At 38.4% G+C, this 108,260-nt stretch overlaps 6 protein-coding genes across 20 annotated transcripts; 2 read left to right on the plus strand and 4 right to left on the minus strand.

Moving 5' to 3' along the window:
- Positions 1-724: 724 nt before the first annotated feature.
- Positions 725-10,739, minus strand: arsh (arylsulfatase H). 2 transcript variants are annotated; one of them, XM_067516938.1, is made up of 11 exons: positions 10,655-10,739; positions 9,958-10,107; positions 9,591-9,712; positions 9,318-9,440; positions 5,746-5,948; positions 4,642-4,862; positions 3,814-3,950; positions 3,321-3,458; positions 2,971-3,130; positions 2,165-2,286; positions 725-1,639 (listed from the first exon to the last, which is right to left on the minus strand). In XM_067516938.1, the coding sequence occupies exons 1-11, from the start codon at positions 10,657-10,659 to the stop codon at positions 1,200-1,202; spliced, it is 1,821 nt and encodes a 606-aa protein (XP_067373039.1). In that variant the 5' UTR covers positions 10,660-10,739; the 3' UTR covers positions 725-1,199. The 2 variants fall into 2 exon arrangements, with proteins under 2 accessions (XP_067373039.1, XP_067373038.1); XM_067516937.1 differs by lacking the exon at positions 10,655-10,739 and adding an exon at positions 10,195-10,534.
- Positions 10,740-11,930: 1,191 nt separating this feature from the next.
- si:ch211-39i22.1 (CD99 antigen-like protein 2) lies at positions 11,931-30,399 on the minus strand. Of its 2 annotated transcripts, XM_067515137.1 has the most exons (12): positions 29,996-30,397; positions 24,617-24,738; positions 23,803-24,268; positions 23,165-23,268; positions 22,923-23,046; positions 22,358-22,387; positions 19,928-19,999; positions 18,403-18,429; positions 17,872-17,892; positions 16,055-16,162; positions 14,862-14,921; positions 11,931-14,733 (listed from the first exon to the last, which is right to left on the minus strand). In XM_067515137.1, exons 1-12 carry the CDS (start codon positions 30,057-30,059, stop codon positions 14,705-14,707), a joined length of 1,227 nt encoding a protein of 408 aa, XP_067371238.1. In that variant the 5' UTR covers positions 30,060-30,397; the 3' UTR covers positions 11,931-14,704. The 2 variants fall into 2 exon arrangements, with proteins under 2 accessions (XP_067371238.1, XP_067371239.1); XM_067515138.1 differs by lacking the exon at positions 19,928-19,999 and having other exon boundaries at positions 29,996-30,399.
- Positions 30,400-31,510: 1,111 nt separating this feature from the next.
- On the minus strand, positions 31,511-38,457 carry LOC137132537 (sorting nexin-4-like). 3 transcript variants are annotated; one of them, XM_067515134.1, is made up of 14 exons: positions 38,298-38,457; positions 37,362-37,486; positions 37,011-37,152; positions 36,733-36,882; positions 36,288-36,335; positions 36,046-36,101; positions 35,898-35,970; positions 35,475-35,536; positions 35,234-35,299; positions 34,971-35,060; positions 34,057-34,156; positions 33,666-33,811; positions 33,301-33,415; positions 31,511-33,186 (listed from the first exon to the last, which is right to left on the minus strand). In XM_067515134.1, exons 1-14 carry the CDS (start codon positions 38,439-38,441, stop codon positions 33,139-33,141), a joined length of 1,365 nt encoding a protein of 454 aa, XP_067371235.1. In that variant the 5' UTR covers positions 38,442-38,457; the 3' UTR covers positions 31,511-33,138. The 3 variants fall into 3 exon arrangements, with proteins under 3 accessions (XP_067371235.1, XP_067371236.1, XP_067371237.1); XM_067515135.1 differs by having other exon boundaries at positions 38,348-38,437; XM_067515136.1 differs by lacking the exon at positions 38,298-38,457 and adding an exon at positions 37,733-37,809.
- A 19,139-nt stretch (positions 38,458-57,596) lies between these two features.
- On the plus strand, positions 57,597-65,394 carry LOC137133175 (indian hedgehog B protein-like). The gene is made up of 4 exons (XM_067516478.1): positions 57,597-58,474; positions 59,872-60,029; positions 60,353-60,456; positions 62,259-65,394. Exons 1-4 carry the CDS (start codon positions 58,169-58,171, stop codon positions 62,993-62,995), a joined length of 1,305 nt encoding a protein of 434 aa, XP_067372579.1. The 5' UTR covers positions 57,597-58,168; the 3' UTR covers positions 62,996-65,394.
- An 18-nt stretch (positions 65,395-65,412) lies between these two features.
- LOC137133174 (myc box-dependent-interacting protein 1) lies at positions 65,413-79,332 on the minus strand. Of its 10 annotated transcripts, none has more exons than XM_067516468.1 (20): positions 78,981-79,332; positions 78,107-78,187; positions 77,785-77,839; positions 77,531-77,625; positions 77,084-77,179; positions 76,762-76,872; positions 76,511-76,603; positions 76,079-76,164; positions 75,844-75,919; positions 75,340-75,395; positions 74,470-74,514; positions 73,569-73,638; positions 73,248-73,370; positions 72,972-73,055; positions 71,923-71,943; positions 69,418-69,804; positions 68,852-68,905; positions 68,449-68,532; positions 68,251-68,352; positions 65,413-68,098 (listed from the first exon to the last, which is right to left on the minus strand). In XM_067516468.1, the coding sequence occupies exons 1-20, from the start codon at positions 79,065-79,067 to the stop codon at positions 67,997-67,999; spliced, it is 1,908 nt and encodes a 635-aa protein (XP_067372569.1). In that variant the 5' UTR covers positions 79,068-79,332; the 3' UTR covers positions 65,413-67,996. The 10 variants fall into 10 exon arrangements, with proteins under 10 accessions (XP_067372569.1, XP_067372568.1, XP_067372573.1 ...); XM_067516467.1 differs by having other exon boundaries at positions 68,843-68,905; XM_067516472.1 differs by lacking the exon at positions 72,972-73,055 and having other exon boundaries at positions 68,843-68,905.
- A 1,508-nt stretch (positions 79,333-80,840) lies between these two features.
- On the plus strand, positions 80,841-107,120 carry tmem198aa (transmembrane protein 198aa). 2 transcript variants are annotated; one of them, XM_067514749.1, is made up of 8 exons: positions 80,841-81,232; positions 82,052-82,108; positions 95,825-96,064; positions 100,426-100,664; positions 100,813-101,025; positions 101,896-102,019; positions 106,149-106,453; positions 106,959-107,120. In XM_067514749.1, the coding sequence occupies exons 3-8, from the start codon at positions 95,926-95,928 to the stop codon at positions 107,109-107,111; spliced, it is 1,173 nt and encodes a 390-aa protein (XP_067370850.1). In that variant the 5' UTR covers positions 80,841-81,232; positions 82,052-82,108; positions 95,825-95,925; the 3' UTR covers positions 107,112-107,120. The 2 variants fall into 2 exon arrangements, with proteins under 2 accessions (XP_067370850.1, XP_067370849.1); XM_067514748.1 differs by lacking the exon at positions 82,052-82,108.
- The last annotated feature ends 1,140 nt before the right edge of the window (positions 107,121-108,260 follow it).

Consider the following 108,260-nt stretch of genomic DNA (forward strand, 5'->3'; position numbering starts at 1 on the left):
ATGAGAAAGAAAATTCATTTTGCAAGATCAAAAAGTGTTATCATTCATCAAAAGGACTCAGACAAAAAGGTATTTTGAGCATATTAAAACAAAAAAGCAGGCATTGAAGAGGAAAATATGACAACAATGGAGCAGGACTGATGCAGAGGAATAAGCAAAAAGAAATCAAATTTTAAAAAGATATTTACTGGGAGGTGTTTTTTTGATCACTAGTGATACAAACAAACACATATGCACTAAGAGAAGGATTCCATTTCTAACTACTGATAAACTATACTAAGTTGGGGTAACACCTAAATATTACAGTGCAGTATGTATTGTTGTTTTACATGGTGCATAGACATTTTTTAAAGTATTTTTAATTGTTATGCACTGAATGCTATTTCTGCATAATTCATAGTGAGAAAAACAGCTCTAAATAGGAGAACCCACCCTTACACCCTCCACTTCCCTCTTTCTCGCTTTCCTAAACACACAATAGTCATTTAGCTTCTCAAGCAAAGTCTGACTCTGCCCCCTAATGGCTCAGAGTCTAAATTACCTTTTTAGGGAATTTCACCTCCATTTTCATTCCCACTTCCCTGAAATGGTAGACTGAATGAGCAAATTTTAAAAAGCAGGATATAAGGTGAAAATATAGACACAGTAACGGAAATGAGAGCCACTTGCAGTGTGGGGAGAAAAATGTTGTATGCTGTGTAAATCACCAATTAGGCAGAAATGCTGACGTTGTAAATTCATTTTTATTGCATCATGTAATCCAAGCACCCATGACACATTTATGCTCCAAGTCAACAGATCCTCCATTTAATAAATGTCGCTGACAAAAACCAGATTTTTCCCTCCTCTGGTTCAACGGTGTAAAGAAACATCCCAACTGCAACTGCAAAACAACTCAACTGCACTGAAGATGTTCACTAGTAATAATGCACTGACCACAGATGTTGTGAACTGCATTATTTATCTCAACTTTCCATAGATCCGAAAGGCAACAGATTATTTTTTGAGTGACTCATGACTGAGAATGGACAGTTCTTGGAGTCATGGGACAAACCCTTTTACATCACATCTTAAACAGTGCTGAACACCTGAATATTGAAATAAAAGTAATGCACTATTCGAAGAAATGTGTGAAAGACCTGCAGGATATTTTTTGTCATTTATGGGTGAGCTGCTTCATTAAGCCCAAGCTGTTTGCTTCAAGTTTCCAAAGGGTCTGGTGGATTTTTCTCGTACACGTGTGACATGTCTTCTTTGCAGCCACAGAATGGAAAGGTACCACAGCAGGGCTGAAGCCAGGGTCTCCACAGAATCTTGTCCCAAGTCATCTGGCTTTGAACACTGTGTGCATCTGTGCTGGTTTGTGAACTGCCATTAGACGGCTGTTTGTCTTGGAGAGTACTTTGATGCTTCTCCACAGCTCTGGCAACCTGATCGAGGATTTCAGCGTAACGGGGCTCAGTATCAGGGGTCAGCGGGTGAGACTCTGAGGGGTCACGGAAAAGGTCATACAAAAGCGGCGGATTGTGGTGCGTCACATGTTCTCCGTGACACAGACAAATCTTAATGTCATAGCATCCACCAGCACCGGGGGGAGAGAAGTTTGGAGTGAAAAAGTGCACCTTAAAGATGGAGTCACCTGGACGGAAACACACACAAGTAAATATGTGAATGTGCACAATGATATAAAAAATAATCTAATCTGCTTAAAGCCTGGAAAAATCCTTTTTTAAATGTCAGCACTTTTAAAGTGAATTAGTTTGCTTTAAAATGAAAAGCCTGATTTGTGAGGAAAAAAATGATCTAAAACTGCCTACAACAGTCCTATAATACATCCTCCCCTTATGAATGTACAAATGCTTTGTTTTGATTCAGACTGCACTGCATTAGACAGAGAGGTGTTTCTGTTGTTTAGCCTTGGCTAATAAACTCCAATAAAATATGAGCTGAGTATATGTCTATGTCAAACTAAACCTGTTTAGCTCTTCGTGTCAAATAATATCTCAGAATCTAAACTCAATAAAAAGTAAATATAAACAACAACCTATGCCTTTCAAACTTTTCAGATACATTAACATTTTAGCAAGCACGTCAAAACTGTAGAAAGTATTTGTCGATTGGATGGTTCAGCACATCTCTGTGTCCACAGTACGTTTGAACTCACTGCCAGGAGGGTGCCAGCGCGCTGCATTCAGGTAAACGCCACAGTAGTGGAACATAAATTCATGTTCTGATCGCTCCACTTGTCCCTCCAACAGGGGCATGATATTATAGCCGTCCAAATGTCTAGAGGAAAAAAAGTACAATAAAGCCAGAGGACAGAGAAAGGGCAGAGGGGAACCATGAAGAATACTATATGCTGAAAGAGACTATTTTATTCAAGATTCAAAGAACTTTATTAAGATAATCCAGGAGGGAAATACTGCGTCTCACATTGTAAATACTAATCTACTATGTGACAGAGATATTTGAAAAAAAGGACATTAACTGTTCCATTTTGAGAAATTTTATAAAGATATGATATGTTGATATGAAATGTGAAACATAAGCTTGTTATGTCAAGTTATTAATGTATAATCAAAAAAGTTCAAGTAGATAATTTCATGTGTTAATGACAAAACCCAATTCAAACTATATTTTTTATTCATTATATCCCCTCTGATGTTGTTTGTGTCACCCGGGATGCTTACTAACTCAGTAAAATTAGTGTTCACACTGCAGCCATCTCAAAAACAAAGGCTTGCTTGTTTACACATAATGAGGGTCTTTAGGATCCACGCTATAATCGTCTGGATACAAAACATTTGAATTATTATGCACAGGTTTAGCCTAACTGTATGGTCTTTTCTCTCCTTCTAAACAATAGTTTGGTGTACTGTTGTATTCATCAAGAAGCTTTACACAAAAAAACTGGGGAAACAAACAAAGAATTAGTGAATGAGCACACACATAGTATCATCCAGTTTATACCTGTCTGGTTGTGTGTCCTTGGCTAAATACTTCAGGGTAGGGTAGAGGTCCATGAGACTAGTGGGTTCATTCACTTCTCTCCCAGCTGCCAATCTGCCAGGCCAGCGGAAAATTCCAGGTACCCTTATCCCTCCTTCCCAGCCCCCCATAGCCTTCCCACCTGGAGGTTTGAAATTTGAAGAAATAACACAACACAGTGCAAACTTATGAATTTATTACTGAAGAAACATACATGTAGTCAAGTCATATTTATCAATCTGTATATAGTAATAGCTAAATGATATTTCAAGAACATTTCTGTATGCAAGACTCCTTAACATATATCCATCAGTTTTTAGACATTTTCATACCTTTATACACGCTGTTCCAGCCTCCTTTCTGGCCTATCTGGGAGTCAGCATCCTCTAGGTGTCCACCATGGTCTGATGTGAAGTAAATCAGAGTATTGTTTGCTAGGCCGAGGGAATCCACAGTCTCTATCATTTTACCTAAAAAAACAAGAATAAAGTATCAGACATGGTTGGTTAGGTAATATTTTTTATGAGGCAGTTTAAACGCTGTAAACAGAGGATTTCTGTTGCTCTGGAGTTCCAATCGGTTAAAGAATAATTCAGGTATATTAGAGCTTAAGTATAGGAGGGTTTGCAGCATTCATAATGACAGACACTATGTCATCAGAGCCACAGGGGCCGCAGTGATAATGCCACATTACCACCTGAGCAGCTTCTCCGCAGCAGATTGATGTGACCGCCTTGCTATCCACCTTCAAACTACTGCTGAAGACATGCAAAATGTATAACATATTGTACATATTATATCCTTCACCTCTCAGCTGTAACATACCAATGATCCAGTCCACCTCTTCAACGTTGTCGCCGTATCGACCATGGCGACTTTTGCCGGCAAACGCAGGGTTCTTGAAAAGCGGCGTGTGGATATGGGCCAGTGAGAAGATTAGCAGGAATGGACGTTCAGCATTTCTGTAGCAGAGCAGAAGAGGACAGGATTAAGTGGTCTGAGAATCTCATCAATCATTATTGTAAGCTTTAATCGTGTACAATCCCTCATGGTAATGTAGGAAAAAGGATCACACTGTAAAAACACACACTGCAAAGTACTGCTTGTGTAGCCAACACCTGATATTACTTATTCCTGAGTATGTGCCACAGACCTCCACTGAGACCCCAAAATAAACATCAAGCCACAATATTCCTATTTAAGGTAAACATGGGCACTGCTATTTACTTGTGAAACTTAGTAAAACTCCATGAAATAATTGGCAAGTAAAAATATCACATTAACCTGCTGTTTAAGAAAAATACTTAAAATTGAAACGTTGTATTTTGGCAAGTTTTTAAAGATTTATAGTTGTTCTATCTGTTACACAGTTTCTTGCCACAGAAACATTTTAAACATTAAGATTAATCTGCTACATGCAAGTGAGAAAAAGAGTAATACATTACCAATGTGCTGTCTCTGCGGCCTGTTTAGTTTAGCCAATCAGTAATCAAACCACAGAAAGTTAACTGTTCAGACTGTTAACATAGGATGTATGGTTGTGGTAGAATTCCCCTCTTCAGAATATTTATTTATTTATTATTATTTTATATTATTATTTATTTTTAAAAATATTTTATTCATTAAAATGTTATTTTGCTCGTGCATTCGTACCTCTTAACGAAATTCTGTGCTTCTCGCAGCAGCCTCTCGGGCAGCGTCTCTGCTGTCATTGGCTGTTCAATCACCTCTTGGTTTCTCATGATGATGCAGTTCCAGGTTGGAAGGAGTTTAAAGGGTACATACCACACAGAGGCTGCTAGGATACTAACAAAGAAAAGCAGTACCAGGAGCCACAAGCTGACTTCAAAAAGGCCACACATTCGGACAAACACCTGAAATTGCACAAAATATCCACACACAAAATGAGACCACTGTCATACAACACACAACATGAAAATAAGTAAATGCCTGTGACGTCAAATCACATTAATTTCTGGTTTCTCCCAGATAGGCTTTAAATCTTCCTTCTTTTCCACGTTTTTCCTTTTTTTTTAAATTTGATTAAATTTGTTTTAATCTGTGGAGATCTCCACCTCATATATGCACACAAAAAGGGGATAAATTACACATGCCACATTATCATTGGATTTGGATTTGTAACTGTTGATCCTGCAGTTCCATAATCTTTCCACCAGGTGACATGACAAACCATTTTCAATAAGTAGTTACTTATTATCAGTGCTGTATTTAGACATGGAAATAGTTTCATAGACTTTTATTTCCCCGCAGACCCATTTGTTGTAGTTCTATATTCTGTGCCCATTTATGTCTCCCTCTTTAAAACAAACATTTGTTTCAAGCTTTCTCGCTTGCTCTACCTGTGGCACAGCTGGTTCCCATTTGTCTTCTCAGCAATGCCATGTCTTCACTAAAATGCAGTTTCAACATTACTTTGCTTTTTTCTAAAACAAGCCTGACTGTGTGCTTCACAATTGCAGCTTCTGTTCCCAATCTTTTTTCTGATCCTCTGGCTCATATCTAAGCGATTACGCATTACTTATTTTGCCTTCGGTTACAAAACACAAAAACCCATTGTTTTCCAATGTCATCGTTACTGTCTGGCAACGCAATTGTTTTGTTTGTCTTTTTATTTTGTTTTAGAGATTAGTCATCTTTCATTTGTATTATATGCATTTATTTTTTCAGATCTATCTACATGTAATTATTACTAATAGGCGGAAAATAAAAGCTCAACAAAAATAAATTCATCCTTACTAGTGTGAAAAGCCCGACTCCAACCATAATGGTTATGTTTCGGAGTGTGTGCTGGAGGTCTGTCAGAATATTACTCTTCTCTCCAGGCTCACAATCATTAAACAAGGTAAACGGCAGGCCGTAGAAGTAGCTGAAGCCATGGTGGTTTGGGTGATGACAGTGATCCCCTCTGTGCTCACAGTTCACACCCAGGTGCCACTTACCTGCAGAGACACAGAGAGACTGATTGAGCAGAAGCAAACAAGAAATCAAGGGAGAGACAGCAATGTGTACATCTCAACCTATCATTTTGCCAATTGTTTTAACTTCTTAATTTATACTTTTTTTTGTCCTTCCAGCTTATCCTGTGAGTTCAGGGTCGCCACAGCGGATCATTTTGTCTGCATCTTCATTTATACTATTATTGAAAAAAACATAATTGATGCTTCAAACCTCTAGCAATACACAAGATGTACAAACAACCAAACCCAGTCATGCCGTGGGGTTTGTGGAAGCAAGAAGAGATTTGTTTGAATCTCTTTGTCTTTGACAAGGTGCCAAAAAACAAGGAAATACAAAACAGCTACAGAGATGTTCGGATTAGAGTCCAAGTATTAGTGAGACTGCTACTGTGCTACTGAGGAGCTGTTGCTGACATCAAATTCAAATAGTCTTCAGCTATTTTGAAATCTTAATCTCCCATGAGCAAAACATGTGGGCTTTAATACAAGACATGCTACACTCTTTAACGCCTTTAACTCCATCACACTTGGTGATATTGCATTTACATTGCTGCACAAGAGACATACTGTACCACAGGGCATTTTCAAACTTATCTGTACTGTAACGTACTGCCTCAGTCTGGAATGTTGTTACTGCAGGGCAGTGTGACAGTTGATGTATGAATGTGCCTGCCTGTAATAAATCAATCATCCGAACGTAGTTTTTTTCCCCACTGGTCGGTGTTGAGATATAGTCCTAGGTCTTGACTGTTATTGTACATTTATGTAACAGTTATAAAAAGTGTATGCTAAGAGTTTGCAAAACTTAGAAACAGTTTATTTGCCTAAAACAACTATAAGCATGACCCCTTAGCAAAGTACCCATCGCCTAATGGTTGTACTGGACATCTTGTTAAGAGACGCAGGGGTACTGGAGCTGATCCCAGCAGTCATTGTGCAGGAGGTGGATTTCACCCTAGACAGGTCAGCAGCCTACTGCAGGTCTTAGCAATGTAATCTTTTAGTAAATTTAAACTCCAAATACCTAAAGGTGCTGGCATTACTTAAATACAATTTTTGATTCCTTAATTTTCACTGTATCTTCAACAGAGAGTAACTCACACATTTTAGTTATATTTATCTACTGCTGAACCCTTTTAAAACCAGTTCCCCTCCAGTTGAGGTGTGTACATTCAAATTTCAAAAGTTGGCAAGGATAAACCAGGAATACAAAGATGTCTCTATAATTTTTTTAGGCGGTTATACAACCTCAATTCCAAAGAAGTTGTGACGATGTGTAAAAGAGAAATAAAAAAAAATGCAATGATTTCCAAATCTCATCAACCCATATTTTATTTAGAATAGAACATAAACAACATATAACATAAAACAACACTGTACCATTTCATTAAAAATATTTGCTCATTTTGAACTTGATGGCAGCAACAAAAGGCTGGAAAAGCAATTGCCACAAATTAAAAACAAATGGAGAAGCATTTCACAGCTAATTAGGTTAACTGGCAACAGGTCAGTAACATGACTGGGTATAAAAGGAGCATTTCAGAGAGACAGAGCCTCTCTAATGTAAGATGGGCAAAGGTTCACCTACCTGCAACAAACTGAGTATAAAAATTGTGGAACAATTTTAGAAAATTGTTCCTCAACATAAAATTGTAAAGACTTGAAGACCCCGCCATCTACAGTATGTAATATTATCAAAAGATTCAGAGAATCAGGAGGAATCTCTGTGGGCAACAAAACAAGGCCGAAGTTCAAAACTGGATGCATGTGATCTTTGGGCCCTCAGGCGGCACTTCATTAAAAACAGGCCTGATTCTCTACTGGACATCACTGCATGGGCTCAGGAAAACTTCCAGAAATCACTGTGAATACAGTTCACTGTGCAATCCACAAATGTGAGTTAAAGCTGTATCATGCAAAGAAGAAGTCACATGTGAACACAATCCAGAAACAACACCGTGTTCTCTGGGTCAAATCTCATTTCAAATGGTCTGAGGCAAAATGGAAAACTATTCTGTGTTCTTTTTGGAAACCATGGATGCCGTTTTACTGCGGACTAAAGAGGGAAGGAAACTTTCAGCTTGTTATCAGCGGACAGTTTAAAAGCCTGCATCTCTGATGGTATGAGGGGGCATTAGTACCTATGGTGTGGGCAGCTTACATATCTGGAAAGGCCCCATTAATGCTGAAAAGTACATAGAGCTTTTAGAGCAACATATGCTCCCATCCAGAAAAAATGTGGCACATCATAAAATGAAAAGTCCCGCAACAAAGGCCCAACATCTGATATGTTATTTATGTTCTATTGTGAATAAAATATGGGTTATTGAGATTTGTAAATCATTGCATTCTGTTTTTATATTGGGTTTTACACATTGTACCAAGTTAGAATTGGGGTTGTAGATAATTAAAGAGTTAATAATATTCAGTTACATTTTGGTAGGTACTACGGAGAACCAAGCAAAATGTATCTGATATTTCATTAGTTTCTTAAAGTTCTGAATCTAGTTCCGTGCAAAAGTACTAGAATAGCACACCCAGTTCATTTGGCACTGACATATACTCAAGGTAATTGGGTTTAAGATAAAAATATGAATTTTAGATAAAAGTTCAGATATGTAACAACATTGTCTTAATTGATTATTAATGAGTAGTGGTTTGTCTTTGTAGGAAGGGCTCTAAGTACATAAGGCCTGGAGTAGAAGCTCTTCGAGAGAGTAATTTTTTTTTGGCTGCAGTTCAGAGGTAGACCTGCTGCTAGCTGCCCTGTAGCAATGGGCTGATCTTAGTTTTCTTTCTGTTGAGTTCAGTTTTCTTATTTTGTTTGAGCAATTTTAGGTTTATTTTGTTGTTGTTTTTCTTTTAAGTTTCTGTATATAATTTTCCAAACATTCATAAAGTCAGTTTAGGCTGCTGCTTTTGGGTTAACTGTAAATAAATCCCACACTAAGTGAACTATACTCCTGCCTCCCTGCGTGTGTGTCCTCCACCGCTCGACCAAACTTTTACAAATTGGCCTTACTCTCAACCAAAATGTTTGGGGATTAAATATATGGATGTCTTTCTCTTGCTTGTACAAAGCTGTGACACTGTTGATGAATCTCAATTTGCCTTCCTATGTGCACAAAGTTTTAAAGAGGCTTCCTGAAATATTTTCTAGCACACAGAAGTAGAAGACAAAAAAAGTCAAGCCACATATCCACAGTCTGTACTCTGCAGTATATAATGAATAACTACTGAATCCACAGAAAAACCCAAAGAAAACCAATTATCAATCATCTGGTCTCAAATTGACTGATAAATCAGGAGATCTTACAGAAACAACCAGTGTAGAAAAACATGTTACCTCACCCACTAGGCCGGTGGTGTACCCTTGTCGCTGCAGTCTCTTGGCAAAGGTGGTCTCACTGGGTGGCAGCCCCCCAGAACCCCCTAGGAAAAGCAGCACTTGGACACGACCGACGCCACCCATTCCTAGTCAACACACACCCACAGGTGCGAAATTCAGTAAATAAAAAAATATGACACATTCTGAATTTGCATGTTCAAACTTCACTTGTTCAAACTTCACAAACGTGACCGAGATCTTCCTATTTGCATCGGCTGAATAAGTTTGAGTGTCACCTGACCGCACTGCATAACGCCCTGTCATGAAAGCGGCGCGGCTCGGAGTGCATAGGGGAGCAGCTGCAATGTGCTGAGTCAGCTTTACTCCTTCAGTGGCCAGTTTGTCTATGTTAGGAGTCCTAAAAGTTCAGAAGAATTGTTATATTCACAGTATGAATAGCAAATATCTCAAACAGATACATACACATTAAAATTCAGATTTTTCAGTATAAGAAGAACACTTATAGAGCTTCAACATAATAAACAAAAAGGGGCTAGGAACGATTATAATTACAAATTATAGCAAAATCACAGTAGATACCAGTAGAGGAAAGAGGATAGAGATGCACACCCAAAAACCAGACCTCTCAGGAACAGGACTTACCTGATTGTATCATTACCATAGCATCCTACATCACCGATGCCCAGGTCGTCCACCATCATCAAAACAAAGTTTGGCTTCCTGTCCTCCTCCTCCCCTGAGACATCTGCTGCCAGAAGGAGGGAGAGAAGAAGTGGCACCAAAAGGGGGGACCTTGAAGTGAAAAAAAATTAAATGTTACTTTTAAGAAAAGAAGTAACACTACAGTGCTAAAAGAAAGAGAATGACCGTCTACTCTACCCTTTGTCATTTGTCAAAGTCCACCTTCTCTTTCTGCATTTTCTGGCTTTTTGGAACTGATTGGTCAAACAAGACATTTTGTATTGGATTCTGAGAAACTTTGATGAGCAGTTTTCAATTAAGGATTTCTTTCTATGTCTGGCATTGTGAAGGAGCGGTTATCACTGCCACCTCACAGCGAAAAGGAACACCATGGCACAATTCCAAGACTTGTAAAAGTGTCTCAATCAGCGACCTTTGTCTGCTACAACAGAAATGACTGGCGCAACAATGTAGCATGCTTTGCACTGTTTCATTCAACAAACAAACAAACTCCGTCGATTTCAAATCATTCGTGTCGGACGTTCTGCATGGTACAATGTCATTATTCATTCATTCAGCACATTTGGCCGTAGTTAATGTAAAAGACAAGGCACGCACACTTAATAAAATACGACAGGGAGCAACCATGGAAACTCACCTCATATCTGCACAATGCTCCGATTCATGACACACATTTCCTGCCCTGCTGATGCCTCTGGACCCTCCTCCCTGACTCTACAGTATTGACTGACATATGAGCGCATAACCACATTCACCTCACACATGCGCGCAAACTTTTCAATGCTGGTCTGGGCACAGCGGTTCCTACCTGACGACTCTCACATCTACAAATCCTTGTGATAAAGCTGTGAAAAGTTGTGCCAGGTATTATTAATTACAGAAGAAAATAATTTTCATGAGTATTTCTGGGTCCATACAATGAAGATTGTGTTTATAAAAGGCTCCAAGACTCAGTACAAAAAATATCTTTCAGCAGAGTTTGGCAACTAATAAGATATAAGGAAGTACTCTATCTCCTTTTTTTTAGTTTCTTTTTTACTTCTTACGGGAATTTACAAAATTTTCTCTAGTAGCTTTAGTCAGATGAAAAATAATAATTATTAAAATTCAATAATTTTTAAATAGCTTTAAAACACTTGATGATTCAAACAGCTAAAATTTTGTATTTAATTATGTTTGTCCTCTTTGGTCATGGTTTGTTTCCCATTCTGTGAGCCATTAGATAGTTTCCCATTATGTATGATGAATTTCTACACTGAGCTTTATGTACTTTTACTCCAGGAACTTCTCTGAATGTCTTCTGGTATTTCATAATTCAGCTGATCCCACAGTGTCATTGCTTTCTTGGAGTTAAGTCAATACCAGGTCTCCATAGCTGCTCAGAGTGCTGGGTTTAATTAGATACTTTACTGTTGGTATGGGTGTAATGACTGATAGGTATGAAATTAACGTGAGCATATTTACAGGAATTTTGCGTGTGTGTATTTGGCGAGAAAAATCTTACACAGGTTTCCAGATTTACTTCTAAGGGCCTCGGGTGTTTCTTTATAAAGCTGTCACAATAAATCATTCACAAAGCTTGGAACCATGTGAATTTGACTCCCATCTATCAGTATGTGACACATCAGGCATTTCAAGTCATGTCTTATGATGATTTTTTTGCTTGTTTGCTTTATTGCCTTCACCGTACCTTGCTGGCACTAAACAAAGTCACCAACTAAAAGAGCTAAACAAATGTTACGCAAAGAATTTTTTCTATTAACGTAAAAAATCCTAGAAATTAGGCAGGAAAATCAAACACCAATTCCCACAAAAAAAAAAGTTTAATTGATTCGTCAAACATTGTTCACACAATTCCAGAGAACAACTACAAGTGCCAGATGACAAAAAAAGAATATGACAATTCCTAGACAAAATAAAAACACATTTTATTTAAATAAAAAGGAAATGTCTAGTCTAAATCAAGAATGGTTTGTCTAAATATGTTTAATGATTTAAGATGTGTACAAGATAGGAAAGTGCTTCTCCCATAGATATGCACTCGCTAAACATCTCTGTTATACCATTTTTCTTGGATGGTGACATTGTTCTATGTTTCTGTTTCTGGAATATCCAAGAGGTGGTATAAGGCAGGACTGGTCAGTCCCATGATTGATGTCCTAGAATTATCTGGGAAGTGCACTTCAGGACCCAAAAAGTCAAGGATTCCCTCGGTTTACATTCTGGTTTGGATGCTGTGCTCCAATGGTTTACAAGGAATCTGAGTACTTGGGACTAAATGTAGAGTGGAACAAAATTCTGAAAAACACAGTTTTCTTTTCTGTTTTGACTGATTAACAGTTTTGTAATTGTGTTAAATCATTTCTGATTGTGCTCTGCAGGGCAGTGCAGGGCAGAGTGCTTTTGTTGTGTCCTGTCGCACTCACTTGAGTGCTCCAAGGAGGCCAAGACTGCATTAAAAGGAGGATTTGCTGCTTTGAAGGCATCTGTGGCTATTTCTGAAAGCTTGTACTTTTGTTTAGTGGGTAGTTTGTGCATTATCATCCCATGCCAATAAAGCAGATGCAGTAAGAAATTGCAGGCACACTGTCCACTTGTTCAACACGTCAGGATAATCTCAGTGTAACACAGGTTGAAAGATAAGAAGGCAGTTTAAACAGAGCTTAGACCCAGTGTCCAGCTCAAAGTTCATACAGTAGAATTAATTAATATGTGACATCACAGACTATTAATATTTCTCAGCATGAGGCTAGGCTGTTAGCAACAGTCTCTGTCCTGTATTGCAGCTATATGGTGCATTACAAATAACACATGTTACACAATCTGCAGCACTATGCGGCTTCTATAACCTTATTTGTTTAAAGGGAGCAGAGCAAGTACAAAACTGCAAGGCAACAAAAAGACATTCAGAATTATTATTATATGGTGCTACAGCAGCAAAAAAAAAAAAAAAAAAAAAAAAAAAGGGTATTTAAAAAATAAAATGCAGTAGCGCTGCTTCTGGGGTGTTTCACAATAAGAATCACAAAATACCACAGTGAACATGTTGATCAGAGACTATTGGTTCTGAAGCACCACTGCTAAATGTAAAATTCCTATAAAAATCACAGGCAAATGGTGGAGATATGAATGATGGAAAAAAAATCCACTACGACAGCAACTGGCTTGATCAAATAGACATATAACGAGAAGAGTTTCGCTGCTGAAATTAACAGAAGTTGTTAAAAAAGCCTGGAATGTTATATTAGTTCAAAAATGGAGTGGAAATAAAACAACAACCTAACTCACTGTGAACTAATAAACTGCATATGAACATGTCCACATCCATGAGCAATTCAATGTAAGGTATTTATGAATTAATAAATATAATACATTCCTCAATTTTATTTCAAGGATATTTTTAATATATTCATCTAATAGTTTGCCTGCTTTTTACTAATATTCTCCCGTGTGTGTCTGCAAATTGGTCAAGCCAGGCTGTGTTAGTGAAAGGCACTCTACTGTCGAGGAGAAATTACTGCTTCACAACTAGACTGACACATAGTACATCAGAACAATGTCTAAAACATTACTACGTAGCCTCTTGAATCTGTTCATGTCAGATGAACATTCATTCATTGACCAAAACAGGGTTGGACTGCATTCACTTCAGCTCAGTAGATTGAGAAATTATACATTTAGGAAGAATACTGGTCAATAAATGGATGTACAGTATTTTGAATGAGTAAGTGTTGAATTTGGATTTTTGAGCATTAAGATACCAAATATCCATTTAGTTTATCAAACTGACTGAGCAGAAGTGGAAGTTGCCCAACAGTATTTAAAACTACACCCCTTTACCAATCAACAAACACACACATAAACACACACTCATATAGTGACATCAGTGGCCCTCTAGACACTTTATGGACCATATAACAATATCTCCAGAATTCTAGGATTACTATCCTATAGTACTATTCCTAGCCAGAACCTAGGAAATACAGTGGTCGTTATTGAATCCCCTGTTATTCATCTATTCTGCAACTGTAACAATTATATATGACAATTATATTGAAAAGGAAAACTATGTTTAAGTGACTGGTAGAAAATTAAATGGGCGGCTCAAATGACAGAATTATCAAAAATGCATTTGTAAGAATTCAGTACAAAGTTAAACATCTATAGTACAACATCAATATCTGTCACTGGTTTATATTTACACTGAATTAACAGAACTGGAAATTTGCCATACAAATAAAAAACATAGTTCTTTAATTTTGCCATCTGATGGTCACATTTAATTTGAGATTTTAATCTGTTTAGTGGCCTCTGAAAAAAAGTTGCTGGATTTAAAGTAGAAAGTCAGACCATCCATTCTAATAAATTCCTATTTTCATCGTAAAACCCCTAAGGTTCATATATATTCACTCGCTTTTTCTTATGTTACTATTTTTTCCATCACACTCATGAGCACAAACACACACACAAGAGCACACGCACGCAAGCACGCGTACAAACACACACATACACATGAACAAACACACACACACACACACAGACACACACACACACAAACAACTACGAACACACAGCCGTCCTCTGGGGCCTCACAGTAATTTAGCTCTCCAGAGGATGAAGCCTAAATGTGAGATTGCCACTTTGTTTGACTGTAGTTGGTCCAGGCAGTCAGGTAATCATTTTTGGTCTAGGCGGACTTCAGCAGGTTGCTAAGGACTGCAAGAAACAAACACAGACACACACACACACACACACAAATACATAGTAAAAGGTCAAAACAGTTAAAGGTTCTATATGTGGTTGTATTTTAGGTGTGTTTATTTATGTGTGTGTCTATGTCATACCCTGGGGATCTGATTGAGCCTCTGCTGTATCAGCTTTGCGTGCAGCTTCAGGATCTGCTTCTAATCACAGAAAACTGAAAGTCAGTTATATGCAATAGCACAGACAGATGAAATAGGGCTTCGCGTGTAAATTAAAATTTTAGAAACATTTAGGTAATTAACTCCTTTTTCTACCCATCAGCATAGATCAATTTATGATCTCCCCTTTGGAAATTTCATGAACGTATTCCTTTTCTATAATTGTGAAACTACAACTCCACTGAAAATAACTCAATAAGAAAATGTGCTCACTGAAAGTGACTTTCTAAAGATCTTAATATTTCTAATTTGTAGTTGTTTTTATAACCACAGAGAAACTTTTCAGTTTTTTTTCTATGTAAAACTATTGCTGTGCACAATTGGGACTTTATGGTCAATGGAAGAGCTCTAGGCCGGCTGATGATGTTAACAATTGCAATCCTCACTTTCTAGATTCCATCAGAAGAAAAATAAATCTATTCTGACTGATGTGTCTGAGAAATTGACAGAGGGATAGGATACATGTAATTTCTTTAGAATGCTGATTTATATCAATTTATAGCTATTAAAGATATATAGTGTAATTTTGAGTCTGACTTTTGCCCTACATCAGTAAAGCTGAATGGCCTATTATTCATGTTGACTGTAAATGAAAACTATGCTAAATTGGCAGTATTGTTGTGTAGGGTGTGTGAGTTTACAGTAATTGACTTTTTTCTAAAGGATAAAGTTAAGTCTGCTATGTCTTAAAGACGAACTGCCGATATTCAAAAGGTATTCACAGCTTGTCTGCCTTAAAAAATCTTCTAAGAGGGGCTAAGAGTCTACCATTATCCAAGTCAACAATATACAGTTTCCTGCATGATTGACTCCTAAAGGAGGTGTGATGGCAGTTGACATTAGCTGAGTAAATGACTTTTTACTCTTTCTCAATGCAAGTGCCTAAACAAGCCATGCAGGCTCAAGTTTGGACCAAACCATTTGCTTGGCTGCTCATACAACATGGACGACAAATGCCAAAAGACAAACAAAATATTGCGTTCAGTTCACTTGGTTCTATAGGAATTTCTTGTATGAGGTGTGGAGTGTCTAGTAAAACATTTTGCCTGGTGTATTCCATTGAGACATTATGTTATAAGGGTTTTGGTTAGTGAAGTACTTAGAAGGATAATTACCCTGTCTGTTTTTAAAGCAGAGTTTCTTCTTCTGATAGGTGAAGTACCCAGCGACCGCTCCCACAGCAGCCACACCGATTGCACTTACAATGCCTGCTACAGAGCTGGCTTTTGTAGGAAACAAAGAAAAAATGAATTACCTCACTGTTTATGACTTGCAAATGCATAGGCAACAAAATCAAAACATATTCATATGAGCATTTTAGAGATGTGATTGCGTTGTGTAGTATGTTTTTCAGTGTAACACCTGCGTGTATCGTAATGTTTGCTATCACCACTTGGTGCCATTTTGCTGTTGCATCAATGAAAGGCAATTTAAGTGTGAGGCTCAATGACATGACATGGTGTGTGCATGCCTGTGTGTGTGTGTTTGAGAGAGAAAGACAGAGACAGACAGAGAGAGAGAGAGAGAGAGAGAGAGAGAGAGAGAGAGAGAAAGAGCAATACATGCATCATTTTATTCCAGAATTTTCCAATTCTCTTTCAGTTGTCTGGCTTATCATTTAGACTTGTAAAAGCATTCACACAGACAGCATAAATCTATCTGCACATGTAACCCAGTTACTATGACAACACTAATCTGAATAGTGTTAATGCTGTGTCATAGCATACAGAAAATACCTTTTAGACTCAAGTGAGCAAAACACAACCTGAATTGTGATTATTATTATGATTATATAAATTAAATCATAATAAAAGTACATAAAAAATGACTACAAGCTACCAGCACAAAAGCCAGAAAATTACTCATTTTTTAAGTAAATGCTATTATTTACTAATAGTGCAATTAACAATTGAGTTCAAAGCAAACAGGTGCGGTCTAACTATATATAACATTCACAAACAATACAAAACTATACAAACAATGAATATAGAGGAAACCCAGCTATACACTATAAAGATTATTACTCTACTCTTGCCAAACTGTATCTTTGCTTGTCCTCACTCGCCTTCTTTACAGCTGTTCTTAATACTAGCTCCTAATTGTTCCAGCAGGGGAATTAGTCAACAGAAATTCATAATGGCAGGATAAGTACAAGAAATAGAGTAAGAGATGGGGAGGAGAAGGGAAGCTGGGGTGCAGTGCATGAGTCAGCAAGTAAAGAAGAAATGAAAGTACACTAAACCCAGTGATAAAGAAAAACTAGGGAGTGTCATCAGAAACCACGCATGACTCAAGATGAATGAAATAGAAAAGAAATTAAATTAGTCGGAATAACATGTGAGAATACAGTGAGTCAGAAAAAGGAAGTCAAGGCGGATGCAGGCACAGGCATGCACAAACAGGCATGTGCACAAATGTAGAAGACTCATTCACATACTAATTTGTATAGAGTAGGACATTTTTATGAACACCCACCAATATAGTTTACAATATAGGAATACATAAATGAACTGAAAGAAATGATGGACCAGGAAAATGTAATATCTTTTGAAAACTAAACGCCTATTACATTACTGTATAGTATGTTACTGTACACAGCTGAAGTCAGGCATCACTGAAAGACCTACAGTAGAACTAAATAATTTGTTGGTGAATTCCACAGTTCAATACTACAGATCCAATGACAACAATCACTACACACAACACATTGATATTTTAGTAAATGCAAATATATCATATATCAAATATCAGCACTAGTTAACTTAAATCTTTATACCACTTTCCACCTTTGCCCGGACTAGTCATTGAAATTATACAACAATAGTTAATAATATTTAAGTTCAAGTTGAATGTTTTGAAAATGTAATGCTGCAGCTTCAGCAACAACACATCTTCTTAGAGGGAAGACTGCATTGGAAAAGGAACTACTTACCTTTGGGTTCAGGTTTGTTCCCTGTTTAAAAGGAAGAACACACAACCACAATTAGCAACATAAAACTGCACGCTATAAAAACTTTTTTCATTGTTTCAACTTTAAACACTTTTGGAACAACAGTGGTAAAACACTATGGATCTTTATATGAACGCCATCATCTTCTAACTTGTGAAAGGTATTTTTAGTTTGGACTTTATTGTGTATGATTTCCAGTTTGACAATTGGGAAGTTATGGCTATTGTGGGAGAGCTTAGCTATTAGCCCTTTTAACACCAGCAGCGTGACTACATGAGAGAATTTATTGTTAAAATATCCTTAAAGATGAGGAATTTGGAACGTAGTTTGAACTAAAACCATAAGAGACAATCTTCTGGATTTTTTTTTTGCCAGAGGCATGCTAGTAATATCCTGCATACTTCACCAGGTTTTAGAGATCCATAAGCCCTACCACTGCTATTCTGTGTGCGTTTATTTTTTGTTGTGTGTTATTATGTATATTTTGACCTTGAACATAAGATAAAGTCTTACCATCACCTATGGCGCCAGCAACATGTGCTAAACAAAGAATAAAAAAAAAGAATAATCAAGAAAAGAACAATAGAGAGAAAAGCCATTTTGAAACAGTGTACAGTAAATGAATTATTTACATACTGTATACGCACTGTGACATAGCTGGCAAGTAAAAGGCAGAGATAAAGAACAAGCCAGGAGGAGGTTTATGGCCTCTGTGGTAGTTTATACCCTGGTGGCATTAATAGTCTAGTTTTTCTGTCCTAACCACTCTGGCAGCACACATAACCACAAACACAACTCAGCATTAATTAAAGTGTTTCTTGTGTACACGCACACAAATGCTTCTGTGATATCAGAAAGATACAATATTTGAGACAGACAAACACGTCTCCATCTGTGATCTATGATTTGATCCTTATGAAAAACACCCTGTTATCTCTTTCTGAGCTGCCTGTCTGTATATGCCTGTGAGATCACAGCTGCCTCACCGACCTGCTTCGACTTGACTGAAGCACAAATAACAGAGCACTAAAAAAGAGCTCCTTTGATTGGATCATAGTGATTATACAGAGCAGGATGAATCACAAATTGGAATAAAGGGTAAATGTTGAGATGTGCTGTTGAACATCTCTTGTTCCAAAACTGCTTTCAAGTTGTCTTATGGATAGTGATTAAACTTTCTTAACTCAGGAGGTAAAACAAGTTAATTCTGTCTCATTTCATGGGAACAAAGCTCATTTTATGGGAATATGATTCAAACACTATAGAACTCTACGAGACAATTATCTCACACAATTATAAGGCATAGTCTTTCGGTTGGTGGTGCTACAAACCATGTGGTAGAGGTGCGACTTGGTAGTTTAAATGCCAGACTACAGGCAGCACACAAGGTGCATCAAAATAGCTGCCTCTGGATTTGATCTCAGTGTTCATAAAGCAGGGTTCATGTTCTACATAATGATATATTTAGCGCCAATTACAACATAAGTGTTAAAGAAGAGCAAGAGTGAAAGAGCAAAAGAAAATTTTAAATACCTTTTTTGAGAAGGTAAAAAATGTTGCACATTGAGATTAACCCAACTCACCGAAACCATAATTGGTTTTTATAATTATGGCTGAATTTGTATGTGCTCAATTAGTTGCTCTGCTCGGGGAAAAATAACTTTAAAAGCCCCAGATGATGGCTGGTCTAAGTCATGTGTTAAAATTTACATAAGAAATATCCCATCCCAATTTATTGCTTTTATGTGTAAAAATAGCTAATAGTAATTGTTAGGACTTGTATATGTCTGGATTCTCGACTGGACTTACAAGCAAAATGAGTTAAACCTTCCATGTTATTCTATTCCCTCGAGTGGACAGTTTGCTTGTTCACATCCACTGCGATAAACAAGTGATACCAAAAGGCCTCAATGACATTGTGTGAAGTAGGACACAGATACAATTTCACTAACACTAGACCATCACTAGGCACTACTGAAGGGATGAAGGCTTTTGGTTACAATACCAAAATCAACAGTAGCTGTTGGTAATTACTAACCGTCACGATCAAAACTGCGGCCCTTTCCAGCGTCTGGATTGTGCTCTGATAAAACATCTTCTAAGCCTCCATCTGAAAAAATAATGAGATGTCATTAGTGACGGAAATGCAATATTAATCCCTGCAGAAAAATTCCCCTTATAGTGTACCGCCCAAGAGGAATAATTTCCAGATGTCCACAAAAAAAACTCTCTACGCCTCTTTACGACACTATACTACATCATGTTTCATGATAAAATCTACCATCCTAAAGGCTCTTTCCAGTTCAGTCCCTCATGGCCTGCAGAGATATCCTCAGTAAGAACTATGAACTACTACCAGCTCAATGGGTGTGACGCTGCACTTGCGTACTAGTGTTGACTTAGATAAATATCATCTGTCAGGAATAACACCTTACCCTGACTCTTTATTCACTTGGGGAAAACCCAAGTGACTTATACAACATGGGTGACTCAGTGTACGAAGTATCTTTAGGCTGGAAAGGGTGGGGTGGGATCAGTAAATAAAATAATTTAACGTGTCATCTATTCTCTCACCTTTAAAAATCATAGCGAAAATGTATTGTGCACAGATTGTAACAGATGAGTGCATTTGGTGCTACGGTGTTAAGTACTGTTAGCACATTTTGAGCCAGGTTTTATTGTGCTACTATCATTCTCTTGTGTTTACTTCTATACGCGGTCCATCATTCTGCTGCTTTCCCTCTTTCCCTTTCCATTAGCCTTAACAACATCTCCTCTGTACCGTTTCCCATAGCTTCTCCTCTTATCTCTCTTCTGTCCCTCTCCTTTTACACCTCTGCTTAGCTTGTACATATGCTCTCTGCTTCCACCTCTTCCTTCCTTTGTCCTCCTCCCTATTTCCCAACTAATTTCCCCTTTTCACCAATGTCACAGAATGTATCCAGTCAGTTGGAAGAAGAAAAAGAAGAAAGCCTCTATAGCATGATTTCCTTAACACTCAGCAGCAAAGGTTCAGGAGAGAAAGAGCAAGAGTCCAGATGACGCAAAAATACAATATAGACATAGTTAAACAATAATGTGACACAAACTGATAAAATTACATTGAGGGAGGGTTCCTTTCTCAAACTGTACCATCCCTAATTTGAAAGGTAAAACTGTGTGGGCCATATTCCCACCCCTTAACCCTTCAGAGTGATTTGTGCATCTCATCTGTTTCCCATTAATTGGTGAGGAAACAGGGAGTTGCAGCACAATGGTGCATCATAACTCATACAATCAGGACATGAACATGTATAAAAATTACTGATCAAAATTTATGATAATAATTTAATTGGTATTCCTAGGGTCAAAGGTACAGCAAAATGTTCTTAAATAAGAGAGAGGGAAATCCTTAACGAAAGGCATTTTACATCAAACACAATACATGCAGTATGGAGTTTGAAAAATGCTGTCTCCAAACACACAAGCAAGCAATTTTCTACAATTTGTGATTTTTCAGTGCTGAGGGGCTGATTTTGTGGCTGCTCGGGATCTTAGACACCCACAGGAAAATGCTGTGCACCCACAAGGAAAATTTTGTGGTGAGGATAAAATTAGACTTTAGTCTTCAGTTCCCCCTGAGTTGTCACCACTCAGGTGCTATGATAAAAAACATGTTTCATCCTCACTGGAAGTTTCTGCTCATATGTGCTTATAACAACCAGTGCTCCAACTGTTTCCTGACCTCAAAATTCGCTTTGTCCGCCTGTATTTTTTGCACACGGAAGGAGTGACAAACATGATTTTGTAGGTTTAGTCAGATAGAGCTGTTCAAAGTGATCTCTCGGCATTTCTGCACGGAGGGTAAATGGTCTGCACTTACATAGCGCTTTTCTACCCACTAGTACTGGTACTACCTACTGGTTTATCATTCGCACTCACAATCACACGCACTCACACACCGGTGGGGGAGCAACTATGCAGCTATGTTGGGGTTCAGTGTCTTGCTCAAGGACACTTCGACATGTGACCTGAGGAGTTCGGGAACAACTGTGGGATTGGTTGACGACTGCTCTTCCTCCTGGGCTCCACGTTTCGGAAGTAACATTACTCTGTTGGCAGCAAAGTCTGAGGTAGCACCAGAGTTCAGTGTTATTACTGCTATTGTCCACTTTTCCTGAATAAATCAGGTCTTACTCTTACTTAATCTTACTCACTTTCCTTTGCTGTAATGTTGTAAAGGCTGCACAGGAATCAACAACTCTATGCTTGAATTAAACAGGCCAGTTGCTGCTCTAGTTATTGAACTGGTTTTATTGACATTATCTTGAATCTCTCTTGTACTGTATGAGGAAACAAGTGAACCATTTGTAAAGTCAATAATTTGTTTAGCTGAAGTGAGAGTTGCTCCAGAAAGGTTGAGGTTTACATGTTGGAGCTAAAATCCTTCAAGAGACAGAGGGGAGGATAAAAAGGAAAAATGTTTTACCTCTATTCGTGTCATTATTGTCCTCCTCATCTGTTGCCAAAGACAGAATCATGGTTTAATGCAAACATCTAAAATGCTGATTTCTAAACACAGAAAATATGGTAAAAAGAAACAGTTTAATTTAAAGATCATATTATACACACTGCTGCCCATAAAGTTGGAATAATTTGGTTTTCAGAGAGATTCCTTTTTTTTTGCAGGTTAATTGTGGTATAATTTGTGATATGTTCGGAAGAGCTTGATCAATAATGTTTTGAGAAGATATACACTTTATCTTTGAAGAATAAATCAAAAAATGTCAGAGGTAAAAAATGTTCATTCCAAATTTATGGGCAACAGTGTAGATTATAGATCAGCTTCTCATTTTAACGTCTTAACATGTAGCAACATGCTGCTTCTAGCCATAGTCTCAGGGCCCTAATCTCTAGCCGCGTAATTAAGATGAAAACAAACAAAACTAAACATAAAAATATGTTTATCTATGCAGTTTCAAATTAGTAGTGCCAGGATCCAAATTTCCTGAGGGAAATCAGCATTTATTTTTATATTTTGCCTGCCTTCTTACCTGAAGGAGAAGCGGTATTAGGTTGTTGATTGTTGACTGGGCTTTTTACTTCAATAGCAAGATCTGTTGCTTCTTTCTCGTTGTTGTCTTCATCTATTTCTGATAAATTCAGATCAGGTCCATTCTGTGAAAGCCATATAATTCTATTACGTATAAATGCATATAAATAGGTATGTTACACTAGAGCATTTGTGGGAGTAAGTTAAGATGCTTCGTAAAACATTTTCAAAGCTGCTACAGACCTCTTCCTGAACAGGTGTGAGATCAGCAGCAAATTGCTCCTCCTCTACAGTAGCTGTTGTCTGCTCAGGCTCTGGATTGCCATTCTCTGGAAAAACTACTGGCACTACAGCAGTGAGAAAAACGGGGGTGGGACAAGTATTAGATCATCGATTTATATTTTAATAACCCATTTACCCAGGACTTTTACCCGGGGCTATTGTGGCCTATGTGTACATGCAAGCTTAAGCAGATTTTGTATCCAAGCTCTATTTTTTGAGCTACAGTAGACCTCGTGTTGAATTAGAAGATAAACACTGACTTCATATGCTGCCATTGGAGTACATGTATGCATCATGGAAAAAAGTAGAACCCGCAGAGTCTATGCTAACAAATTATTTTTTATCACTGTGGCTGCGCTAATAAAGGTCCCAAAACACCCAAATGATCCCAACGTTAAACAGCAACATTAAAAAAGGCATGATTTAGAGAGCACACAATAGTATGTGGATTATATTTGTTGCTTAAATGTAAGAAAAGTTTAGGATATTTGCAGCATTGTGTTTGTTTCAGAACAATTAGCTGAAATAAAAAAAGTACATTTGATATTTTTGTTTTAGTATTATTCTATCTCTGAATTGTTTGAACTTAAATTGGTCACCTTGTGTTGCTGTAACCTCTCTGTCTGCTTCAGCAGTCGACATCTCTACATCCTCTCCTGCAGGGGTTCCTGGTTCTGGGTCATCTCCTGCAGAAGTTTTTGGCTCTTCATCATCATCTGTAGGAGTTACTAGTTCGTCATTATCATCTGCTGGAGTTACTACGTATGCATCATCACTTGCAGGAGTTGTTGGTTCTTCGTTATCATCTACAGGAGTTACTTCCTCTGCATCATCACCTTCAGTAGTTGTTGGCTCTTCATTATTATCTGCAGGAGTTACTACCTCTGCATCATCACCTGCAGGAGTTGTTGGCTCTTCATTATTGTCTGCAGGAGTTACTACCTCTGCATCATCACCTACAGGAATTGTTGGTTCTTCATTATCATTTGATGGGCTCACTGTTGCATTGGCTTCAGTTTCAGGGTCATTATTGGGCTTAGGCTCAATTGATGATGGTGTTACTTCCTGTATTCAGCACAAGATTTACAGTACATGTCTGAAAATGATATGTCTTACAAAAACACAATATCAGGATGTTTTTCAAAAAATAAATGTAAAATTGACATTGATATGTGGTTTCTAGACTGGGGAGGCAGGAGCAGAACTAAAGAAGCAGACGTTTATTGTGTCACAGAAACTCTACAAAAATTTTCAAAATAGCTAACTATACTCACCCTTATATTATTCATTCCGTTACATTAATTTATTTTAGAGAAGTTGTTACATCATCTTTTTAGGTCTCTTATTCTTTATTTCTGCCCTCCCCAGGATTCAAACAAAAGGAACAAACAACACAACTTCCTCTATACTAACCACTGCAGAAGGGGTCCTTTCCTCATCTGCTTCAGGTTCTCCATTGGCTTCTGGTGTTGGATCTAGTTTAGGGGATTGGGTCTGAGAATCTGTTGCTGCCTCCTCTGCTGGGGCTCCATCGTCTACAGAGAGTTGTGTGAAGAAAGAAAACAGCAGAATAATGAAAAAAGAGCACATATCCAGTGAAGTGCAGACTCATGGGTCATATCATTATCAAAAAGGTACAAAAATAAATGACCATCCTAATCCTTGGTGCTTCAATAAATATCGCACAACCGCCTCTGTTTAATTCTCTCTCTGAAAAGAAGGAGGCACACAATAAATCCCAGAATCCATTTTAGTGTCTCAAAAGGAGTCCTCCTGTGCAAGCAACTTCACAGCACAACATGGCCAAAATTTTATATTCTAGCCATTATTTTGTGCCCTCTGCTGTTCCCACACAAATACACAAAACATCTTAAATCTAACACAAAAATAGAAGCAATAAAACACACAATTAGTAGCGATTAGTGTAACAATAGGTAATTATATCCATCTGTTGTAATTTAAAATCATTAAAATCCTGTGTCTAAACAGTCATTAAGCTCTTGTGCATTCAACACATTTTCTGACATGACTAATACCACACACACACACACACACACACACACACACACACACACACACACACACACACACACACACACACACACACACACACACACACACAAGCCACACATAGCCACACCCTGGCCAGATTGGTGCCTGGTGTTAATGGCCCAGCTACAAGACAGACACATCGATCACATCTGAGGTGTCACTACATCATGTGAAGTGTCAACCTCGCCACTGGCATTGCAACTCTGTACTAATGAGAAAACACAAAGAAAAGTTCTTTATCGTTGTCTTTGTGAGATGAGCATGGTGTGTTTTTGTGTGTGTGTGTTTAAGCCAGTGATGTGAGATTCCCCCGTTGCATGTGAGAAGCTGAAACAGCAAATTGGGATCTGGCTTGATGGTTCTTTGCTCTGCTGACTTCAGCAGCACCCTGATGCTGGTTCATGCTGGCAGTGCCTGTTTACAAATACAACTACTAACTAAGAGATGCAGCCATCTAGAAATTACGGTATAAGTGATGTTGTCCTTGACCTTGGCTAAACTGTAATAAGATAGCTTGAAAAAGTAGAAATTAAGTGCACAAGGTGAGTGGGTGCCAATTGCTGCCAGAACTAGAAGGTGAAAAAAGTAGCAAAGCAGAAAATAATTCCAGCAATCAGGTATTTGCTACTCAATATCATTAGTCTCTTCCTTATTGTGCTTACAAAAAATTGAATAATTCATCTTTTTAGCAGACACTCATTGCCAAGCAAAACTCAAATGAAAGACTGTTTGTCAAGTGAGATTGTGTCAGAGTCAGTGAAGCCATGAGGGAGAGCGGCATGAACACATCCCCAGTATTTCCATCACACCATAGATTCTCTAGAGGTGAGAAGCACTGATGATATCTTATATGTCTACCACCCCACAAGCATACACATCCATGCTCTAAAACATGAACATGAGACATGCAGACACCCATGCACAGATGCGTGGTAACCAACGCAGAAATAAGAACAAGCTCTCCTTGTTTCTCACACTCGTTTTTCCTTTGAATGTCGTTACTCTACCTTAGCATCCAAGATAAACATTAACCAATGAATTCACAGGTCAGTGAAAAATTACTGTGGGTGTGTGGATGTTTCTGTATCACTATCTTTAAGAGCACCTTGGAAATCACATCAGCCCCAGTAATAACATGGAAATACGTTTAGATGCCAGTTGACACGCCCGAAAAACCTACAGCTAATGTTTTTTTTGTCAGGCAGGGATTTTTTGTTGATGTGTGTGTTTCTATTCATGCTTATGTTTTCACTTAAGTTTATGTGTAATTTTTTCATTGCATTGCCCTTATAGTATGTGCATATGTGCTTGAGGCATGTGGCATGTAACTTATTTGTGCATGTGTGTGTGTGTGTATGTATGTGAAAGAGACCTAGAGATAAAGAGAGAGACTTCAAGCAAACTCTGACTGTTGCCGCTCCATAGAACATTCTGTTCCCATCCATCAGTTTCCCACTTCCTCCACTGAATCTACTACACAAATGCTGTAATATATCCTCCACCCACTAACCCTCATAAAACACTGTATCGCACCCCCTTAAGTTCAAATCACATTCAATCACATGCTCTCACACATGCTTACATGCAGATGCAAGTTCACTTTCACTCTCGCACTCTGTTTAAGTGCTGTCCTGTTTTGTGTTAGTGCAGCAGTGAAACAAACTGTTGCACATCCAAACCTCTCTCCCTCCTTCCTTTCCTTTCTTTCTGTCTTTAAGCCCATCTCCGGCCTTTCATCTCTCGTTCTCTCTCTCAAACTCTTTACTCCTTCTGTTTCTCTGTCACTACTTTCCCTTGAGGCTGATGAGTCATCTGTGTCTCTGTCATAGCTGCACGCTATTGTGTGGGACACAACATGTGCAGTTTAAACTGGGAAAAGGACTCCAGAGAAAAAGGCTTAAGTCAAACCAGTTTACACATGTGGAAAATAATTAGTGTAAGTTACATTGTGTTCTTGTCAAAACTAGTAAAGTAGTTTGACAGATTGTTAATCAATATATTGACTGACTGAGAATGAGACGAGGACATTGATACCATATCATGTCAGTCAATAGCCAGTTAGTTTGCCATAAGAAAAAGCCTGAAAACAGGGAGAACAGTTAGCCTGATTCTGTCCTAATGTAGCCAAATTTACTGGCATGTCTAAAGCTCACTAATTAACGGGTTAATAAGTCATTTATATATCTTGTTACAATTAATTCATATTACATTTGTAATAGTTTTGCACATAAATTTGTTTAAGAAAACATTTGGAAAGTGCCATGCTGCTGTTTGCCCTTTTTTGTGGTCATATTAATTCCCTTGTTCTTTATGTCCCAGCAAATAAGATTTGAGACGTTGTAAAACTGTTCAGCAGCATCAGTAATAACCAAGCAGCACATCCGGGTATATTTGCGGTGACTTGAACAATTAAAAAATGTGTTTAACTGGGAGGAGACACATTCAAATTGTTGCTGCTAATTTAACCTTCAGAATTTTTTCAGCCAGGTTATGTTTTGCACTTGTCCCTGATGTACGCTCCCTTGAAAAATATTTCACCTCTTTTTTAGGTATGATACATCAGAGTAAAGCTGAGGTAAAGCAGTCAGCATGCTCAAAAAAAAAAAGGAAAAAAGGAAAGACACGTTTCAAAGAATCAGTCAATTATTTTCATACTCGTGTAAAATACAAGTCAATTTGTAAGACAATTTGTGCCTCCTATGTGCAATTTATATTTTATTTGAAATAATTTTAGTGGGCAAGCTATTATGGACACAGCTAATACACTGTGGAGTGTTATGTACAGTATGTTAAGTTTTAAAAAATAATGACATTTTTGAGGATGTTGTGGTGCTTGATACTGGTGCCACTGTTCAAATATAATTTTTTGATAAGCTGATTAATAAAAAAATAAAACGTGTTAGCCATCATATATTTACCTTTTGCTTTGGAAATCAGAAACACAGAAACAGGTTTATGTGGTTACGTAATCTACATCAGCAAAAGTTAAGTTTCTTCTTCCCCCATAACAAAGTCTTGCCCCATACACTAGAGGCTGTTTGTGCATGCGGTATACAATGTCATTTTTTTGTCAGGTTCTATTCGTTGTTTTTTTATTGGCAGGGTGGGGGGCAGAAAGCTATGTGTTTATCCATTAATTAAGTGCTCCCATGGGAGCACAGTGAGAATGAGTGTTACACAAAAAAAGAGTGATTTTTATGTTGGTAGTTGTAAATGTAAACACAGACAAGTCTGCACACACACATTTGGAACCCATCACACAGCACTTTTTTTTTTTTTTTTTGCTTTTATCCACCTCTAAGATACACACATGTTCTATAACTGACTTATTCTCACACTCACATTTATGAACCACTCTCATACTCCCACATGTTCTGTATGTTAAAGTTATAACCCAAACCCACCCACTTGCACTCACTTGCTCTCTCTCTCACACATGTACAGATGCTGAGGGCCTTGGGGGGAGGAAGGCGCTGAAACTAGTTGTGTTGTTGGGTGTTGTCTACAGCTGGAGCCGGATCTAGTTACTGAGACACTCCCTATATACTGTACTTCACTTTTGTAACTAAACGCACACCGTTCATGATGTGTACACATGCAACACACCTAGCACCCCCTTTTCCAGTGTGACTTTTAACAACACACATACACACACACACACACAAAGTATGGAATTGTGAACACAGAGCCTGAACTTGTCTGTGCATTACTATGCCAACATACACTGGGTTTACAGTAAAGTTAGAGTTACAGCAACTGAAAAAAGTGTGTTTAGTAAAGGGAAATAAACGACAAAATGTGTGTGCGTGTGTTTTTGTGTGGGTATAGGTGGTTTATCTGGTAATAAAATGGGAACCAGTGGAGTGAGATTACACCACATCAAAATCCAGTGTGCCAACGTTCAACTGAATTTCTGTTTGCATAATGATGTCTCTTGATATCTCCGTGTCCCCGCTCAGTTGGCTACACTGTTCCTCTTTTAGGTCATTCCAAGATGTCCCCTACTTTCCCTCTATTTTCCCACTGTCTGTGTTTGTGTCAATGGTTCTTTTCTCTCCCTCTGAGTTTTATTGCGCATTTGAACAATCTGAAATCTTTGCATGTGCCTTGGGGAAGGGCAAGGGCCCATGGGCCAGCTGAAAATGAAAGAAGAAGAAGAGGAGGAGAGAGAAGAAAAAAAAGAATGATTGATACAGAGAAGCAACATGAAGATGAAAGATTTAAAAGGGTACAAGAATTAAACATACAAGATACAGATAAGAAAAGAAAGAGAAAAGGAGGGAGACAATAACTTATGTAGAGACAATGAGCACACCACACCCCTGTGGGCCAAAATTTATGTCCAAAAAGATATGGCCACACTACACCACACACCTTTTTTACTGATAATGTCAAGGCTGCACAGCCTTAGACAATTCCAGTAAGGATGAAGACTGAAGATCTGGCGTTTGCTTCAGTCACATCCGATTAAAATAAGGATAGATGAACAGAGCTGACGTGCTGACAGGGAGTCAGACAGACTGGTACAAGACGCGCGCGCGCGCGTGGATGGATGAGTAATACGGCAGACTGCAGGAAGAGCAGAGAAAAGACAGAGCGAATAACAGGTGAGAGCCAAAGGAGGGGTGTGAAAACACAGACAGATAGACAGATAGATAGATATTAAAATACATGCAAACGAACAAAAACATCTGCATAACGCTGAAGACTGGTCTGAATTAAGGGGAAATAAATCATTACCTTGTGCCTTGGCGCTTGAAGCCAGCAAGCTCCCTAATAGCAGAATCCACAGGTATGACATCATGGGAACACGGTGTTCTGGCTGCAAATGAACCTGGGACCACTCTAGCTATCCTCGGCGTTCAAACCACACAGTTAGCCGGCTGTGAGATTTCAGGTGTGAAGGGCGTGCGTGCCGGTGCGGTCTTGCGCGTCGGATCAAATCTGTGGCGGCTCCAGGTGCTCAGATGCTTGGCTCAGTACGTACCGCCGGTGATCTATCGTCCTCTCCTTTTGTCTGGATTGGAAGAGAGAAGGTCCAGTCTTTATTAAGGTGGGCGGGTCCCTTCTCCCAAACACAGGCAGGCACTGGCAGCAGGGTTGGGTATGGCGCTGTGCAGGCTGTGAATTTCACCACTCGTGGTTTCGCCTGTACTCTTCCGACGCTGTCTGTTGCCCGCAGTGTCTATTGACACACATCTGTATCGTTTGTATCTGCTTAGTGCACAAAAAATAACTATTACCCAATTGCCCCTGTGAGGAATATTAATTGATATAAGTGGCCACCTGTTATACAGCCCACTGAGCGCATCAGTATGTAAAGCAATGGAGAATGTTTGGACATTTTGAAAATGTGTCCCCTGAGTCCACTTTAGTGCACTAAATCCACATATCCTGTGACTTCATAATCTTTTTTCAATGATGTGTCCCAGTATCAGCATCCCAGGCTTGTAAAACGTTTACGTGTAATTATAAAATTGTTATGGTTTCTTAGTGTTACAAGCCTACAATTTACTTGGACAGATTAAATATCAAGTAGCTGGCGAGTTCAGTCTATTGCTGGGTTTTGTGACGTAAGGCTTTGGCCTGTTTTTAAATTTTAAATTAATGTTAGGTTTCTATTCGAGAAAACCACACGTGATCTCATGTAAACCAACAATTAGGTGGATCTGAAAAAAAAAAACCATTTCCTTCCATTTCCTGGAAACGACTTTTTAAGTCGGTTTAGTGCCAAATGGAGATGTATTTACTAGTACCGACTGACAGGTGTCGCTGTTCCTTCATAATGTCATAGTTTACAACTATAATACAGCGTTCCAACCACCAGGTGTATAAGCTTAGATAGTCCAAGCTGCAGGGGATAAACGTAAATGCATTTTTTTAAGGATCATTATGTTTAGACTACATCTTATCCTATTTGGTACATTAGGTATAAAGTGCAAACTTATGATGGAGAGAAAACGTTTCTAGTAGAAAGAGCACAAGTGGCAAAAAAAAGGTTCACTGAATGTTTTGATTAAGATTTCTCATCACCTGTAATGTTTTGCTCGCTTGGGTGAATATAAATATAATAACATTTTTCTATAGAAAAAGGGGATGTCTTATACACTGCTTTAATTATAAATTATGCATAGTTTTCGTTAAAAAAATAAGATAAGCACAAAAGCAACCTTTTTATAAAAAAAAAACCCATCAAGCATCTGTAGTAGAAAACACCCTGATATAAACTTTATTTTGCATAAAAATACAACAAAATTGTTAAAAGGGAAATATGTTTATTAGTGTTGAAGCCACAGTAATTACAGAAACATAACAACAATTATCTAGTTTAGCCATGTTTATTATAAAAACATACATAAACCGTTGGTTTGGAAATATGCCAGCCACCTTTTTATTTTGAACAATTATTTGTCTGTTCACCTCAGCTGAATATCTTAAAGAAAGCAAAAGTAGAAATATCTATGGTGTATTTAGGGCATATGTATTAAGCCTAATTGTGAGGATCCAACATATCTGTACTTCAAAGTTTCAACAGTTTGGTCAAAACATTTTTTACATTGACCTGAGGCATGTTTGAAACTTAAATCTTTTATTTAGTGCAGTGACATAATATCAGGGGGAGAAACAAATTAAAGAGGAAAAGTAAGCAGAGAAGGTCAACAACTAAGTTTAGTGTCCTTCCCCTGTTGTTCAAAACCAATATTTGATTAAGGCTATAAAGCCTGACGGTGAAGAAAAGGCTCCATTATTGATTTGTATGTGCACTACTTGTAGCAGCATTTATGGTTGCACTTGGTAGCTCAAGGAGGTTTGAGGGGGTGCTATGTATTAGTCCTTCACGGTCGCCAAAACGGCATGAGACCTTCCTGACTGCATTTACTCATAGGTCTTTTGCTTTTGGCACAAAAAAGTAACAAAAATAATCAATAGCAGTTTCCAAAGCGTATAAAATGTTCTTCATGAAATAGGAGAAAAGGAAATGTGAATGTGTCGTGGTTTGTTGAGCTGTGGACCTTTACTTCATTTCATTTACAGCATTCTGTTTCTGATTTCTATCTGACATTTTTATTACCTCCAATTTCAAACAATTAACTTTATTATTTGAACAGAGAAAACTAATGAAACAAATGCCTAGCAATATTTTTTAGGATACCTCCTCAGGACTGAAGCTCCAATCTTCGGTTCAGTGACACCTCAGTGTGTTAAGTTACATGTTAAGGGTGATTCTTATCTGTGCTGATGGTACTATATGTAATAACTAAAGTATATTTCATGTCAGCTGACAACTACCTAACTGTTTAATTTGTGTGAAATAACCCACCTGTACGTAGACTCTCTTAAAAGGAATATGGGAAACCAATATCCATAATTTGTTTCCATATTTCTTATGCAGGAAACTAAAATGTGCCAAATGAAGCACTGCTCAAAATGTGCAGCTTCTCTTGGCTGAATGGTATCACTCTACCCTGTATTCTACATTTTAAGGGTAAGAAACGTGTGAGGAGAATGTTTACAACTAACACAGCGCAGCTTTTCTCCTCTGTACAACTCTTAGGCATTTTTAGTGTCTCGGACATAATGTCACCTGTGCAGAGAAGGAAGAAAATGTAGATAATCTGCAATATGGAGATTACATCAGAGTGGTACCATTAAAACACTTTGTTAAAAGGCATGGGATTATTAAATGCATTGGTACCTACCTAGCTAAATAAATATATTTTTATATTTAAGAGAGGAAGGGAGAGAAAAGGAATCTCAATAGCTTCAAATTCGCATAGCAAACTAAGCAAAGCCAGAATTAGAATGAAAGAGTGACGGTCCCAGTCTGGATAATCTGATTAACAATCATTTTGGTGCAGTGTGTGATGGGCTTGATGAGTGGCTCACATTTTGTTGAAACACTCCTTGGCATTAGACCACACCTGAATTCCCTAAAGGAGTAAAGACAGAAAAAGAGGGTGAACAGATTGAATTAGCCAACATCACATAACACCTGACATTTGTTAAGCAAGCAAGTATAAACATCCGAGAACAAACATCCTTACCTTTTTACACATGCTGATCTGCATAATGGCGTAGCTGGTTAGGGCTTCACGCAAATCTCTGTCTTTCTGCTCTTTAAAGCGTTCTATGTCTTCCCAGGCTGTTCGTACAAAGTCTCTAAAAGAGGAGGAGGATTTATTTATGTACTAGCAACTGAGTTTCGATTAGATTTGCAGTTTTTGTATTTAAAATAAATAAATGAATAACATGACAAATAAATGTTTAGGTATACACAATAACACAAAAGAGTGTTTATTCCATGGCGAAATGATTACAAATTATATATTTACATACAAAAGAAAGAGGAACAAACAGTGGGAACATTTCAGAACAGTACAGAAAATTGATCAGCTGGCTTTGGACATACTGGCACTCTGTGTTCTTCTCCTTGACCATCTCCTCTCCCTCCCGAATACTCTGATCCAGGGCAGCCAACCTGCTCTCCCTCTGCTCCTGGCTCTCCTGACCAAACAGTTTACTGGTCATCCCCTTCAGGGAAAAGACTCGCACAGTCTACACATGCATGTGCACATGAAAACCCACACGCCAACACACACACACACACACACACACACACAGAATACATTGTAAAGATCCAGCACGGCATTTCATTGACTTTTTACCTGCATTCTGTACAAAGGCATCAATGGTGAAAGTTGAAGCTAAAAATGTGTGTGTACTATTTTCATCAAGTTGGATAAACATGTGCATGTGTAAGAAGAAGTCACAGATAAGAATTTGCTGGGTCAGTTTGTTACCCCAGTAACCAGCTCTTCTTTTTGTTGTTTTTTATGGGCGAGGTCCTGAGCTGCCATCTCCAACTCATACTGGATCAATTCATGTTTCTTACACACTGACCTTAACACACACACACACACACACACACACACAAATAGCATGAATATAAAATTATGCTTCACTTTGCTTTTTCACAAATAACAATGTGAGATAGAGCAGATACCAGTCAAGGAGACTAACAGCTCTAAAATACACCTGGGCAATGTGAAAATAGATTGTTTTTTTAAAGTATTCAACAGTTAGTAATAAACAGCAGTTAAGCGATTGTGGGACCACAAGGAAAAAGATTCTCTAGTTTTATGAGAGACAAAATGAACACTACAGGCAGAACACTGTGGATGCTGCACTATGTATAGTGAATACCACACACGGTGTATTGCCTGGTTAATTTTGACAGATGCATTGAGGGGGACACAGTTGTCACAGTTGCAGCCAAATAGTAAGAAGCCCCTCCCAACCAAAGCCTAGAGTTAAACCATGTGGAACATTTGTAAGGAGCTAAAGATTGTAGTTTACAGATGCTTTGCATCCAATCCCACTAAGCTTGAGAAGATCTCCCCAAACTCAGCAAAGATTGTGGAGAGTTAAAAGCTTTAACTCCCACCAACAAGCTTCGTCAAAGAACTGAATTAACGGTCTGAATACTTTAAAATCGCAATTTACTTAATTGAAAATAAAAATCTCCACCATAATGAAAGTGCAAGGGTGTGAAAACTTTCTGATGTTATTAAATGAGTGATGCAAGGGAGAGGTAAGAGCAAATGGTTACAATCTGTGAATCCCAGTGAGACCATAAGGTGAATTCAGTGATAGGCTGTTTTCTTGTTTATCCTGCTATAACTAAAGTATAGGTCTCTTTTAAATGCACACTTACCTGACAGCATCAGTGTAGAAGAGGTATTCTTTCAGCTGATCTGCATAGTGCTCTTCTTCCTCCAGAATGTCATCTATTGATGCCGCATACCTGCACACAGACACACAAAGTCCCATTCACAAGTCAACCAATGTCAAAAGGCATCAGATGTGAGTGAATGTATAAACTAGCACTTGTCTATTTTAATGAAACTGTTAAAAGAAAACTTAGGTATAAGCTAAGGTGCTGATTTATGAGAGTGTAAACTTTACTCTATTACTTACGTATCCATGTGGTGGCCGGCACTCTGCAGTCCGTCTCCCATTTCTTTTTCTATAGCACTCCACTCACTGGAGACACAACAATTCAAGTGCATTTGAGTTCTACGAATATCTGTAGTCAGTCAATAAAGCCAAAAGTTTTTCTTATACATTTGTAATCAAAACATACAACATTCACCAACATTAAAACACTATGAATTTATTAATGTAAAAATGCAAAAACAATATAACCTGTGTTTCTTACCTAAAAACTCTGCCGTAGTTACCATGGACCTTGTAAACCCCATACAGCCTATCTGCTACTCTCTATAATAAAAATAATAAACCTGATTTTTAAAAAAAACTATTCCCCGATACAATACCTTAGTCACTGCGAGTGTTTGCATGACAAAGCCACAGTTATAGAAAGCCAAAAAAATGCTGGTTCATAAATGTGGGCAACGTTCTTACAAGTTGACTGTGTCAAAAATCTAACATGCTAAACACTCAGAAAATTATCTGTTGACAGACTATTCGTCAGTGCAATGTGGACTTATGCAGATAGCAAGAAAAGACTGTCCATGTTAAACAATACAATATGAAACACAATATGTAAATATTAAAAGCCACATTTCAAATTAAGCAGAAAGTTAAATAAGGCTGTGTATTTGCACATGCCAAAACTTACCGCCCGCACCCTTAGTAACTGTGAGATTACAGTGTTCAGATCATCACTATAGTGCTTCAGTGCTGTGAATCTCCTGGAGAACACAACAAATGCATTGTAACACAAGGAGTGAATCTTAATATCTCATCTACGTCCATTTTATACATACTTGTCAGGATTCTTGACTCTTAACATGGCACTCAGGGATTTTAATCTGGGGTCAACCTATCAAAAAATAAAAATTTACATCAGTTAAGCGGATTTTGTTTTGCATACAGCACACAGATGAATGAATGAAGGGTTTTTTTTTTTTAAGATCACCTACACGGTACAGCAACAAGAAGAACTTCATGGATGTTTGTGCAACAGTTCACATTGAATCACACTTATATGACACTACAAATGTTTTACCTTGTCTTGGAAACCTGTCTCCAGAACGGCATCTCTCCATCCCTTTTCCTGAGGACAGATAATTGAAAAATGATGATGAAAAATGACAAGACTAGCAGTCTGGGAGTTATACAGGTGTAAAAATGGAATTGCCAGCCAACAACTCCACTACAAAAAGGAAAACAAGGGGCTGCCCTGGTTTGAACATGTTGTAACAAGCTGCAAATATTGAATTGTATTGTACTTTTTTGTATTGTAATTGCATTGTATTGTATTGATCTGATATACAGTTGTATTGTATATCAGATCAGAACCATGTCTTTCATTTTAACTATGCTAGTATGTAATTGAATTTTAGCACTCATCTGGAGTAATTTATTTCATAAAAACTTTACATCATGACATGTGTATCTGTATGGCAGGAAACTTCAATGGGACGTTATATGGTATATGTTTGGATGCTAACCTCAGTAAGAAAGTGGAAGAAGATCTTGTCATTGGATAAGACAGAATGTGATGCAACACGCAACAAGAAGTTTTCCAGGCCGACCCTCCTTCGCTCAACAAAGTCCGGGTCAAGGTTGTCAGATGAAAGCTTATGCCAGACAAATTCAGCCTATAAGAGGCAAAATCCCAGGAGAAAAAAATAAATATCACCTTGAAGTGAGGAAAAACAGAGAGCAAACTACTAAAGACAGCAAATAAATCATCTCAAATGTATCTTTCTTTTCTTTTTTCACTCACCCTTTTCTCTGGCAGTGGGGGGATAATAATGTAGGGGTAGGTGACCATGAGGTATGTTTTAAGCAACTCAAATTCACTGTAACGTCTCCACAAAGTGTCAGGTATGGTTTGTGTACCTCCCTCTGGGACATTTTCAGCTGGCCTGCAAATACAGAAGTAAACGATACATTGTGTGCTGTTAAATAAGACATTAAAGCTTCTGTTTTGTTCAAAAACCACTTACAACCCACTGTACAACCAAAGTGCATCTTATCCACTATTAATTTGTTATTATGTACCGAAACTGTCAGAATCAGGGTGAAAACATATCAAATGACAGCAGGAAAGCAGATGGTCCACTTTATGACCTACCTTGTTTCTATGAGATAAACAGTATAAGTCTCCTGCATGTTAACGGTGTTCTTCCCTGTTCTCTTCTCTGCTTCTGCCACATTTATCTCCATTTTGTTCAGCAGAGGTGTCCCTCTTTCCACCATCTACATTGACAAACAAAAACGCATATGCAAGAAAAAGGGGCAAAAAAAGGCAATTAATGAAAGGAAAAGTAGAACATAAAAGTAAGAGACTAATGCAAAAAAGAACATTAGAAAAACAACAACAAGTGAATAAACAGGTGTGGAGTCTTCTACACAACTCTACTCAACAAAGACAGACAAGCATGAAGCCAGATGAGCACATATGGACAGACAACTGTTCTTCTACTGATGACAGTAACGACATACTTGTGTACACAGGACTGTTGTGAATGGCCTGTGCACGTCACAAGCTTAGACGGGGCTAAAGTTCCACTATCCAAGTACTGAAAAAAGACGATGATTAAGTTTTAGAAGATTTTTCACCCTAAAACGTCTACTTTGTCAGAGACACGGACTATTGAGTGGTAAACTTGCAGAACACAAAGAGGAATCAGGTTGATGTGACGCTGAAGAAAACAAAACTTTAAACTTAGCGCGACTACTAGCTAGCAAAAGCTAACGTCAGGAGTTACCGTTCACTTAGTAGCTGTTAGCTTTAAACCCCCGTTAGCAAAAGCAACTTTATCTTATTTTGTATAAAAAGTCACGTTGCAGAGCTAGTAACTACATCTACCAAGCACTTTAAAATTTTCAACACTTGCTAAAAAATAGCTTGCTTTTTGAAAATGTTAATGGAAAGTCTCCGTAATTACTCAATACCTCCACCCAGCTAACTTTAACATAACGTTACATTAGGGTTTAGGAAAGTTTTCATTTGGGTTTTTTGTACACGTCAACCATGTTTATTATGAAGAATAACAAAAAGTACGACCGTGTTTATAATGTTGTTCTCTGATTCAGCTGAAATAAGGTCAGTGTTACCGATCACAGCTACTTCTTCGTTACTTCCAAAGTCTGCCATTATCACCTGGTTGCTGCTTTTGTCAGCTGAGCTGGCGGAGCGTTTCCTTACCATCTGCGCATGCGCGTTTCAGCTGACCGCTTGCGTTCACTTGCAGCGTTTCATTTGGTCATGTTGATGTACCGCGTATTTCGTAGCGGCAAAGGCGGTTGGAAAACACTTATATGGAGATGGAACAGTTGATAATCAGCTGATAAATAACGAATGACGTCTTGAAAAAAGTGGTAGCGATCCTTGTTGAGAATGGCTATGCTCTGGAGTTATACAAAAGGAATTACATAAAATATTTGTTTTACTAAATGGACCTGGAGGGCATAGACACCATGCCACCACCACGTAAAATGTGATGTTATATGGGGCAATTTCCCATTTTACAGTGTGCACAAGAAATTAAATGTGAAGCTCAAAACATTTTCTTCAAATTTCTTATCTTATATTATAAGTAATGCTGTTTCTTACGGGGGCCCATTGCATTCACCAATAAAAAAAAAGCCCTTCTCTTGTAGTTACGAGATACATTTCTTGTAATTAGGAGAATATAAAATACGTAAGATCCGTGAGATCTCGTATTTACGTATCCACTGGCCACTATAATTATAACGCTAAATAAATTGAGTTAAATCAGCAACACACACACGCACACACACACACACATTTCCGAACCATGTCCTATAACTCTTACATTAGTAAAATTATTTAAAAAGCAAAGACAGTGATGGGCAGTTGGTGCAAGTAATCAGACCTTGAATTTGAACTGAAACAAAAATGTAAAGGCAAGAAATTGCAACAAAATTGTTAATCCCTTGTAGTAATGTGGAGGTGTTTCAAAATACATAGGATTCAGCCCCATGGCCACATGACAATTCAAATACTGCAGGTGCACATTTGAATGAGATAAATGAATGGTTTCCATGTAGCTGTACTCCTTTGTGGGAAACACATTACCCCCATTTGGCACTATTAGCATATCCTGAAGTCCTTTCTTTGGGAAGGGTGACATCTACTGGTTGGATTTTGGTCATGGATTTGTTTAATTCCATCTTGTGCCCAGCTATACCTTTGCCCGTCCCGCTGCTATGTTACATATTTGTGAAATACACATGTATGCCTTACCAATAATGCATAAATGAGTAAACATAGTGCGAGACCTTTAAAGATGAACATCAGGTTTTTTTGTCCAATTTAAAAAAAAACGTTGTTTCAGTATAAAGTTCAGGTTGTTGTGACTTTATAAAATTGAATTAATGGTATTTGTAAACAATTGGAAAAAGGTGCCATAAGTGATTAATTTCCTCACTGTGTATAATTTGGTCACTCTTTCATTGGTTGTAGATGGTTGTGGGACCAAATGTGAATGAGAGGGATGCGGTGTGCCTCAGGCTAGTAAACAGCACAGAAACATGGCCTTTTAGTTTCTGTGGTCACGCTGTTGTGCAGCGTTTAATGTTTAAAGAGAAGGGTGGAGCAGGATTTAGTAAAGAAGCATTTTATACAGATGCCACTGGGCATGGGCATGTTGAAGTGTTGTGGCATGAAAAAGAGAAAAAGACACAGAAATGGAGGAAAGGTACGAGGAGAAGATGACTTGTTTTAAAAGGATCAGTGACACAGATTCAGCAGGTATTGACAGACATACGGAATTATGGTGGGATGTGGTTAAAAGGCTCCATCATGTCGTGAAACCCAAAGCCGGCACTGTGACCAGTTGTAGTCACAGCAACAGCATAGTTACCATTCTTTCCTGCCACTGACCTCAAACCAGCCGCCACCACTTCCTGTCCGTACATAGGGGCACACAGACATGCACACACACCTCCAGCCCATTTAGCTGACTCTTAAGGGCAGTTTGACAACGTTTTAGATTTTTTATGACCAATATGTTTGAGCAGACAGCTGCAATAAACAATTTACAATGTGTGCATTTCATCCTGTCATGTCTTTATTTGGATGTTCTAAAACTGTTGAGTGACATTTTAAAAGTTTGTGTTCTATATATTGAGTCATGATGTACGTGCCAAAATACCAATCAAACATAATAACTGTTGATGATCATGTTGATTAGCTGCATATCGTACATGCTGAAAGACAAATTAAAAACCCACAAGTACATTGTCACAATGTTACATTGTGTTTTTACCTATTGTTAATGCTCTTTTAATCTGTTAAGTGTTATCTATTGTTAAAATTAATAAACATGTTTATTTATTTGATAAAATGAAAAACATGGCCAGTGAAGTTTGACTTTCCAACAGCAGAGGGAAGCAAAAATCCAATAATATCTTGTACAAAAACCTGCAGTGCATCAATATGAAAAAGAATGCTGAGCACTACATTGTGAAGTTGGATTTACTGCAACATGGGTAACAACTAGATATGTTACCAATATTTTTATTGTAAGTTTATTTTATGTCAGCGTTGTTTGATGTCTGTCTGTAATTGTAACATTTCAACAATTGTAAAATTTCCTCTGAAGTGATGTCTGAATGTTGCCACAGACACAAAAATCATTTCTGAAGGAGAACCACATGATGCGTATTCATTTTAAGAATTTTAATTCAGTCAAATAGCCCCGATTCTAACCTCACATTCTGTGCTATTCTAGTTGAATTGTGAAAGCAATGATTCAACTAATTCCCATAGTAATGCATGTAAGGAGGACTGGTCACACAGTGCAGTACAATTTACAATTTTAAAAGTGTGCCTTTAGTTTGAAATATTCTCATATTTTTCTCACATTTTCAGAACTTTCCTCTGGTTTTCATTCTCCCATCCATCACCAGGGTGTTTACAAATTAAGATGTGCAAGTCTCATTGAACACTAATCTGCGTGAGTGATGCTGCTTTTCCAACAAGCTTATAAATGCACCCATGCATGTTTCTACATTTGCTGTATATGGGCACTTAGTGTCTGTCTCGCACACACATATGCAAACACACATGCAGAGTGTGAGCAATGCAGTATAATAAGCAGCATGGCAGCAGTGTGGTCAGCTCTGCCCCATGTGCAATCGTTGAGAAGCCACATGAAGGCTTTTGGGTATTAAAGGACAAGCCTTGGTTGGCTGGGATGGAATCTGTCATGCAACACGAAAACTGTGTTTTTCACCCATTTTTTTTTTTTTTTGGTCTTCTTTTCTTCTCAAGCTTTTTTTCTGCACTCCGCTGCACTTTCTCTCTCTCTCTCTCTCTGCCCAGCTTTTTTTTCCTTCTTAATTTCTTTCATTCTGTGGCGTATTAGACTCAGTTGTAACACTGTGCAGCCGAAAATGCTTAGACCACTGGAATGTTCTGTCAAAGAGGTGGGCGGACCTGGGGGGCGGGACAGACCAACATAACCAATTAAGGAGGAGATTGAGGTAAGATGGACAGCTTCTAAATGGTGTAATAACAACCTACTATAATGTAATTACAACGCAATAGCAATAGACACTTCTAATGACAGGATGTATATGCCAATGTGATTTCCTAATTATGGCTTTGGCATAATGGCTGACTGTTAACATGGCGTGGAGATTATAGAGAGGTGTCTGAATGCAGAAGTTCAACCACAGGGACTTGTAAAAGTGTTGAGGGACATAATGGCCACTCAGAAGTTTTGCCAGGTATTGATCACAGATGTAGCATGTTTTTGGAGGAATCTGCTAGTGAAATAATTTATGTCAGCTTGAGTGACTGGTGTGACAAGGTACTGTAGTTTGTTTATCCATTATGCCAGTTGTCCAATCATCTATTGAGTTACATATTTTTTGTCTAACAAGAATCTCTATAGCAAATGAGTAAGTTTTTGCTTTTTGTATGACCTTTTTCTCTATTGGTCCATTTTCATTCCCCACACAGTACACTATGTTCATCCACAGTCCATTTGTTTTTCAGTCTGTCAGTATTTGATGCTGCCATCCATCCATCCATCCATCTGTCCATCTACCAATCTATCCATTCGTCTCTATCCCTCCATCCATTTCTAACAAGAGGAGTGGATGGTGGCGTCCATTATTACAGAGCATCCCAGAATAGAGTCTCGTTTTATTACAAGTCCCTCTGGTTGCCGTGGGTACCCAAATTACAGGCTAGGCTTCTCACACATAAAAAAGGTTGCGATGCCGAAAACCAGCCACCTCAATAAAGGATGGATTAGAAAATCCTTTGCTTTTTTCCCTTCCTTCCCTTTTTGAAAGGTTTTTCTGTACATTTTTTTCCCTCTGGTGTTTTGTTTTATGTTGGGGTGCAGCGGTCTCCTTCAGTGGTTTTGCTCCCCGACCCTGTGGCGGGAAAATACGCTCACTTGTGGGTTTCTGGGAAGGCAGCGGTGGACGAAACATCTGCTGGGAGCAAGATGTATGTAAGTGTGTGCATGTTTGTAAGTATGTGCATGTAGACACACTGTCCTGGCATCCTGTTTAGCTTTAGAGATTGGTTTTAGTAATATGATTCATTGAGAAACATATTCAGTAAAAACATTAAAAGAACATTTAGAAGAGCAGTGATGGCTCTCTAAAGTCTGGAGTGAAAGCTGTAGGAAGGTGCACTTGCTAAAGAAGTGACTGAATTTCACTGACATCAGGCCCCCTAGGGACAAAGCGCTTACAAAAGTAAAAGCTCAAATAATAATAAATTCAGCTCACATATATAGTAAAAGTGCAGACATTAGGGACACACAGTGCTTTTACTTTTGTATGTGTTTTGGGAATTGCGGCGCATTTCCCTAATATCTGGGCTTTTTTTAAGCTTTTTCTCTAGTGGCCACTGTAGCAACTTGCTCATCTTGCTCATGCCTATATATGTACTTGCCAACTTTTGAACACATTGAAAATACGACAAACTGTTGAGCAGTAGTAAACATTCCCAAATTAAATTAAATACATAAAAAATTACCTTAATTTCAACATTTATTTTTTATGTATCTATACAATTGACAAAATGTACAATCAAATATAGGTTTCAATAGAGTTGAAAATTATTGTATTCTTATTTGATTTACATTTTACACAGCTTCCCAACTCTTCTGGAAACAGGGTTTGTAGAATGTTAAACAAATATGTTTATGTGGCAAATTTACTATATTTACGGTGCATCAACAAATATTTGGTAGCTTGGTTATTGGGCTAACAGTACAACACATAACTGCACAGTAAATACCCAATCACTCCAAACTTGTTAAAGTTTCTTATGACCTAATGCACCTCTAATGCCAAATGTTTTATGTTTTAGCTCAGAGCACACATAGTTAACTTAGAACATGTTGGAATGTGGTGGATTAAACTACAAATCTGCACTTATATAACAATTCAGTTTCATGTAGATCATGTTGCTGTACAGTAATGGAATTTTGTCAAATATCTGTGGGGGCTTACAATCAATTTTCTATTTTTTTAAGTTTATATTAAGATGATTTGTTTAAGATGATTAAGATCAATAATTTTGACTGGTGCATACATTTGTGTATATGCATACAGGACTTTAACAGTCACTTGTTTTATCTGCTTCTTTGATAGTAAATTTTACCATCTGAAATATTATTGCTGTTGATTCACTAAAAATGTTCAATGGCAAACTAAACCCTCTCTATTTTAAAGCCTGTACCCAATGTGGACAATAAGCTGGCACATAAAGTATATGTTGAACAACAGTGCCATGTAAAGTAATGATACGTGCTGAGTTGAACACTGATGCACTCATCTCCATGTCAACAGGCTGTGCTCAAATCTCAGGAAAAAAATATTACAGAGGTTCAAAGAACTAAATTACAGTTGGAAAGTAGAACTTTTTGATGGATAGAGGGAAAATAGAGGAGGTTGGATAGATCTATTACCAATAAAAGGGGATGTTTAAAGTTGCTTTCACAACCTCTGCCTTTAAAACCAAAAGGAGAAATATAGCCTGGGCTGCAGGCTCATTAAACAATATGAGGACTCTTTATCATGTGGCAACCCACCGGAAGTAGGGCTGAGACCCATCTTGGATTCTGACCCATCGTTTAAGAAGCCAGGGTTTTACGGGAAGTGTGAATGTGGTGTGCAATGAAAGGATGGGATGAGGTGTGTGCGTGAATGTCTGTTTGTGTGTGTCTGCAGTGCACACTATTATTATGTTGCTGTGGTTGTAATGATGTAAGACACTTGCAAGCGAGTAAACAACAGCAGCACGCTATCTGCAAACAATATACGAAAACATCATGTTTCTTTCATTCTCAAATAATTAAGAAATTTTAGAGTCAATTATAAAAGATGATTTTTTTATGGAGATCAAAGGCCTTTTTTGTGGCAGTAAAATTATTGATGTATCTGATTTGTTTTTTCAAATAGCAGAAGAGTTTGTTGCTCAGCAAAACATATTCTACAACACATTTCACTGAAAGATTTTCTCATAATCGCCTAAAAATCAACTAATGTTTAACTGCAGCACATCTACACAGTTTCAAACAGAGGATAATCAATGACTAGTTGAATCATTTTACAGTGTGGTTTATTTTAAGTATTCAGTCTCAGTATATTTTATGTATTCATCATAATTAGTTGGGAGCTGAAAACCAAAATTAGATGCAATTAGAAAAAAATCTTTTAAATAAATATTAACAGTGATTCACATTATGTGGAATCTGCAATGTACAGTATGGCAGTTCAAAGTCATGAATGATCAGGTAATGTTTTTCAGTAAAAGTCAAAGTGATGTTTGCTTCATGAACAAACATTATTTTTCAAATTTTCAGTTCTCATTTTTTACTTATTATATAATTTTTTCTTAGAATTTTAATCTTAATCAATGTTATTAATGTCATGATTATGACGAAATTATGCAGGCATTTCTTAGAAGCCTTTATATCTAATTACAGCTGTATCGAAAGCAATTGTGAAAAAAGTTGTTAAAATGTTTACTGTCTTACCTTAACCTATCATTTGTTTGGCCTTCAGTTCTCTCTGTTTTCAGTATGTGTTCCCCCCAGTCAAATTAACAGGAGATGTCAAACTAAAAACCATTCTTGAAAAATCCACATAAAGATGACAGCAAGCGTAATTGAAACTATTGGAAGTATTACAACAACGTGGTTTTAGGGAGGTAGTGTTTGGCAAACTTTCCCAACTCTGTTAATGAACAACCCACAACCAATGGCAGGTTTCCTAAGCTTTAAACCACAAGTATCCACACCACCCCCATTCTGTAGACAAAATGGCCTCAACAGGGTTTGTTCAAACAAAGAGACACCAAATAGCATCAAATTAACAAACAATACTGGAATTCTCATAAATGTTGCTGGCAATGCTTTTGATGCTTTTTAATTAAGCTTTATTATTCAATGTATTAAATTGTGAGTCTTCCATGAGTTTGCACCCAGTTTTATGCGTACAGTACTCACGTGTCTGATCAACAGCGTAGAAACCATAGCCTCTTTACAATAATTCTTGCTAAAAGACTAGCGCTAAATATGCATTCAAAGCAACAAGGAGAATGTTCTGGTCTAGTATATCCAGTCTTTGACGTGCTGAAGACCAAACTAAAGATAAGGAGCCTCTTAAAACCATCAGGACTGGAAGTCAGATAGTACAGATCTTACACCAGAAGATGCCAAATGTCTGTTGTTCTGTTTGGAGAGAGCAAAATGGCAGGTGGCCAATGAGTCCACAAAATCTGAACCCAAATAACTGTGGTGACTAATAATGTATTATGTATGTATAGAAATGTGTAACATTTAGCAGATGTGGATGTTAAGACACTAAAAGTTGAAAGCCACTCTACTGCATCAGTGAAGCTCTGCAAGTACCATAGGTCACGTGATGGCACCTCACCCAGCTCGAGCACCCGATTGGCCTGCTTGGTTCAGGTGATGGATACTGTAGTTGAAATAACACAGTAGACAACAATACAACAATAAGTACAAATCTAGAACAGCGCAACAACATAAACAAACAAAAAAAAAAGGTTTGCCGATCTCCACAGACATGTGAAGGTGAGATGTACATTTATTTAGTAACTTCAGTAAGAATGGACTGGATCAGTGCATAACCAACGCTTTAGGTCAGATCAGTCTATTATTAAAGTAAGTGTATTTGTGTGATAGTAATAAACCCTATTCAAAAACATTCTAGAAATGTTGTTTTACAGCTACAATGAAACACACAGATGTATGCTCCTTCTGTCTTATTTCTTTATCCACCTCCTCCCCCCTCCATCCTTCTGCCTTGTCAATCAGAAGAAAGAGGAAAAAGTCATTAAATCTCTCTGTTGGCCATGTATGTAATTACAGTCTGCCTGTATGTTGCTAAATACGCCCCGGCGCTAGTCTGGTCTCCCTGGTCATGTTTTTTCCTCCCACCGGCCGTGTTTGAAGCTCTTATAATTGGCAGATGCAGCGTGTCAGGATTAGAGGCTGCCGGTTTGAAACCCCAACACCCCCCTTTCCCCCTTGCTTGGCTACCCCCACCATGCAGACAACCACAACCCTAAACCCTGAAGTCCCTCTACCCCTCCTCACTCCCTTTGTATTACATGTGTTGGGATTAAAAGGGGAATATTATTAATGTCCAATAAATATAGTGTTTAATTATTTGTTACAAATAGGTCACCACTGAGGACACTTTGAGGTTTTTGTGGCTCATTCTCAACATTTCTCATTGAAAATTATCATCCTGTTTCTTCATAGAAATCATAATGTACTATACCTTCATACATTTCACATGTATCATTTCATGTATAAGAAAGATCCATCTATAGTGTTTAGCTTTTTTTAACCCTATGTGGTGCTATAACATAAATGGAAACCTGTCACGAATCACATTGTTAACCTTGCTAAGAGTTTTTACAAGTGTTAATTACGTCTGTGTATATTCGACTGGTGCCTGCAGGACGCCTGTGGTCAGTCTACCTCTCTCATCTCACACTAGAGTCTTCTTATTCCAAACACCACCCTACAAGTATGCAGTCACTGCAAAAAAAAATGACACATTTGGCAAAGGTTTTTCTTATTTTTACCTTTTAGAGAGCGAGATACCAAAGTCATTATTTAAGTTGGACATTTTCTACATATTCAAACTAGACTTTTGCAATGCAGTGTAATCCTTTGATTGAAAAACCTTTAATGTGTCTGGATCTAGCATAAACCTGCCCTGACATCCTTTTTACAGTACTGCACTCAGTGGCAATAGTAAAACCCTTGTGGGTTTAGACAAATAAAGGTTGTTTGGGCCATCAAAGCATTTAAAGTTGAAATGATGGAGCTGATGGTCAGTGATGTCAGTTAAGATGTTGATTTTGTCTGAGTCAGAGCAGTTTTTGGTCAGTAGAGCCCCTAATTTCTCGGTCTGTCCGTTGCTGTCTACAAGTTTCTGTCTCTCTTTTAACCTCTCTTACTCTCACATAATCTCACTCTGCTCTCTCTCACACATCTAAAAACTGCTGTTCTCTCATCCAGGTCAATGTGCTGACCAGATCCAAAAGTGCAAGCTTTCATAATATTATGCATTAGAAATATGCATTATATGTATATTAATAAATGATTCATTTTTAAAAGTCTAATATTCTGCCTAATATTTTTTTTCCTTTTTCACTTTTAATAAGTTTGAAAATTAAAATCATATATTTCCCTTTCATGGCATAATAATAACATGAAATTAATTTAATTCAACAGGCTACATCTAAGAAAGCTGGCAAATGTTAAAAGTTCATATTAGTGACTATGAACTAAGGCTTTATGAGCCTTTTGGGCTACTGTTGTACTTGGCTGTCCACATTATAATTCTGTCACGGTACTTTGTGTGAATGAGCATGAGTATGTGCTCATTGACCAAGTCACACAACCAGTAACTATCGCCCATCTATGCATTCATAAATCACCTACTGGAGAGACAAAGAATTTGGTTACAGCAGCACCTTTGTTAGAGACATCCTATTCAAAAGTTTCCTTGTAGCAACCGCCGAACTCATGATGAAAAATTGTACGTTCACTTCAGTCTGTTAGGTCTACATGAGGACCCTGATTGTATCCTTCATGTCCCCCATGTTAATATTTAGGCTGACCATATGATCAAGCTGACCTGTACCATGTAGAAATGTGTGATTTACTGTGGTAAAGTGTGATGAATTAAGGGAAAGGAATTGAATGTGTAAATTAGTACAGGTGATGTCTTAGCTAATCATTTCAGTTGGAAAAAAAGGAAGTATGTATTTTGCCTCAGTCATTTCAACAACTTTCAACTTTCAACTTAAATTTGACACATACAAAATAGTTTTGAGCAGCAACAGGGTTTAATAGACGTAATGTATATATCGTTGAAAAAAATCACCTGTGTTAATACAATGCCTCAACAACAATCTATGTGGTTGTGATTTTGTCTAAAGCACCAAAAAGTAATTCCACTGTGGCCTTTTCACCCTTGTTGCCATGTTCTAGATGGCACGTAGACCTTTGCTACTGTTTTGAATGGGCTTCATAAAAACCATTGTAACCATATGAACAATAGTGAAATATCTAAAAAGGCTTCTGAATGGGAATGTCTTCGTTCAATAAACAGCTGAACAATAAGACACCATGTAATTTCCCTAGTTTCATTTTTCTATAGAATAAATATTTCTCAGTGGGCAGGGCTTGTGGTGCCAATAAAAAGAATATTTAATTTTTTGGTTTATTTTCCCTTTTTTTCCATAACATTTTGTAGTCACAGCTTTTCTTTCTTGTATTGAAAATCTGATTGACAATCATATTGACTGAAATAACTAAATCTTACTTTTTATTTACTTCCTGTGTGACAGCTCTTTCTGTTCTTCACTGTCTGTATCTCATTTTCTCCTCAGTGCATCAACTAAGTTTCCTCCTTCTTCATCCACTACACTGTATGTCTCTGTTTAGCCTTTTCACTTGTTCAGTTATACACCATATAGAACCCCCACACCCACCTCACCCGAAGGACACGCCCCCTTCCCCCACCCCAGACAGCTGTCTCACCGCAGCAGAGCTACGATGTGACACTGTGCTATACGAGTACACAGACATACACAAAATGATATATATACACACACACACACACACACACACACACTATAAATACCATCCTTGTGCAAAACACACTGCTGCAGTATAAATATTTAAGTATAAATGTGTAATGAATTTATTGATATGTTGCCCATGCCAGCAGGCACCATTTTGAGCCGCAGAGTGGTGAACCAGTGTGGTGGGATTGAAGTGGTGCTGAGGGATTGTGGGAACGCATGTTCCGAGTTAGGCAGATGACCAATTGGTGGGCTGGAAGCTGGAAGCCGCATCACAGAAAGAGCTACTGATCAGTACCAGCCATCCGTCTTTCTTTTGCTCTTTCGCATTTTCTTTTTTAATCGCTTGCTTTCTCTATATCTTTTATTCTCTTGCTTCGCTTTCTTTTTTATTTGAATTCGCCTTTTTTATTTACTTGTTTTGAATTATTTTATTGCGCCATGCACTTTTTTTGTATTTCCATCTTTATTGTTTGTTGAGTGAGATGCATAACAATTCTTTTGAATGTGTTACCCTGGTTTATACAAACAAGGGAAAAAAGGGGTCTTGTGTTTGAACAGTGGTTTAAATCCACAGACTGGGGAAATTTGGGATAATGGTAGTGGAAAGTGTATCAGTTACACAATAGAAAACACTGATGAGCATTTAAGCAAGACAGCTGTAGCAGATATAGAATGTCAGAAATACACTAGTATTGTATATGTGTACAACATGTGGATGTATTGCGTTGACTAAATGTAGCAAAGTGCCACTGGAAAACGACTAATACGCCAAAAAGTTACAAAACTTTAAACTCTCAAAGACACTGCGGCTATTGTGGTCGTAGTTTTATTGGGAGTAGCCAGGATCACTTCCTTTTGATAACAATCTTGATTAAGTCTGTTGTTTGTTCAATAAAATTGTTCCAATGTCTCAATTTCCTTCCTCACTAGTAGCTGTTCCACTCTGCTGACTATTAACCTCATGGGAAAATGAGTCTGATGCAGATTTCTATTAATACCTTTGTGTGCAAAAAGCAGCGTGGAAACTTCTTTTTCCTACTGGGGAATTTGCAAAGGAACCATACTTTTAGATGTAAACCATTAAACAGACTCGATTCGATTGTGTTAAATTCGACTTCTTTTCTTCTGTTAATGCAGGATAAACATGTGACTTCATGTTTACAGATATTAAGTGCGACACATTTCAGATTTACATTTCTGTATTTAGATGCAATTGCAAGCTGCAACGTTCCTTGACCATTATCATTATGGGTTATTGATGCAGGTGGTGTTTGGATCTGCATGCTACAAGAGAAGCTATTTGAGCTGACTGGTGATATGTGAGCGATGTGAGCAGATGAGAGGAGTGGTAATTAAATTAGCTTTACTGATGTCTCACACAGATTGGATAATGAGAGTATAAAGTTGAAAACCTTGCCCAGAAGTGTGAATTTCAGACAACCTAAACCTTGCAGTGACATACACAATTTACACTACCCTGGCTTCATTTTTCACCCAACAGGTCCTTCAACTTTAACACTCAAAGATGTCCTTTGTACCTCTGTCCCTTTTACACAGATCAATTAATCATTTGTTTAAATAGCACAGCCTTGTTTGGGGGAAGGCATTTGTTGAAATTGCACTCTTTTTGGCATCCCTTTTTGTGAGGGGTACAAATTTCACAGGACGGGCTCCTTCCAACTGCTTGTAGCTTCATACTCTATAGATTGTTGTTACTAGGGGAGCAATGCTTTCTAGGACAGGTTCTAACAGAGACTTTGGCCCTGCCTCTTCTTGGCCTGCACAAGAATTTTTATTCTTTTTTACACTGCCTGGCCAAAAAATAAATAAAAAAAAGTCACCAACTGGATTTTACTTAGGAAATATGTAAAGGTCTTCCATTGGATAATTACGTCAGTGACAATAATATTTCTCCGTTGGCAAAAATTGATTATACTAATACCGATACGATGAGTAGGTGAGTACACGACTGTACTGAATGACCAACAGTGAATTTTTCTTCTCTGATGGCACAGGCATATTTCGAAATGATAATGCCAGGTTTATCAGCCTCAAATTGTGAATAAATGATTTAGGGAACATGAAACATTATTTTCATACATGGTATGGGCACCACAGACTCCAGACCTTAACCCCACTGACAATCTTTGCGATGTGAAAAAGACTTCACGTAGCTGTCTGACTCCCACCTCATCAAAACAAGATCTTGGTAAATATTTTGTAGAAATCTGGATGGAAATAAATGATGTGACACTGCATGAGCTCATAAAAACAATGCCCCAGTGAATGTGTGCCATAATCAAAATTAAGGGTGGTCCAACATAATATTAGAGCGTGGGAGTTTTTTTGACTGGGCTGTGTATATTTTGCACACCTTTGACCTCTACTTGGATGCTGATGACATCCAGCTCTTCTTTTTATGCCCTCACCTGTGAAAAGTTAATGTCAAGGCACCACTTGAAGATTATTGTGGTTCTTTAGAGGAAGTTATGCTTAAACCAAGACCACTGATCATTCCAACTTGACGACTCCCCACCAGAGCCCCAGTCTCAATCTTGTCTCAAAAACATTTTTCGCATCATATGATCTCAAGTGATAACATGTCTAATCAATTCTACCTTCATATTAGACCAGAGTTCGCCATTAAAACCCCAGAAACAGCACCCAACATTTTTAAACTAAATTGAACTTGATCAGCCACAACTTTGGGAACAAGTGGAAACATGAATGGACCTCACAGGCTTAAGCCTGCATGGCCCCAGTTTCTGTGTAGGACTTAAAGGATGCTACTCTTTAAATTAAGAGTGTGGGCGAGTGTGTACCATTCACATCAATCTATGTGTTCATACCTACTTTTGAAGTACTGGATGAAGTACTCAAAAACTGTACTTAAGTAAAAGTACAAATAAATGGTAAATGGTCTGCACTTATATAGCGCTTTTCTACCTATTGCCACTCAAAGCGCTTTACACTGCTTTTTATTTACCCATTCACACTCACAATCACACACACACACTCATACACCGATGGGGGGAGCTGCTATGCAGCTGGCCAACACTCACCGGGAGCAACTAAGTTGGGGTTCAGTGTCTTGCTCTAGGACACTTCGACATGTGACTGGAGGAGCCAGGGATTGAACCAACAACTGTGAGATTGGTGGACAACCGCTTTACCTTCCTGCGTCACAGTCGCCCCGACTGTGGCCTGACTGTACATTAATCCTTAGGAGTCTGCATTTGTTTTTGAAAACCTTTAATTTTACCATAATGTACCACGTCAAAAGATGTTTCCTATTAAACTAAACACGTGAGTCGATTACGGCGACGTGATCATAGACTCCTAATGGTAAAAGTCTAAGTATAAGTATCCTCTGAAATTTCTACTTAAGTAAAAGTAAGTAAGTACATGATTAACATTTTACTTAAAGTATTCAAATTAAAAGTACTTGACATTTTTTCCCCCTCTCCTTTTCTGTGGACCAGTGCTGCTTCATGTTAGATGGGACATTAAGCAATTAATGGTAACAGACATAAATGATAGGTTAAAGATCTGATGCTTTTTTGAGTTTTATTTCTAACTACTCATGTCAAGTGAGAAGAAGAGGTAGGCAGTGCCAAGTTCAAGTTCAGGAAGCTGTGTTTACCTTTGAGCACCCAGGGTAATCATATTGTCACAGCCTATTTTGGTGTGACCACTCGACCTCTCTCTATGTGCTTCCTATGTGCTTTTTCACCCTTCTATTTTGCTTTCATCTTCAATGAACTTAACTTCCTTTTTCTACTCCTCTTTCTACATCATTTTTTCTGATTTTGCTTGTTGTTTCTTTCATTCCTCTCTTTCTCTCTCATTCTTTCTCACTTGCACTCCTCCCCTTTCACTTTCTCTCCTTATTTCTGCCCAAAGTTCTGCAGCCCAGCTGGCATGGTTTTCTAGTGGTGTAGTAAAATATAAATATAATAAGGACGTTTTTGAGCTGGTGAATCCATTCTGAGCAGAGAAACATCACCACAGAGCCCACAGATGTGGCACACTCTCAGGAGCAAGAGAGGGAGATGGAGAGAGGGAGGAGAAAAAAATCCCTTATATGACATGAAGAGAGGAGCACTGACTGCATTATTGTTGGCCTTACCAAGCTACCGGACTTGTTATTAGAACACTTGATACAAATTTAACTGAAGTCTTTACAACAATCTTGTAGTAAGGTTTCAGTCATAGGTCTTAATTTAGGACTAGTCTGTTAGTTTGTTAACTATCTGCATATAATTAATACATATGTGTTTCAAAAGCAATTATGAAGGAAGTTATTGTGTGAGACAGACCGTTTATTTGCAGCTGCCTTTAGAATATAATACTGGCATCAGTACTCAGTCACAGTTAGCAAAAATACATAAAGATTTAATTATTAATCATAGCTCCAAATAGTTTCAGTGAACGCATTGGGATCTGTGCAAATAAATAATATTGTACTTTACTGCTTTCTCTTGTATGAAGAGTAAAATAATCTGAAACTGTGTATCTCTGTGTATTTGAGTGAGTGTACATAAGGATATGTTTACTTATAATCGTGCAATTTTTGACACATGCTTTGACTTAACAAAATATGGCATGTGTTACTAAATATTTGCAGTTGTGTTGTGCATGTGTGTGTCTGTGTCTGTGTGTGTTTGTGTTGGTTTGATAATTCATGCCTGTTGTCACCTGCATACCTGCGTATGGATGTAGACTACATGTGCATTTGTATGAGCCTGAGTGTGCACATGTGCTACTGTCTCTTCGTGCATATGTGCTTAGAGTCAGAGCACAGAATACTTCAGTCCCTTGGGCTGGTCTTTGTTTGCTTTAGCCATGCGGTGGCTAGCCTAGCCCGCTAACTCCAAGACACATTTAGCTTGTGCTCCACTTTTATTTCATCCTGCTTTTATTTTCCTTCTGTCTGCACTCTGACCAAACACGCTGCACCAAACTGGCCTTTAGCAAGACGAGTGTTGGTGCTACTCTGAGCCATTGATAGACAGATTTGGTCAGTGTGGTTTTTACTGGCTGGCATGTTATCCGGCACAGGCCAAGAGCCACTCACTGCCAAAAATGTATGGCGAAATGTGTGAAGGCTACAGTCAATTGCAACAAATGTAGAAAGTTTTATACCCTTGCCTTGGAAGATTATGGATTACTAGGTTTCAAACAAACCGCTCTCATACTTAGAAACTTACTGTATAAAGACATAGTGTTAGGTGTTTATTGTGGTCTGGGGTTGGACGCTGCAGTGTGTGGAGGGACAGACAGAGAAGGAGGAGGAGGAAGAGGGATGGTGGTTTTAGCCACCAGCTGTTGTTACCTTGAGCATAACGTACTTAAACCCCCATTACAGCAGTCCACCACAAGCCACAAACACGCCAGCTTCCCCTGACTGCAAAACAACCCAAACTCACTTGTTTACCAGCTAATGAGCAATTCACTCTCTTTTAGTCATTGAACCATTCTTTTTCTTTCTTTTATCAACTTCTCAGTTCACATCTTGCTCCCTCGTTTCCCAACATATTCTCCTTAATTCATTTGTACAATTTTATCACTCTCTCATTATCTCTCTGTGTAATCCTTTTTCACATCCTCTCCATCTCCTTTTCTTCATCTCCTTCACAGCATTTCCTTTCATCTGTGTCTTCCTTCTTTTGCCCCACTCAGAGCCTTTGTTGGTTAGGTCCTTGGGTATGCGTGGGTAACCCCGGTGCCCATGTAAAGGCGCTGTGCTGTGGACGCATAGAGCCCCAGTGTCAGTAGATGAAAGAAGAGAGTGATTCTGGGGCTGGCACCCATCTCCCTCTGTCCTGCCACCGTGGTCTCTTATTTCACAGAGAAAATTAATAACTTTAACAAACATCAATGAGCAAGTGCCTGATGCTTGGTTGGGTTTTTGGCTGGCTTGGTGTGCTTGTGTGTGTGTGTGTTTGCGTGTCTGCGCAGAAATGAGATTGTACTGCAACACACATGTCAGTATATGTGTGTATTTGTGGTCCCGCATGTGAGTTTGATCTCATAACTTACAGTCTGGGATCCCTTTCAGTACTGCCAAAAGAAACTGACAGGAAAAGTGTAAGACAGAGATATTGACAGGTTGATGAATAGTAATGTAGAAAGAACATTTTTGAGTGGTGTGAGGCTTCACTTTGGTTTTATCTAATCAGATCGATGTCTGCTTGAAAGGCCACGGTGTCCTTTCTTGAGGCAGAGAGGAACTGAAAGACGAATGGATGAAGGGAGGGATGGATGGATGGGAGAATGTGACCACTTCTGAAGCATTGTCGACAGCCACGCTGAATAGGCAGCGGGCCTGCCTGGAGCCACGCCTGTATTTATGATCTTCAAAGCAAGGATGACACATGCACACACGCACACACACACACACACCCAAAAAATGTAGATAGTTACAGGAAAACATATGCTTGTGCAAACGTGGGTACACAGAAATTTGCATATAGATTTCTGCTCACATAGAGATACACTACAAACCTTAAACAGATCAGGACTAAATGATGTCGTCACAGATATCATCAGTCATTTTTGGCAATTGTCTTCCCAAACTGACACTCCAGATGTATGGCTCCTTATTGCTATAAATGGTCAATGACCTGCAGGGCTTTTTTCTCCAGAGAAGTCTAAATGCTTACAATGACATGCAAACTGAAGTGGCACTGCAATGCAAGGCTCTGGTCTTCTCATCGAAGCAACAGAAGAGTCCAATACCCATGGTTTAGAGATCTCAGTAGGTGGATTTTGTTATGTAAACAGATCCCAGCTAGTCGTTTCCCTCTGCTTCCAGTCTTTGCGCTAAGCTAGGCTATCTTGCAGCTGGCCATAGTTTTAGACAGATTTGAAAGTGGTATTGATTTTCTTAATTTTAATCGTCAACATGCTCTATCACCTGAGATACGGCTGCTGACTGATATAATTTAAAAATGCGAAAGGCAAAGTTTTTAGCTGGTAGACAGTTAGCTTGTCCTCGACACACTTTTGGACGTGAAGACTCAAAAGTGTCTCTCCCTGTTACTAAAAGGCAGCGCTCAACTTCTTAAGAGATGGGAATCTTTCTTATCAGAACCTTTTAACCTTAAACAACTGAAAAACCCATTTGTTAAAACACTGACACCTCTGTGACAAATTCTGATTTCTTTTACCTGCCTTGTGCATTCCACGCCAGGATATTTCTAATAAATTTACACAAGTGTCAGTGGATGTTCTATTTCAGCCAAGAGGTAAATACAGCTATATATGGTTGTTTACTGTGTGTAAATCTCCATCTTTGCCTTTCTCTGTTCCATCAAGAGACATGAAACGCGGTGGCACAGCAGAAATACTTTATGGTGTTTACACGCACCAATAATAAAACAGAAATTGTGGAAACCCTCAGCCTTGTACAGTTCAGTTCATTCAAAGGAGCCTGCCCTGAGAGACATGGTTGAGACCACTGATTTTCTGCTTGCAAATATTTGAAGAGCTAATTTGGAGGGGCTGGGTTTACTGACTTTAAACAATGTGCATGTGTGTGTGCGCGTGTGTGTGTGTGTGTGTGTATACACGTGTGTGTGTGTGTGTGTGTGTGTGTGTGTGTGTGTGTGTGTGTCAATGTGGACACAGCCTGCAGGGAGCAAGACATCTAAATGTTATAAAGATGCAATTTGGCCATTTTAGGGAACAGACATAAAGCATGAATCATGGCGAATATTCAGGATGATTGTCAGCAGTAGATCAGGGATGCATTTAGTCACAGTTTTAGTCATTCAGTCATCATTCAGCTGAGCAACCCCTCATTTAGTCCACCTGCCAAACATCCAGGCAATCTGTCTTTTTCACAGCTAGTAAATTGTCCCATTACCCAGTCAACCAGTCCACCAGTGACCCTTGATCCTCCTTGATACTGGAATTTATCAAGTGAATAAGAAACACTAGTGGCTGCATATTCTGGCAAATCTATTGGTTTCATTGATTCTGATTGTTTACAGTCTGAAACAAAGTTAAAAAAAACCGGGACTGTCAGCACGCAGAGCTGTCAAGGGCACAGACATACAAAGACAACAACTGGAAATGTGAAGTGGCAGCACTCAACGGCAAAGCTTATGTTTGCTGCTCTCCTGCCTGCCAGCAGAGTGGGGACAGGACTCTCCAATGCGCCCAGTGCACGGGAGGGGCGGGGTGGGTGGCAAAGAAGGGACAGAGGGAGAGAGGGAGAGGAGAGAGGAGGGCAGAACTGGCAGGGTGCGGTCTGAAGTGGCAACAGATCATTTTGGATCACTCAGATCCCTTCAATTCAACTGGAAAGCTGCAGCTTGTTGGACGCCGGCCGCATATGGAAAGGGAAAGCTTTCAACCCAGAGAGGCACCAACCAAACAGCAGGCGAAAGTGGCTGATGTGACCGTTTCCCAGAGCAAAAGAAAGAGAGAGAAACCACAACACTGCAACTTGGATATCACTAACCGCTCTCTCTCTTTAACTCCCTCACCCACCAAATCGACTTTGAACCTGTTTGTTTAAATACACGGACTTAACAGCCTGCACACTAAGCCAGCGTTGATTCTGACGGGCGGAGGGAAAGACGTTTCTAAATTTGGGTTAATTTTTTTGTATCCTTGAAAAACTTTTTAGTGTCCTCATGGTGCCAGGTGCAGCCGAGGCGCTGAGCTTCTTCTATCCGAGATTTTCGGACGTGGTGTTGCGACTGTCACGGACGATGGACTCGGGAACTGAACCGGGGAGGTACTGAAGACATCTCTCTCCCCAGGGAGAGCCCTCCCTCCCCCCCGGGGCGATGAGGATCTCCTTGCTCTTTCTCACCACCTCTCTGTGTGCCTTGGTCCTCCTTCTCGCACCTGCCTTGGAGGGCTGCGGGCCGGGGAGGGGGTACGGCAAAAGGCGGCTGCCGAAGAAACTTATCCCGCTCGCCTACAAGCAGTTCAGCCCCAACGTCGCCGAGAAGACCCTGGGTGCCAGCGGGCGACCCGAGGGCAAAATAACGCGCAACTCCGAACGCTTTAAAGAACTGACGCCGAATTACAATACAGACATTATCTTCAAGGATGAGGAGGACACGGGCGCCGACAGGCTCATGACCCAGGTGAGGAATGGAAATGAATGGGAAGGTCTAAAGAAGGGCATGGATACAAGTCATCCTGCACAGATGTGCGCAGAGGGACCAGTGTTTCTGAAAACGTTACTTTGTGTGCCATTGTACTTTCCTCAGTTAGACATTTAAGGTTCAAGATCCTATTCGGTTATAGTCCTGAGCTTTCAGCTGACTGAAGCAAACCTGCTCCATGTGGTTGAATGAACTGTTTCACTTCAGACAACCTCAGCAAGCGTTAAATCCAATTGTCTGCTACATGTTTGCTGTCAGTTAAACTTTTACACCAAAATGATTGATTTAATTGACTCTTGGGATTGTTCTGTCTTCTAAGCTGCAGTTGTTGTCCTGCAGTATTTTTGTTACTCCCAAACTAAGGCATATTTTTTTTAATGGTAGCAAACGTCCTCAGCCTCTGTTTCCAGATGGCCCCAAAGGTGATGGGTTATGTTTAAAGTTAGCAGCGTTTAACCTGCCAATAAATCATTTTAATCTAACTTTCAATTCTCACTGCCATAGCAAGACAAATCTCATTTATATATGATTCTAATGAATCACTACCTAGGCTTTTTGCCTTGGGTGAAAGATCCAGTTTGCAGATCCGAGAATATGGGAGTCCTGTTTGTAAAACCAAGACTTTAGTCTCTATCAGTTCATTCATTCATTCATTCATTCATTCATTCATTCATTCATTCATTCATCCATTCATTCATTCATTCATTCATTCATTCACTCCTTAATTAATTAATTCATCATTCATTCATTCATCATTCATTCACTCAATGACGTTCATTCGCATCAACAATTCATCGTTTCTAATGAGATTCATTAGACCTGAGCAAATAGCTCCTCACTGCTGATGGCATACTGACCACAGGCCTTACTTTGCTATCTGGAAAACTAAATCCTCCCAAGCAAGCACACAAGGGTAGTTGTACTGGGTGTACTTTAACCATTAACCTGACACACGTACCATGACACAATTGTAATATAATTACCCTAAAAGCTTTACAATAGAGTTACCTTATGCTTGGATCACTTTTGTCTTAGTTTGTGACGAACATGTCTTTTGCTCTTTAGCTAATGTCTTGCTCTTCTCTTTATCTCTGGAGTGTATTTTTCTGTCATGCCACCTTTCCTGTGTCCATCCTAATGTGATGAACCTGATGTGTCTCTTTATCTGCACCACCAGACCCACACACTATTCATAACTGTGTGTGAGCTTATTATCCCTGAGCTGATCACATGGCTGTATCCATTCCTCGCATCACATTTGTCCCACATAGTCCATCATTCAAATAATGTTTTTTTTTTTTGTGGCTACTTTCTAGCTTGTTTCATCATTGTTTCTAAACACCTGTCTTCACTCTCTTTCCTTTTGCCCCCTTTAGCGTTGTAAAGATAAGTTGAACTCTCTGGCGATCTCTGTGATGAACATGTGGCCGGGTGTGAAGCTCAGGGTGACAGAGGGGTGGGATGAGGACGGCCACCATTCAGAGGATTCGCTGCACTATGAGGGACGTGCTGTTGATATTACCACATCAGACAGGTAGGCATAACAATAAAGCAGAGTATGTGTTGAAAGTAGGCCAGACATAGACCAGGGCAAAAGTTAAACTACTTTCAGTCTTTCAGTTATGACAGTCAGCAAGTCAGTCAGTCGATCAGCTTATCAGTTGTGGGATGAGTCAGTCAGTCAGAAAACTAGACTTGCTTCATTTCTTGCTGATTGCATGCAATTAAGTCCTTTTAGATCCTTATATCATCCATATTGGTTTTCTGCAGACCTTTGGATAATTATGCCATGGTATTGAATCTTTAATTAAATCACACCTGGATGTTAAGAATATCTTTTTGTTCTTTTTTTCATAGAGACAGAAATAAGTATGCGATGTTGGCCCGGTTGGCTGTAGAAGCTGGATTTGACTGGGTCTACTATGAGTCCAAAGCCCACATTCACTGTAGCGTGAAGTCAGGTAAGAAGTGGATCTGATCTGCAGTGTCTGTGTCTGTGTGTGTACGTGCTATTTGAATTTGTATTTATATGTTTTTTGTTTTGGGGGCCAGCTGTCTGTATCACTAATGAGGTGGATGCTAGACTCTTTGTTGGTGATTCTCTGGCTTTATGTGCCTGTATCCTCAGTCTCTCTGTGTGTTTGTATGTATGGCCTATTGGGAGCCAATCAAAGCAGGGTGTGCACCTGTGCTCTTTGCTGTAGCCAGTCTCACTTCTAGGTCAGATCTGATTCTAAAGTGATTAGTCTTTGTTATTGTAGGATATTTTGCTATGTAGATAGAGCCAGTGTCAAAGTACCATTTTAATATAAATAATGGCTACAGTATTTTTACTAGTGAGATAGTGCAGCCGCTAAAACTGCAGCTGTAATTTCAATCAAAAACTGGTAGTGTTACATCTTTTCATACAATTAATACTAACTTAACAGATATCTGACCGTCCTTCCTGTGAGTATTGTTATGGTTAATATCAAGCCACAGCTTTCCATGATACACATACTTTATGAAATCTAAATCAGATACAGTCCTTACACAAACAATACCTGGGCACATTCCACTTTCCAATTTTAGAAATCTATTCACCCATGTCTGGTACCACCAGTTATTCGATGCCAAACTACATTCAAGCACCCATTGAGGCTGTGAGATGATTAACTCTCTCTTTGTTTTGCTCTTGCTTTTCCTTTAGTAGGTTTCTGTCAGATCTCTTATCTGAGTCTTATCACCTCCAAGTCGCAGCCCACCTTTTCTGCTGCCCTCAAGTTACAGCTTCACACACCTTGGATAAATATTTGGCTGCCATAAGAAGGCCTTAAGAGAACCCTGAACCCAGTTTCTTAATCCAAAAAAGTATTTTCCAAATTAGCAGAATTCATTTTTTTGTTTCTAGCTCATCACTGTGTCACTGCTCTTTCCTTTTGTGAACCAGTGAAAGAACATGTGAGAGAGACAGTTTAAAACACAAACAATATCTAGACCCAGGTTTGAGTCTGTGTACTTTCCTGTCTCTCTGACCCCAGGCCGTGCTCTGACTGTGCTGATACAATCAGCTGGTTATCCATTACCTCTTGCAGACTACTTCTTCTTGCCACTTTGTCTCACCAATGTCTAGAGTAGCAGGAAAGACATGCATGCCACAGCAAAGGGAAGGGGCCAAGTGAAGTGTCCCCTTTGAGAGCATTATCTGAGGATAAGCACACGGAGGGGGTTTGTCTGTTTGCTAATTTGCTAATTATTAGGTTCTCAAACACATTCCATTGACCCCACTGGAAGAAAAAACAGAAAAACTGATAGGACTGATAATTACTGAAAGTTTAGAGGACCACATAAACCTGTTCACAAACAACTCTGGTTATTTTATTTTAAGAGTTAAAATGTCAGAAATCAACAATTGATTGAAATTACAGATTTTCTAAAAATGCTAAAGATTTGTGTGTGTGTGTGTGTGTGTGTGTGTGTGTGTGTGTGTGTGTGTATGTGTGTGGATATGTAGTTTGAACCTGAGTCACATTATATATGTTAACAATCTACCTCTGATCCACTGAGATAAAATTGCCCTTGAATGAGTGTCAAAGTCTGGCTTGATCCCTCTGTGACCTAGAATAACCTGCAGATGTAACAGCTCAAGTGCTGCTCCTCCTCCTATTTTATTTCTTTATCTTCATGTTCTGTCTCCATGTCATAAGAAATGCAATACCAATTATTCACAAAAAATGTTAATGCTTTGTTTGGATCAGTAACATAATCTTCTTTTTTCTTACAGAACATTCTGTGGCAGCCAAAACTGGTGGTTGCTTTCCTGGCAATACTGATGTTATTCTTCAGGGTGGGATTACTAAACAGATGCATGATCTTCGCCCAGGTGACCATGTGTTAGCTTCTTCAACCACAGATGGCCACGGTCCCCTTCTCTACAGCCCAGTCTTATCCTTTTTGGACCGACAGCCAAATGTCACAAAGGTCTTCTACATTATTGGCACTGATGCAGGACTTACTATTACACTCACAGCAGCTCACCTGATCTTTGTCACAGACTGCACTGGTGGGCTAAGTGAATCGCGATGGGAAAAATCAGCTGAAGAGCCACTTTTCGGTTTCACGTTGAGGGCCACGTCTAGCTGGGAAGCAGGTCTGAGGACAGTTTTTGCTAGTGAGGTCAAGCCGGGACAGTGCGTGATTACTTCACAAGGAGAAGTGGCAGCCCTTTCAGTTGTGACCTTTGTGAGGGAGCAGATGAGCATCGGTTTGTATGCCCCACTCACCCAGCACGGGTCTATAGTGGTAAACGGTGTGCTGGCATCCTGCTATGCTTCTGTGGACAATCACCATTTGGCCCACTTCGCCCTGGCCCCACTGAGGTCATTCCACAGCCTGATAGGACCTTTGGAACCGCAGACTGATGGAGTGCACTGGTATCCTTGGCTTCTGCAGAAGCTTGGGATAATGTTGCTGGATGCTGGACACTTCCACCCCTGGGAGACTGAGCAAGGACACAGCTAGCCATAGAGAAACAAAGCACAGAATACAGCTGTTTCCCTTAACGAAAGAAGGTGACCGGGGAGGCCACCAAAGACAGTTTTATAGTGTAAATTAATTTTGTACTAACTCCACTTGCCTGTATGTGCCGTACTTTACCTAAATGTTTGAGAGAAACAACAAGAGGAGACTGAAAAGATATGAATTAATCTTTCAAAATATCTCTAAATGTCTGAAAATATAGGGAACTGGAGTGGCCTATATTGTGTGAAAAAAAAAAACAATGAAAATAAAATAAATACCAACAGAAATAATGAAACAAGTATTCTCCTCTTCAGTCTATTGAAAACAAAAAAAATATACAACAATTAGGTTCCATCATAGGTTGGGAGTGTATTTTGCATCTTGAGATCAAGCCTGGGCATACTGAGAGGGAACAAACAAGGCACTATTTGAAGATCTGTATGTAAAGGTATTCATACAGAATACATACTGCTCTGTTTACTTACAAAATAATAATTGCAGTAAATCCACTGTTTCTTTACTCTTTTTGTAGCACCTATACTGTATATTAGAATTCATTTACCAAATAATATTTAACTTGAGAATTTACAAAGGTCATTAAAATGTGTTTGATAAAGTTCCATGCTTTTACTGAATGCGGTGCAGCATTGTGGTGCTATTGCACTGCAGCTACACATCCAAAAAGGGTTTGACTGTTAAACTGTTGAGTGGGAGAGAATGATGATGTGTGTTTAGTTCAGCTAGATAGATGCACGGTGCTTTGATGGCAATGTTGTTCTTCCAAGTTTACTAGCTGTTTCATTTAACTTAATTGTCTGAGAATGATTTCTATGGTTCATTTACACATCTTTTTGTTGCTATTGTTTTTTAAAATTGTTTCAGGTTTTCATGTTTTCAGGTCAGTAGTATATAATTAAGGCATACACGACACTCAGGCTGTATTCAACTACTGTATTAAGCAACTGCTATGCATCATGATAAATACCAGTTATCATTAATTTTGAATAGTTTGTTTGATAGCTCTCCTTTACATGATCTTTCTTTGTTTACCATATAACACCTAAGATCTAGACGAGCAGAGGTACAGAAAATCTAATATTTAACACTCTGTGTGTTGTGATGTGAGAGAAAGAATATTACACATGTAGCTCATTTATGCGGAAAAACTTTGTATGAATATAATCTGCAAAAAATCAAACACTGCTCGTATCTAGGAACTCCAAGATGTCTTTCTATATGTCTGCTCAAAGATTTATCAAATATGTATATTAAGCTATTGTTGGAGAGACTATTTAAAGATCTATTTTTAGAAAATAATGTAAACTATTATTATTTTTGCAACTCTGTCCATATCATTTGTTTATAAAACACAAAGTTGTTTTAAGCCAAACGTATCACATGCTTTATTTTGCAGAAACATACATACAGTGGATTACTATTCACCCAGTGTAATAAAGCCACGACTGCAACGTTCTTGGTCAAGTAGATAGACACTGGCTTTTTTTTCTCAAGAAACAACAATAAGGGCTAACACATGGGCTTTGAACAGTGTTAAAAAAGTCATGATTAGAAATGGCTGTAACACCACAACATCCAGCATTAAGCATGGTGTAAAGTAACTAAGTACATTATAATTTTCTGCTAGTGCATACTTATACTCCACAACATTCAGAAGCAACTGTCATACTTTTACCAGTACATTTACGCGAAAGATATATACTGTAGTTAATAGTTAGTTTTCATTTTCAGATTCAAAGAAAATATAGTATAATCACAAGGCTAAGACTTTATTGAACTGACTTTATTTAACAGTAACAGTATGTGAAGAAATTGACATTTCAGTTATTAATAATAATAATTTAAAAAGCACTTATGAAATAAAGTACAAAGTGCTGATTAACAATGTATAGATTTAACAACATATGGTCTTATAAGATCATTAAAATACTCTGCATAAACAAAATAAGCTTCTACATAAAGAGTAATTTTACATTTTATACTCGAAGTATTATTAAGCATTTATTATCCTTTTGTTATTTCATTTAAGTAACATTTTCCGTGCATTACATTTAATTGTAATGAAGTATTTTTAAATTTTGGTACTTATACCTTTACCTAAGTATAATTTAGGAGTGATCTGAGTACACTGGCTGTGGTCACAGGGTGGGCTGCTGTTTGGCTTCAGTACCATGGACAGCAGCACTAAGCAACACTTGTCTTCACTCCTCCTGATGCCTTAACATATTTTCTGTTTTCTAGAATGGCGAGTTGGTCCTTAAACACAGCACCTCCTGCTGAAAATATTTAGATTTGCAGTAGGAGTTGGGACACAGACTGAAAGCAGTCGCTTTCTCAGTTTGTTCACATGATGCATCACCAATTACAATGATCATATTAAAGAGTCACCGAAGCAGGCACAGATTCTAAGTATTTTTTTTATTATTATTGGTCAGTTAGGTGCAGGAAAAACCTTTATTGTGGTATCCCATAACTCATTGCAGGAGACTGATCCATAAAGACAGATAAAAAACCAGACCCAGGGAAAACACTTTACCAAATTATACATAAAATTAGAAAACAAAAGTATGAAAGATGATTGATTTATGCAAATGTGCGGTTTATGTTTTCACATGTGAGGCTTTTTAAATACACATGAAAGAAACATGCACATCTGAAAAGGTTAAAATACTAAAAACTGTTAGAAATGTCCCACACATGAACAATGTAAATGGTTCTAACTGCTTGTCGAGTAGTCTCCCTGCTGAGTCTGGGGGTTTGAAATGTATCTCTATGTGTCCTGTCTCCATATTTATAGGTCTGTCTGGACCATGATGTCCTGGCAACATTTTGAGGCATAGGTGATGGAAAACCAGCAATTATAATTAGGACTAATTTAAGGGCCAGTGGTAAAACAAAAACAACAACATATACAATGTAACTGTTCACCACCTCCCTACTAAGATTAAGAAAATAAATAATAAAAAAATAAAAATTGCCTGTTTCAACTGCCTCAAAAGTGATCCAATCTATCATTGTCTTAAATTAAGGGTGTTCACACAACAACACATGGGAAATCAGCATGCTCACAATAACTCACATACAGATATGAATGTCTTTATAGAATATGTATCTGTCATCACAGCTTGGCAAAATTACACATATACACAACAAATGCACAATAACACCTGGAACCATAATACCAGCAAGTGGATAAACACCCAGACACATTTAGGTTGTCTTTATCCAGTCAACTAAATTCCCTGTAAAACAAACAACCTCATCTCTGGTATGTAGTGGTGATATCATCCAATAACAATAGCCTATAGATAAAGAATTTATGTCCAAACACACACACGCACAATCACACGTACATACACACGTTTTTCTCTCACACTTATTATATGTTAATAACCTCATGAGAATTGTGACTCTCTTTTGAAGTAGTGACTGAATGAAGAACAGAATGTAAGTTAGTTTTAACTACCTACAGTATGCAGTTTTGTTGAGAGCAGAAAACATGACAGAAGTACAAAACACTCCATAACATCCTCAGTTGGCAATAATGTCGACATAGTTACAGTAGGCTATATGTAATAATTGCTTGGCAGCATATAAAAATAAAATAAATTGTTCTGGTGCATATTCTGAATTATCTGAGTTAAGTCGTCTCTATGCAAACTGAAGAATTTTTTTACGCCACAATTTTTAGAACAAATGAGGCTGGCTCAGTTATTGTATTTTGGATTAGTGTTAGGGTGCAACCACATCTGCTTAACTATTATACTACCAGTAGCAGCTTCTCATTGGTGTAGGTTGTTGGCTAGCTTTTTAGCAAGCCTGGAAAATGCATATTTGGAAACTCTTGATTAAAAAAAAAATATATTGAAAGAAAAAACAAAAACACATGAATGTATTTTTTATGTGCTCACTCAATACAACTCCAGACGACTTTGATTTAAATAACAGAGAATTAAAAACCATGATGGTCAAAAGTGATTTTAAAAAGTTCTGCTTTTCTACTCTATTCTCCTTTGAATTTTTATAAATTGTTCATATTGACTTTGTGCAGCCACTTTAACCAGGCTGGTTAAAGTCCAGTTAACTGCATATATATTTATTTGGATTTTTAATAACAACTCTGTAATACCTATACCACCATAGACTCTAAACTAATACAACAACCAAGGGCCCATTTGTCACAGGTCAATAATTATGGATAATAGAGGATGGGTTGAATGTGTCCAAAAGGCATTTGTGTCAGGAGTGTGATCACCACTCAGAGATTCCCAGTAGCAATTAAATATGTGCAATTTAGCTCATTAGATGTCAGCACCTTGTGTGCTTAAGGGTCTTTTAGCAATTTGAGCTAAGTTGCTGGCTAGAAGTTGGGTGTTTCTAAACCTAGTGAAATGTCTACTAACTTTGTGTCCTTTACACCTGGCTTTAGTAATAACACCTGGTCAGATTACATGTATATACTGTTTATGTGTAAGGGACACTCTGCTACACTTGGCATTGTGTTAATAATTTCACACAGTTCACAATCTCTCGATATCACATGAACAAAATCACTTTTCTGTCCACAGATGGTATAATATACCTCAGAGAGATTATTATGAGACTTGACTAAGAATTAAATATTACAATGCAGTTACAGAGGAAGCCATTGCAGAGGGTTCCTTTCCCTGTTACAAATGCTCACGATTCTCTAATAAATTCCTGTACTATTGAGTCAGCAGCAAAACAAAATGAGACCTGTGAAATGGCTGCATTTGTAATCTGAAAATGTTGGCAGAAATCCACTGAAATGTCAAGATCCACTTTTAGCACAGTGTAGCAGACCTTAGAAATGCATGGTTCCAACCAGGGCTGTGACAGCTCTGCTTCTATGGCCAAAGTCCTAGTAAAGATACAGTATCAGGACAAGAGGGAAATGAAGGATAGAGGCAAGTGGAGAGAGACATAAAGAAAGAAGCTGGAATGGCGTTCTGTCTTCTACTCTCACAGCCTCTGGGTGAAGTTTTCAGGGAATACTCCTTTAGTGGCATTTTCTTTGTTCTGCTGCCAATCGTCCTGCTTTAGTCCCATCAGCCAGCCATCGTCCTGGTCACACAGACATGCAAACCAGCAAGTTGTCACGGTGACACAACTGCACATACCTGCATGTGTCTCTGCATGTGTGTATGTGTGTGTGTGTGTGTGTGTGTGTGTGTATGTGTGTGTGTGTGTGTGTGTGTGTGTGTGTGTGTTTGTACCTGTTCTTCAGGGTTGTCAAAGGTGATTACTAGCACCACATCTCCAGCCTTCATTTCTAGTTCATCTGTGTCATTGGCAGCATAATCATGCATCACCTGAACCTTTATCATAGAAATATTAGCATAAATCATTTCCATATATACAAAATAGATTTGAGTGTAGTTTAAAACTTTCAGCTCCTCTCTCTCCTGGTTTACCTTGAACAAGAAGCCAGGGGGCATTTCATCAGGCGGTGATGCTGCATCTGTTGATTCTGTTGATTCTGCTACTACGGCAGGTGTCTAGAGAAGGAGGTGAAACAGGCACGCTGAAACAATTACTGTATATCTTAAAAGTCAGTGAAAGAAAAACACCAGCAGGATTTTAGAAAATGTGAGAACCCTAATTATAATGTATTAATAACTATTAATATGCAATGATAGAGTTTTATTTTTACTTTTTATTTTCTTTGGTGGAATCTCACATTTTTAAAAGATTTTCTTTTAAAGGTTTTTTCTTTTTTGGGTTTCCTGCTTTGTTGCTAATTGTTTTGCAAACAAAATTGATTGCATTTAGTAATAAAAATAACACATTATGGGAACTGCTGCATACCTCACTCACCTCTTCGGTAACTGCTTCTTCTGCTGTTGTTGCAGCTGCTGCTGCAGACTCACTCTGGGAGCAGAGAGACATAGAGGAAATAAGATAAAGGTTACAGAATGAGACAGATACATTACCTAAATAAGTAAAGACAAAAAATGAAAGAAAACACAGAGAAGACAAAGACAGACAAAGGCTCAAGCAACACAGACTAAACAGTCTTACTGAACAGACAACGTGGTTACAGTTAAAAACTACTAAGACAAAGCTTTTGTCCTGGGAACTATGTGCGTGGTGATTAGCAGTGATGGATTAACTGTGTGCACTGAGAAGCAGATGATTTTCTTTCCCTCATCAATTTATTGCCATCCTGCCTTCTGTCTCACAGTTGATGCATCTATGCTGCTGGTCCAGATGCATCCTAAACCTTTGCTCAAAAATTTTCCATGTTACCACCTTTCACACAATTTATCTGTCTATCATGTGTTTCTTTCCAGTACCCCATGCTTAAATCTCCTCCTCAAAAGCTGATGCATCCACCATATTTGTCCAGATGCATCTCTCCATTATTGTCTGTCCTTGGTTACCTGACCCCCTTCATTATCCACTATGGCAGCAGCTACGGTGGCTTCTTCCTCAGAGGTGTCAGCTGGAACCTCAGCTGCAGGTGTTTCATCATTGGTGTCGGGCACCTCTGTGAGTGGCTGGCTTTCATCATCGCCGTAGTCCTCCTGGGCTTCAGCCACAGTATTGCTCTGAACTGGCTGTGTCCCTTCATCCTCGCATCCAGCCTGAGCCTCATCCATAGGATCATAGCGAACTGGTTGGGTTCCGGCATCCCCCCAGGCTTCAGTAGCAGCTGCTATGGGGTCATAATGGATGGGCTGCGAACCATCTTCCCCCCAGGCCTCTGTGGCAGCCATTGGGTCATAGTGCTGCTGAGTGTTCTCTTCCTGGTCATGACTGTCCTCACGCTGAGGGACAAGGGTCAGGTTTCAAGCAATAAGTTCTCATAAGAAATATTTGACTTTATGGGAATTATTTGGGCGTTGTAAGTAAGATGGTAAGGGAATTTATATATATGTATATATATGTGTGTGTGTGTGTGTGTGTATATATACACACACACACACACACACATATATATATATATATACATATATATATTAAAAAAACACTGTACATACACTAACTGGCAACTTTATTAGGTACACCTGTACAATCTAATTCAATCCAATACAGTAGCTCTGCCATGAATTTTCAAGGCTACCATTTTTATTTAAGTTGAAACTGTCAGAAATGTGACAATTCTACTATGTTTTTATTATTGAGGTCATATTGGGTGGAGGAGTTGTACTGGAGTGCATTACAGTATTATTTTAGATTTTCTAATGTTTTGGCCCTTCATTTAAAAATTAATAAGGGGGACAAACATTTTGTGGGGAAAATATTAGTAAATGACTTGAAATATTAAGGAGTCACTAATGGGTTGTACTGTCAGAAAGATGTGCTAGGGTTAAAATATCAAGTCCAAACTCAAAGGACCATAAAGTATTCTTTAACTCGTTAACTAATATTTGTGGCCAATTAGCGTTATTCTAAGAAATGGCACTGTCCGTACTAACATCAAGACTAAAACAACTGCACATGGCACCTAAATCCTAAAGTAGTCTGGTGATCCCCTGGCTTCCTCCACTGCAATCAGAACATTTACAGTTTTGACAATTATTATGTTGGTTGTACAGACGTTATTGTTGAGGTGTAAAGTTAATTATTTTAATGACTATTTTAATGAAAGTCAAATGATCAATTTTCTTCTTGTAACATGATCTGGTCCTCATTTTATTTTTGTAAAGAGCCAAATATCTGCAAAAGGACCTTCCATCAGACCAAACTGTAGTTTGGTGTATTAGAGCTAATGTGCCAAAATGCAAAAATATGGTGAATATAGTTAAGATTATACATGTTATCAGCCATTACTTTTAATAATTTTTTTCATATTTAAAGGAAAATTGAGCAGTTCTGTCATCATAAGTATAAACAGGGCCGTGAAAGATTGATGCAGACGATTGGAGGTCAAGAGTGCATATCAGTAAGTTAGCATTATCATCACCAATATTATCATCATCATCTTTAGAAGAACCATTACAGAGAAGGTTCAGATTAAACCAAAGCCAAATGAAAATAAGGAAAGGTTGCAGTGGAAGCCAGAAATGAAAAAATAGTCAACCTTTTCCCATCAGAAGATAGTTGTTGGATCTGCTGTGTGTAGTTAGTAAGTATGGTTACATTCCCACGGCTATGTTCAGATGGAGAAGGAGGAATCCAGCAACTCTACATAATTGTTGAGATACACCTCTCTTCCATGGATAGGGATCAACAAAAATTATTTGATGGTCAGAATGTCAATTTGCCAGCCAGGTTTGGTGAAGTTGATCACTAGTTCTTATTGGAAACATGAACAACTCCACTCAGCTTACAGAACGTATATGTTCCCTGTGTGTCACATGCAACATGTACTGCAGCCTACATGTACAGTAAAAGCTGTTCTGTCACTATACTGTGACATGTGACTGTACAGGGATATAAAAGCAAACAGAAAGAAAGATCAATTCAGTTACAAATCAGATTTTCATTTTATAGTCATGATCAAATATGTAGAGAGATTTGTAGATAGATAGATAGATAGATAAATATCAAATATTTATTTGAAACTGAATTGTTTCAAGCTTTTCCTCTGGTTCTATTTGTGCTATACAACAGTCTTTTCAGTTTTTAGTTATTGCATGAAGCACTTAGGACACAAGGACAATGCACAAACAGATTTGGGACAGACAAATTAAAGAAATAGATTTATGTAACCTCATGAAGAAATGGCTATTAGAGAGGTTTCTTCTAGAATATTGTATCAGCCAGCATAATGGAAATGGGGTTTGTATAATACATACACAAATAATTAGTATATGCAAACAATGAAAAATAAACTGATGAAGACAAATACACATATGCTGATAAAGATGATGATCATAATGATAATTATATATTTATTTTGTGATTTTACAATACTTTTAGCCTGAGGTTGATGTGCTTACCCACGAATCCCAGTTTTCATGCTGTGGGAGACAGATAAGAAAACAGAATGAGTGGGCAGAACAAAAGTCTTTACAAAGTCCCTGTTTATGCTGTTTCAATTTATTAAATCATGTCTAATGCAGGTCCCATGCTATTAATTAACAAGCTCATAACAGGACGTCTTCAGCAGAGCAAGAGTACAGGCACCACTTGTTTAAAGTGAGAACTACTATAGGATATAAATCTAAAGAGCTGTCATATACATACTAGCTACTTCCTGATTTTGTTATAGGCAGAGTTTGTACAAGACAACTTCCGACACTATTGATGACACTATTAACATCAATAACAAAATATTTTTCAGTATTTATCTATCATAACTATTTTACTTTGCACAATAAATAAATTCTATGAATATGTATGTGATGTACCATTCCTTGCAAATGCTTAAGGAACATGCCTCTTTTATCTAAACCATGTAATATAAACAAGTGTTAGCTAACGTGCTAAGATCAACTAAACCTGAATAGAGTCATTCATTTGTTAAAACCTACAGTCTTCTCTCTTTTTGTTCAGTTCTGGTAAAATAGTACTAAGAGTAGAACAGGGCTGAATTCTGTGATTCATGCCACGAGTGATCTGTGGATTGTGCTGAAGCAGGAAGAAGTGGTCACTGGAAGCAGGTTTCTACAGATCATCATGCCATCATCCACCTCTTGTTCGCAAAATTAGAAAGAAGCAGAGCAGGTAACACCTCAAACCATGCCAGGCTTACCAAAGGATTTCATTTAGTATCCAGACTTATCAAGCTTATTTTAAGTCAGTAAACAGCAGTGGCAACTGGCCCTGGTGTAGCATCCAACTTATTTAACTTTAACATGACACACTGTATTGCAATGAAGGATCCCTGGCATTATAAGATGACTGTAAAATTCATTTGGACTTATAAATCGTGAAATTAATTCAAAGCTTTCTGAATAGAACATAAAACCTCTTGTGAAGCTTGGCATTTTTTGTAGTGGAGGTTTTCTATGATCTATACAGTTTATTCATGCCACAATTCATCCACCTGTGTGACCGTAGAGGCTTTGGTTGTTGCACTGAAAGAGTCCAGGTCCATGTCCAATAGGCTGCTCACTGCTGGACTGTCAAACTGATAACAACAGGAACAGGATGGCTCATTGACTAAGTGAGTGCAACAGATGGGGCAAGGAATAGAATAAAATAGAATAGAACAGGCCAGGCCTGGCCAAAGGAAGGACTATTTAACAGCTCTGACCTGCTCAGAAAAAAGGTGAAGTTAAAGGGCTACTCCACTGTTTATCTACAGCAGTCACTCACTAACCTCTGTAGGGGAGGTGACATTTATATTAGGAGTAGCTGCAGCATCAAACAGGTTGATGATGTTCTCTGTTTTCAACTCCTTAGATGGGGTCACCTTGGGTGGAGGAGGCACTGCTGGCTTTAGCTATGACATTAAAAAAGACATTTGATAATGAAGTTATGCCAAAAGCCAAATGACAGTAAAACCAGTGCTTTTAACTTTACTTCTGTACAAAAAATATATATATATAAGAATGAATAGGCCATAAGAATTTAGCCATAAGAAGTTTAGATAGCTTCTCTCTGTGTGTGTGTGTGTCAGTGTGCATGTTTCTCCCTCTACCTTAGAGGGAGATTTGGGAATTGGTGGCGGTCCTCCTGGCCTGAGAGTGTGGTTAGATGGTTCTTGGACACTGAGTGAATTGAGGGAGACATGGAGGGCAAAAACAGAATAAAGACAGATTACAGACAAAGTAAAGTGGATGGGAAAAATGTAAGTAGACAGCAGCAAAACATAGCAGCTAGAGTCTAAAACACAACTAGAAAGAAGTTAAAAGACATGCTCTTCGGGAGCCAAAGTAAATGTTGTCATGCAACAAAAAGCAAGTCTCCGACCCTATCACTCCCTCTCATGCAAGCAGGGTTTGTCCATCAATCCTGCAAATCTTTGCAAGTGAGCAGTGACAGAGACTTTTGCTGTGATAAAGAAGATGTAAAGCTGTCAAAAGCAGCCCCAGAACTGTCGATATTTAAAGAGCTTGGAACAAACACGGGACTTAGGATTAGGCAATTGTACATTAGTGGCTCTGAGTGGCGGGTTAGAAGCACCGTGTTACCAATCAAGAGGCTTATTGTGCATCAGTAGGTGTGTGTTTACATATTTAAAACTTTGTAAAAGTTACCTCAATGTAAAAAGGTAATAAAGTGCTGTATTGCAGAAGTATGATTTCAACAAGTATCAGTTAAGGAGAAGTGATATACTATGACTCTTGAAATTAGGGCTGTATCTTTATGGGACAGTCTTCTTAAGTGCAGCATCAAAGACACAGGTTTGCTCAACTCTTGTATATCTGCAGCTCTGTGCACAACAGAACAGAGTGTTTGTGAATTTACTCGCACAACCAAACACTAGTTCTCCCCCAAATCTCTTTAACCTACAGACTGACATAGAGACAGCTGGACAGACATGTCAGTTAGAAAGACAGAGTGGTGTCACCATGGTTACCACAGTTGCTGCTGGTTACCTCCTGTTTGCTCCTGACGATGGGGCGCCGCGGTTACCTGTCTTTCTGGAAGGGGAAGGGGTTCAGGGTTGATCTCCAGGTTAATGCATGCATTGTTTGTCTAATTCTGCAGCTTAAAATCTTAAAAAACTTAAAAAACATTTTCTTGCTCTGGTACATCAAGTGCAAAGGAAACATATTCTATTAACACTTTAAACGGAATGTGTGTATTGTATCAAAAAGGTTTTTCCGCACCTTTGTGCGCACCTGCTGAAAAAGAATAAGTGGACAACTTAATGAACCACTTCTCTTTTGTGCTGAAAGTGAAGGACATTGCTTTTGTGTTGGCTAAGTACATCAGTATGCACTACGGATTCAATTTTAAAGAATTAAAAAGACCTCTGAATTAATTACAGTAAATGAATAAAGATAAATTTAGCAGCTAGTTTTACTACTTTTTAAACTTGGATGCATGACACTACAGTCATCAGCAATGATTAATGATCCCATGAGGTTCTTATGTTTGCAAACATTTCAAAAGATTGCTTTTCTCCCAAGTCCAGAAGGAGCTAGAGAAATTAAATATACTTGTGTTTTCTTTGCTGGCTAGGAAAAAAAAAAAAAAAACACAAGCTCAGCACTCAGCGCTCAGCACAAACTTCTTTTTTTCAGGCAGAGTAGAAGATGCTTTTTTCTTTAATCACAAAAGCCTAAGGTTATGGGTTTGTGGAGTGGACTATTACCAAATATAAGTCTCTGCACAATCTCCACACAATTTCTACTTGTAGAGTTCAACAGAGATATGAGAAGATTTTTTGATGTTTGATTCCATACATTTCAACATGAGCAATGATTTCACCGTAAGGCACTCAGCAGTAAAGAAATACTAACCTGGTTGTGTCTGTTTCTTCCAATTTCTCCAAGACATCATACAAATCCTGATCCAACTGTAGGAAAGAGGAAATACATGTTTGATGATAAGATACTGAGCAACAACAAGGATTATATTGTTGTTACTATTTGAATTTTGATCTCTATCGATGACAAATCCATTGATTTTACATCGTTTTGGCCTTTTCCAAGACTTTAGACCCTTTCACTTTTTGCTCAGTTGAAAACTGCTGTTTTTTTCAACCTGAATAAGCTGAAAATGTTTTTTCAGTTGGTTGTCTTAATCTGAACTAATCTTCACACTGTGTATTATTATCCACGCACTGCCAAATGTGACGGCCTCAGTTTGTTTACAACAATATGTTCAAATTCAGAGAGAGACAGCATTTACAGTTCTCAAGCTAAGGCAGAATGAGGCAGCATCACACTGAATAATTTCACTGCAGTCACTTAAACTCCATATGCTAATTTTGTTTTACAAGGGTAAAAAAAATGCCGGCTTACCCGGCTTATTTCCTTGTGAAACTTCTCCTCGAAACCAGCCAAACTCTGGAAAGTGCTGACATAAAACCCAACACGGCTAAAGACAGAGAGAGATAATGTTGAGCGCATTACGGGTTTGACTTTGTTCAATACTCTGTATGGGTAAATACAGTGCAGAAGTAAGTGAGGCCTAATTTCAGGCATGAAGTCATTAATGGAGAAATCAGTTTCCACGGACACTCACTGTCACACATACCTGTTCCAGAGTGAAGGCAACTCTTCTTGCAAGTCAAGATTAATCTCCTCAAACACCTTCTGGGCTTTCTCCAACTCCTCCTCAGCCTAAAACACAGATACACACAACAAGTGTTTGTTACTCTGTCTTTGATGTTGTACAGTGTGTTACACACCATATACTGTATGTGTGTAACATCTCTTGACACTTACAAGTTTGCTTCAACGTAGTTTGGATTCAGCTTTTTTGTTGCTGTGATTTTTATTTTACCATCATGATATATATGGTACCAAAACACATAAAACATGAGGAGAGAAAGGGATTAATGACATGTAGAACATTTCTCCAGACAGATTTAATCTGGGGATCGCTTTGTTAAATCCTACTGTATGGGGACAGTCCTTATCATTGTTTCATACTCCCTGTATGAAGTACAGTCAGATTATTTTGTACCTGGCTCCTGGACAGATTGCTCTGGGCAACATTGTGTGCAGACAGGATACCCTGAGCCCAACCTGGAGTTGCCCTCTCTAACAAAGATGAGGGCTGAAAGAGAGAGAGTACATTTTCATGTCAAATACTGCTAATGTTGATACCCACCCACCTGACAAAAGACATTGATCTTTATAGAATGGCTCTAACCATCCTTTGAAATGTGCTGTTATTTACAGTACTTTTTTATATCTATGGTGTATTTTATTTACCTTGGTAATTTTAATGGACCCATCCTTTTTCTTGGTCTTGTGTATAGCAGCGTAGTTGTGTCTGGCACTGTCGTAATCAACCAATTTCCTGTCCCTCTTAGCTATACGAGCCTGAATGATGAAGAACAAAAATGGGAATAATGTGATTTACTTTATCTAAAATGAGAAACTCAGTTTGTGTTTAAAAAAAACAATACTTGCATTTTAATTTGCATGTTTTATTTTCCAAATAACAGTGTTTTGTGTTCAATATTTGAATTTCACTGTAAATGAAATGCACAAAAATGTGATCCTACTAGGTCTGTTTGACCCCACAGCTTACCTTAATATCGGGGAACTGGCCCAGGTAAGTATCCATGGAGATGAGGGCATGATCGACCAACTTCTGATGATAATCAGTCCACAGCACATCACAGTCCTACAGCAGGGAGGAACAGTAAAGCACTTTACACAATCACAAACATAATATTAAAAATCTGTGAGTGTCTATATTGTGGCCCCCTTAAAAACAATGATACATCTCAAGAGGTTCATTCTGATATAAATCATTAATATAAATTAATTCCAGTAGCTCTGTTGTCTGTGTATTGGCTTTTAGTCTTATATCTGATTGCAGATGGCACATAAACTAATCGTGAGCACTCACAAACACACAATACACAGAATTTAAAAAGCAGCCTAACTTCTACAATGAACCAACTCATTCTCTCATTCTTGGGCATGCAGACAATCACTGTCTTTTTAAGACATCATCAAAAGTTCTTCTGACCTCCACAACAGAATCCACTTCGTTCTTGCCATACCATTCTGGTTCATACATGTCAGCCAGACAGGCCTGCAGGTTATTGGAGGACTCATGCATGGCTGAGGACAAACACAGACAAACACATACACATATATCTTAAATTCATTATAATTTAATCCAACACATTGGGATGACCATTTCTAAGATTATGTATTTAGATGGGTAAAGTGCATTTGTGTATTCATCAATGTGACTCTGCACGAGCTTGTGTCTTTCACCTTTCACTGCCTCCAAGTACGCCCTCAGGTCTCTCTGCAGTTTGCTGCCTTCAGCCTGTGGGTGAAACATAAAACATGATGCTTGGAATACAGAAATAGGAGATGTGAGGAGATAGATGTGGTGGCATTATGTGCCAAAAATGTTTCAGTGCAAACACATTGGGCCAAATGCGAACTTTAATAAGTACATGTTGAGGGTACACATACTATTAAAAGTTCTGGCAAGTGACATCCCCTGTAGGAATGTTGTATTGCATATATGTATTATTCGGTACAAAAACAATGCTTTTAGGGCAAACTGGTGATACTGGACTCCACTCACATATTGTTTGTTGAAGTTAATAACTCTCTCCTCAAAGGCAGCATCTTTGGTCTCATCAGCTTTACCAAGCTTCTGGAGGACCTGATCAAACAGAACATAAAAATAATAGTGTTAGTGACCTTTGGTCTCCGTACAAATGATGTGTTCACTTTTCAGTTTAACAATCACGGACAGGTCGTTTTTTGATGGTCCCTAAAACACACTGAAATTCTTGTGTGCTTATCTCTTGCGCTCTTTTTGGACTGAGTTATAATGATATATTAATTTGCATGAATGGGCTAAATGATACAAATTATGTCTGGAATCAGGCAAAACTTACTATGTTATATACAGTCTTATATTTCTGTCATATTAACACATACATAAGATACGTAGTCTATATAAATGTGCCATTATCTGTTTTTTTATTAACGACCTCTTTGAGCCTCAGGTGCATGATGCATTTTCACAGCCAAACAGCGCCCCCTGCCATTTACGCACAGCCCGCAGGTGCATGAACGATAGGCCTCTGACTGTAACAGCTACCTATAGATGTATCACCATGGGAGTTTAGTATTATCACAATGATAGCAAAATGCAAGAAACTGGGCTGCAGGCGCTCTCTGTGTGACAACAACTAGATACTGATTTAAATTTAGCCACAGAGTAAATTATGAGTGGGCCTGCACCATCTCACTGCGTTATGCCTGGCCCGTTGTATGACATTCACTAAAGGAAGGATGCATTTGAAGTGGACATCATTCCCAAAATCCACCTCCCCGCTCTTATTATCATGATGTCGTGATGCGACACTGCGCCTTGGTGGAGGATGCGGCACCGCTGCTTCGTGGCTTAGAATAGGCCTGAAATGTGCGTGTGAAAGAGAAGCACTTACCTTTTCTTGGGCTCTGGTTAGTTTTTTCTGAACGTTGCTGGCCACTTTCCCAGCAGTCAGCCCCTTCCCCAGATTCAGCTCAGCCATCTTGAAGCGTAGGTCTTTGGATGCGAGGAAGAAGGAAATAAAATGAATAACGATCGGGCTGACCGCTACGGCGACGGTTGAGGTAAATTCATCAATGTCCAGTGAAGAAATAAACTCGATACATGTAATTATGTAATTATGTATGTAATTATGGCGAATCTATAAACTGATGTGTGCAGAGAGCTAAGCTGTATCCCTTAATATTGAGCTACTGCGTGCGCGTCCGTGCCATAGGGGGAGGATGCTGTGAGGGATGCTCTTAAAGGCACAGATGCTGCTGCTCATCCACACAGAAAACTGTACAATATAAGAGTCTTTAATACGATTTGAACAAACCACGTGTTTTGAAATAAAATGTTCTCTGGTGACCTGTGTGATTCCAGTATATACCTTTAAATGCCTACATAGCATTGACTTAAAAAATATCTGTCACAGTCTGATATAGTTTCGTAACAATATAAAGTGACAAGAGTAAAAGAAAGCTGGTGAAAAAGTGTAAGTGAAGATCAGCTCGTCAAGTGACTCAAAGTGCAGCTGATCGCAGTAATAATACACAAAGACACTTATGTTTCAAAGATAAAATGTCCTAAAACGTGTTTGCACTGTTAAAAACAAACTCAAACAAAGAAGAAACAAAACGAAATAATTTAAAATCAACATTATGTGACCGTAAATCATAAGGACAAAGGCATCCGCTGTAAAATGTTACTTGTCAGGAACTAGCACTTGTAGTCTGACCTGTCTTTTCCAAAATGGTAAATGGCACTGAGGACACACTTATCCACATATGCCACTATGGGCTACGGCGTGTTCAAAATGTGTGAAGGTTTCTCCGTTTCTCAAGACTTACAAAATCCCCCGGGAGATGGCGCTATTTGCCCATATCATATTAACTTATGCACACCTTCACAGAGCTTTCGGTTCTTCATGTGCGTAAATCTGGCTGTTTTTGCTGGAGGCCTGCAGCAGCCTGGTGAGGGATTTAAAGCTCTGCAGAAGTACAGAGGAAAGACTATACGAACATTACGCAGATTAGGCACTTCCCAGTGATGCTATAGGTGAATAGTAGGCAGGTCATAACCACAAGTTGGCTTCAAATGTGAAATTGCATATACCTGATGTATAAAAACCGCATTATTGGACATAATTGGTGTTATGATATTTTGATGATATCAAGTAAAAATGTAATCTATCATAAAGCAGACCTCTGTGTAGTGGCAGGTGGATGGAGCTGGGTGGGAGCTCTCCAAGGTCCTGAACTCACACTCTCATGCCACTGAGGGTAACAGCGTGCAGCAGAAACGAAAGGTTCCCAAACCACTTGCTCGGTACGTTTTGTATAGCCTGAAATTCCGCTGGCTGTAATTATATCTCTGTTGCATAATCTATTATGAGAGGGTGCTTATGGGGGGGGGCAGTATATGAAAACAATGTGCCCAAACAACAGCGAACAAGCTAAAAAACAAAGGTGTCAAAAAGGGCTGCTGCTGAATGCATGTTGCTTTTTGAAAATCATTTTCCTTTTGCAACAGAATGAAAGAGTCAGTTTAAAGTAGCTCATGTCCTCCTTGCATGTTACTCTTTGCTGCCTTTTTCTTGCCCCTTTCCTTCCTCCTTTACCCCTGCTGCTCTTTCTCCTCTCGTGGCTCCCCGTCTCTTGATCCCTGAAAATAACAACATTTGGCCACGAGTCACCAAAGCCCATTCGTTGCCACAGAATCACATGAATAGCTCCTCTCCACCCCCCTCCTGTGCTGCGGGAATGGTTTGACCCGCCGAGAGTGAGAGCGCCTGAGAGCACAAAGGAAGCGCAGACGCTGCTCCTGTGGCAGGGACATAATTGGGTGCGTGATGTAAACACAGAATAAAAAACCGCAAGGCTCCATTTCCATTTCCCGTTGCACTGGTCCATTATCGGCCAGTGCATGTTACATGAGGTCCTGACAAGGGAGGACCAGCCGTAAGTGAGGAATTGAAGCCAGGAGTGGAGCAGAGGAACCGGGAGTTGAGCATTGTTTCGTCCTCGCTTTAGGGCTTTCTGGAGTTGCTCGTTGCCTTTGGACCCGATCCGAATTACTGACACACGATGTTGGGTTTTTCAAGCTGAATGCACGACAAGTGGACATTTTACTGGCTTCTTTGCAACAGTTCTCCCTGTTTTCACGGTGAGTGACTGCTCATTGTTCGCCTCAGATTACAGTTAGCATAGCACATAGACGTTAAAGTGTAACGTTTGGTCCTGGTATCTCCATCCAGACCAGCCTAAACGGAGACCCAACCACATGTTCTAATGTTAAAATAATGCCGCCCGTAGCTTTATTGTGCGCCTGCATCTGCCTTTAGAAATTAGACATTTGGAGCACTACCTCTATTGTTTTCCCTCCATTGTTTCCAAACCGTTGCTTCTCAGATCGTTTGGTGGTCCGCTATAAGACCTAGGCACTCAACAGACCTCAACAGTAGAATATCCGTGGCAGCTAGATGAACCCTATATGATGTGTGGGAATGAATAATTTAAAAGACTAAACTCTGAATGTGATGCCCGTGTGGGTAATTGGGTTGGACAGCGAGTAAACAATGGGAGCCAAATTGATTTTGCACCTACGGAAAGTCACATGCGTCCACATCCTATTCACATCTATCTATCTATCTCTGTTTAAAACTATACGTAAGTTTAATGGAAGTTTATCTTTTTGGAAAAGGGAAATACAAGCTCATACTTCTAATATTTTCTTTCACTGAATTTCTCTCTCTCCACCTCTGCTTCTCTTCTGGATACAGTAATAGCACATGGTGGCTTGGTAATTAGTAGTTTGCCACAGAGAAATAGTAATTATAGGCAGCATGACTACTGAGCTAAGTGTGCATATATTTTCTTTTATTTCCTTTGTTAAACATGCAAATGTTGTCTTTGTACCACATGCTAGATCTGTTGGGAAAATTGCAAAGCTTGAACTTGTGCATTCTCTTTCCCCCTTCTGCAGCTCAAGATAACATTTATCATAAATGAGAAGAAGCTGGACCCTTCTACATGAAACACTGTAGTTAGCTGCCTCACACTCTACATTATTGCTACAAACAATGTGTATTTATAATTTGTTTGTAAGAACTCATGTACACACTTGACCCTGAGATGCCCAGAAAAGACATATCAAAGGGCAAAGTCAGAAATATGACACTTAACTAGGAGAGGCAAGGAGCATGAAATCTGTTTATTTGGCTAGTATGAGCTTCAAATTGCCTTCAAAAGGACACATTATATAGACCATTTTGGTCTTAACAGATGAAAAATGACCTGACACAATCAATTGGAAAAAGATTTTTACAAGAGCAAGAGATCTTTTGAGATTTAATTATGTTTTTGAAGGTTGTACAGCAAAGCAAAGGATGAAATGGTTTTAGCATTTTAAGAAACCACGGTGCTGCTAGTTTAGGTGATGCACTGATGCCAACACACAAGGTTTCTTACTTTAAAGGACGAGTAAATATTTTAAAAAGACTCTCCTTAAGTTTGTAATTTATTGCCTGGTTTAAACATTGAAGCTTTGGTCAAAAAACAACTAAATGGCTTGATGATACTACAGTTCAGTAAATTACAGAGCCAAACAATATATTTGCCCTTATTTTTTTTTTATCAACAACATTATTAAACATGCATGTTTTTAAATAGCACTAATCAATTATATATTTTCATTCGCCTCACTATGCTCCCTGCCTTCTACTGCTGTTCATCCAACTGGGAAATAACAGGAATTGTTGCACTGATGAAAATGACCATTATTTAATTTAATTTACAGTTGGGCCCCCATTTCTCCCCCACCGGTATCAAAGCTGTAGCTCCTCTGGTTATCAGGTGTTACTGACATGCCCTCTGCTCTTCTTCAACATTTGAATGATGGCAGCTTTTAATATCACGTTTCAATCTCAGTGACACAATCAATGGTCACTCTTTTAGATTAGATGAAGAGATAGTGAGGGGACAGAAATTGATAACATGCATTGTGATTCCATCCTAGACATTTGAAAAGTGTGTTGAAAACTTGAATGAGGTCCCCAGATGGTGCTTTGCTGAAAGTTATGTAACCACAAACAGGAGCCAAACAATCCTCAGACTAAGGACTTTGGCCAAAGTGACAGGCTCAGACATAATGAGAAGTCTGGTCAGAAGTCAAACATTCTGTCTGTCTGTGACATTCTCACTTTCTCTGTTGCTGACTGAAGTGTGAAACTCTATTGAAGGATTAGGCTTTTCCTGTATTTCTATTGTTTTACTTGAACAAAATCAGCCCAGGCAAAACAAATAGAGAAGCTCAGTATGGGCAAGGAAGGTTTCAACCTCTCAAACTGTCCTCTATTTAAACCACTATGAAGACAGATTTAAGGTCCTTAAACCTTTAGCAGATCTCAGTGTTGAGGTGAGTCGGCTTGGAAGAGAGGGAGAAGATGTATTTCGTATGTTGTGAGTCTGTTGCCACACTTGCCATGCAGCGCTTCGATGATCTGTTATGTAAGTGCATTGAACATAAGCCAGAAAGTCTCAGACTCAAGACTGAGCAAAAAAAAGTCTAGAGGGGCTTCTCTGTCTGACAAAGTGAGCCTGCAACAGGCCTCAGACCTTTTGTCATATATTAAAGAGAAAGACAGATTGGGGTTAGAGATGACCGCCAAAGAGGTGGCAAGGAAGGACTGTGAGTGGAAATGGGAGTTGTTAGAGCAATAAATATAGAGTAAAGAGAGAATATAGAGAAGGTTAAGAGGAGCAACGGAGTGAGGGCAGTGTTATGAATACAATTTAAAAAAACAAAACAGAAAACAAACAACAACATACCATTATAGGAACAAGGTCCAAGTGGGATGAGCAGGGCAGTTAAAGAGATGAAGAGCAAAGAAAAAGTAAGAGTTTAAAAAGAAAACCACACACACATACAGTGTATCAAAATACTGGTCCTACAAAGTGCTGTTTGGTATTCAGCTCACCAATAGGCTGTCTGGACATCCCCTATTTGAAAAATTCTACAGCATAGAGTGAATTTATAGTGGTCAGTACGCCATCAGCGTAATGGACATTGTCAGGTTGGGAGCTATTTGTCTCAGCCAGATCTGAGTCATGGCATGTAAGAGCCCCCTGGCAGTGTGGCATTTCATGTGTGCATGTGTTTGACTCTCATGTTGGTCTGTAAGGGGTCTATCTGTATTATCTCTGCTGCACAATCATGCGGTAGATGCAAAAACTATATAAAAAAATGTGTCTATTAGGTACAGTATATGTGTTGACTGGGTGCTTATTGGAAAAATAAATTGAATGCAGTAATTCAGGATGGATCTACAGAGACATGGAGCAGCAAGGCTAATAGAAGCAATAACAGAAGGCAGGGGCCTGTACAGGGGAATTGTGTGTATGCTTGTGTGTGATACTCTAGTCTATGGTATGTGTGCTATTCACACTATCACAAGCTAAACTGCACTGTGTGTTTGTCCTTGTTAGAAAGGAACCAAGTATTCTGAAGTATATAGTATTTGTTCAGGTGCTGTACCCAAGTGCAATTTAGAGGTACAGAGCATTCTTCTTTATTTTGGTTAATTGTGTGTTTCTTTTAACACATTTATTTAACTGCTATAGTTACTGGTTTTTATGCAGATTGTAATTTTAAAAAGCTATAATGAGAATACAGAGTGTAATGGAGTTGTATACAGTACAACCTACCCAACAGTATGTTACGTTTAGAATTAGCCTTTAAATAGTACTTTTAAAAGGGAACTTTACTTTAATGGCAAATTTGTTTCCACAATTGTATTTATTCATCAGTTTGAAGGTATAAACATGTTAAAATCAGTGCCTGTAAGAAGAAACTGAAAGTTTTTCATTTAATGAATTTTGAGTTTTTGTTTTGAGGTTGATGGAAGAACCACTATTAGTTCACAGGACACGTTTGGAGACAAATAGATCCATGTGGGACACGATACATATTTAACACTGTGGCTTAACGTAGGTCTAGTGTTCAGAGAGAGAGAGTGAGCAAAGTGGCTGAAAGAAGCAGTGAGATATATGATGTGGAAACAGAGACAGTGAAAGACAGAGAATGAGCTGTAATCTGATGAAAGCCTCTTTGCTCCTGTCACCTCACCTTCAGGCCACAAGCAATGACCAAGGCTTAGAGGGGGATCAATGCTGAGGCCACACACACATGCACACACCAGTCACTTCACTTTAAGTGCTCTGAGCCTGCCTGTGGTGCACGTGCAACATCTGAAGATACACCTGGGATCACTGCATTGCATAGCAGTTTTTATTGAGCTATACATTGTTGTAGCAGCTAATAGTTAGACTGAAAGCACAGGTAGAGGCAAAGAGAAATGCACAAGAAGAGAATTGGTGAGAGAAGTTAAGGACTACACTTCCCCCTTCCCAGGGGGTACATGTGAGGGGTCTATAGGTCATTCCCACATCTCAATAGACTTGTAACTCACTGGGGAGAGTGTGAGAAGAAAGTTCCTCGGTGTCCATACAAATTACCCTCCTGCATTTAAAGCTAATGACCCAGGTTGAGGCAGTTTCACCATGTGTCCTCTAGTTTTATTTTACAGTTTTAAAAAAGCTGATGAAAGGCCTGAGTGTGGAAGGCATTTTACCTGTTAAAGTTTTAGGGTTTTGCTTTCTAAAAAGCTTTTTCAAATTAAAGCAAGTTGAATTTAAGTTAGCAAAGAAATAGCCTTGAATTACATGTTCCTTGATAAGACCGTCAGGGAAAAATACACATTAACATTTCTTCTTCCATCTTCTCCCAAATGTCAATAAATGTGCTTTGGGAATGTAATTGATGTCTTCATTTCATTATGAAATGTTGGAATTAGTTTTTTGCTTTTTAACCCAGCACCACAGGGAGTTAGATGTGAAGACATGAATAAAATTTATTATGAATGACATTCACAGAAGGGAAGGAGAAACAGACAATAAAAAAGCAATTAAGACTTCAATTAAAATGAGCATGCTGGAATGCATTAGAGACTGTGTCAACATCTAATGTTTGTACAAATGGTTATTAATTTTTCAGCTTCAGTATGTACAAGTATGTATAAAACAGCTTTCATACAGCTCGTACAGAAGCTTCAGCTGTGCGCTCCCAATTATTCAAAGATGCAATGGTGGAGGCACTTCTGGTAAAACAAGGCTATCTGTGCTTTCTGGTTACTATGCCAACTATGTAAAAAGTGAGCTACTTCAGAGTAACCACATGTTTTATTAAAATAGAGGCCTGCAGGAAGTGGTTATCTTCATTACGAAGAAAATTAATTAACTGATGACTTTATTCATATATTAGTCTATAAAACATCAACAAAATAGTGCTTAGTCATGAGATTGAGAGTCCATGCACTTCCAACAAATATATCATAGCCCTTGAATAGGAATTTTGCAATGATAATAATTAAAGACATACTTATTTAAGAAAATACTCACGCAAATATTTTTTTCTTTTACATCAACATTAATAAAGAATTTTAAAGCTCTTTTGTGTAAGCATTTTCAACACTACTCATTTGGGAACCCTTGCTAGAAATAGTGGTGTGTTTGTTATACATGCTATACATTATTACATCAGTGTCATGCCCGCAGAATTACATAAAAGGAACCTCCTCCTGTGTACAACAAAGGTCACCTGTGCACATGCACTGCTCAGAGCTATACATTGTCACATCGGTGTAAAACTAATTATCGCAAAAATACGCCATCATGCACTTGAGCATAATGATAATTTTATGTTCTATTTTGTGGACTGTGGAATGGCAGTAATTGCAGCATATAGTTGCTTTATTCTACAGCATGATTGCATGAGAATTGCAATAGACAGTATTTCTAACATATTTTAACACACGCACACAGTAGTTGTCTCACTGGTGACAGATGGGCTAGATGGAAAGACAGTCATCCGGTTAGCAACCATGACATCAGCAACACTGTTACTCACTGCTACATGCACACAAATGCTCCCCCCCCACACTCCTTCTCTAAGCTGAAAACGGAACAGAGAGTGAAGGTACTAGTAGATAGCAACTATGACATGAAGATCATTTTGTCTTCCTGTACAGAATCAAGATCCTAAATCTTATTCAGTCTCAGCCCGGTACAGAAGAACAAGCGTATGGATTGTAGGTCTGACAGAGTGGATAAAAAGTCAAAGAGGCAGCAAGGAAGTCTTGATGGGCCACACATTCAATAAACTTCAACATGGAAAGTCATAAATTATTCCAGTCTATAGAGTACACAACAGGCACTCAGATGCACTGACTCGCTGCCCGTTGACACCTACTAATCTGTTATTAAACAGATTTTCTGCTTAAACAGTTGAAGCAGCATTCATCATTAATGCTCTGTGTGCGGTGAAGTAATTGGAAGTTTGTGAAGCATTTGGTGAGTGGCTGTTTAAAGGTTTTGCCCAAACATGGACATTGTGTCATTAATGTCCTGTTGTATTACTCTAATCTCTCTCATACCATGTGTGATATTTATGATTGTGCTGATGCATTGGACATAAACTTTCAGACTGTTTAAAAAAAAGCAGCAATGATAGTAGTTTTAAGAGGCTGAGTAGTTCTTGGTTGCATGCAAAAACATTCAGAATTAACTTTGGCATGATGTTTAGCACAAACTGTATCATGTGTATCATTTAGTTTAGTGTGTTAGCATTTTAACATTTGTTAGCCTGCCTGGTGGCTCAATGGGTAGAGCATTGGGTTAGGATGCAGAAGGGAGCGGGACCGAATCCCACCCCACCAGGAGTGGGATTCGCCATCAAGGGCAACCTTGGTGCGGGTCCAGAGCCTGAATAAAACGAGAAGGTTGTGGCAGGAAGGGCTTGTTATCTCAGTTATAGCTTCAGTGGCGTTAGTAAGGTTTTGGTCTGACAAGTTTCACCTTAGCCTACATTTCCACTTTACTATAGCCCACTGACCTTTCAACTGACCTTCCTTCCTGTGAACTCTATTAGTATACTTCAAAATAATATAATTAATTCAATTAACTATAAATAAATAGAATTAAAAAAACTTGATAGTCTTTCTAATCTGATGACGGTACATTTAAGTTACAAGTTCATGATCTGGAAAGTCACACACACTCATCTGTTTATTATCAAGAAAGGAATCAGCTGGTGTGTTCTGAAAAGATAAACTGTTGTTGAAAAAAAAATTGTGCTATGGTTAAACTAGGGTTAAAGTATAATAGACAATAAACTACAATAATTAACTATAAATAACAAATATTTCAAACTGTGAACAAGGAAACTTAAAAGCATCTGTGTGCCTATATGCCACTAGGTTTTTGCTTTCTTCTAATGGAGCTTGTTGAGGAATGCACTGAGCCTCTCAAACCCTGGAAAGGCAGGAAGCTGACCTGACATTGGGAGGATGAAAAATCTATACTTTTTTTTTCCATTTCTGTTAAGTCAGACTCACTGTCTATGCAGAGACATTCATTCTAACTTTGTTGTTTGCTGTAGATGTGTCTTTGAAGAGGGTTGGATTCACAGTTATCTTAACCTGGAGAGACTAAGGTGCACTGAGTTTTTCTTTCATGCACTTTGTGCACTTTCTTTCTTTCTTTTTTTCTTTCTTTCTTTCTTGCTTTTTTTGCTTTCTTGCTTTCTTGCTTTATGTCCATCTCTTCCAATCCCAACCCTTTGTGTCCTCGTTCACACCTAAATACTCACACAGGAACAAACACATTCAAACTCTTCATCTTTACCTCCGTGTCTGTTTGCCCATATCACTAGCAGATTACAAAGTATAATTTATTACACAGAAGTTTTGGGGAGGAAAATCTTTACACATACAGTCATGTCACTAGTGAAAGTAATCGTAGAGAAGACTTTGCCTGAATTTCTGCAGATCCCAGTTACATTTTTACCAATCGTGTTAATTTTAAAAACAAAATAGACATCTACATGATGACTGTTCATAAGGGAGAGCAGCATTTTCCATTTAAACTATTTATATTTTAGTTAAAGGCTGTCTGTTTTGCAACAGATGGACCTTAGGCTATTAGTTTATGCATCAGAGATCTAAAGATCGTGGATATGTAAAAGTTGGCACTCTCTTAGAGATGAATCTGAAGTCACGTTGCACTGTTAATGTCAAATGCACTTTCCAGGCCAGGGTGACAAGCTGACATACAGCAGAACAAATCACAAAATGCTTATTGCAGTGCCAGCAGTGTCGAGATTTGATCTGTGACCTCCAGACTGTCTGTTCATTTGAAGGAGAGAGGACCAGGAGCAAAACAGAGAACGCAGCAGCACATGGAAAGGTTATTACACTGCCAGCAGATTTGATGCGTAACCTAACATTATTGGCTGACAGAGCTGCTCAAACTAGAATACGGCTGAGCAGATCAATGTGTGAACTGTGATTTGTGTCCGAGCTACTGCGGTGTAATGCAGTGCTCCCTGTTTGTCAGCAAGGAGAAAAAACAAGGCTTCAAAACACCATTTAGATGTTGTTTACTGCAGGGCTTACATACTAAAGCTCTCAAGTGGATCTGATGAAAATAAAATCCTTCAGGTTATTCAGTGCAGGGGGAACACTCCGACCTGTGCTGCTATAATGTGATTATTTCGATGTTACTGCATTTTCAGACAAATAGGACAGATGTGTCATCATATGTGCCAACTTCAATGCATGTCTTAAGAAAGTGAAAATACTCTGTACTGTAATAATTAGATCCATAGTTCAGTTTCTATGGTAACAAAGTCCTACAGTGCAACGAAAGATGTTTTTGTACTGAACATCAACCTTTATTGCTGTTTATCACACAGAGGAAATCACAGTGAGCGGTTCTTCTGCATTTTTGTTTACTAATGATGATGTTATGTCACCTTGTTTTTGATGCTGAGCACACTTCAATAGGCCCATTATGACAAAATCACCCGAAAGACTCACATCTGAGACTGTGTCTTGGTTTTTTAAATTAATGTATTTATTTTTTACTACAAAGAAAGTGCATATACTACTCTACTGATTAAAGTACAGTAGTATATGCACAGTTTTCATATGATGTCACACTTTAATGGAAAACCCCACCGGAGTTGTTAGCAATGCATCTGCATGGGACCTATATGTGAACACACCCTTTCGTATTTCTTACATATAAAGATATAAGGACACTGAATCACTCCAGTCCTTCATCTCCACAGCTTACCAGGCTGTCAAGTCAAAGATCAACAGCTTTCATTTGGTTATATTTATGTCTTAAGATACTGTGTAACACGAGCAAAAAAAAAAACATTACTGCTTTGTAACTGCCTTGGAACTACTGGCTAGGAACTGACTACAGTGATGAAGAAACTAGCAATTGGAGTTTGGGTCAGCAATAGTTGGGGAACTAATTAGGGCTCATGTTTGCTTTGAAAAAAAAAAAAAACATGTCATCTTTTCCCTCCCAAATGGCAGCATTAGTGACCCTTGCCCCATTCACTTCGAAAATACAGAAAGCTGTGAGAATGTTTGTAGCCTAATCCTGGCTTCAGTGTAAGGGAAGTATATGTAAACATCGCTAAAATAGTATTATGACAAAGACTTGGATTGAAAGTGTTTGTTTTTATATCTTTTATTTCTATAGTTGATATGTGATTTCGATATGGGCTGCTTAGAAAACATGGAAAATTAACTTGAAGGTGTCTAAATAAAGGAGGTGAAACATCTTGCACATGCAACCCAAGATGGGCACAAGTACACGACAAAAATGTAACCATAGCTAGAAATGTTCAGGCTACAACATTCATCAGTGTTCAGTGTGGAGTGTTGAAATTTTAATTGTTAATTAGCATTAAAGTATTTCTGTGCATATACTGTATAAACCAAAATATTGGAAAAATGTAAACTTCTCCCTGATGATTGTGCTAGATAGAATGTGTTAGTGAATTATAAAGAGTCCCTGGCTGAACAGGGTCAGAGGTCAGCAGGATCTGTTGCCAGGAGCCTCAAAAAAGCCTCTTGTTATTATGCACATTCCTTTGCAGACAATCCCCCGTCCATTCGCTAGGTCCTTGTATCACTGTTGGTTGTTATAGCAACAGACAGGACATGACATCCCACAATTAGTGTTTTTGTTTCTCTCTCTCTTCCTAGTTCTGACCTTATTGATGGATCATTTTCTAATTATGTCACCTCTCTGTGCTCTGTTGGTGTAGCAGTTGGCAGTGGCAGTGTTTTCTCTAAGGAATTTAGATTGACAAACTTTCCACACACTAAAATTCAGCTTGTTGTTGTTTGTTTATGCATTTTGATTTGAATCACCATTAGTTCCCACTAATGTAACAACTATTCATCCTGGGGTGCACAGGGAAAAGTAATTGCAACATGACCATGTCAATAATGTAGATTAAAAGCATATTCAACAAACTTTAACATTGAATACATACACACATAGGTACTAGGTACAAATTCATATAGCAAGTATTAAAACAAAAAGAAAGGTATATAATTTAAAATCCCAACAATATAGCAGCATAAAGCATAAGTGATGATCTATTAACCCATTTCCCATGTTACATTACACAGTCTCGATATTGTCTTAATATGGTTTTTAGTGTATTTACAATTTACTAAAAATTTCTTTAATGGTTTTCATTTTTATGACTTTTATGCAAATGAAAAATCCTCCAACTCTATTATAATGTATATTTTCTAATCCCTGTTCAGAGATTTGTTAAAGTAGTCCCCACCACCCTTTTTTTCTATCCCCTCATTCAGACTTCAGTTATGTGACCTTTTGCAGAAAAGTTCATTATAGTTTCTGTGTTTAGCAAATCGTGGTGGAAGTAATAAATGCATAAAGGCAATGCCTTGGTAAGTCTTACTGTATGATTTAGGATGTTCTGCCTGAACAATTATTGTAAAAAAAAAAAAAAAAAAACTAAGAAAAAAGAAAAAAGAGTGGAAGTTTTACAAAGAAATGATTTGGGCACATTTTCACTTTTCCATTATTCTTTTTGGCAGAGTGGTAGTGTACCTTGTCAGACATTCTCAGTTGGGTATTCCTCCTGAGTCGGGCTGCATGTGGCGTAACTAAGCTGCAGTACTGACAATCTGTTTCACCAAAGTCTTTCCAAGACTGACAATTATGAACTGGAAATCCACCAGTTATTTTCAGTTTTTTTTATTAACTCTGTGGATAATGCAAACTGGGGCAGGATTTTTTTGTTTTAAAATGTCAATTTGAATGCTGGTGCATGGCAACATTTTCCACACGCAACATAGGATTTTATTTTTTTATATATTTTTATTCTGTGTTTTGAATAACAATTTAGAGAATTGACAGTGGTATGTGCACTTGTAATGCTTGTGTATATGCTTGTATTGTAAAAGGTATTATTGCGTGCTGTTTTTGATGTTTCAAATAAAGAAGTTTTCAGAAGCTTTTCCCTAAATTAACTTAACCAAGTCAGAGTTTTACCATATTACCTTATCTGCACAAACTTATAATGAAATGAAAAGTCTTCAGTACAGCAGGGGAGTTTGGTGTGTTGGATCACTCACTGAACTACACAGCTGAGATTCTCCTCTCAATAAGTATAATATTTTCTGCTTGAGCAGCGCTAATCTGTACCACCAAAGATGTAACTTCAGAACTCATTAGTGTGTTGATTATTTTCCTCACAGTTGTTGATATTGTACTTGACCACATGGTAGAATTTATGTCTCTAACGTGGTTGCCACTGAAGGCTGCTATGTTCACTATAAAGCCACTGTATCAATGTGAATCAGCTCTCGTTTTGCTCCATTCCTCCCACAGTGAACATCCTTTACACTGTATCGAACCTTTAAAATGTTTGAAATCTTCTAGTTTGTCTTAATCCATAGTAATAGTTTCAATACCTTATTAGTGGTGACAGGGAAGCCCAGAGGCACAGACTCAGGTGGGTGTTGCTGACACAGGAATAGATCTGATGAACGGTGCTGGAACTGGGACATAAAAGAAACTTTTTAACCACAGCAGCTGATATTTAGATGGCTTAATGACACGTGGGAGGGTTAGAGCAATTATTTTCAGAGACACTGCATGCAATTAGAAAGTAGTACAAATTGATATTAGATCTCACTGAATGTCAGCTCTTCATTATACTGTGGGTTTTAACATTTCACTTTGCTCATCTCTTTCCACACTTTAATTTTACTGCAAATGCATGCTGTTTGGTGGCTACGAGCTTGATTGCTTTTTGTTTTTTGCTTAGTTTTTTCAGTGCTGGTGGCATGCTACAGGTCAAATTGGTATCTGAGTGTTTCTTTATTGGTACCCACTATATCATTCGTGTTTCTGTTGGCTCCTTATCTCTTTTTTTATTACTATAAACCATCTTTGTTTTTTAGTTTTAGCAGAAATGCAAATTAGAAGAATCCGTTAAGGCCTTTTTAAGCTGGTCTTAATAGACCAACGCCAACCCCAAAATCACATTTTGGGGTTGGCCAGTGTCACCCCAGGCCACCTAACTGGCGCCACCCCAGTCTGACATCCACTAACACCTGTTTCCACAGAGCTGAATGAATAACAAAAGATCATAGGGTATACACTGACAACAAGCGAGTTTGATCAAATTATCTGTGTCCCAAAACCTTGAATTTCAAAAATACACCAGCTCTTACATCAGCAAAGTACAAATTTGCTTCCATGTTAACAACAACAAACCAACACACATCATTTACAGCAAATCTCTACACTGTAGCAGTCAAGGGACTATCATGGATCTAAGGAAGGATTTTCTTTTCTTAAAAAAGCTCCAACTGTGATACATTCTGATTTGATTTGGCTCATGCACCATTTAAATGTGAGTGTGGAAATATTCCAACACACTGTGAAGTTGATGCTCAGTAAAGTCTAACTTTTAAAAATGTATGTTTACTGGTTTGTGGATTCAGAAAGTGCAAAGTGTTTTTTTTTTTTTTTTTAAGTCTGGGACTAGACAGACAGCTGATGCACGCAGGGGTAAAAAGATGTAAACATGTCTAGACAGGACAAGCTGAAAGGCCCACACTCCTATTGGAAATTTGGGAAATGGAAAGAGCTGTGTGAAGACGAAATAATTGTGTAAGCACACACAGTACTCGCGCCTTTGACATTAGGAAAGTACCTTTCCAAAAGCTGTCATAATGGAGACATAGAACATCTCCAAAGACTCCATAAAAGATATCGGACAGTTGTCTCATCAAATAATATACAATTGACATGTGTACTTCCATTTAATCAAATCCATCGTTGAGTAGGTAAGTAGTAGGTCTTCAGCTGGAAATGAAACCACTGGGATTTGGTGCCTGAATGAGTTTTAGCTGTGTGTGTGTGGCTGACAGCATGAGTCTAAAGTCTTTGAATTAAAGGTAAAAAATTTAAATTTGTGTTTGAAGAATTAACTTTTATGCTGCGTGTATGAGCCAATGGGAGTTTTCTCTGTTTTTCTGGCGGTTTTTAGAGCTAATGGAAGTGGAGAGCAACAAGGTGGTAATGGAAAGTTGAGTGTGTAGCTGTGGAGGTACACAGTTCTTTGTTATCTGCTCAATTGGAACATGGAATAAATGTTAAGGGTTTGTCATAAAACGATCTCTGGAATGGAACCACCGGACACGAGTACGCCTGCTCCCACACTGCGATCTGTTTGTGTTGTATTTTGCCCTTAGCTGTTTTCTTAAAAAATATGTCATGGGCAGCAGTGGAAGACCCCAGGCATTTTTTAATTCACAAAGTCCAAAAAATGCCCAAAAATGCCTTGAGAAAAAAACTCAATGGAATTTCCAAACAGAGTTAAAGTCTCCCATTAATTAAAGTTATCAATACCAGTAAATGTCTCATTAGATGAAAGGTACTGAACAGTGACTATAAAAATGAAATGATAAACAGATAAAGAGCAAGCTTCCTTTGCTCTATTACAATAAATTAATCAAATACAGTTATTGGACATCTAATCACAAAGCTACTGGTGCAATACAATCATGTTTTGGGTCACCAAAAAACATACTGCATATATTTGTTACAATGAATGTATCATTTTCAAAAGCATTAAAGCTAAAATCAATGATACTTCACTGTTGCTCTTCCTGATGAATGTTTTATAATGTTGATTCTGCGTGTCCAAGCAGTAGTGAAACTCTATGCAGTATGTGTTCAATAACCCAGCACTACTTTCTACTATATGAAGTTTGCTATAGCAGTTTTTTTCAGCTTCTATTTATTTGAGTGAGACATTAGAGCAGCAGCAGCAACAGATCATGGCTGAGCAGAGATGCAGATTATTAAAGGGCTTCTTATTTTCTTTCTTTGAACACGTAATTTCGTGCCACATGTACAAGGTTGACAAACAGTCTAGTGCTTGTATAACAAAATTCCCACAACATAAAAATGTACGCAAATTAAATCTGTTGATCTTACCCTGGCAGCTATTACTTGTGTGTGCTGCAGAGCTTCTGTTACAGGTCAAATTCTTTCAAACTGTTGGCCGCAGTTTGTTGCTACCTTTTACTTGTATAAATGGTAGGTACTTGTATTTACGTGAATGATAGTGTTTGAAATGCATTTTATTTTTCTATAATGCCTTCATTTCATCTGCTGCTGAGATAGTTTTCTTTTTCAGAATTATAGAGTATAGTTACTGCTCTGTCAGCACTCACAGCTGAGTACCTATAATGTGCAGTCAATAATCACTCTCTTTTTTTTCTTTCTCTCTTCCCTCTCTCCTTCCCCTTCTCCATCAATTTCTTTCAATTGCTCCCATTTGCAGGTAGACCCATCTCCATGGGTGACGCCCAGTGATCCAGATATCCCCACTCACCCCTTTTATCCCCAACCCCTACCCTCCTCGGTTCCCCTAAACCAGTCATCATGACTTCAACCAGCCAGCTGCTGGGTTTGCCCGACGTGGGGCTGAGGTGTGACCAGGAAATTGAGAGGAGATATGAGATTGTGCCCTCAGTGGTCTGCTCCATGTGCTGCCTCTTTGGAATCATCTACTGCTTCTTTGGTAAGAGATCCGAGTTGTGCTAATAAAGTCTGACTAGTATTTAGAATATATCTAAACATTTCTTTTCATGAAATGTCATGTCATAGAAAACTCCAAATAGCTTTTACCTTGTTTTTGAAACAGTTAAGAATGTCGAAGTCACAATTCTTTTGCCTGCCTGATGAAAAGCGCTAATCACAATCAGTTAATATTGCTGTAATTGCTCATCTACCGGCATCAAAGAGGTTTCTGTTTTTTCATCCCAGTCCTGTTTAATATACAGTACTTAAAGCATATGCAGTGTTTCCTATTCTTCTTTAAATGTTATTGTAATTTAAAACTTATATTTAACATTAGGATGACAGAATGCCATAAAGTATATGTGCAATATCTGCTATTGGCTACCATGAAAGCTTTACTTTGCTTTTATGTTGCGGATCAATGTTATTTTGCAAACACAGACCACTCTGTTACATTAAAGCAAAACTGGAGATCTTGGCCATTGATTATTTAATTAAAAGAACAAATATGGACGTCAGCCAGCCTTACTGGCACATATAATGACATCCCTGCAGATAAGATTTATTTTCTGTATGTGGCTTACAAGTCCCAGGAAATTATTCACAAATTGCACAAATTTCTGTCCAAAGATCCCCCTAAAATCTCTACTGTTGATTATTTTCTGTCATTTCTAGTTGATTCTGCTCTGCTGGTGTATGATATTATTGATTTAAGAGCACATTGATTCTCCTGTTTCTGCCTCTGTGAGTCAATATTGAATTCTCATTCCCACAGACTCCAGCTAGTGTGGCGTTGCTATAACATACAATATTTACTTCAGTGGGAAAGTCAGCCTACAATATGCCAAACTCATGGTGTTGACTTTTGCGCTCATATGTTTACTTAGACTCACATCAAAGTTTGAATCATTACCCAGCACACTTCCCCAAACTGTTGTCATCATAAAAAGATTGAACTGCCTGCTGTCTTTTTAGGGGGAAAAAAATGTTGCTTATTTTCTTTCAACTAAGTGTTGCCACAGCACCGCTGAAACAAAAAAGCGAATTAATTAAATGTCCCAAGCTAAACTGTGGTCTTTTTTTATTTATTTTTCAACTCCTCTATACCTTCAAATCTCAGGACTTATACTGCACGCAATGCGTCCACATGGATTCTTTCATCCTTTCACTAGGACATAAAGTCCTTAGTTGAGGTTTGAGTTTATGCCAAGTGACTGCAGCCTAAGTATTAAGGGCTTGCCCAAATGTGTTTGGATGTCAAGTCATTACAGCAAAGAGTAATCAATATATAATTACTAAGGAAAAGAACTACTGTAAAGGTTACAGAGCCTTACAGACTCTGCATGAGAGTTGGAAATAAATGTAGTGGAATATCTACTCTGGAATGGTGAGTTAAAAAAGAAATGTATGAAACTGCTTAAATAATAATATTGCATATAGATTTTAAAAGGCTACTGCAGTTAATTTCCATGTACTTATAATAATTTACTGTCCTTGCAGCAATTATCTTGGTAAAGTGGCAGAGGGATTCATCTTGCTGTGTTAATGGCGTTTTAGCAAGGACTGTAAGAACACAGGCGCACAGGACTAGATGCATAGTAATTGTTTTTTATGTCATTTTTACTTTCATCAAACAATAGTGTAAAAAGGCCTGAGGGCCACAGGGGGACTGGAAATAATCCTGGCTGACACTAGACAAGCAGCGGGATACAACCTGTTCAGGTCTCCAGTCTCTCAACGTAGACAAACAACCCTTCACGCTCACCTACATGCAATTTAGGGTCACAAGTTAATTTCACCTGCTTGACTTTGAATTGAGTGAGAAAACTGCAATGCCCAGATGAATCCCACACAAGCACAGGACGAACATGAAAACACTACAAAGAAAGAGCCCAAAGGCTAAATCACAACCCCTCTGTGAGGTGTTAAACACTTCTAAAGATGTTGAAGAAAATAAACAAAGCATAGTTTAAACCAATTTGAAATTTTAAAACATTATTTTGGACATTCTGTTCCTTACAAATCATTTAAAAGGTACAGTTTAGAGAAAACACTAACATGTATTCTGCTTTATATTTATAATGATGTACTGTGTGCTAAAGTCCTATGCATATAAATAAACATTCAGTGAAGCTCACAAATAACATTAACATTCATTCAGTATAAATCCTATAATGCACCGGCACCAGTTCCTGCATTACAAACAGGGAACCCAACAACTTTATCTTATAAAATGGGCAGCAGGCAGCAAGACCATTTGCTTGTGGCTGTGAATAAAATTGTTGGTGTATTTAAAAATATCAAAACATTTCTACTGTAATGACACCTCTTAAAGTTAGAAAGAATCTTGATTCAAAGTTGTTTTATTCATGCTGCCAACAAATTAGCAGCAAAGCATCACAAACCAAGACATCAAAAACACAACTGCATCATTATACTTCAAGTATTTATCTTCTGAGTCATTTACAATCTGTTTGTTTTGACATCGTATTCTTATCATAGAAACCAAAGAAGAAAAGGTGCATTTTTCCTCTCAGTGTCAGACCTTCCTCTGTACCTAACAAACACTCTTTCCTGTAAATGAGATGCATTGCATATGGATGTCCTTTCACAGAAGCGGCACAGTCACATTTAAATCCTATGATTTCTGGAATATTGACTCTCCTCACTGATAGATACTTGTTTCAAGATCTTGGAAATGAAAGATTGGTCATTTTTAATGCTAATTAGCAGGGTAAATTGTAAAGGATGTTAGTGCAACAAGTTGGGTGAACTGAATAAAGTCAGATTGAACAGATGGAATAGAGGGCTTGATGGCTGGGAGAAAAGTGAGTAAAGCAATAAGGAACAAAGGAGGGAGAAGGAGGTCTAAGAAGAGGAGTGGACCAGCAGAACAATAGGGGACAAATAATGAAAGGCCTGAGGAACAGAGAGGGGAGAGAAGGATGGAACAGGGAAATGTGGACAATGAAAGTGGAGCAAATGCTTAGGAGGAGTCAAGGAGACCTGTGATATTTCAGAGGCGGTTATTTGATTGATGGAGACTCTCTGATATGAAAGAACAGTGTTGGGAATTTGTGATGGCTGCTGAAGAAACAAATGTTCTGTAGCTGTAGACGCTTTGGAAATGCTCCAGTTACTCCATGTCAGACTTGTATTTATTCAGGCTTTTGTCTACAGAAGAAGAGCAAACTGTTGTGAAGAACACAGTGGCTTTCATCACACATTTTATTTAAGGACACAGTCACTAAAGGATAGCTAGGGGGAAAAAATAGTAGAAGCCACAAAGAAAGCCAGAAGTGTGTCAAATGAATGAGGTATGTCGATGAAGCAGGAGCATGCAGTGGGTTGGATGAGAGGAAGAGTATTGTTCAGCTCAGCTGTGCAATGCCTGATTACACAGAGATAACAATCTGATGTTGGTTACCCCTGAGACACCGTCTAGCCAGAGAAAAAGGAAAGAGATTCACAGAAAAAATAAATGGGGATGCAAACATTCAAAAACACGTAAGCAAAGGCAATGGAAATCTTGGCTTTTAATGCTGTGGAGTCATTTTTTTAGTTTTCATTGCAAAATATTAATAACAAAAAAAGGTAGGGAGAAAATTGAAATGAGCAAATCTGCTCTTTTAAGCATGCCCACTGACTGATGAATGTGGCTGACCTTCTGTGATAAAATTATCTTATTTAAAGCACTTTTATAAATTATCCTTAAATGACAAAATAACTTGCGGTGTGTTTTTATATATATATATATATATATATGGTATAAGTGGATCTCTGTTGTTGGTTTGATGTTCATTATGCAGTGTGTTTACAATTACACCATTTAAATTTCTGGAACCTTTTACAAAGCAAACAAATGAAATGACGTAGCAAGCTAATTGAAGAAAACAATACAATAAAATAAAAAATGAAGTTAAAATACAATGATAAATGAGAGGACATTTAAAATGCAATTGTTTTTGAAATTTCTAATGAATAGTGGTATTATTAATCCAGAAAATGCAGTCCCTGTTGTTGTTGTTGTTGTTGTTGTTGAAGCAGCACTGAGCTCAAAGCATCATTCAGAAGTTATGTTACATGTGTAAGTGTTTAGACGAACAGCAATGATTCTTGTTCTTGCACACACTCCTCTTTTTGTTGCACTATATTCTTGTGTCCTTTCTGACCAGTAGTCATTCAGGGCTAAAATTAAATGTCCCTCAGGTGGATAGTTTTCATGTCATCCTTTTATTCCGCTGATTTGATTTTGATTTAACCGAGGTGTCTTGTTGTTCACTCAGGCTGGTACAGCATGTACCTGTGGAAGCTCATGTTTGTGAAAGCCTCACAGTGTTCTGTTTTCCATCTCTCCTTCAGGTTATCGATGCTTCAAGGCTGTGTTGTTCCTCACAGGCCTGATGTTTGGCTCTGTGGTCATCTTCATGCTATGCTACAAGGAGAGGGTGATGGACACTCAGCTGAGTGTAGAAGCCTCAGTGGGAATCGGCCTGGGCATCGGTACCCTGTGTGGCCTGGTGACCATGCTGGTTCGCAGTGTGGGACTTTTCATGGTGGGCCTGCTGCTTGGCCTGCTGGTTGGAGTAGCTTCACTTGTGGTAAGGGGCGCATTGGTTGCGCGCTTTTTACATTTGTGGTCTTGCCAACAAAAATGATGAAATTACAAATCTAAGAGATTTTTCTCATGTTCATTTAAATAAGCTTTATGAGCAAAGAACTGCAATATAAACACTCTCTGTCTTTAAGGTCATGGAGGAGTTCTACCACCCCAGAACAGTGTGGGTTCCCCTGGGTATTCTGCTGGGTTCTGGGACGTTATTTGCCGTCCTCACTCTTCAGTGGCAACGCTGCTTTGTCACTTTTTCCACTGCCACCTTCGGTTCTGCCATCATCACCGTCACTGTGGATTACTTTATAGAACTGTTCACCCTGGTACACTATGTTTACGAGAGGCTCAGGGTAGGTTTGTCTCTGTGTTTGTGGGTTTCTATCTAAACAGAAATATAGAAAGAGAGATATGAAGAGCGGCTCTATACTGTTTAAGTCACCTTGTGCAAAGTTTTGTGTGTGTGCTCTCTGTCTCTGATGTTGACTACTTTATAGATGATTTTAAACACTTCACCTTGGTGCAGTGCGTACGAAATTTTCCTTGGGGTGTGCGTGCAGGTTGAGAGAGAAAGGAGTGTCCCAATAGTTTGTCTGGCAACAGGTAGATCTGTGCATTTCTATGTAGGTGGACGAGGGAAAGACAGACTAATTAAAAAGTGGGCGATGTGGATAAAATGTGGTGTTATATAATTTGTGTGCAACATTCTTTTTACTAATGTGATTTAAGCCCATTGTGTTTAGTGCCCTTTATTTAAGCTTTTGCATTAAATTTCCATTCTTCTGTATAGAATTGAAGCCCTAATATTAATCACACTCCTAACCAATCAGATCAATTTTATTTGTCCACTAGAGAATACACTGTAGTCAGTAATCCATCATGATTAATCTCACATGTGGATGTTTGCTGGAGTAGCTGAGGTTTAGCATTTAATTTAAATGGTTTGGTTTTAATGTTCTCAAATATTATATGACATAGAAATAGAAACACATTTTGGGTTTATTTATATCTTCAGAAATATTATATTGTAGGTAAACAATTAGATATTTCGTATTCTTATTGGAATTTAACTATGCACCATGAAGAAAGACAAACTTTTGGATAAAGACTTGCATACATTTTGAGAAAGTTAGTTGAAATTGAAGCTTGTTGACTAAATCTTTAGTTTTGTGGAAGATTATCTGGGTTCATTTATTCAACTAAAATTGCTCTAATCTTTGCAGGTGGCTCCAAAAAAACCAGTGTGCTGGTTTACTTGGGTAATCTTGGGGGTGTGGCCTGTCCTGGCCTTTCTTGGAGTGCTGATCCAGTGGAAAGTGACTGCAGAGGGATTTTCTCACACAGAAGGTGAGTGATGCTGGTTTACACAAAAGCAGACCCCATGAACCATTGTCCAAGCTAGTATTTGATTTATGCACATTGCTGTTTGAAAATCACCATACTTTAGGAAAGTATTTCTCAACCTCTTTACTTCTTAAAAACTTATAAAAACACTGATTATCTCTTTCTCTGGCTGGAATCTGTTCAACCACACCATGAATATTTTTATGTATTTATTTAAATATATTTAATGTACAAGGAAAAAAAAACTTTAAAAATGTATAACTGTAACAAAGAATATTATTTACCTGAAAGTAATATTCTGAGTAGTATTTTAATGCTGACCAAACCAAACCAAATACAGTAATACACAGCTTCGGCTCCAGCATGGAACTTGTGACTTGAAGGATATGCTCATAAATGTCTGATTTAATACAGGTGGTGCTCACCTCACTGTGTGAGCTCTAGCTTCATGGTAATGTAGGCCACAGCCAGAAGCTTCAGCAGGAGGAACACCGGTGCAGACCTTGTCAGAAAATGTATTAATTATAGCAAAATTGAACTGGGGCAAGAAGAGATAAGCTACTGTACAAGGCCTCAAATGAAATATGTAAATGTGAACTTATAATATCAGGCTGTTAAACTATTTGAGGCTTTGTAGTTATAAGTTTATAGTTACTTATAGTTGTAATATAGTTTTATCCCACCATCAACATCATGGTAAATGGTCTGCACTTATATAGCCCTTTTCTACCTATTGGTACTCAGAGTACTTTACAGTGCTTCTCATTCACCCACTCACAATCACACACCAATGGGGGAGCTGCTATGCAGCTGGCCTACACTCATCGGGAGCAACTAAGTTAGGGGTCAGTGTCTTGCTCAAGAACATCTGACCGGATGAGCTGGTGTTCGAACCAACAACTGTGAGATTGTGTGTATGTGGTAGATGGTCATGAGATTTCTTCAGTTTTCTGTACCAAACCTGTCACATTAACATTAACATGGCGTTAAGTTGTGTTTTTGAATTTTGGATAAAGTTTAGTCTACGGTCTCATCTACAGAATACTAATGAGACTATTTTCAGTATGGATCCCACCAAGACCACTATAAACTGGTCTGACAAATCCATCCTGGGCATATTAAAGGAGCAGTCACGTGTGTGTGTGTGTGTGTTTGTGTGCGCGTGTGCATACATAAGACAAAGGCTGAATACACCAACACTGGTGCTGTCAGCAGAATGTGTTATTGATGGAAACGGCTTTAATCTGTTCTGAAAGCAACCACAACACAGATGGCAAGACCACAGACATACACACACACACACACACACACACACACACACACACACACACACACACACACACACATATACATACATATACATACATACATACACACACACACACACACACACACACACACACATATATATATATATATATATGTATATATATATATATATATATATATATATATATATATATATATATATATATATATATATATATATATATATATATATATATATATATATATATATATATATATATATATATATATATATATATATATATATATATATATATATATATATATATATATATATATATATATATATATATATGCACACACACACACAATACAAGCAGTCTTACTCTCAACCCGTCTCTCACTTACTGACTAACACACAAACAGGCTCTTGCATTTATTCTTTGCTGGTGTATGGAATGCAGATTTGAACAGTGTCTCAGAAGACGTCATATGTGGTCTCAAATAACAGGATTAAATGGCAGGCTGCTGTGGCTTCCAGTCAGAGGGTGTAGGCAAAGACAGAGAACTTGTTAGTGCTTTTTTAAAAAAACGTGCAATTGCATGTGAGGAAAAAGAGAATCGGACAAAGCATATAAATATTCCTCACTAGTGCTGGATTTTTTAAGTTTCTGATGGTTTCACAGTAAATCACTTTTTTCCTGTTTACATGTCTGGGCTTTTTAGTAATTCATTTTTATTTTTCATTATTATTAACTTTTATTTAACCAGGAAAAAAACCCATTGACATTAAGGACCTCTTTTACAAGGGAGTCCTGGCCAAGATAGGCAGCAGCAAGTACAAAATTTTACCCAGTTCAGTACGGGCATATGGAACAGGAAACTACAAATAATTTTGTGCACAGAAAGAATAAGGCCCAATTACAGTCTAATTAGCAATTTAAGGAACTGTGATGTGCAGGATTATAACTTCCAGGACAGAGACAATGAGAGCAGGAAACAAATAAAAAAGTAGTCAAACTTTAAAAAGAACATTTTATATCCTTTTAAGAAATTTCAACGGGTGAAGGTAACTTTAGTAACTTTAAAATTCTTAATGAAGGCTATTACTTGTGTGTATTTAAAACTTTAGACAATATTCCCTTAATTTCCTTCTCTTTCTTGGTCCTTCTATCTTCCACATCTAATAAAACCCCTAATGTAACTGGAATCACTGAATGGGAATTTTCAGATAGGACAGTCTCTGCTGAGTCAATTACCTGGATTCACCTCCCTAGTGGTGTGACTCAGGCACTGAAGCAGTGTTTCAAAGCAGAAGTATCATAAATGCTTTAAAGCACAAAGTGCTGTTTCCAGTCTGCCCATAACTACTGTATGGGGGTATATGAAAAATGAATACCTTGCAGAAAATTCCAGCCCAGCGCTATCCCTCAGTATACCTTTTGTTGTTCGTCCTAATAAATAAACACAATCAAACACAAAATTTCAGATTATTTTTTTTATCTGTCTATCTGTCTGTCTGTCTATCTATCTGTCTGTCTATACATGCAAGGCAAAATGAAGAATAAAAACTCACAAAAAAACAACACAAATACAGCGCTACTGTATGAATAATGATGAAGAAAAGAATGACGAGATTATAAATTAAAAACAAAACAAACTCCATTTATTCTGTGTGTTACATTGCACTCTTGATGCTGTAGATACCTGTCTTGTTATTAGGAAGATGAATGAGAGGATGCTCCAGCATGAGAACTATGAATATTATTGCAGTTCCTAGTAGGAGATGATATGAGGCACATAATTTGTTTTACAGACCGCCTTTAAATAACTTTAAGTACATTACAGAATGTCAACAAAAAAAGGCTTCAAAAAGGCTGAAACCATCATTTTATGGTAAACACTATATTGACTAAGAATGGTGAATGATGTGATGGAGTAAAGAGGGAGCAAGTGCACTGGGGGAAGGGCAGTATGCGATGAACTGGGGCATAGTGGGTAAGCAGAGCAACCAAGTAGAGCGGTGAGGAACATAATCTGTTAGCTAATTGAATAGCATGCAGGACACAGACTTGAATGAATTAGCTTGCACACATTTGACACAAATGCATGTTTGTAACCTCATTCGGACTTAAATCTAATTTCTCAAACAGCCCGATACAGAATTACGGACGCCCTCCTAAAGTCTACCTCGAATTGGTACCCGCAAAGACTGCTATACCAAAGCACAAACACACACATACACACTAGCATGAGGCCATTGGGGCCTGAGGTGGAGTGAGCTGAGGAACCGAAAAGGGGGGTATCACTAAGCAGTTTCTCTGGCAGATGGTGCATCGTTAGCTGTCCGCCTGCACAAAGAAACAACAATAGACCTCATAACACTTACACACCCACCTACCCACACACAGTAACCCTGACACACACAGTACATCTTGTCTTCGTGAAGTCCAGCGGGCTCCTTGTACTCAACATTTTGACCTTGCATAATGAACAGAAAACAAAACCCTGACTGGCTACCCTGCGTATTGAAGCTGTGAATTAAAATGACTATAAACACACATGTCCAAAAATAATCCGATGACTCAATAATCAGTGGACAGTGAGACAGGATAGATTTTGTACATCCTTTGCTTGGGAGGAAGTGAAAATAACGCGAACGCACTCACCCACTCACAATATGCCAGGAGACTAAGGAGCCCAGTATGATTACATACATGCACCAAGGAAAAAATTTGTTTCTATTTATTTCCCTATTTGTAGTCTGTACTTATACAATAAACCATCAGTGCTTGATGGTTAAGGTAAAACTCATTGTGATTTATTATTGTCTTTCTCTCCTCATTTCCACACATTGTTGGACATCTTTTATGTCCATCTCCAGTGGTTTTGAGTCGACAGCAAAGGAGGGTACAGCTGATGCGCATACGTCAGCGTGAGGAGAGGCTAAAAAAGGAGAGGGAGAACAAGAAAAAGAAAAAACGACAGATCCAGAAGACCAGCCACAAGACAAAGGCCCACACCCAGAACCACCACCACCACCAGCAGTATCACCACCCAGCAGCATCCCATCCGCACCACCAAGGCCAGAGCTCTCAGCCACCTAAAGTCCCTCCTCCTCAGACTGAACCCGGCTACCATCGCAAGGCCAACCCTAAAAGACGCTTTGATGGAGATGTGCTATCACCGGTAAGCTTCAGTAGTCTCCTTATTATGTCAGGAAATTAGCTTTTTTTTGTTGCCTTTGCAAAGAGCTTGCTCAGCATATAGCTGGAGGCAGCTGTCCTGACTCTGATCAAAGGTAACACAGTCCGTCTGCCTGGGTTCTCTCTGGGCCGTGTGTTGGACTGTATTTTGATTGTCTCAGTGAGCAAAGCCTCAATAAAATCATTTCTTCACACTAAGAATTTCTGCTTTTGTGCACATTAACAAACTAGACATTGGCGAGCTTCAGAGGTGCTGGTTTGGTGGATTGTGTTACCTTTAAACATAGTCAGGCTCCATGTTTCTTTCTGTTTCCAGTCTTTGCGCTGAGCTGGCCAGTTCCATGTTGATATGACACTGGTTTTAATACTATAGTATTAAAGTCTTGGTAAGAAGCTTCTTGTAACAGTGGTGTAAACTTGCCAACTATTGTTTGTGCAGTTTACTGTCATTACATTAAACCAAAACACTACAAATTGTCTGTCCACAGAGCTACATCAGGAGTTTTAGGGACAGACAGACAGACAGAAGAGCCTACTCCCAAAGTCGAATGATGAGCCGCTCCCGGATGGCTGAACTTGATTATGACTGTGGGTCTCAAGTACCCCTCACGGCTCCTAGTGGACCCCCAGTTCGCATCTAAGGAAGAAGGGGGAAAAAAGTACAAGTCCATACACGCACAAAAACACACATAAGGCTACTTCAGAACTCTTGGTTACAGTTATGGATAGAAAACCTACCCTTACGTGCCAACCTAGTCAACTGCCTATTTTAACAGAAACTCAATGTGTCCCAAAGATGATATTACTGAGTCCCAAACTGGTTTTCTTCTCTCAGACCTTTTAAAGTTTTAGATATTTGGTTAGTTCTGTCCTCCTTTTTCCTTTGGAACATCAAAGCGGGACAGCAGAGCCTTTTGCTTTTGAACCTCATGTCTCAAATCCTCCAATCCCAGATATTCTGCATCTTTTCATGCTGAAGCTCATTTGTTGCTGTACTGTACCTGGAGGACTGTGGAATAAAAGGGACCAATCTAATATGGAATTTACTGAACTGTCTTTGTCGAACATTTGATTGAAGTACATTGGTTACATCAAGCCATAAGAAGCCATTTCCTGGGAAACTGAACCATGAAAAAAAGAAACAAACAAAACGTCAATGTCGCTAAAGGAGGCTGCCACGTTTAAAGATAAAAATGCATCACATGGCATAGAGTCAGAATCAACATAAGAGATGATCTGCTTCAAGGATTCCATTAGGAGCACTGAGAGGAAATGACAGAAAAGCAGCATTAAATCACAGCTAACCCTGAAACAGAAAGGCGGCTCTTCTTTTGAAAGGTCACTGTGTGAAGCACATGTTCATGAACTGTTTTTAACACAGAATCCAGACAAGACTCAAAATGCAGAAGGGGGTTGGTTGTATGTGTGCACTGTTTCGTTGGTTCGTCAATTTATCATCGCCTACATTCTTGCTGTTTACTTGCAGGAATGTGCTTGGATCTTGTCACTTTCCTTGTGCCCTTGATCAGCTGTTGTATTCGACTACGGTAAAAGCAAGACAAACATCCATGCTTTCCTTCTGGTTTTCTCTGACCACAGAATTTAAAACCTTTTATTATAAGCAACTGTATGTAAATTCTGTTTGTTTACATACTCCCAGTTCTCCGATGTCCCTTTTTTGCATTTTATCCCTATAACAGTCTTACAGAATCTGTTGAAAAAGTAATTGCTGTCTGCTACTGGTCTTCTACAAATGTGGCTGTTGACATGAGATCATGAGTGTGGAGTGT

Source organism: Channa argus, chromosome 9 (assembly GCF_033026475.1).
Source record: "Channa argus isolate prfri chromosome 9, Channa argus male v1.0, whole genome shotgun sequence".
Taxonomy (NCBI): Eukaryota; Metazoa; Chordata; class Actinopteri; order Anabantiformes; family Channidae; genus Channa; species Channa argus.

What these genes read in the sequence shown, in the direction of transcription:
- LOC137133175 (XM_067516478.1), top strand. Translation starts at nt 58,169, where the DNA reads ATGAGGATCTCCTTGCTCTTTCTCACCACCTCTCTGTGTGCCTTGGTC. An exon ending in CCGACAGGCTCATGACCCAG is followed by an intron (nt 58,475 to 59,871) that starts GTGAGGAATGGA and finishes TGCCCCCTTTAG; the next exon opens with CGTTGTAAAGATAAGTTGAA. An exon ending in GATATTACCACATCAGACAG is followed by an intron (nt 60,030 to 60,352) that starts GTAGGCATAACA and finishes TTTTTTTCATAG; the next exon opens with AGACAGAAATAAGTATGCGA.
- tmem198aa (XM_067514749.1), top strand. Translation starts at nt 95,926, where the DNA reads ATGACTTCAACCAGCCAGCTGCTGGGTTTGCCCGACGTGGGGCTGAGG. An exon ending in ATGTTTACGAGAGGCTCAGG is followed by an intron (nt 101,026 to 101,895) that starts GTAGGTTTGTCT and finishes TAATCTTTGCAG; the next exon opens with GTGGCTCCAAAAAAACCAGT. An exon ending in ATGGAGATGTGCTATCACCG is followed by an intron (nt 106,454 to 106,958) that starts GTAAGCTTCAGT and finishes GTCTGTCCACAG; the next exon opens with AGCTACATCAGGAGTTTTAG.
- LOC137132537 (XM_067515134.1), bottom strand. Translation starts at nt 38,441, where the DNA reads ATGGTAAGGAAACGCTCCGCCAGCTCAGCTGACAAAAGCAGCAACCAG. An exon ending in TTCTACACTGATGCTGTCAG is followed by an intron (nt 34,157 to 34,970) that starts GTAAGTGTGCAT and finishes GTGTGTGTTAAG; the next exon opens with GTCAGTGTGTAAGAAACATG. An exon ending in AGATCAGCATGTGTAAAAAG is followed by an intron (nt 33,187 to 33,300) that starts GTAAGGATGTTT and finishes TTACTCCTTTAG; the next exon opens with GGAATTCAGGTGTGGTCTAA.
- LOC137133174 (XM_067516467.1), bottom strand. Translation starts at nt 79,067, where the DNA reads ATGGCTGAGCTGAATCTGGGGAAGGGGCTGACTGCTGGGAAAGTGGCC. An exon ending in TTAACTTCAACAAACAATAT is followed by an intron (nt 77,840 to 78,106) that starts GTGAGTGGAGTC and finishes TTTCACCCACAG; the next exon opens with GCTGAAGGCAGCAAACTGCA. An exon ending in GCAATCTGTCCAGGAGCCAG is followed by an intron (nt 76,165 to 76,510) that starts GTACAAAATAAT and finishes TCTGTGTTTTAG; the next exon opens with GCTGAGGAGGAGTTGGAGAA.
- arsh (XM_067516937.1), bottom strand. Translation starts at nt 10,271, where the DNA reads ATGTCTTGTTTGACCAATCAGTTCCAAAAAGCCAGAAAATGCAGAAAG. An exon ending in GTACACCACCGGCCTAGTGG is followed by an intron (nt 5,949 to 9,317) that starts GTGAGGTAACAT and finishes GTGTCTCTGCAG; the next exon opens with GTAAGTGGCACCTGGGTGTG. An exon ending in GAGTCGGGCTTTTCACACTA is followed by an intron (nt 4,863 to 5,745) that starts GTAAGGATGAAT and finishes GTGCAATTTCAG; the next exon opens with GTGTTTGTCCGAATGTGTGG.
- si:ch211-39i22.1 (XM_067515137.1), bottom strand. Translation starts at nt 30,059, where the DNA reads ATGATGTCATACCTGTGGATTCTGCTATTAGGGAGCTTGCTGGCTTCA. An exon ending in TCACACCTGTTCAGGAAGAG is followed by an intron (nt 23,047 to 23,164) that starts GTCTGTAGCAGC and finishes TGGCTTTCACAG; the next exon opens with AATGGACCTGATCTGAATTT. An exon ending in GGCTCAATCAGATCCCCAGG is followed by an intron (nt 14,734 to 14,861) that starts GTATGACATAGA and finishes TGTTTCTTGCAG; the next exon opens with TCCTTAGCAACCTGCTGAAG.